The sequence below is a fragment of the Spodoptera frugiperda genome, chromosome 21 (assembly GCF_023101765.2).
Source record: "Spodoptera frugiperda isolate SF20-4 chromosome 21, AGI-APGP_CSIRO_Sfru_2.0, whole genome shotgun sequence".
NCBI classification, from domain to species: Eukaryota; Metazoa; Arthropoda; class Insecta; order Lepidoptera; family Noctuidae; genus Spodoptera; species Spodoptera frugiperda.
In genome coordinates, this window is record NC_064232.1 from 4,132,592 (window position 1) to 4,258,474 (window position 125,883).

The 125,883-nt window shown below is 37.6% G+C and overlaps 4 protein-coding genes and 1 long non-coding RNA gene across 11 annotated transcripts; 2 read left to right on the forward strand and 3 right to left on the reverse strand.

The window, feature by feature from the left end:
- Positions 1-888: 888 nt before the first annotated feature.
- Positions 889-8,379, forward strand: LOC118280509 (tRNA pseudouridine(38/39) synthase). The gene is made up of 9 exons (XM_035600588.2): positions 889-1,053; positions 1,135-1,265; positions 1,908-2,109; positions 2,477-2,646; positions 3,231-3,439; positions 4,560-4,707; positions 5,478-5,630; positions 7,641-7,822; positions 8,266-8,379. The coding sequence occupies exons 1-9, from the start codon at positions 988-990 to the stop codon at positions 8,355-8,357; spliced, it is 1,353 nt and encodes a 450-aa protein (XP_035456481.1). The 5' UTR covers positions 889-987; the 3' UTR covers positions 8,358-8,379.
- A 3,106-nt stretch (positions 8,380-11,485) lies between these two features.
- On the reverse strand, positions 11,486-18,234 carry LOC118268572 (transposable element P transposase). Of its 7 annotated transcripts, XM_050702039.1 has the most exons (7): positions 17,646-18,234; positions 17,044-17,256; positions 16,664-16,750; positions 16,202-16,288; positions 15,338-15,391; positions 13,011-14,123; positions 11,486-12,910 (listed from the first exon to the last, which is right to left on the reverse strand). In XM_050702039.1, the coding sequence occupies exons 1-7, from the start codon at positions 17,698-17,700 to the stop codon at positions 11,784-11,786; spliced, it is 2,736 nt and encodes a 911-aa protein (XP_050557996.1). In that variant the 5' UTR covers positions 17,701-18,234; the 3' UTR covers positions 11,486-11,783. The 7 variants fall into 7 exon arrangements, with proteins under 7 accessions (XP_050557996.1, XP_050557998.1, XP_050557997.1 ...); XM_050702041.1 differs by lacking the exon at positions 16,664-16,750; XM_050702040.1 differs by lacking the exon at positions 16,202-16,288.
- Positions 18,235-18,238: 4 nt separating this feature from the next.
- On the forward strand, positions 18,239-83,525 carry LOC118280394 (Krueppel-like factor 8). The gene is made up of 9 exons (XM_035600392.2): positions 18,239-18,700; positions 22,139-22,385; positions 23,998-24,056; positions 31,847-31,903; positions 43,919-44,003; positions 77,152-77,218; positions 78,140-78,217; positions 81,731-82,068; positions 83,268-83,525. Exons 3-9 carry the CDS (start codon positions 24,045-24,047, stop codon positions 83,438-83,440), a joined length of 810 nt encoding a protein of 269 aa, XP_035456285.2. The 5' UTR covers positions 18,239-18,700; positions 22,139-22,385; positions 23,998-24,044; the 3' UTR covers positions 83,441-83,525.
- Positions 83,526-92,249: 8,724 nt separating this feature from the next.
- Positions 92,250-95,557, reverse strand: LOC126912023 (uncharacterized). The gene is made up of 2 exons (XR_007706636.1): positions 93,918-95,557; positions 92,250-93,499 (listed from the first exon to the last, which is right to left on the reverse strand). It is a non-coding gene; the product is annotated as an uncharacterized LOC126912023 (long non-coding RNA).
- Positions 95,558-95,586: 29 nt separating this feature from the next.
- Positions 95,587-114,999, reverse strand: LOC118280200 (uncharacterized). Its single transcript, XM_050702232.1, has 3 exons — positions 114,987-114,999; positions 107,910-109,460; positions 95,587-107,388 (listed from the first exon to the last, which is right to left on the reverse strand). Exons 1-3 carry the CDS (start codon positions 114,997-114,999, stop codon positions 95,717-95,719), a joined length of 13,236 nt encoding a protein of 4,411 aa, XP_050558189.1. The 3' UTR covers positions 95,587-95,716.
- Positions 115,000-125,883: the final 10,884 nt, after the last annotated feature.

Below are 125,883 nucleotides of genomic sequence, written 5' to 3' on the forward strand. Positions count from 1 at the left end.
TGAGTAAAAGTAAAGAAGCATGTGAAGATGATCTGATCAATAATAATTGTTTAGGTAATAGGTAGCACTCCGTAGATTCTTGCTTAGTTGCCACAAAGGCATGAGCTTCTTTAATATATCATTGTTGTGATGTTAAGTCTGTGTTTCATGATGGATGCATGGCATCTTGAAAGCACGAGTGAATAGGTTGCTTATGGGTAGACGTGCTCCATCGCATCGTAGGCCGCATCATCACTTACTATCAGGCGAGATAGCGGCCAAACATCGACCCATCAAATGTAAAAAAGAATACAATTACCTATGAAATTGAAGCCTAGTCGTTATGTACCTGTTAAAAAAGCTTGATTAAACAAAGCCTCTCTACAATAAATTAAAGAATCAAATATAAAAAAACGATATTTTGGATAAAAGACTAGGTTACAAACTAGGACAATTTTTAAAAAAACAAATCTGTCAACCTTTCACTGACTTTAGGCATGGGCGTTTTAGGATTTTTTTTGCAATGATACTTATCCGATTTCAGATTTTGAAAACGATTTCACAAACCGATTTTAAAAATCGATTTCAATAGCAGATGTCATGTCACAAACGCAAACCAAATAATTCGAATTTGCTTGCTTGACAATTCACTTCATCTAGTGAACGAATGAATATAAAACTATCCAAAACGTAAGTTAGATTTAGTTAGCTTGGTTGCTTTGGTTTGATCGGCTTCAGATTAGATTGTTTGCGCTTCGTTTTCGTGTATCTATGCTTTTCAGTTTTCTAAAATCAGTTTTCTCATATTGCAATATCGATACGATACGATTTCCGATAGCAATCAGATTCGTTTTGATACATCGGTTTTATGTTCTTATGCCTATCACTCACACATAAGTGTATAATCTATGACTCACACTGACAGTGACAGCTGTTAATGTCAAAGTTGTTGCAGGCATTTTGTAAACATTACATTGTTTTTCTATTAGAATCACTTTATAACTAATAATGCCGCCTAAAAAGAGAAGCCCAGACACAAATTCGAAGGAAGAACTAGATAAATGGAGTAAAGAGGTAAGTACAGTGCAATAAAACACAATTTTCTTAACATAACCTCTTCGTAATTTACTTTCCACATAAATTTATGATTTACAGGAACTTATAGCGAGAGTATTGCAATTAGAAGCTCACAATGTACAGTTAAAGAATATTATAAGTAAGAACTTCTCTCAATCTTCATCAGAAAGTGATGCGAAAGAGAACAATCGTAAGGTGGATTTTAGCAAGTAAGTTTAGTTTTAAGTGTTGAACAATACATTACAATAGTAGATTACTCAATAGGGTGTTTGGCCTTTGCCCTTATATAGGTACCTGTATATAAGGCCTCAGACTGTAAACAGCTTGCGGAAGACTCCTAGTTGTTGAGTTTCAGTTGTTGTATATGTTAAATCTCAAATACATTATAATATTACAGTGTCCAATATACTAATATTAAAGTTAGAATATCTTTAATCTTTTTAAGATAAAAATCAGAATGTTATTATTTTCATGTTCAAACAATCAAACAAACAGCGGCCCGCTCCGGCTTCAGGTTTATATAATAAGATTGATTCTTTCTTAATAGAATTCATTGGTTAAACGATTAATTTAAATAAATAATAATATGCTGTCTAGATATAAATACTTAATAATTAGGTAAAATCTTTATAGTCATTTTTCTGAATAATACCAAAGTCAAAGTTAAAGTACATTATTAAATTTATTTTAAATAGTTAGACCCAGGAAGGCACTTCTATTGAATGTCAAAGCACATATAGGATATAATAATATTAAAAATGTCTGTCTGTCAGTCAGTTTTCTAGTGAAGCTATTTGCTTGTTTCAAAGTGTAGATTCCTATGTAAATAAAGAACCACAATATATTTCCAGATACCACTACCGCCGCATCCTACTCCGTATACTCTACTTCGGTTGGGACTACAACGGTCTTGCAGTGCAGGAGGACTCCAAGCAGACCATAGAACATCACCTCTTCCATGCTCTTACCAAGTCCTGCTTGATACAGAGTCGAGAGACTTCTAATTACCATCGGTGTGGACGGACTGACAAAGGAGTCAGCTCTTTTGGACAGGTAAATATTTTGTTTTTATTATTTTTATGAAATCGATTTTTACTGCCTCATAGGTCGAGTGGTCGCAAATGCAACTGCCGGACAAGGGGTGTGGGGTTCGATTCCCGGGTTGGGCAAAGTATTATTGGGCGTTATTCGGTTTTGCAAAAATTTCTCAGTAGTAACACGGAGTCTGGAATTGTGCCCAGTATATGGCAATAGGCGCATCCCCTATTATATTGAACTTGTAACACATGTGAAGAAAAATTGGGTGTACATTGTATAGCGACATTACATGCCATAATGTGCATGTGCACCTCATTCAAGTAATCATTAAATGTCTCTTACGATAGTAATTCAAAGAATTAACTAGTTATTTATGTTACAGGTAATATCAATATCCCTACGCAGTAAGTTCCCCCCCACCGAGCAACATACACAAGAAGCGCTAAGTAAAGAGATGGATTACTGCAAGATCCTGAACAGACTATTACCCAAGGATATTAAAGCAGTTGCCTGGATGCCCATACCTGAGAGTTTACCTGAATTCAGCGCTCGGTAAGGACTTCTTACTTATATTATAAATGTGAAAGTTTGTGTGTTTGTTACACAAAAAATATTATTAGATATGCCATACAGTATTGTTACTGTTATTATTGTTAAATTATTATTGTTGTGTTTAAGTTAGTAGTGTATAAGTTATTAGTTTATGTAAAAGTAAATATTTAAGAAAAAGGCTTTGCTAACGCTATAACAGTTGGAAATAAATAAATATCGGCTTACGCAGACGCTCATATTCATGAGCAGCATTCCCCGACACACGACGTGGCGGTGGTCTCGCTGTTACTGCCTCTAGCATAGCTTGAAACTAGTCGAGTTCCTCGTCAAACAGTTACGTGAGTAAGCTGATAACATAATAAAATTAATTTACTCAACCACGTCAAAACGGCTGAACGGATCGGTATAAAATTTGGAACAGGGGAAGATTATTGTCTGGTATAATACATGGGTTACTTTTTATAGCCGTGTTACCGCGCCTGCGCTCAGTCTGTGATTAGAAACTAGAAGAACTTTTCTCCATTAATGTAGGTAGGTACGTGAGTAAACCGTGATTTTTTAAGTTGATAATGATTTTGTTTCAGGTTTGATTGCAAGAAACGTTTATACAAATACTACTTCCCTCGATCTTTGCTGAACATCCAGGCAATGAAGGAAGCCTGCAGTTATCTCACAGGGTCCAACGACTATCGCAATCTCTGCAAGATGGATGTCGGCAACGGCGTGGTTGAGTTTATCAGGGAAATTATATCCGCTGATATTGTACCCGTAAACCCTGGTGATGTGGACGCGGGTAAGTTGATTTTAATTTGTTTATTCCTATTTTTTATTTAGACGTTACCTACTGACAAACGGTGAAGGAAAACATTGTTAGGAAACCAGGGGGCCTTATCTGCTATTACAATTGTGTCAGAATGGTCGATCACTGAGCAGTGCGAGAGGGACGGAGCTATACAACCTACATAGCTCCGTCCCTCTCGCACTGCTCAGTGATCGACCATTCTGACACAATTGTAATAGCAGACTAAGGCCCCAGGGCTTATAATTTCTAATTACCTATATGTTTGAAATTGCTAGCCCGCATTTAGCAAGTGTGGTGGTTAATGTTGAAACCTTCCTCGTGTGAGAGGCCGTTGGTCAGTGGTCAGTGGGATGATCATGGCTGAAAATAAATCTATACTTCTATACTTAATATTATAAAGCTGAAGAGTTTGTTTGTTTGTTTGAACGCGCTAATCTTTGAAACTACTGGTCCAAATTGAATAATTATTTTTGTGTTGGATAGTACACTTATCGAGGAAGGCTATAGGCTATAAAACATCACGCTATGACCAATAGGAGCCGAGCAGAGCGGGTGAAACCGCGCGGAAGTAGCTAGTAAATAAATAATATCACGTTTGTTGTGTCACAACCGGAACTATCGAGCTAGGTTTGATTCTCAGGTAATAGGCTGTTTTAAATAAATTCAAAAGCCTCTGTATCCGGAGTGGATAAAAAAAATTGAGGCCCCAATGAGGTGTTTGCCAAGGCGCTCTCCCTAAGTTTAATCCACCTCTGTTTTCGGAGGATAAAAAATATGATATTTCAGTCGATCATTTATTTATTTATTTTATTTCTTCATGCACATGAGTGTGTACACTAGGTGGGCTTAATGCCGTAGGCATTCTCTACCAGCCAAACCTACAGGTGATGCAATGAAGAACCAGTGGTAGGTGCATGGACCAAGCAAATTAAGAAAAGCTCAAGGGGAGAAAAAAATACAATATACTTACTAACACAAACATATACCAAAATATATTTAAATAAAATAGAAACATAATAAACCTACATAATAACAATACATATACTATCTACATATTATAATATATACATACTACAGTGAAGATTTTTTTAACCCTATAAATTTCTTCCAGCTACATCGATGTTCTACCTCCAGATCGAAGGTAATGCCTTCCTATGGCACCAGATCCGGTGCATCATGGGGGTGCTCCTGCTCGTCGGCCAGGGTAAGGAGACGCCGGGAGTCATCAGGGAATTATTGGATGTTGAGAAAAATCCTAGGTATGTAACTATGTACATATTATATTTTTGCTTCTTTTTTATATTGTGGTAAACTAGAATTTTCTCTTGTGTCGTGGATCCGTTTACAAACATAATTTTGACTACATGACACCAAGGCCAGACACAAAAATTTTAGGTTTTTTTATGATTATGTGTTTATTTTAGTGTCATAAAGTGCACGGAAGGGTCGGCTCGACCAGAGTACCTATGCCTCACAGAAAACCGACGTGAAACAATGCTTGCGCGCTTACTCCTCTTCCCAATCCCCGATTCCTCAACTACCCTTAAATTAAGGGTGGGAGAGCCATGCTTCGGCACGAATGGGCCGGCTCAACCGGAATAATACCACGGCCTCACAGAAAACCGACGTGAAACAACGCTTGCGTTGTGTTTCGTTGTGTGAGTGAGGTTACCGGAGGCCCAATTCCCCCTTCCCAAGCTTCCCCATCCCCATTCCCGAACAACAACCCTTAAATTCCTAACTCCCAAAAAGCCGGTAACGCACTTGTAAAGCCTCTGGTGTTTCAAGTGTCCATGGGCGGCGGCGATTGCTTACCATCAGGTGATCCGTCTGCTCGATTACCGGCATGTCTCATAAAAAAAAAAATCCTAACTCTCAAAAGGCCGGCAACGCACTTGTAACGCCTCTGGTGTTTCGGATGTACATGAGCGGCGGCGATTGCTTACCATTAGGTGATCCGTCCACTCGTTTACCGGCTTATATTTATCATAATAAAAATATATACTTACTACCTATATTCTTTTTCTAGAAAACCGCAATACAACATGGCGTTGGATTTACCTCTGAATTTATTTCACTGTTCGTATGATATAACTGAGCCTCAGAGCTGGCGGTGTAGTAGACAGGCGTTGGCTGAGGTGCTGAGCAATCTGCAGAGCGACTGGACGATGTATAGTATCAAGTAAGTACATAATAGGCTACTTTCCTATTAGTCAAATTCAATACTTTTTTCGAAACGTCAAAAACGATATTTTCTATGAACTTTGTATGAAATAGTGCGTTATGACGTCATAAGATTTTTACGTCAAATAGAATACTTATTTCTAGAAGTTTAGCTAGAAAAAATCGAAAATTAAATAGTTCATCAAATTTATGAATGAGAGTGTGATTATTTTTTAATATTTTATTGTATTGAAAAGTTGTAATAATTTATTTTTGACCGAGGATAGTACCCAATTAGATAATTAGAGGGGGTTTTTGAGGGGGTAAAATCTTCCAATGCTTTCTTTGTTCTTAGTGAGGGAGTGTCAGACTCTTTCTGACTATAAACCACTCCGTTCCTACTCCTGATTCTAGCCGAATGCCGAAGCCCCCTAACAACTTAAGTTGTCCGTAGCTCTGGGATCAGTCATCTACCCTATTGTCCAAAAAATGTAGAACACAATTGTCTTCTTCTGATCTTCTTTTGGGTGTCGTAAGAGTTGTCTAACGTCCGAATACTGAAACGCTACTCAATTTTAAGTTGTACTTAAATATCGTGCTATCTCTGTCATTTTATAAAGAATTGATAGGGACAGAACTAGTTTTGAGAGCGTCTTAAAATTGAGTAGCGTTTGAGTATTCGGACATAAGAGACTGAATCTTTAACATTTTTTTTTTATATAAAACATTGCCCCACATTAGGATTTTCTCCTGGGTGGGTGCGTTTACAAACATACAAGTTCACATGCACATGACACCCAGACCCGAAACAACAATTTGTGGATCACACAAAGAGTTGCACCGTGCGGGAATCGAACCCGCTACCCGTTGCGCGGCAGCCAGTTGCCCAGCCACCGCACCAACCGTGCAGTCTTCAATCAGTACATTGAAATGTCTAACACTACACCCTTAGTACGAGTTTGCTTTACGAGATCGAAACGAGAGTTCTTTCGGCGCTCTGATTGGCCAGCTCCAATGAACCAATGAATCAGAGCGCTGAACGCGGACTCTATCAACATAAAATATTTTATTATTTAGTAGTATTTCTAGTATTTTTGGAAATTATGGAAAACCCCAATTATTGCGTAAATTGCTTTAAAAAAACAGCTCTGGGATTTACACAATGATTGGGGTTTTCCGTAGGGATAGCCCTAAAACAAACGAGGCAAGTCCCTGGGCGCCAGGTCACGCCAGGTTAAAGAGGGGTACCGCGAGACGCGCGTGTTCAACTGTCCATAGAGTGGCGGCGGGGACAAACAAAATTAGGTTAAAACTGCTGTGGTTCTTTCCTCAAAAGACCACTACAGAATCAACTTGCACGGTACTCTGACACCTTTAATTGATTTTGTCTGGACTTTAAAAGAGACTATGACCTCTGAGTTTGTTTCGGAATTTCTTCTCAGAGTAGTCCGATAGGAAATGCCGGCCTCATCTAGTTATTTTAGAGATTGACGTGTAAAAGAGTTACATTGTAACCTATTTGCAAAATAAATATCATTTATCATTTAGTGCCTAGGGCACTCTTTAGGTTTAATCCTAGGTCTCTAGTTGTAGGCACAGGTGCACCTGCACATTACGGCACGTAACCCTGCTGTACAATGTACACCCACTTTTCACCATTTGTGTTACAAGTCCCATGTTATAGGGAATATACAGGGCACAATTCAATTTTCGAAAAATCGAAATAAGTAAGCCCAGTAATATTTTGCCCTACCCGGGAATCGAACCCGAGACCCCCTTTTTTTTTTGAGGGGGAAAATCGTCCAGTTACTTCTCTCGTCTTAGGCGAGGCGAGAGGGAGTGTCAGACTCTTACTGACTAAAAACCACCCCGTTCCTACTCCTGCTTTTCGAACCAGAGCCCCGGTAAACCCGCTAGGTAGTCCGCAGCTCTGGATCAGGCATCAGCCCTACTGGGCCCCATCTAACCCGAGACCCCTAGACCACCGAGGCAGTCTTCTTATTATTAATATCTATCCTTTATATTTCAGAACAACTATGATAAAAGAAGTCATCAATGAAATTGAAACGTTATACAGCAAGTGTGAGAGCGAGACGGCAGATACAGAAAGCAAGGAGAGAGAAAAGGACAGAGTTATAGCCTACGCTGACTGTCTCCTACAGGGTGTCAGAGCTAAAGTATATAAGCCTTTGTTAAAGAGAGATACGTGTTGTAAGTATATTGGTTTTTCTACCTTATGCAGATGGAAATAATCTGAGATCTGTTGGATTTTAGACCTTATTTCTGTTTATATTGAGACTATTTTTGGTTAGATACTTTATAAAGAAAGTACTTACTTCAAGAAAAGTACATAGATACTCACTAAGGCTAGCAACGCACCTGTGACTCCTCTGATGTTGCGGGTGTTAATGGGCGACGCTGATCACTTACCATCAGGTGATCAGTTTGCATGTTTGCAAACTACACCTTAAAAAAACCTTGACAGATTTTAATGCAGTTTTTACCAGTGAATAGTCACTATCAATGTGATAATAAGTAAATGAATTAAGTTTTAGTGTGTATTATTTAAAAATGTAGTAACTATGCAATCGAAAATCTATGGGGATTCTCATAAAAAATATGTTTTTTAATTTATTTTATTATTTTTGTTACAGCAAGCCTAGAAGAAAGAATAGAACATTACAAGAAGAGAAGAAAATTAGTTGATCCCAATGAGGAAATAGAAGGAAAGAGAACGTGTAGATAATAAATAAATAAATTTACATTTATATGCAGAACAGTTTTTTTATAATCTCTCTCACTCTATTTCTCTCTCTCTCTCTCTCTCTCTCTCTCTCTCTCTCTCTCTCTCTCTTGATCTCAATTGAAATTACCTATTTAATATAATTACAAAGGTCAATGGGCAAATTGTATGGGAAAAAAACCCACGGCGGACAGAAATGAAATTATCAGGATATATTAATAAAATGGGTCTAGTTTATCATGGTAAGGGTCGCTTTCTTGTGGGATGTGGGAGAGTGGAGAAAAATAAACTTTTACATAATTATTTATTCGGCGTGATCAATATCCTTAACATAATTCACATAGAGCTGAAAATTGGCATAGACGTTAAGTACATCATTATAAACAAAATGTCAAAAATCCCCATCTATCACACTTTAGGTAAAAAAAATATTCAAGGTCAAAAGGTCAAAATTATGTTTTTTCTATTTTTCTCGAAAACGGTAAGTTTTATCGTACAAATATGTTCGACGGAGTTGTAGATCGTACAATTTTCTACAAAAATGGTTCATCACTTTTACTTTTACGACTTTTCATTCGTGAGATATCACGGTTTTAATCATATAAATCACAGTTTACTACAATACTCGCTACTCCTGCACGATTTTACCTGCTGCGCGGCTCCTATTGATTATAGTCAATAATAAACTATTTAACACAAAAATAATAATTCGATTCAGGTCAAAAGTTCTTGAGATTAGCGTGTTCAAACAAACTCTTCAACTTTAAATATTAGTACTAATCCCGCACAGTTTCAGCTGCTACTCGACTCATATTGACTGTAGCGAGATGTTTTATTGCGTATAGCCTTTCTCGATAAATAGACAATTCAACACAAAAATAATAATTTGATACGAACGGAGTAGTTCTAGAGATTAGTGCGTCCAAACAAACTATTCAGCTTAAAATAATAGTGATACTCCCGCGCGGTTTCATCCGCTGCTCGGCCACTGTTGATCGACGCGTAACATTTTATAGCCTAAAAACCTTCCTCGATAAGTGATCTATCTAAAAAATAAAAAATCAATTTGCAGTAGTAGTTGTCTGGAGATTAGCGCGTTAGGAGATTCAAACTAACTCTTTATTATTTTTGTAACTTTCGTGAGACATACTAAATTAATTATTATGTTATCGGCTTACTCACGTTAATTGTTTGACGAGGAACTCGACTAGTTTCAAGCAGCGCTACAGTACATACAGCGCTATCAGTAGCAGCGCGACAATCACCGCGTCGTGTATCGAGGAATGCTGCTCATGAATATGAGCCTCCAGCATGGCTTGAAACTAGTAGAGTTCCTCGTCAAACAATTACGTGAGTGAGCCGATAACATAATAATTAACTCTTTAGTCTTAAATATCAGTACCACTCCCGCGCGGTTTTACCCGTTGCTCGGCTCCTAGTTATCATAGCGTGATGTTTTATAGCCAACACAATATAATAATGGTCTATAAGAACTGAGCAGAGCAATTGAAACAGCGCCGGAATACTTATTAAGCTAAGGTATAAGCTAAAGAGTTTGTTTCTTTGAACGCACAAATCTCCAAAACTACACGAGCAAATCGAATTACTCCTTTTGTGTTTGATAGTCCATTTATTGAGGAAGATTATAATTTATGAAACATTACGTTAATGGAAACTGCGCAGAAGTAGTACAAATACGTTAAGCTGAAGAATTTGTTAGAACACGCTAATCTCCAGAACTAGTAGTCCGAATCGACATTTTTTTTTTTATCAATTAGTTTATTTATCGACTTATGCTTATCCTATAAAACATAATGCTACGTACAATTAATAGGAGCCGAGCAGAAGGTAAAACCGCGCGAGTATTATTTAAAATGTGATTTATTTCATTAAAACCGCGATATCTCACGAATGGAAAGTCGTAAAAGTAAAAGAGATTTACTATTTTTGTAGAAAATTGTATGATCTACCATTCTGTTGAACATCTTTGTACGATAAAACTTACCGTTTTCGAGAAAAATTGAAAAAACCGTAACTTTGACCTTTTGACCTTGAATATTTCTTTTAGTAAAAGTCAAATCGATGGGGATTTTTGACATTTTGTTTATAATCAAGTATTTAACATCTATGCCAATTTTCAGCTCTATTAAGCGATTTGGGAATTATGTCAAGGTTGCGACTTAATTTCGTCTTTTTTTGGCTCTAACTTTTTTCCCCATGGATTTAAAAAAAAATAACTATACCTAATGTTAAGTACATTTATACTCTTTCATTTGATATCATTTTCATTCGTGTCCGCGACCGGGTCGGATTCCGCCCAATGACCTTTATCTCGACTAATTTCCAGCCAATCTGGGACTCATATACTCAAATTCATTTGTTTTCGAACTGTTCACGTGAAACTGCAATTAAGTACTCATAATTTATTTTACTTGGCTTACACCATAAAAATTAAAAATATTTATAGCTGAAGCTTATTTGTTTGAAAACGCTAATCTCCGGAACTACTGGATTTGAATTAATATTTTTGACTGGGATAATGTATGAATCGAGCAAGAATATAGTATAAAAAACATCACGCTATGAACTAAGAGAGAATTTTCGAAAACCGAAAGACCCCAAGAATGCTTTGTTCGGCCCTGGAATCGAACTAATGACCTCATACGTTATAGTCATGCTTGTAGCTACTCTACCAACAAGCCAGTCTATATTTAAATTCGTTATTATATAAAAAAATATTCCAATGTGCATTCAAGTTTTAAAAATTAAAAGTAGGCATTAAAACTCATTAGCGTTCATCTCATTACAAAAAAAGGTCATTGCTATAGCCAGTCGATTAAAAAAAATAAAAAAAGCGCGCGACTGACCTCAACTCAAACGGTAGCGGTTATTTTGTTCAGTAATTGTCAACATAGGTAATTATTGTAATATTACCTACCTACTAGTTTAAACTTTTAAGTACTTACTTATTGAGGCTCACATTGAGTTAAACATAACCAGTTTATCATGGCCTCGCTTCGTATCATCTTTTCACACGTTGAACAGTCAGTTTATGCTGGGAATTTTAGTTCGATGTGTAGTTATCTTGCAGTGCTCAGTGCGTGGAGCGGCCGCGGCTAGCGAACGGCGAGTACCATAGACTATACAATATATACTGAGATAGATGCGCATCTCTGCTCGCAGTATAATTTAAGACTAAAACGTCCTGAAGATGGCGCTGTTCACAAATGTTTAGTACCCCCTGTATGCACTAGATGGCGTACCCTGTAGTACCGTTTTCATACTTAATTATTAATCATTTTCATTAAAAACAAAACAAATTGACCTTGCTCAAAATTTGTTTGCATTAGGAGCACAGTTAGATCAATTTGTTTTGTTTACTATTGTTATAGGGTTACTACTTCAAAATAAAACAACTTATATTAAATATCATTTTTTATTCTTTTTATGTTTTTCAAAATAATTGAAAGCTTTTAATTTTATATGGTCATCTTTATCAAAATTTGTAATTTTACCATTTAAAATTCTATTTACATTAGTGCACCAACTATGGATAATTAATTTAATCGAAAGATCATTAATGAACTCAATCAACTGCGATTTGTGTAAATCACAAGTAATCATATTATAGTCACATGCACAATTTAACAAGAATTTCATTTTGTCTTTTAAACGAAGTGATTCGGGTGATATACGTAAGCATGCAACGATCAAATAATATATTTCATTCATTAGTTCATTGAATTTTTTATTCGGATAAAATAAAGATTTCTTTGTATAATCAATTTCATAATTAAATGATTGTTTATTAATCGTAGAGCTACAAAAATCACGCATGCATATTTCACAATTTCTAAAAACTTTGATTTTACATTTTTTTATGATATATCCAGTTACATATTTTTTTGATTCATCATGCACTACATTGTTAACATTACTTTTTATGTTACCCATCACCGTTATCAAAGAGTCAACTTCACATGCAAAATCATCATTCGAAGAAGTACATGCAGGTGTATTTATTAAATGATTTAGTGATTGAAATAAATAATTATTATCTTTTTCACAATTAGCATTAAGAGAATGTGGTGAATTAAAATTGTTAATAATCAACGTCTTATAGGCATTTATGAATTGATTACATGATGGATTGGTATTTCTAATTCCATTACTTCTAATACTACTGAAAAAATTTTCTAATGGATCCTGATTAAAATTTCTTGTTAATAAACTATTTACATTGTGATTAGTATTCAAATCAACCCACATTTCTTTAAAAGTTTTAATATTATTAATCCAATTCTTGATTGAGGGAATCGATTCAAATTTAACTACATTACCTTGATTATTATGAGTAATTGATTGAAATTTGATTGATTCTAATACAGGCAGTAAATTATTCCATAGTTGGATGTGCGGTGAATTAGTTTTAAAACACGATTTATATTTTTTTGACGAAATTTGATAAGAATGACCATTAAATGAATCAAATAATTGATCAAAAATCAATAAAAAATCAGCTGTTTGTTGGCATTCCGAAGGAAGTATCTCATGTTCTGAAACAAAAGAATTTACAATGAATAAATTGCACAATTGGCAATCCAGCAACAGCTGAATTAATTGTTATAATTGAGGAACTAGTTGATGTTTACTTACTAGCTAAAAATCGGAGTGCTGCAGACACTCTCTGGCTAAAAACTTGTGCAGCATGTTTTACTTTCATCTTCGGAATTTTACTTTCAATTACATGGCTTTCTGTAATTTTGTTTACCAATCTTATCTCATCATCCCCTGTATCTACATTTAAAAGCATACGCAAATGTTCCCATTTTGCCCACTTGACCTCACCATTTTGAAAGAATTTGGCATCTTTTTTTAATAAATTATTCCTTATGCCTTTTAATAGGTGAGGCGTGTCAAATAAAGGATAAACCTTTATGTTCTCTACTTCAAAAGCGCCAGAATTGTACTCCTCCCCGGCTCTTAAATATTTTTCGCGGGTCTCTGCTTGCAGCATCTTTATTACTCTTGTGTTGGTAGTAGCTTGGTCACATATTGTTGCTACTACCGTTAAGCCAATTTCTGTGAGCTGCAATATACATTGTTTTATTATTTTTTTTAAGTCTGGCGCTTTTGTTGAGCCTGTACAAAATGTGTAGCAAATGGGTTGTTTGTATTTGCTTTTTATGCTTTTAATCATGAGTACAAGGGCATGGTCAGCCAGAGATTGCCTGCATGTGGGCCCCAGGTCTTCGAAACCAATAATTTTACCTAATTTAATGTTGTATTCCAGACCTGGAGCCAAAGAAACCTCATCAAAGAGCAAATTAACTAATTTGCTCTCATTATTTAAATTTTTGACAGCATTTTTTAAATTAGAAATTATAATATTATTTATGCCTGGCACAATTGTCACTGCACTAAGCATTATTTGTATTGCTCTTTTTGAGGGCAAAACAAACATGTTTTGTAAAAGCCTATAAGCTTTTGGGCTTTGCTTGTATATAGTTAAGCCCATTATTTTTTCTTTTTCAGAGAATCTTCTGCCTTTTGGTTTTTTTAAACCTTTTATTTGCAGCAATGTAAATAAACGCGAGGTTTCAGGCAACTTTTCAGCAAATTTCAAAAACGACTCCTTCATTGCGATTTGTTTTGCACATTGCATAAGTGTTTTTTGATGTTTATATTTTTTTCTCAGTTTTTCAATACTATTTTTAAGTCGTATTATTGTCCTTTTTGTTGTTATGTCCATTATTTTATTTTTGGTATCTGAAAATAAAAAATATGTATAATAAATAACAGTAATAAAAAAAACACAAACATAATTGTTAGTAAGGATTGGGGAGCTATAAATTGTAAGTATCCGACAAAATCTCCAAAAAGACATAACACAGACATAAAAGTTAAGTTAATAAGAATAAATAACTACCTAATATATATGTGTAATTTAAACTTATTTATACATTTATAGGAAGGATTTGTGGTTTATATAAATTACAAGTTTTGTAGTTAAACTGGATGAAAATGAGTAACTTAAAAATATAATTAAGGTAATTTAGTATAAAAAGAACTTAGAGTTTGTTTATACATAGACTGCCTCGTTGGTCGAGTGGTCGAAAGTGGGACTGCCGGACAAAGGGTCTCGGGTACGAATCTGGGGTCGGACAAAGTATTACTGGGTTTTAGTCGGTTTTTCGAAAATTTCTTAGTAATAGCACGATGTCTGGAATTGTGCCTAGTATATAGCAATAGGTTCACCCCCTATTACATGGGACTTATAACAAAAATGGTGAAAAGTGGGTGAACAATGGCATTACATGCCATAATGTGCACTTCTGCCTAACCCTTCGAGGATAAAAGGCGTGACGTTATAAAAAAAGATTATTTATCATATCTTAATGCTTATGATGCATGTAACTCTACGATTTTCTCGCACTACACTTGAATTTATGTGTATTTATTTACAAATACAAGTATTAAGGAGGATGCCAGAGCTTCTTTGATATCTGGTCCCACTTCCAATAGCTATGTGTGTTATATCATTGGATAGGTAATTTTGAGCTGAATAAAAGTTCAGAGTTATTCTTTATTAAACATTGTAATTTTATCAGTAGCCAAGTAATGCTATTTTTGCGTCATAATTGCATTTGTTATTTATACTATTTATACACGTAGTGTCTCTGAAAGGACTAAGATTTGGAACTTGGTGCCATAGTAACTTTTATTCAGCTTAAAATTACCTATCCAATGATGTAACACACATTAGAAGGTGGGACTAGGATTTGCATCTTCCTTTACAACATACAAACTCAGGTACACACCATCACAGAGATCAAGAACAATAATTTTGGGATCACACAAAGAGTTGTTCAGAGCGGGAATTGAACCCACGAAACAATACTCAGCAATCGGTTGTTCAACAACTGCGTCAACTGTTAAGTCAATTTTAACGAACTCATAACTAAAAAAGCTTTAGTACTTACTCATATATGACATTGATCTCCTTTTTTCTGGTGTACAGTAGATTGGTGCTGGTTCTGCAATGAATAAAACAAAATATTAATAAACAAAATATTAAATCAACGTAAAAAATATACAAAGGACTACCACACACTCAGCTATCTTTTGTTAATTTAATGACACACTATACAATGTGAATAGTAGTTTTGTCGCATTTTGATTTTGAGAGACAGTGTCACAAATGCTGTAATCTATTTTACGCTTATTTTTTTTTTTAATAAAATATAAATTTAATTTCTCGTAATGTAAAAAAAATATAAAGAATATTTCAATTAAAATTTCAAAATATAAGTTCGCGCTACATTTTACCGTACAAAGAACTATCATTAAAATTGTAAAATATTGACAGAGGTTGATGCATAATTTGGAGTTAAACCTTGATTAGAGGCTGACATAAAAAAATCATAAAAATGGGTTTATAATTGACGACATATTTTCAATCAGTCGCAAAATTTTAGATATATTAAACTACGACTTTATAGGTAAATATATTAGACATTCATTGTTAAAATAAAAAAATAAAAAATTAAAGCAATTATGTTTAAACATGTTTTATTTTATTTTAATTATTGTAATGTATATAATAGAATATCAATGTATGTATATAATAGAATATCTATGTATGTATATAATAGAATATCTATACTAATTTACTTCTTGTATGTAGATTTTATCGGTTACATAATTCAAACGATATTTTTGCACGATTGAAATCATCACTATATCTCTAGTGAAACTACAATTCAAACGCCAGACGTCTTCACGACGCACCGAAACGACTATAGTAATAAAACAAATATAATAAACACTAATTTAATAATACTTACCAACATAATCAGATACAACATCTGTCAAATTCGATGGGCCAGGTGTGGGGTCCGAATATATGTCAACTTCTGCGTTCATGGAATGGCCTGAAATTAGAAAAAAAATATCCTGAAATCTTATGACTATTATTGACATATGAGAATGACTGATGCGACATGAGCTCAAGTATCAATTATGTTTAAACATGTTTTATTTTATTTTAATTATAATGTATATAATAGAATATCTATGTATGTATATAATAGAATATCTATGTATGTATATAATAGAATATCTATACTAATTTACTTCTTGTATGTAGATTTTATCGGTTACATAATTCAAACGATATTTTTGCACGATTGAAATCATCACTATATCTCTAGTGAAACTACAATTTAAACGCCAGACGTCTTCACGACGCACCGAAACGACTATAGTAATAAAACAAATATAATAAACACTAATTTAATAATACTTACCAACATAATCAGATACAACATCTGTCAAATTCGATGGGCCAGGTGTGGGGTCCGAATATATGTCAACTTCTGCGTTCATGGAATGGCCTGAAATTAGAAAAAAAATATCCTGAAATCTTATGACTATTATTGACATATGAGAATGACTGATGCGACATGAGCTCAAGTATCAAAACGAGCAATGTATAATTAGGTATTTTGATTTTTTAAATTCTCAATAATAGCATGGGATCTGCTGACGAGATGAAAGTCACAGCAAAGTAGGCGAAAGCTGCTTGTTCAAAGATAGGTTATGTGTGCATCACAGTATGACGAATAGAAACTTAAAAAGCGAGAAGCAGAGTTTTAAATGTTTAGAAATTAAAACGTTTTACCATTACCTAAAAATAATGTTGGCACTGCATTTTGAGTCAAATAATGAGAAGGCAATCGGTAGCTTTTGTTAAAATGTCTACCACAAATTCTGATTTTTTTACAAATGTAATCATCCCCTTTTTCTTGATCAGCTGGTTTAAGCACCGATTTCCATTGTTTGAATCGATCAATCTGTTCCAATTTCAATGAATTTGGATTTGGGAATTTGTGTAAAGGATCTGAAATATAATAACATTAAAAATTATCAAATGTGATTATCACTCAAAAAAAGTGTAAATTTTCCTTAATTTTACATTGCATATCAATAGGTACATTGCAAAAGAGTTTCGTAAGGTATTAATAATGTTATAATAAAATTAAATAATCATAACTGTATATATGTGTATTTTAGTATCATTGTAAATTAGTTTTTAAATGTGTAGATATAATAAATAATATAGCTTTCATATCGAGACCAATCAAAACTTTCATATCAAATTATTAAGGAAATACAAGTATAGCCTACATAGTCTGAGTCCTACAATCTACAGATATATACTCATGTTAACAAAATGAAATAAAGTTATGTAAACAAATATAAAATTTGGAATCGGAAAACATGTCTTACCGTTATCATTACAGGAACAACCAAAATAGCACTTGTTAAAAGTTTTTTGCGACATTTTGTTTTGAAACCCAAATCGAGAAAGAAAAATCAGAAGTCCGTTGTCGTAGCCAGGTCAAACGTAAATGCAGCAAACAAAGTCCAAATACACAGAATCAAGTCACAAAATTATTACGGATCTCAGAAAGTCCAGATTTACAAAGCCAAGTCGTAGAAAATTAATACGGGAACACGGTAGTAACAGGAACTCAAACAGCGCAAAACAATAATGGCGGCAGAAACTCAGAAAAGTTTCAAAAGGTAATTCCTAGTATTGCCATGTAAATCGAGTAAGGTTTTTATATTTCAAGTTTATAAATATGATTATTTACATTTACATAAAATACTTATATTTTTTGTTTCTATTAAATATTTTAAAATCCGTAAAAAAATAATATTTTTCTGATTTAATACATAGACATAAATTTACACTGCCATCTTGTGACATCTTAACATAACTTGCCTAAAAGTTTTTCATTGCCGTCCAGAAGATGGCGCAGCTTTCTTCGTAATTTTTTGAAATGATTTTTGTAGGGGAGATGCATGGCCCTGGCGAGTACTATCCCGCCATACTTCTTGAACAGTATTAGAAGGCCACTCTAACCGGACAGCGGTGTTTACGCGTCGCAATTTCGACACAGAAAAACTTGGATATCCTCCTTAAATATTCGTTTAAATTAAAACGAAAACAAAACGCGAGTCCGTAGTTTTTTAACATAACACATACTTTTTTCAAATCATAACCCGGCTAAGTAATGATGGCGCGTTTATGTAAACCAAGTGTTCCGTATCCGCGTTCCGTTTTTTTCGGTCGGGTTATATAGAATTTTGACAGTTCGATGAAAATATTTACGTGACGTGCCTGTTTATGGAAAAACTTTTTTGCGAACGAAAAAAAGTTTACTTTAAAGAAAGTTTTGCGATTTGTGCCTTTATAATTGTATCAAAATGTATCTATTTCGTGTTGTGCGTGTGTGATTATGTGTCGTCGACGTAAACTTATGGATTACTTTTTTAAGGTGTGTATTTTAATTCTAAATATTCGTCCCTAAGTTCTTTTGATTGACTGAAACTTAATTTATTGTCTGAATTTCAATAAAATCTACTCCAAACTAGAAAACCAATACGTTAACTTACAATAATTTGGTATTTTTTATATTGTTCTCATTGATTAGATAACTTTAAACAGAACTTACATTTTTGTTAAAAAATATTAGATCAATAGGTATCAGACACAGAATCATACAATGATATTCTATTAAATTTTAAAAAATTACCAATACTACATCATTAAAAAAATGAAGGCTAAGGCTCAACAATATATAGCCTAATGAAGATGTCTTTGGTATAAATATTTAATTTGCTTGCCAAAAATGGAAGTCTAATTTGCAGTAATTTATAATAATAATGTGATTTATACATGCATTTTTTATGCTAACTATTAAAACTTACATATTTGGGAAACTTAATTTGATCGAATGAAAAGTATTGTATTAGGCAGAATGGCTTAATGTCGGGGTCATTAAGTTTATTTGTTTTGCTGTAAATATTGCCGCTGTTTTAGTTTGTTAGTAGCATATTAAATTTTCATAATACCTATTAATTCTTTCTTATGTGGTATGATTAGGAAATGGATTAATCCCACATTAGACCAATTGGCATTAAATGGAAACTTTACTATGGACATACATATTATATTTTTCATTTTTATATTTGTTACTTACTACAGCTAGAGCCTTTTAGGATATGTTATTTTTGAATTAAAGTAATTAAAAGGGAAGTGAGGTAGCTAGGTAGCTATTTAGTTAAATGCTTGTAAATATCTATCATATCAATCGAGTAGACTGCTTTTGCCAAGGAAGAAGAAAAAAAGTAGTCCCCAGAACATGTTGGTTCTACAAACTGTTTATTGTATCATTAGAAGTTATTATTATGAATGTTTAGTTTGTCCTGTATATAAACCTAGTGTAATAAAAACTACCTATGTATGCAAAACTGGTAACTATACAAGTATAGTATAGTTACTAGTTTTGAAATTGGACATCAAGATCGTAAGCTATCACCATAGTAAACTTACTAGTAAACTTACTATGGTGATAGCTTACGATCTTGATGTCCTGAACTCTAGTGAACTCACTAGAGTTCATGGGAAATGCAATTGCAATGACATTGTGGTCCAGATCAGAGCAGCAGTTAAACAGGGTATTTTTTTTTTAGTCTATAAGACACACCCTCTCGCCTCACGCTTGGCTCCTATTCAATGATTTAACCCCGGTCAAAAGAAAAAAAGTTATACCTAACTAGTTATTAAGTTCTCTAAACTTTACAGATTTTCTTCTGAATCTATACTAATATTATAAAGCTGAAGAATTTGTTTGTTTGTTTGTTTGAACGCGCTAATCTCCGGAACTACTGGTCCGATTTGAATAATTCTTTTTGTATTGAATAGTGCATTTATCGAGGAAGGCTATAGGCTATAAAACATCACGCTATGACCAATAGGAGCCAAGCAGAGCGGGTGAAACCGCGCTCAAGTAGCTAGTTAGTTATAAAATTCAGCCTCTGGCGAATACAAAACCTTTTTTTAAGGGTCAGTTTTTAAACAAGTCAGGGAGACCTCTTGAAACACTGTGCTAGATGACAAAATCTTCACCTGATTAATCACTGATGTAAAGTTTGAGACAAGTTTCAATTAGTCTTTTTTCGTTTTTTAAAAAACGTTGCCCCACATTAGGATTTTCTCCTGTGTCGTGGGTGCGTTTACAAACATACAAGTTCACATACACATCACACCCAGACCCGAAGCAACAATTTGTGGATCACACAAAGAGTTGCTCCGTGCGGGAATCGAACCCGCTACACGTTGCATGGCAGCCAGTTGCCCAGCCACCGCGCCAACCGTGCAGGCAAAAGTGTAATTTTTAATTTAACATATTAACCAGGTGATATAATAACCATCTTCCTGTAAGTAGTTATATTTGTCAGTTAAGCTAAAAACTATACCCACAACTAGATTAAGTATCTTTATATCCCAGGTCTTTGTGATAATTTTATTATTTTAACCTACATTGTGTAACATACCTAATATCACGCCTTTTATTCATCAAAGGGGTAGGCAGAGTAACTCATACACAACATCCACTTTTCCTCAGTTGTTATGAGTCTCTTTTGATAGAGGTTGAACCTATTACCATAATTATAACTAACTACCATGAATAATTTCAGATAACTACTTAGGAATATTTTGAAAAACCTAAGATACCTACCTAGACCCTGGAATTGAACGCCAGACCCAGACCTAAACTCGGTACAATGTAAACTAATTGTGTTAGTCATATTATTATATGTAGTTAGTTAGTCGTAGTTAGTTATTATCGCTAATGCGTTGTCCGCACTACGCTAGTAGCGTAGATTCTCTCGAAACCGAGAGAGAGCTACTCGACTAAAACGCTAGCCTAATGCGAACAAGGCATAAGGTAAAATAGGCAAGTACCTAGAGCGCCAGGTTACAGAGGGGCGCTGCGAGATGCACGTGCCTAACTACCAATAGAGTGACCGCGGCGCCAGAAAAATTAGAAGCGCCTTGGCTAGGGCGTTCTGTGAGTTTAATCCGCCTGTGTTTAGTAATTACGATTACAATTAAGACCAACACATCACAAACAACAGGAACTGAAAAATATAGAACGTAAAAACCCACGCGAACTCATGAATTTTAATTTTTAATTCATTTTAAACAATCGAACTGTATTAGGTGTGGTTCGCGTGTTTTTAAATATGAATTTGGGCCACTGCAATGCTCTGCCAGCTTCACCACACCTTGGTTGCATTTATAAATAAATAATGATAAGCCTTGCTGTGAAAACTGGTAATGACGGGCGTTTTTGCGGTGCGTAGATGGCGCTAGTGGTGTGTTTGGGTGTGTTAGTCATATTTGTTTCAGGAATTTTGGTTGGTAATTACCTAATCGTATTGAATGTAATTGTTTTCTAGGAAGTTTAGGAATTAATGGTTATTGTTGTAAATATTTTTTGACATTAGTTCTGATCGTGTTTCCGTTAATTTAGATCGATCCAGATGTATGGGTTTTACATCGCTTAACTATTTTCGCCAGTTGCTCGAGTGGTCGTAAATGTGACTGTCGTAACTAACTACAAAGGGTCTCGAGTACGATTCCCGGGTCGGGCAAAGCATTACTGGGCTTTTTTTAGTTTTTCGTTTTTTTTTCAGTAGTAGCACGGAGTCTGTAACTGTGCCCAGTAATTATAATATGGCAATAGGCTCATCCGCTACTATACGGGACTTCTACCACAAATGGTGAAATGTGGATGTACATTGTATAGCGGCATTACGTGCCGTCATGTGCACCTCTGCCTACCCCTTCGGGGATAAAAAGTGTGACGTTGCTAAAAATACTATGTATCATAATTAGAATTAATACTCTTTTTCTTTTGTTTCAGATTCAACTCAATCGAGGATGAGCGACCGAAAACGTTACGTAAAATAAAAATAAACAAAAAAAACTAAAATGACATAAAAACAATTACAAATGACAGTTGTAGGCCAGTATTTTCGAATTTTTAAATATAATTTTGTTTTTAATAATATGTGATCTATAAAACCTTTTTACTTAGCGAGTAAAGGCCAGTATATTTATAATTATGTTAAGTTATGATTCTCCTGTGGTGTACGAAACAACTGTTTTTTGTGAGTATATGCATTTTGTCTTACTTATTTGTAACTTTTAACAGCCTCCGGAGTAACTTAAGTTTTAAGTAACTGCGCATTTGCATGGTTTTGGTGTGTCAGACTTTGCTTTTATTATAACATATAGGGTGACTGGTAATTAGTGGAGGATATTTAAATACGTGATTATACTCATGATTGCATGATGCGTGATGATGTACAGTACTCTCAACGGATCTTGACAGGTCTGAACTACGTGCAGAAGGCTGCGCAATAAGTGTAAAGGGTCAATTGTATTTAGAAATGGTCAATCTCTAGCCTAGATCGCCGCCCCCGCACCTCGCCTCATGCCACCATTTGGTTCTAAAAATACTTATTGCGCAGCCTTCTGCACGTAGTTCAGACCTGCCAAGATCCGTTGAGAGTACTGTACTTGATGACACAGTACCCAATGAATGAAACTTTTTTGTGTACTCACTAACTAGTTTTATTTTTATCACAATAACAAAACAACATAATTTTCGCGCTCGGAGGGAGGAGAAGTTTCGCTTGAGAGGTGCCCGCCCCGCGTTATCTGAAGATTAGTAGGTATTTTGGAATTTTACGTGCGCTTGCTAATTAAATTTTGTTGATTTGTTGTTGTGTTGTGATAAAAATAAAACTACCTACAAAAAAGTTTCTTTGGGAAAGTTGAAACAATCTCATAATAAGGGTGCTGAGCTATACATAGTTAGTAGTTATTATGTATCATCATCGAGTTAATTTGCTATTGTTAATTTGTAATGAAGATCCATTGCCATCGAGGTCAATTATGTCGTATTTCATTCGGTCATAGTCTGCTATCTGCATTATGTACTAAAACTGCTAGCTACCTTTACAGCTGCATTTACTTATAAAAGTCGGCCAACGATCGAAGTTAATAGGGTAGATTGGTAATAATTTTTAATTTAATACCCGTTTTGTACATTATTTTAAAAAAACATTAGACACGTATTTTTTATTTTCTTACGGAAACAAATACTTTCCAAGATATAGGTATTGATTTGTAATATCGCGTGACGTCACTTCTAGGTACTTTTTGTACATAGAAATTACGTATTTGCTTCCTACCTTCTCCTAAACTGTGATTAGTTTTATCTAAGTATTGTTATCATATATGACAAAATAAAAAAATACGTTGTCTAATATTTTTTCATTACCTATGTAACTGACGGATTAAATATTTTTTTAATTTTCATACCCCTTCATCATTCCTATTACCTAAAATATAAAATCTTTAGATTGATCTCGATTTTAGGCAGAAATTCGTATTGACATGATTAATGTAAAAATATCGATTTTAATCCAAAGATAAAAAAAATCGAGGCTCCGTACAACATGTTGCAACGTGTAGATTCGATTCCCGCACGGAGCAACTCTTTCTGTGATCCAGAAATTGTTGTTTCGGATCTGAGTGTCATGCGCATGTGAAATTGTATGATTGTAAATGCACCTATGACAGAGGATGTGGGGCAAAGTTTAAAAAGAAATTGAGATCGGTTTTAATTTCGGCCGTGGCCGTAGTTAGTTAAGTCTGTGAGAAAATATTACGTATTAGGAGTGATGTAATAAATGGGTTTACTTTGTCCTACAGATCGTGACACCAGCATGTGAGTTGGAGATAAGCATTAAGGGTGCTTAATGGTTTATATGGTAAGTGCTTAACTACTAGGTATAGTAGGCATTTGTATATAGTCTTAAAAACCCTAATTTCCAAGCCGGTTCTTAATTGCATCAGCCCTACAGTCTCAACTGTGGTGGTCGGATAGTTCAATAAGCTTAAGCTCGGGAATAGGGTATTATCCTACTAGTCAAATTCAGTACTTTTATCGAAATGTCAAAAACGCTACTTTTCTATGAATTTTGTATGGCATTGCAAATTATGACGTCATAATTTTTTTGCGTTAAATAGCATACTTATTACGCAAAAAATAGTATATAAAATATAAAATATCGATATAAATATATCGTGAAATGAATGAATGAAAATACGATTATTATGGGATATTTTATTATATTGAAATATCAAAATAATTTATTTTTGACCTAGGAAACTACCCTATTCTGGGTACTCTATCAATTTTAATGGAGCCATCCTCTTTGGGGAAGTGTCACAAAAATGATAGCACTATAAAATAGATTCAAGTATTGTAGTTAATATGGTCAGCAAGGCCATTATGATGCATCTCGCTAGTGTTGCAGATTTAGATAGATACTTAGGGTGTTTTTCCACCAGAAATTTGCTACGCTACGTTGCTATGTGTGCGTTTGGTTTCCACCAATCGTATTCATTGGTACACATATCTTAGCTCTGGTGGACACAGACTCAGCTTTTTACCCGACTGCCAAGGAAGGGTTATGTTTTTCGCGCGTATCTTGTATGTATGAGCCTAATATTCTTTATTACCTCATTTCTTCGAAACGGCTGGATGGATTTCGACAATCAGGGTATCGTTGGATTCGTCTTAATTACCCACGTGTTCTTAGATATGTGACGTAAAACAAAAACCAACATGGCGGCCGTAAGGCGCCCTAGAGAGAAGTAAAAAAAATAAAATAAAATATTTGCTACAATATGGGTATCAAATTAAAGAGCACATCATGAGGATTCCAAAATGGTATATCACTGACATATAGAAAAAAATACTATGTGCAATTAGGTTCTAAATACTCGTATAGGTACTACGCGACGCGATTGACTAGCGGTTTCTGAACTGTCGTTTCGTGTCGCGGGTGAAATCTTGAGAAACACATAGCCGTATTATAACTAACTAAAAAGTGTTAAATAAAAATAAATAAATTAAAAAAATTAAAAAACCCGACTGCATAAAAAACACTTTAAATAAAAATGAGTGTAACAGTCGGGACCCATTAAATAAACTAGACTAAAATCATTAAATAATATACTTTTCAGTTTTTATTTAAAGTGTTTTTTATGCAGTCGGGTTTTTTAATTTTTTTAATTAATTTATTTTTATTTATATGGAAAGATAAGTGCTACGTGTGCATACTCGAGCTGCGCATCTACATAGTATCAACGGTGAAAATAGTTTCACAGCTCAGTTATTCATCTTCGTAGCATAGTTGCATAGCACATCTCTGGTGGAAAGCACCTTTAAACTACGGTGTCAGTTTACCATCAGTCTAACCGATAAATTCTTACAATCCTCATCCACAAACAAAAAAACAGCTGAAGGAATCGGAACGAAATTTGGAACAGGGGTAGATTATTCTTCATTTATTCTTCTTCGATTGCACGGTTCAGGCGCAGCCGCTGGCATAAATCGTATATTTTGTTCAAAAACAGGCTACAAAAAAACTAGTTTACCTATCTATGATGGTAATGACATGAGCATCAACTGTACAAGTACTTTAGGTGTGGCAACTTGTGTCAAAATAGAGCGGCGATGACTCGACCTTGCTATCCGAACATCACTAGTACTAGTCTTCGAGTTAAGGGGAAGTGCTTTCAAAAGTTAACGATGATCATGTTGAATTTGCTTCGTAAGCTGTTCAGTAGGCCTGATCCGTAGCTGCGGAATACCTTATACCTGAAATTAAAAAGGTAAATTGACATTGTGGTTATCGGACGTGACAACATAGCAATTTGGTTACCGGGGCTCCGGCTCGAAAAGCAGGAGTAGGAATGGTGTGGTTATTAGTCAGTAAGAGTCTGACACTCCCTCTCGCCTTACCCAAGGTGGCAGAATTCATTGAATGATTTTCCTACCTCAAAACAAGGTGTCTTGAAAGAGTTATACAATTTTCAGTTTCTACTGGTTATGTAAAACCTGATGAAGGTTTCATAGTAGTAGTTCCGGAGATTAGCGCGTTCAAACAAACAAACTCTTCTGCTTTATATAATAGTACTAGCAAACGCGGCAAACTTCGTTTCGCCGCCAATGATTTTCCCTGTTTTTCTGCTTTTCTCTTAAATTTTTTCCTGAATTTTCTTTGCTATAAACCTCACATGGTTTTGTTTCAAAACCGTGGAAATCGGTTCGTGAGTTCTGGACTTCTGGAGTTATAGCGTCAGGAAGGAAAACCCGACTTATTTTTATATAATAGATACGATATAACATTTAGGATGGCGTTGTGTAAATTTAATCCCTACTGAAATTAACAGATATGCTAAATGACTGCACGGCTGGTGCGGTGGCTGGGTGACCGGCGTTCGCGCAACGATTCCCGCACGGAGCAACTCTTTGTGTGATCCACAAATTATTGCCTCGGGTCTGGGTGTCATGTGTATGTAAACTTGTATGTTTGTAAACGCACCCATGATACAGGAGAAAATCCTACTGTGGGGCAACGTATTTTTTTTTTAGAGAAATCTATATGTTTGCCTTGTCGCAGTATACCCCTTAACAGACGCAGGCGCATCAAGTGAGATCGTGTCGCAATACTCTAGTTGATGTACATTTGGCCACGAACCTACCTTTTTAACAACCTTACTTTAGTTATTTCAAATGTTACCATTTAATTTTGATCTCTATTCGGTTCTGTCTTCTCATTCAAATATGGTGGTTGAAGATTTATTTTATTATGGTAGTTTATATTGATTAGATTTTGATTTTCAGGGCGGTAAAATGTTATTGGGTTGTATATTAGTAATTGCAACGTCACGCCTTTCATCCCCTTAGGAACCTCCTAGGCAGAGGTGCAAATTGTGGCACGTAATATCATTACACAATGTACTGCCACTTTTCACCATTTGTGTTATAAGTCCCATGTAATAGGGGGTGGACCTCTTGCCAGTCGTCTAGGACAGATTAGACTCATATCTTCGAAAGTGTTTGTTTCTGTAAAAAAGAAAATAAAGTGTAATATTTTAAAATATTTTACAAGACGGACATTAAAATAATAAAATTGGTCATCTACCATAATTATTAAGTGCTAAGTAAACATCTGTAGATAAGGGTAATTTTTCTAATGTGCCTTCGATCTGCATTTGGGTGGGCGCTTTACACAGGCTTTACACATACGTTGCAGCTACTGAGGCACAATTTTTTTCGTACCTTGCCCACAATACATCACATAAAGTACAGTACTCTCAACGGATCTTGGCAGGTCTGAACTACGTGCAGAAGGCTGTGCAATAAGTGTAAAGGGTCAATTGTATTTAGAAATGGTCGATCTCTAGCCTAGATCGCCGCCCCCGCACCTCGCCTCATGCCACCATTTGGTTCTAAAAATACTTATTGCGCAGCCTTCTGCACGTAGTTCAGACCTGCTAAGATCCGTTGACATAAGTAACAAGATAAAATAATGTAGTGACAGTGCAAAAGTCATAATTATACCTGTGCTGACAGTACATCATGCCGTACTTTATGATAGTATGAAAAATCGGTCGTCGAGTGACGCACTGCTTTTATGCAAGTAAAAACTGATACGTCGACAGGCGTACTGTTGTATCACTTTTAGCTATCGAGACGCCTGTGGTCGTTACTGTCCACGAACGTATTAACCAAACAAGTTATTGTCACATGTAGTGAGATAATCACACCAGTGTGAACCCGGGGCTGGTTGCTAGTTTAGCCTGGTTGCTAGTTGGCATAAATAGCACTTTTTAAATCATAAAAAGAAGAGGTCTATTGACCTTGAGGGCTGTGAGTGCCCACGAACGTGTAGAAGGTCAAAAAAGAGGTCAAATCGTGTCCGGTTGTACATCATAGTTGTATTGCAATATTGATACGTGATCTTGTCTCTTTAGTGGGTTCAATTCTCAAGAGCTTCGGACTGCCTAGCGGGTTACCGGGGCTCCGGCTCGAAAAGCAGGAGTAGGAACGGGGTGGTTTTTAGTCAGTAAGATTCTGATAGTCCCTCTCGCCTCGCCCAAGGCGAGAGAAGTTATTGGATAATTTTCCCCCCTCAAAAAAATAAATTGAAGCCATTGGTGGAAGCCGATGTGAGGTAGTGGACGTCTCATAGCTGACCAACTTCTGCCAGCAGCTAAGCCCGCATACCCATGGGATAAAAAGTAGCCTATGTTTTATTACAGCCTATAATCTTTGGTAGATCGGTCTCTTTCACCCCGATTCCTTCAGCCATTTTGACGTCTGAGAGTAACGAATGTACGGTTGGCGCGGTGGCTGGGTTACCTGTCGCGCAACGAGTAGCGGATTCGATTCCCGCACGGAGCAACTCTTTGTGTGATCCAGAAATTGTTGTTTCGAGTCTGGGTGTCATGTGGATATGAAATTGCATGTTTGTAAACGCACCCACAACACAGGAGAAAATCTTAATCTTAGGGCTACGTTTTATAAAAAAAAAGCAATCAGTCAGTGGTAATAAAATAAAAAGTGGAGACAAATCAGCACAATTATGGCATATCTCTATCAATTTATCTAAATATTTACCATGCCTCTCTATATCTCCTTTCATGTATTTTAATTTGAGTTCAATAACTATATGAGAGATCTGCTTGTAATGCTAAATCAATATTAATAACTGGGCCAACGAGTAGAGGTAAACATGTATAGGATGAGTTGTTACCACTAGGTGAAGGCCGCAAGATGGCGGTGTTACTATGCGCTTGCGCACCTCCCATGTTTTTTTTTTATAACTAATGTCTTTTGAAACTAGTTTTGATTTTGAAAAGTGTATTTTAGTTGTATAATCATGTGATGATGGACTCACACACAAGGATGTTTATTACGCCTGTTTTTAAAAACTTCATTCTTTTATGGTATAAGCCAGTCAGTGCCGGCGTTATGGGGGGCGACATGGGCCGATGGCACAGGGCGACAAATTCTGGGAGGCGCCAAAAAACTACTACTAACACATGATATTGCTTCTCTCAAATGTGCGCCACAATATTTTCGCCCGGGTAAGCAGAGATGCACATTACGTGTCGTAATATGCATCTCTGCTTACCCCTTCGGGTATAAAAGGCGTGACGTAGCGTAAGCCGGTAAACGAGCAGACGGATTACCTGATGGTAAGCAATCGCAGCCGGCCATAGACACCCGAAAATCCAGAGGTTCGTTATAAGTCCACAGCCGGCCTTGTGGGGTTATACGTATAACATCAGCCGCTGTTATATTTATTCATTTTCAAATTAGAATTTTTGAATTAAAATAATGCACTTTTTGGCTAAGCTACTGCGCCTATTTCGCTCGCATATTGTCAACCAAGATGATAACAAATATATGGTTTAAATTAAGTCATAAGAGGTTTCTCCATACGGTATACAATATATAATACACAATTCCGAAAACCGCATTTATTTGCTCGTTGAACAAGCAATGGTTACCGAATAAACTCGTCGATCTCTGCCTGTTTTCAGACGTACAGCCAAGATGTTATCGCGTCTAAAAGCCTACAGCAAGGTAGCAACAAATTCAGTTACATCAAGTCGTTCGTACTAGTGAAAGCACAAATGTTACGTTCCCACGATACAGTTAGCTGGCGGTGAGAGGACGCGCCGACGCGACGGTCAGCCTAGCCGTGTCGGACGATTTGTTCGTAGGACATTCAATAAATAGGGATGGTGACGGTGTATGATAAAATCTATTTGGTCCGTCAGTTAGGTAGTGAAAAAATATTAGACACGTATTTTTTTAATTTGTAGATTTGTAGTAAGATGACACTACTTAGATAATAGGAATCTTAATGGCAAAATAAAGAAATACGTGTGTAATATTTTTTCATTATCTGGCGGACTATTTTGATTTTTAATTTTCATACCCCGTCATCATCCGTATTGTACACAGAACTGGGGCCTTAGTCTGCTATTACAATTGTGTCAGAATGGTCGATCATTGAGCAGTGCAAGAGGGACGGAGCTATGTAGGTTGTATAGCTCCCGTATAAGGCCCCTGGTATTATCTCTAAGGTAACTCTGCAAGTGCTTTAGATGCCAGGTGACCACGAGACGCGCGTGGCTAAAAGAGTAGCAGTGGCGCCACAAATACTAGGGGCAGCGCGATCTTTTTTTTAATGGGGAAAAATCATCTAATAACTTCTCCCGTCTTGGTCAAGGCGAGAGGGAGTGTCAGACTTTTACTGACTGAAAACCACCCAGTTCCTTCTCCTGCTTTGAGCCGGAGTCCCGGTAACCTGTTACGTTGTCCGCAGCTAACGGATTAGGAACAAGATGTTTTTTAGTCAGTAAGCGTCTGACGCAAGTCAAGTCAAGTCAAAATTATAGACCAGGAAGGCACTTTTGAACGTCAAAGCATATATAATAATATTAATAACGTCTGTCTGTCGGTCAGTCCTCTAGTGAAGCTATTTGCTCGTTCCAAAGTCTAGATTCCTATGGAGAAGAACGAGCAAGAAACTCCATAGGTTACTCTTTTTCAATCAGATTCACAATACAATTCTTGGTCAGATTGTTTCGATTGCTTTAGCTATATGAGAACAATGTAAAACTAATATTCAGTCAAAGTGAATGAAAAAGAAAATAACCTTGAGGACAACAAAATCAATGCAGTCTGGAGCTGACCAGTCCCAGTTGACAGCGCCCGTTCGCATTTCCCACTCAAGGCGGGAGGAGACATTGGATGATATTTCTCCCTAAAAAATATGCCACAAATTCCGAAGTTGTCCAATTTATTTCTCCGTGTGTATCTTGCTCCCATACAGGGTTAACTGTCATTTTATATGTAGTACTATGCTCTAGGTATGTAGTTGCATACTTATGTACTTGTATGTGCGAGTAAATGCACATACAGTGACCTAGGTCGAGGTATCCGGTCATCGTTTTATGTAGTAAGTCCTATGGTGAGCTCTCTGGAAGTGACATGTAATATCATGGTAACAAGCATACATATGTATGTAAACATATGTGTCTACTACAGTTTTGTGGGGCTTAGTTTATAAGATTCTTACCTGTGTGAAAGTGGAATAAACAATAGGTAATAATAATAAAGCCATCACATGTTATGTTGGTCCATTTATTCTACCAAGGAGCTCTGCTTTAAGGGGGGGGGGAAATCATTCAATTACTTCTCCGAAAATCATCCAATGACTTCTCCCACCTAGGGTAAAGCGAGAGGGTCAGACTTACTGACTAAAAACAATCTCGTTCGTACTCTTGCTCTTCGAGCTAACGTTTGCATGATTCGATGTGTATATGACGGTATCAGAGGGCCTCAGAATTCTTACTAATATAAATTCGTTGCTCCGATTGGCCGGCTGTAATGAATCAACCAATCACAGCGCCAAACGTCCTCTCGTTTCCATTTCGTTAAACGTAAAACAAACTCGTACTAAGGTATCACGGTTTACTCTCGTTCATTAATTGAGAACAGCTCTACTAGTTTCGAGTCACAGTGGGACTTTTTCATTATGAACAGCGTGCGCAGATGCGGCGACGGCGTCCGGCCTACAGTAGGCTGAGCAATCTGCTCATGCTGAAGAGCTTCTCTCCATTAATGTACGTGAGTAAACCATGTTTTTTTAGTTTATTTACTCATCATTTGTTTTATTTGTTGCAGGATGAAAGAGAGGGCGCGGGGCGTCGAGGAGGCGTCGTGCTGCCCTCTACAATGCAGGTAAATAATGAGATTTCTTTTTGGATTATTTTTTACGAGTACATATTTGACGTTTAAAATGGTGACTAATATTATATTTAGTTTTTTTTAACGTTGATAAGTCTGCGTTTGGCCACCAACCCGCTTACTGTTAGGACGGTGAAGCGAAGATGTGACCGAGGATGGAGCACACAGACTTAGAAAGTACCTATTTACTCAGACCTTGAAAAGACCCGGGTTGTATTTCTCAGGAAAAATATGTTTGTACTAGCTACTTCCGCGCGGTTTCACCCGCTCTGCTCGGCTCCTATTGGTCATAGCGTAATGTTTTATAGCCTTCCTCGATAAATGCACTATCCAACACAAAAAGAATTATAGAATTCGGACCAGTAGTTCCGGAGATTAGCGCGTTCAAACAAACAAACAAACTCTTCAGCTTTATAATATTTATATTATGTTTGTATGTAAATGTGTACGTATAGCGTAAATAAACTGTTTTTATTTTCTTTTATTACATCAAAACTATCAGCACAGCTATCAGCTAGAGTTAGTTATCTCATGCGTACATATGACCTATCTAACAGGTTTTCTCCGACTGGGCTTAGGTTTTTTAGGCTCCTTATCCACCAGAGAAGTGGATGTTGGCTTCCACCAATCATATTCATTGGTACACATAGCTTAGCGCTTGTGGAAACGGACTCAGCTAAGCTGTGTTTTTTGATGAGCTATGCTACGTTGCAGGGTAGGCGTTTGGCTTCCACCAATCATATTCATTGGTACACATAGCTTGGCACTGGTGGAAACGGACTCAGCTAAGCATTGTTTTTTATATGGAAAGATGTGTGCTATGGATGACTTCCCTACTATCGATACATCGCATACTCGATTTTCCTCACAAAGCTACTTTACGGCAGCGCATCTTCATAGCATATCTTACTCGCACAGCTACACAGCTTAGTATCAGTGGAACCGTTTCCACTGATATTACATAGTTTAACAGCTTAGCTATTACATCCTCGCAGCATACCTACATAGCACATCTCTGCTGGAAAAGCCTCCTTAACCCTGTCCTAAGCAATCATCACCATGATTTACCAACGCGCAACCACTGACCTTTGTCAGTAAGATTGACATGTGGCAATTACTGGAGGGAGGACATATCTTCATGTCTTGTAGTTATTTTGTGGGGAGAGGGGAGATAGAAAGAGGTGTACGTTTTAGTTTGTTAAGTTTATTTTTAACTATTTTAAGATTGGCAACGCATCTGTAAATCCTCAGATGATGTGGTGTCATCACCACAGTGATGGGTGGTGTTGATCGATTACATTTTTATTTTTCGGTAAATTGTTTTAGTTAGCTCTATTCCACCAATCAAGCCCTTTCGTTTGATATCCGTAATGGAGGTAGTTGAGATGAAAAATAGATTATAAATAGTCATCATACTTAGAGTTATGGGCCTATGTGCCCTAGATAGGCAGGGGGCGTCGACAGAGGTCTTCAATTTCGATCGGTTTTGAGCTTCTCGCTTCACCTCACTCCACGTCATGCCGGCCATCAGTGCAAGAGGAACGGAGCTATGTAAGCTGTATAGCTCCGTCCCTCTCGCACTGCTCAGTGATCGACCATTCTGACACAATTGTAATAGCAGACTAAGGCCCCAGGTTTGCTGAGGACGGCCACGCTTCCTTTTCCCCTGGGTATTCCATTGTGAGGAATCTCAATATAAAGATTAAGAGTGTGTACGAAATATCAGATCGATCTATCATCAGGAAGGGGGTGAAATTCTAATTACTATATTTAACCCAATCAAACAAACGGGGCAAGCTAAATAAAACCGTTTAAAAAAGCTGTAATGAATAAATAAATTAGCAAGTGTTTTAACAACAAGATGATTTCATATTTATATGCGTTTACCTATCATCGGCGCGTACGCATTGAATCCGCAATAATAGTCTATTAGGACACGCCTATTGGCCATCTACTGCTCGTTATGACACAAGTTGACCCTAAGTGCAACCTTCACTTAGTTGCATCTGTCTACTGCATTGTTTTTTGAAGGGGTAGGCAGAGAAGGCTAATTTTTTGTTGAAAAATCAAGGAAGTTTGCTATTTTTACCTTACTAAAATCCTACTAGACTGCCTTGTTGGCCGAGTGGTTGCTAGTGCGACTGCCGGGCAAGGGGTCTCGGGCTCGATTTTCGGTTCGGGCGAAATATTACTGGGGTTATTTTCGGTTTTTCGAAATTTTCTCAGTTACATGTACTGGGCCTATTACCATATATTTATGGCAATAGGCTCACCCCCTATTACATGGGTCTTATAACACAAATGGTGAAAAGTGGGTGTACATTGTATGGCGGCATTACGTGTCGTAATGTACATCTGTGCCTACCCCTTCGGGGATAAAAGGCGTGACGTTGTTGCATTGTGGTCGTTTTCCCCCCCCCTAAAATCTACTCGAAGATTCGAAGCACGCCTTATCCAAAAACAGAGGTAACTAAACTATAAACCAATTTCATATCGAAATTTAAATCGACAGCAAAATGCAACCGTTGCAAAACTAATTCCAAATAAATTCTAAATTTAAACGGACCAATGCGCTACAACGATTTGAATATGGAACATTCGAACTGACCAATCGTAATTGATCTATTGATTTGTCAGTTATCTGATTCTAGTGCGGGATTGGTTCGTTGCGACATCGGTTATGTTGAGATTCATTAAAATTTACATAATATTGTTTTATTTCCTGAAGAGTAGGTAGAATGGAGCACCCAATATTCAATTCATTTCAAATTCATTTTTATTTTATACTAGCGACCCGCCCCGGATTCGTATGGGTGCAATGGTGATATATTATGTATGTATTATACATATAAACCTTCCCCTTGAATCACTCTATTAAAAAACCGCATCAAAATCTGTTGCGTAGTTTTAAAGATTTAAGCATAAAAAGGGACAAATTAAGCGACTTTGTTTTATACTATGTAGTGAAATCCCATGTAAAAATAAGCAAAAGATTGAACACGGTACATTCAAAACGGAGTGTTGCTACTGAACATTTTAAAATTATAAGGAATCATGGTTAAATAAAAATCACAATTTACTCACGTACATTTATGGAGAAAACTCTACCAGTTTCCGAGTCATAGCTCTCTTCATCTCAGTCACGGACTCTTCATCATGAGCAGCGAGCGCAAACGCGGTGACGTCGCGCAGTCCAACAAACTCGTACTAAGGGTATTATTTTTATACATTATTCAAGTGTGGGAGAGCCATGCTTCGGCACGAATGGGCCGGGTCGATCGGAGTGATACCACGGCCTCCCAGAAAACCGACGTGAAACAACGCTTGCGTTGTTTCGTTGTGTGAGTGAGGTTACCGGAGGCCCAAATCCCCCCTTCCCAATCTTCCCCATCCCCATTCCCGAACAACAACCCTTAAATTCCTAACTCCCAAAAAGCCGGTAACGCACTTGTAAAGCCTCTGGTGTTTCAAGTGTCCATGGGCGGCGGCGATTGCTTACCATCAGGTAATACGTCTGCTCGATTACCGGCATGTCCCATAAAAAAATAAAAAATAAAACATAGCACAGCAACTAGGCACCGAACCACTGCGCCAACTATACGGTACCTATCAGTATTGATTACAGATTTGTGTACAGTCTCGCGAGTGGGAGTTTGGTTTAATGTCGATATTAATTTAATTAGAGCTCTACAAACCATGAAATATGACGTAATGTAATCTATGTCTCGTTACAAAATACCTTTTAATCCATTTCCGTATTTAAGTTGTGTTGTTTTGCCATAGTTCGGCACGAATGGGCTGGTTAAACCGGTGTGATACCACGGCCTTACTGGAAACTGGCGTGAAACAACGTTTGTATTGCGTTTGACAGTGTAAGCGTGCCTTTCCACCAGAGATGTGCTATGCTACGTTGCTGTGAATGTGTTTGGCTTTCATTATATTCATTGACACACATAGTTTAACACTGGTTGAAACATACTCAGCTAAGTTATGTTTTTATATGGAAAGATGCGTGCTATGGATAGATTCCCTACTATCGATACATCGCATAGTCGAGCTGCGCATTTTACTCGCACAGCTACTTAACAGCGACGCATCTTTATAGCACATCTTACCCGTACAGCTACATACCTTAGTATCAGTGGAAACGGTATCACTAAACTGTGTGATTTCATGGCGCTTGCAACAGTGCCAAAATATCGGAAACTCATAGACATAAATAAATATGTTAAAAATCTCGTTTTAGGTACTAATGATAGTGTTAGTAAGCATGTCAGTTTATTTTTCTGATAGAGTTATAATAACAGGTGTTGTGTTATATTGCTATACAACAGTACACTGCGTAATTCTGTCAATTAATCTGTCTAACTGACGCCAATTACATGAAACTCCATCCTCAAACAATTATTAACACGAAATTTTGTTATGACGGAAGGATACCCTATTGTTTAGTTGCACTCTTACGCAAAAACCTATACATTATATTTATGGTCAAATTATGTTCCTTGAGGGCTTTTTTTTGAGGGCGGAAAATCATCCAATGACTTATTCCCGCCTTGCAGCTCCAACTTATCTATACTAGCGTCTGTAAGCGGTTTCGTCCGCGTTACTAATTACTATGACAACAAGTAATTCTATCTATGTAATACAAAGAAGTTTTACATAATTTTTTTTATGTTGTTTTAATGAGATCTATACCAACAGTACCCTTTCGTGATATTCTGTACATAATTGAGGTAGTCTGTCTAAAACTGACGCCAATTATATTGAAACTCCAGTCCTCAAGATTATGAGTGTGTGTGATTATACAGTGGGATTTTATTATGACGGCTAAAGGACTGACCCTAGGCATAATTAGAATGCGACTCTTCACGCAAAACCCGTATACATTATATTTATGGTCAAATTATGAATTCATTGAGGGCTTTAACTAATTCTTATGACTTGGTGAACGGAAAATTAACAAAAATAAGTTTTCCAATGATTTTTTCCTGCCTTGTGGTTTGACAGGCAACACGGGAGTAAGTCTGCAAGCTATTATTAGGACATTAGTTTCCCCGAAAATCAATTCGAAATAACTAAACGAACATGCAATTTTTTCGTAATATAATGACCCCGGTAAACCCGCTAATTGTAAATGTTTTGATCGACACAAAATGTATATTTTGTATAAGATTGCACAATCTTACTATATATTTTGTGTCTGTCCTTGGTTACTTTGTGTTCATTACTAGTATAACAAGTAATTCTACCTATGTAATAAAAAGGTTTTACATAAAAATAATTTTATGTTAAACAGTTTTAATGAGATCTATTCTACCAATCGAGCCCTTTCGTTTGATATACATAATTGAGGTAGTTGTTAAAAATTAGATTATATTGTATAGTCATTGAGATTATGAGTGTGTGTGATTATAAGTGGGATTAAATTTCAATTACTAAAGACGTAAACAATCCAACGGGGCAAACTAGCTAAGTTTGTTAGAACTTTAGTTTGGATATTATACAACTACTAGCGGACCCGACAGACGTTGTCCTGTCTACAGGTTAAGCACAACATTTTTAACTTTTTTTAATAAGCTGAAACATTCTGGACCATTTTGATGAAAATTATTATTCAAAACACAAAAAAAAACATCAAAATCGGTCCACTCATTTAAGAGAAGTTCAGTGACATACACACTTACAGAAGAATTATATATATAAAAGATATGAACTATTGTTTTCCAAGTCTTTCGAAAACACTACTTCCCAGCCTCTATCTAATGTATCCCTTAGTCAATAACGACATCCACAGGAAGAGTACCGTACTGTATATCTGGTGACAAATAATACCTTTTCTATTCTACCGCCACCATATAGCCAAGTCCACACTATGTCGTAATATATTTCCACGATATATTTTAGAATGGCGTGGCGCTCGCAAGGCGCGGTCGGTTTCGCAAAGTCGGTTAACGGTAACATCCTCACTTACGCAATCTGATGCCGATGTAGGTGAAACAGTCGTTTTCAATATCACAAGAACCACTAGGGAGTGGAGTCTGTGTGTCCTGATGGGTATAACCTGGGTGTCTTCTAAGCCCGAGTGAATAGGTTGCTTATGGGCAGACGTGTTCCACCGTAGGCAGCATCATCACTTACCATCAGGCGAGATAGCGGCCAAACGTCGACACATCAAATGTAACAAAAAATAAGTTTTTGTCTATAAAAGGCTGAAAATCAAGTCAACAGTCAAAATTATTTATTTCAAATAGACCAGGAAGGCAGTTTTGAACGTCAAAGCAAATATTACAATATTAAAAAAAATGTCTGTCTGCCTGTCAGTCCTCTAGTGAAGCTATTATTTTGTTCGTTCCTAGTGTAGATTCCTATGGAGAAGAATCGGATAGCATCAACGGATGACGTCATAAAAAACCTACATCGCACATGTGAATTTTACATGCGAATAAACATGGATAGATAATCCTAACGAACAAGAATTGGGCAGTTTACTCTCTGTCCCTAAACCTGTATAGTACATTAATGTGGTGGTAGATACATGCAATACTACTAGATACAAGCATAATAATATGCAAACGAAGTAAATAGTGAAATATCCGCAGCCGCGCCTAGCCACGCCTCCGAAACGAAGGAAACGGTGATTTTCTACAGGTGCATACTATAATCAGACAGAGGAAAATCATAATTTAACATTTTCTTGCATAAACATCGTGTTTGTTAGTCCCGTAAACCTACGCGTGAAGTTGTATATAAATAGGCTTGTTTCAAATTCAAATTCAATACTTTATTCCAAACGACAAAAACGATATTTTCTATGAACTTTGTATGGAATACTCTATTATGACGTGATAAGTTTTTGACGTCAAATAACAGACTTCTTTCTAGAAATTTTGCTAGAAAAAAAAAAGAAAATTAAGTAGTTCATCAAATTTATGAATGATTTTTGACCCAGTCATCGTCCCTATTATGTCCCAAATTAATAAAAAATGATGATTTACTCACCTAAATATACTATGAGACTATAATAATCTACCTAAGTTTTAAAACACATCACACCAAATGGAGTTGCAAGGGCTACGGTCAACGTAAAAGGTTACCGGGGCTGCGGCTTAAAGCAGGAGTAGGAACGGGGTAGTTTTTAGTCAGTAAGGATCTGACACTCCCTCTGGTCTCGCCCAAGGCGAGAGAAGTCATTGGAAAATTTATCTCCTCTAAAAAAAAAAAAAACATAACCTACCTGTGGTTAAAATTTTATCCCGATAACTTCAGCCGTTTTGACGTGATTGAGTAACAAACATACGCACAAACTCACAAACTTTCGCATTTATAATATATTTAGTAAGATTCATTACCTATTTTTTACAAATTTTATCGAGATACCTTCAGCCGTTTTGACGTGATTGAGTAACAAACATATACACAAACTCACAAACTTTTGCATTTATAATATATGTAAGATTCATTACCTAGGTATATTTTTCTTTTAACATAATCAACACAATATAATTAGCGACTGTATTGATTGATGAAATTGTGAAGTTTTGCGTTACACAATTACGAAGGGGCGTGGTTGTGATGCGTGCGCGCCGCTATGTTGGCACTTGTGGTTGCATTGACAGCGATTTGTGGCGAATGATAGGAAAATCATGTACAAATTGCAACGATAACTAGTATACACCAACACATCGACAGAACTATCGCTACACAATATCCCTGTGTGGGTATTCCGTAGTAATGTGCATAAAAACGTTTGTTCATTACGCACACATTGGTATATACTATAAATTATTGTGTCGGTATATGTAAGAATTTCGTAAAAGATTTTATGAATAAAAACAAGGGTAGAGATAAAAATAATACTTAACAAACATTTAATAAATCGAACAACGAACGATCGAGCTACACAAATTATACCCATACAAATATATCTAAAGGAATCTTCTCGTCGTATATAATTATGTTATTGAATCCATTACAATATTTCGCAACACTTATCAATTGCACGTTTGGCGTATTGGTTAACGCTTTGAGTATTCAGGCAAAGTGTCGCAGGATCGAACCCAGCAACAACGAGTTCTTTTTGTAGTGTTTATCAAATATTTTTAAACCACATCTAATTCTAAATTTCTAATCATTCGATACTTGAGTATAAAATTTGTAATGTTTGTGGCGACCACGGAACTCTCGCGTCATTTTAGCCCGTTTATAAAGTAACTACCGTCAATTCTTTAAATATTTTCCAAATCACCCAACTTACAAAATAAAATTATATTCTTAGTTGTCAATTTATGAGCATTTCATTTTCATAGTTTATTGCTACATAATTCGTGTGTAAAGCTCAACATGTCTCAACACTTCACAAATTTGAAAAAGGCAGAAGTAATTATTTTGCACGAACAAAAGATAGATCTTTTGTTTTAGATAGATCTTTTCTTTAGTGAAATAGAAAGGCGCTTAACGATATCGGTGAGTAAATAAGATAATTATTATGTTGATATTCTGGGTAATTGATTGAATTAATTATTTTCACTTATTTATTTAAAGTAAAATAATATTATTTTATGTTTTATAAATATAAAAAAATAATAACATAAAAAAATTAATGAATATTAATATTTGAATAATGAATACTTTTTTATTATTATTGATGAATTTATTATTAAGAATAAATAATTATTTAATTATTGTTTAATGAATTTAAAACTTAATCTATTTTAATTTATATTAATAGGATACTAATAATAATATTTTCTTAAATATCCTTATAATGGATAATTTTTTATTAATCCTGTTATAACTTAAAGGATTTTAGTAGCATTTTCTACTGTGTAAACCTATATATATGTTGATTATAAAATATTGTATAATTATTGTGTTTACAAATAAAGCTACTTGTAGTTATATTTTATTCCTATTGATAAATAACTTTATAGTTTCGTGGTATTTTAAATAATATATTTTTGTTTAATAGTGTAAGTCCGTGCAGTTATGGGTGCGCAGATATGCGGAGACTGGTGATATTGAAAATTGCCAAGCTGGGCCGAAGCCGAAGGCAAATTCGTCAGCCCGGCACTACGACATCATAGCCAGGCATAAGGTTGATCCCTTTTTCAACGCGCACCACAGCAACGGCACTCGATGTCTTCACGCAAACAATAAGGAGGCACCTGCATTCCGGTTTAAGGTGCAGGAAGCCACCCATAAAGATATGCCCACAATGCACCAGGAACAGCGATAAAATTTTGCCAGAAGTTTTATAAATTTTGATAGGGCTAATAATGTGGTTATATTTACCGATGTAAAGAATTAATTTCATGCTAGCAGCATAAAGTTGAAATTTATTTGTATTGATTTTTTTTTGGGTTATCGCTGACTTATATCGATTTCTGAATCAGTTACTGAGCCATCAGCCAAAATATATATAGTCCAAATTAACTACAATGTTTATATTTTTAAAATAATATTATAATGCAGTCTAGAAAATACGGTGAAGTGATGTTATTGTTATGCGGTTAGAAATTGTCACAATTTCTTTCTATTCAACATGTTGATTCACTTCACTTCTCATTTTAATAACTTATGTAACTGCTGTTCAAGTAATTTGAAACATTATATTTACGCTCATCCTTAACCAACTTAGAATATGATTCGAAATTTTATAATGTTAAAAACTTATTTGATCGTCACATTTTTTGCTAACATATTGCCCACTCAATATTGAATCTTATTGCAACCGCCTTAAAACACAAAAAGGAGAATTCTAATAAAAAAAATTTGTTAATTTCAAGAAATAACAATATTTACTGTGAAGCGGAAATTTGGAAAAAAATGTTTTAATTAAATTTTTATAATAATTATATTTTTTAATACTTTTTTAATTATAAATTTTAATATTAAAAAAAAATATATATAATGTTTCTTATTGTTTAATAATAAGTAATATACAATATTAAAATTTAATTTATTATTATTTAATTAATAATAAAAATTATTATTTATTAATATTTTTTTGTAATAATCATTAATTAATAAAAAATTGTTTATAATCATTAATTAAAAAAAATATAATGATAAAAAATAACATTTTTTATTTGATTTATATCCAATATTTATACTTTATTTCTATAAAAATAAATTATATGTAATAAAATAGATATCGTTTTATTTACCGACTTAAATGCTTCTTTTATAGTCTGATTTTATTATACAGAAAACAAAAAAGAAACTTAACAAAGACAAACAACGAAATAAAATACATCTAAAAAATATGTTTTGCTGGTTTCGAACCCACATCGGCGTAGAGGGAGACGATTAGAGCAAGCTCGTTAAACCACTCGTCTACGAGCACTACGTCTAGTTCAGTGAAAATGTTGAACCAAATCATCAATTGTAAATATTTTTAACCTTACCCATCTATTAAATTATAAAAATACATATACCGACACAAAATTTATAATATATACCAATGTGTGCGTAATGGTCAAACGTTTTTATGCACATTACTACGGAATACCCACACAGGGATATTGTGTAGCGATAGTTGTGCCGATGTGTTGGTGTATACTAGTTATCGTTGCAATTTGTACATAACAAATACGAGTATCTAAAGGTCGTAGTAGGTACTTTTATGTAGTTTTTGTATCCTTAGTTTGCTTTACGTTGAATGAAAATGAAAAGAGAGTCCGTTCGGCGCTCTGATGGATTAGTACGAGTTTGTTTAGCGTTTAACGAGATCGAAACGCGTTGAGCGCTCTGATTGGTTGGTTTATTCATCAGAGCGTCGAACGCACTCTTATTTTGTTTTCATTCAACGTAATGCTAACTCGTACTAGGGTTACTACTTTAATGTTCGAAAAAAATGTTGGTTTATGTCGTCGTTTACAAAGAGTTACTCATCATCAGCATCTTCATATTTGCCAGAGGTTGTTCACTGCTGAACGTAGGTCCCAATTAATGGAACAGTCAATAGGAAATGAAATGATAGTTAAAAAAAAATTAGAAATAAAACGTAACACTGCCTTGCTAATACTGATGAATTGCGTACCTCAGAGAATTCCAATAAAACTCTCAAATAGTGAATTGATCGAAACATTAATTGACAATTAACGAAATATTATTATGTTCAACACGTCCCGCCAATATTGAAACCACGCCCACTTTGCAACATAGCAAGCGCAAGCGACGCGACGGTGGCGACCGCACACGAAGATGCACGATCGATGCCGAACTGTTATTTTATGTAGTGTTACTTTGTAGAACTTTAATGTTTTAGTGTAAAGGAATTGTATTTACTTTGTATGTATTTTGAACTTGATTTCCTCGTTGGTCGAGACGTCGCCATTGCGACTGCCGATGCCTGCCTGCGAGGTTTGATTCCGGCAACAAAAGTATGTCAGCAGTAGCACGGAGTCTAGAATTGTGTCTGGAATATGGCAATAGGGTCATCCGCTATTACATGCGACTTATAACACAATTGGGTGAAAAGTGGAAGTATATTGTACAATGGCATTACATGCCGTAACGTATTGACCTTAAAGTTATTATTAACGTATACGTTACACTGCGGCGCTGATCGCTTACCATCAGGTGACTCGTTTGCCACCTTTTTCATTAAAAAAAACGTGCACCTCTGCCTACCCCTTCGAGGATATTAGGCGTGACGTTGTATAACGTCTTCTGTATAGAAGAGGTAGCCAGTACCCTTAGTACGAGTTTGTTTTACGTTTAAAGTGATCGGAACGAGAGCGCGTTCGGCGCTTTGATTGGTTGGTTCATTCGCGCCGGTCAATCAAAGCGCTGAACGCTACGTTTCGTTTTCGTTCAACGCAAAACAAACTCATACTAAAGGTACTGAAGGTTGTTTTTTGAGGTGGTGAAATCATCCAATGCCCAAGATTCCAAGACAAGGCCGTCAAACTCTTACTAACCACCACCAAACATTCCGTTACTACTCCTACTTCGAGTCAGAGCCCTGCTAACAGATCTAAACACTGTACCCCTTTGTTCCAGGCTTGTGGGCCTCCGATCCAGTTGGAGCCAGTAGACCTAAGTCTAAAGAGACCACCGACCCCCAGAAGACGGGCTCGAGCTATCGGTGAGTACCTGTTTTCGTAAAAAGAAAGAAAGAAAAATCATTTATTCAGCACCGGGCACGATGCACTATAAACAAAACACAAAATAAGAAAAAAAAAGGAAAATTTAAAACAATAACAGTATATTTTTCTCATCAGGTTGGGTAATGCTGAAAAAAAAAACTGTTTTTCTGGAGTCTAGAGGATTATTATTTTATGTTATACCTTTGTTTATAGTATACTATGGTAAGACATTTTACATGTTAAACAGTTCGACGAGATTAGCTAAAAGATAGTTGTTATAAAGCTATCTGTTATTATAAAAATACGTTCTTCAAACTTTTACTAGTAAGATATAAAACGAACTTTTTAATGGTATAAGTCGGTAAACGAGCAGACGAATCACCTGATGGCAAGCAATCGCTGCCGTCCATGGACACTTAAAAAACCAGAGGCGTTACAAGGGAAGATTGGGTAATTGGGCCTCCAGTAACTTCACTCACACAACGCAAGCGTTATTTCACGTCGTTTTCCTATGAGGTCGTGGTATCACTCCGGTCGAGCCAAGCGAAGCATGGCTCTCCCCGACTCAGTAAGATACAGTTAATTGCTGTTACATTTAATGGGTCTGCCATTTAAAGCTGGTATATTTAGTATTTTATATTTAATTGTTCTGTACCCTTCCCTTTTAGTTGTGAGCTGGTTAATGAGTCGTTAAAGTTTGCGAGGTCAGCAGGACGATACGGATATGTACCGGATCTTATTTTAATACTATTTTGTTTAGTTGTTATTTATATATTTGTATATGTATACGCATTTTAAGGTATCGTAATGGCCCAAAGGTTTAAGACGCCCGTTTCTCATGCATGAGGGTGCTCTCTTGTATTGGTGTCTCGGGTTCGATTCCCGGGTCGGGCAAAGTATAACTGGGCCTGATTAGCTTTTTTCGAAACCCACTAGTAGCACGGAATTTGAAATTGTGCCCGGTGTATGGCAATAGACTCACCCCCTAGTACACGCGGCAACTGTAACTAGTATACACCAACACATCGACACAACTATCGCTACACAATATCCCTGTGTGGGTATTCCGTAGTAATGTGCATAAAAACGTTTGACCATTACGCACACATTGGTATATATTATAAATTTTGTGTCGGTATATGTATTTTTATAATTTAATAGATGGGTAAGGTTAAAAATATTTACAATTGATGATATGGTTCAACATTTTCACTGAACTAGACGTAGTGCTCGTAGACGAGTGGTTTAACGAGCTTGCTCTAATCGTCTCCCTCTACGCCGATGTGGGTTCGAAACCAGCAAAACATATTTTTTACATGTATTTTATTTCGTTGTTTGTCTTTTTAAGTTTATTTTTGTTTTCTGTATAATAAAATCAGACTATAAAAGAAGCATTTAAGTCGGTAAATAAAACGATATCTATTTTATTACATATAATTTATTTTTATAGAAATAAAGTATAAATATTGGATATAAATCAAATAAAAAATGTTATTAATTGTTTTCATAGACAATTTTTTATTTATTAATGATTATTACAAAAAAATATATATTATTAAATAATAATTTTTATTATTAATTAAATAATAATAAATTAAATTTTAATATTGTTTATTACTTATTATTAAACAATAAGAAACATTATATATATATATATATATATTTTTTTTTAATATTAAAATTTAAAATTAAAAAAAGTATTAAAAAATAAAATTATTATAAAAATTTAATTAAAACATTTTTTTCCAAATTTCCGCTTCACAGTAAATATTGTTATTTCTTGAAATTAGCAAATTTTTGTTATTAGAATTCTCCATTTTGTGTTTTAATGCGGTTGCTATAAGATTCAATATTGAGTGGGCAATATGTTAGCAAAAATGTGACGATTAATACAAATAAGTTTTTAACATTATAACATTTCGAATCATACTCTAAGTTGGTTAAGGATGAGCGTAAATATAATGTTTCAAATTAGTTGAACAGCAGTTACATAAGTTATTAAAAATGAGAAGTGAAGTGAATCAACATGTTGAATAGAAAGAAATTATGTCAATTTCTAACCGCATAACAATAACATCACTTCACCGTATTTTCTAGACTGCATTTTAATATTATTTTAAAAATATAAACATTGTAGTTAATTTGGACAATATATAATTTGGCTGATGGCTCAGTAACTGATTCAGAAATCGATATAACTCAGCGTTAACGCAAAAAAAATTCAATACAAATAAATTTAAACTTTATGCTGCTAGCATGAAATTAATTATTTACATCATTAAATATAACCACATTATTAGCCCTATCAAAATTTATAAAACTTCTGTCAAAATTTTATCGCTGTTCCTGGTGCATATCGGGCAGTAATATCTTTTTGGGTGGCTTCCTGCACCTTAAACCAGAATGCAGGTGCCTCCTTATTGTTTGCGTGAAGACATCGAGTGCCGTTGCTGTAGTGCGCGTTGAAAAAGGAATCAGCCTTATGCCTGGCTATGATGTCGTAGTGCCGGGCTAACGAATTTGCCTTCGGCTTCGGCCCAGCTTGGCAATTTTCAATATCACCAGTCTCCGCATATCTGCGCACCCATAACTGCACGGACTTACACTATTAAACAAAAATATATTATTTAGAATACCACGAAAATCTATAAAGTTACTTATCAATAGGAATAAAATATAACTACAAGTAGCTTTAGTTGTAAACACAATAATTATACAATATTTTATAATCAACATATATATATATAGGTTTACACAGTAATAAAATGCTACTAAAATCCTTTAAGCTACAACAGGATTAATAATAAATTATTTATAAGGATATTTAAGAAAATATTATTATTAGTATCCTATTAATATAAATTAAAATAGATTAAGTTTTAAATTTATTAAACAATAATTATTTATTCTTAATAATAAATTCATCAATAATAATAAAAAAGTATTCATTATTCAAATATTAATATTCATTAATTTTTTAATGTTATTATTTTTTGTATTTTATAAAACAAAAAATAATAACATTATTTTATTATATTTAAAAATATAATTTTAGAGAACTTTAAATAAAATTATTAATTCAATCAATTACCCAGAATATCAACATAATAATTATCTTATTTACTCACCGATATCGTTAAGCGCCTTTCTATTTCACTAAAGAAAAGATCTATCTAAAACAAAAGATCTAACTTTTGTTCGTGCAAAATAATTACTTCTGCCTTTTTCAAATTTGTGAAGTGTTGAGACATGTTGAGCTTTACACACGAATTATGTAGCAATAAACTATGAAAATGAAATGCTCATAAATTGACAACTAAGAATATAATTTTATTTTGTAAGTTGGGTGATCTGGAAAACATTTAAAGAATTGACGGTAGTTACTTTATAAACGGGCTAAATAAAATGACCCGAGAGTTGCGTGGTCGCCACAAACATTACAAATTTAATACTCAAGTATCGAATCATTAGAAATTTAGAATTAGATGTTGTTTAAAAATATTTGATAAACACTACAAAAAGAACTAGTTATTGCTGGGTTCGATCCTGCGACACCTTGCCTGATAACTCAAAGCGTTAACCATTACGCCAAACGTGCAATTAATAAATGTTACGAAATATTGTAATGGATTCAATAACATAAATATACGACGAGAAGATTCCTTTAGATATATTTGTATGGGTATAATTTGTGTAGCTCGATCTTTCGTTGTTCGATTTATTAAATGTTTGTTAAGTATTATTTTTATCTCTACCCTTGTTTTTATTCATAAAATATTTACGAAATTCTTACATATACCGACACAATAATTTATAGTATATACCAATGTGTGCGTAATGAACAAACGTTTTTATGCACATTACTACGGAATACCCACACAGGGATATTGTGTAGCGATAGTTGTGTCGATGTGTTGGTGTATACTAGTTATCGTTGCAATTTGTACATGGGAGTTACAACACAAATGGTGAAAAATGGTTGAACATTGTACAGTGGTATTACGTGCTGTAATGTGCATGTGCATCTCTGCTTACCACGGAGATAAAAGGTATGACGTTGCATAGTTTCAATTTGTGTGTTGTCTGCCAGGTACCTACTAAGTCATGTACAATGGTGATCACATGCGCCTGACCACCACTAAGTTAATGTTTGCTTGCAAACTCTCTAGCCCCGCCTCATAATTTTAAATTGACGAAAGAAGCGGGCCAGGCCGCCAAACGTAGCCGAATAACATCAAATGCACCACCAAGGGACTACGCATGTTGCGTCACTAAGCTGCGACGATATTGTTTTTCTATTAAATGAGACATTTATGTGGCATAGCTTAATGTTTTTCCTGGGCTCAAGCAATACAATTTTAAAATGATCAGGCGGATCTGCCCTCTACTGTACCTCTATTTATATGTCTATTGCAAGCTAGTTTAGTATTTAACCTCTCGATTCCTCACGTACTTGAACTCGATAAATATAATAGTTGTAGGTCGTGCTACTGAATAATTCATAAAAGCGGAAATGTCGCCTCAACGCTTGTAAATAGGGCTCAAATTCGTATGCTCTTGTTTAGATTGGACACGGATGCGTTCCCGGATCTCTGTGTTGTTGTGGGTGTCAATGCTACTGCTGTTTTTGATGTTTTTGGTTTGGCTAAGACACTTTTTAAAACGTTGCCCTACACTATGATTTTTTCCTGTATCGTGGGTGCTTTTACAAGCATACAAGTTCACAGACCTAAAGCAATAATTTGTAGATCACACAAAGAGCTGATCTGTACTTGAATCGAACCTGATACATGTTGCACGGTAGTTAGTTGCCTAACCACCGCGCCAACGGTGTAGTCTATTAATCGAGGAAGTTTATCTTACTAATATTAGATATACGACTGCTTGTGTGTATGTTTGTTACTCAATCACGTTAAAACTGCTGTAGGCATCGATCGGAACGAAATTTAGAACAGGAGTAGATTATGGTCTGGAATCTATACATATAATAAATCTGCAGAAGGGTCAATTCTGTACATTGAAAATATTGAAAAAATAAACAGCAGGGGTGTTACTGGATCGATACCAAACCCAAATTTGTGATAAAAAAAAAATTTTTGTCTGTCTGTCTGTATGTCTGTATGTTCAGGCATCACGTGAATACTAACGGTTCGATTTCGATGAAACTTGGTATAATTTATACCTTACTATCCTGGGCATAAAATAGGATACTTTTTATCCTTGAAAAATACGTAGAAAAATATCTTTATTTTTCAGTTTTATTCTACAGAACGCGAGCTCAACAGCAGTAGCTCAAAAGAGGGATCTCCTTAATTATTATGGGCCTCGCCGTATTTGGGTCCAATAGATATTTATAAGATGTCATTGTCAGAGTTACTCAAAATGGAGAAATTTCCACGCGAGACCGACATCCGCGCGGACGGAGTCGCGGGCGGAAGCTAGTAAGACATAAGTTACTTTTTATCCCACGGGGTTACGAGCGAAGCCGCTGGCAGAAGCTAGTAGGTTGTAAAACATCACAATAGAAACCAAAACACAGCTAGCTAGTATAAGACTGTGGCGACACTCTGACAAGTGACAGATGACAGAAGTCGCACATAGACTATCGACGAGCAAATCAACGGATGACGTCATAAATATCCTGCATCGCACATATGAAGTTTACATGCGAAATAACACTGATAGAAAATCCCAACAAACAACAGTTGGGCAGAAAGCCCGCCAGGCTGATCACCTCGCCTGGTCGGAGGATCCTCCTTTTCTTAGGGAACTTTACTCTCTGTTCCCTAAAAGACAATTGAGTGCACATCAGTGTTGGACAACATGTAGTGTATTCGATTCCCGCACGGAACAACTCTTTGTGTGATCCACAAACTGTTGCTTGGGGTCCGAGTGTAATGTGCATGTGGACTTGTATGTTTGTAAATGCACCCACGATACAGGAGAAAATCCTAGTATGAGGCAAAGATTTTGTAAGAAAAAAAAATTAACGAATATTAGCGCGAACGTAACACGAAATTACTTGATTAATACTATAATACCAGTACCAAACTATAAAGTTTCCTATAGATAATAATGAATTATAATATTATACCAGTACCAAACTAACTATATATTATTCTACAATAATGATCCGTCTGCCAAATCACTTTCAAATGTATGTTTAATTACAAATTACAAATTTTATGTTGATTACATTCGTTACAAATGCAAATAGACTCGTCTATCAGAACGAATCTGTGTGAATGTAAGCCCTCTTACTTACAAAATACTTGAATTTAATGTTATGTTTGTTATTTTCCTTTCACGGGATTACAGGGTCCTTCGGAAGGCGTACGAGGAACCAAAGCCACCTCAGAGGCCCATTGAACAATTTTAATCTACATGTATTATATTTTTGAAAAGCGTTGCTTCACACTAGGATATTTTCCTGTGTCGTGGGTGCGTTTACAAACATACAAGTTCACATGCATATGATCCAGACCCGAAACAACAATTGTAGATCATACAAAGAGTTACTCCGTGCGGGATGCGTACTATGGATACGTGCTATAGATGTGTGCTATCCACAAGTGCTATCGATACACCTTATACTCGAGCTGCACATCTTCCTCGCATAACATAGCTTAATATCAGTGGAAACAGCCACATAATTTCACAACTTAGCTCTTACATCTTCGTACCATAGCTACATAGCACATATCTGGTGGCGAAGCATCTTAAAAGCGTATACTAATATCCGATTGATCTGTCATTCAATGACTGTAGCCCAAGTAAATCAAATAAAGCACGCTAAATAAAACCGTTTAAAATACCTCAACCAACGCGTTAATAGAATATAGAGTTAGATTACAAAATAGCACATAAGATCAAGCCCTAAAAACATAAGATTGTCAGCTACAGCCCGCAAGGGAACAGGTTCGGTTCCCTTTCACTATCTCCTCTTAATTACGACTACCTTGTTCACTTAGGGAAAGGATTACACAACCGACCAACATGAGGTTTATGCTAATACTTTGGTTTACTTTCAAATTGTTAAATACTACAGTAAATTTAATGGAATTTTACTCCCTTACCGGTCGATCTGATATTTGGTACACACTTGTAAACTTTGGTCGAGTGGTCGCAAGTGCGACTGCCGAACAAAGGGTCTCGGGCTCGATTCCCGGGTGGGGTAAAGTATTACTGGGTTTTTTTCGGGTTTTCGAAGGAGTTTTTCTGGAGTTTGGTCTAGTATATGGCAATAGGCTCACCCCCTGTTACATGGGACTTATACTTTACACAAGTGGTGAAATGTGTGTGTACATTGTATAGCGGCATTAACCGTTATGTGCACCTCTGCCTACCTCTTCGGGAATAAAAAGCGTGACGTTGCGAGACTTTTAATTTTGATGACCATATAATATCATCATCAGCCTATAAGTGGCCACTGACCAAAGGCGTCTTCTCACATGGAGAAGGTTTGAGCATTAATCACCACGTTTGCTCAATGCGGGTTGGAGATTTCAAACTTATAATTAAAATTATATACCCAGGTTTCCTCACGATGTTTCCCGTCGCCGTTTATCAGTGGTGTATAAATAATCTTACAAAGTACGTAAAACTCGGAAAAAGTCTATACAATATGCTCTTGCTAAATAACCTTATAAAATACATATGACTCGGTAAAAGTTACATTGGTACTTGCTATAAGTAGGTTTTGAACCGGCATCACCCGACATTATCATTTATGTGAAGAGGGTGTCTTAAAACTCCGGACTACAACGAAAGTTGCCATTTTTCAGTTATCCATCGAAAATAACATCTATCCTATGTTCTGTACCCTATATGAGTTAACTATACGTCAAACGAAAACGAAACAAGAGTGCGTTCGGCGCTTTGATTGGTCCGCGCGAGTCACCCAATCAGAACGCCGAACGCGCTCTCGTTTCGATCTCCTTAAACGTAAAACTAACTCATACTAAACCTTCTATTTTGACATGAATTAAATTAAACAAATAAACAGACAACTGAACACACATTTTCAAATAATAAATATTAGTATTGAAGTATTGAAAGCACAAAAAATATATCTACTAGTTACCGCAAAGTCATCACTTAGTATTCGTTTCAACGACGTTGGGAATTTACGTATTTTTTGTTCACAAATACACATCAAATCAACAGCTCATGATATCCATTTACTTGTATCCACGAGGATATCCATTACTTGGACTGAGAGATCAGCGTTCTATGCGGTGGTCTGACCAAATATCCAAAGAGCTGGAGATAGGCGAGAAGGAGTGTCAAAATCTTTTAGCCAAAGAGCTGGAGAAAACTCATCTAATGCCTTCTCTTGCCTTGGGCGAGGCGAGAAGGAGTGTCAAAATCTTACTGAAATATCCAAAGAGCTGGAGATACCTTTTTTACGGGGAAAACTCATCTAATGCCTTCTCTTGCCTTGGGCGAGGCGAGAAGGAGTGTCAAAATCTTACTGAAATAGCCAATGAGCTGGAGATACCTTTTTCATCGGGGGAAACTCATCTAATGCCTTCTCTTGCCTTGGGCGAGGCGAGAAGGAGTGTCAGACTCTTACTGACTAAAAACCATTCTATTCCTACTCCTGCCTTTTGAGCCGGGGTCCCGGTAAACGCTAGGTAGTCTGCAGCTCCGGAGCTGGAGATACCCTATGTTTGTTGCAAGTTGCAATGCATCAAGCAATAGAACGTGATAAGTCGCGATATCTAGTGAACAAAATCAGAGGGAGTCACGATCTTCAGCAGTGAGGGAAACGTATAAGAATAGTGTATGCTTGAGATTCTACTCTTCATGAAGGGTTTACAATAATCATCAGGCTAGACAGTCAGGCTGGAGCTAGCAACTTAAGAGGTTTAGGTTTGTCAAAGTGCAGTGCTGCCCGATCGTGAACTAGTCGTACTAAAGTGTAGTCCATTATTCGGGTCTTACGACTATTATACTCGTGAATGCGAATATTTATGAATTTGTCTGTATGTATGTTTTATTTTTTTATGAAATAAGCCGGTAACCGAGCAGACGTATTACCTGATGGTAAGCAGTCGCCGCCGCCCATGGACACTGAAACACCAGAAGCGTTACAAGTGCGTTGCCGGCGTTTTGGGAGTTAGAATTTAAGGGTTGTTGTTCGGGAATCGGGGATTGGGAAGATTGGGATGGAATTGGGCCTCCGGTAACCTCACTCACACAACGAAACACAACGCAAGCGTTGTTTCACGTCGGTTTTCTGTGAGGCCGTGGTATCACTCCGGTCGAGCCGGCCCATTCGTGCCGAAGCATGGCTCTCCCACACTTAATCACACATGTTACTTAATCACGTCATAACAACTGAAGGTATCGGTATGAAATTTGAAACAGCGGTATATTATGGTATAGAATAACTCATGGGCTACTTTTTATCCCACGGAAACACGGCCGTAACAGGCGGCAGAAGCTAGTTCCATATAAATAGTTTTAACCATTTACTTTTATATAAAAAATGTTAAATTTAATATTATGGTAGTTACGACCGCCCTTGTGCACGTAGGTAGGTACGGTGTACACATAATAATTATCTTAATACTTATTTAATTATACAAAAGGTCAGTTCGTTCATAAAATTAATTGTTCGTCTGAAAGGTACTCTGTTTCATAACAGAACATCATCATCATCATATTTTTTTAAACTATAAACAACCTAGGTATACCTTTTTTGGGGGTGAAAATCATCTAATGACTTCTACAGTCCTGGGGCCTTAGTCTGCTATTACAATTGTGTCAGAATGGTCGATCACTGAGCAGTGCGAGAGGGACGCGAGAGTGTGTTAGACTCTTACTGACTAAACACCGCGCCTTCCTACTCCTGTTTCGAACCGGAGCCCCGGCAACTCGTTAAATCCTCCGCAGCTCCGGATTGGGGATCAGTAAAATTCAACGGTATGCCTAAAAGTTCATACTATTATGATTGTTGCTTGCTGTTCCAAAATACCTGTTAGGTATGTATTTAATACTGAAGAAACACAACAGTACCTTATAGTAGTCTGTGCTTATAGTTTCATACCAGAGGCAACTAGTTTTTATTGTTTTTTATCTTCACTCACACAACGCAAGCGTTGTTTCACGACGGTTTTCTGTGAGGCCGTGGTATCACTCCGGTTGAGCCGGCCCATTGGTGCCTAAGTATGGCTCTCTCACACTTCAATCCGTCCGGTGAACCGTTCGCTTTACCTTGATTCCATAAAAAAACGACTTTGAGAAATAAAATTGTTATATTTGACAGAAAAGAAAATATCTATCTATATTAAGCCTCATCCTTTTACTTCAAAGCTCACTCCTAATCTTAAAGTGTATCTCACATAGAGACTGCACACGTAAGATGTGCATGCGCATAAATAAATGTGTTTGTATAATGTTTAATGGCGCACCGAAGTCGCACACGCAGTCCATCTGCCGCGCCCATCATGTTACCGATCTTTGAATTGCGAATAGTGATGGGGCAGTGATTTTCACGTTATCGATAGTTTTTTTTATCGATATTTTGATTTGTTTTTAGAGAGGTGTGGATGTGAGATGTGTTGTTTGTTTCGTGGATAGGGTATTAAAGAATTTTTCGATAAAAAAGAACGTTTTTTTTTTTTTATTTGTATAACATCAGCTGAAACTTTTTTTATTACATTATGTTGTTATAGTCACCTAACAAAATCGATTAGCGTGGGTAGCGCTTTTAAAAGTGCACAAAATCTAAGTTAGGTACTTACTATATTAATTGTTGAATTACTATTTTTTTACTTTTATACAAATTATGTTTAGAGTTTGATTCTCATTGAGGGCTATTTTTGCTCACATTATGATGCTAGCATGGACTTTTGGTACTATAGTGAAATAGCTAGTGTTGGACGTTCAATATTTGACAGCTGCAGTGGTTAGACAAACAGACCAATAGCTAGATTTGCGCCATCTGAAAAAACTACAGCCCCCATTAAAATGAAAACACCTAATAACTAGATTGCTCCTCTGCTTAATTATTCTAGGAACAATAAAAATTACATTTAATTTCCTAGCAATAGCGTGTTTAATCAAAAACAGAAACAATCAGCTTCTACAAACTCATTCAGAATCTGTCAGTTTTGTAATGATCTGGATTTTCTGCCGCCAAAAGAAAGCCATATTTGAATGGAGTTTTCTCAAAACAGATTAGTAATAGAAAAAAAATCATTCGTGTTTCAGGTTGAGCAGTGTAAGATTATTTTATAAATCAGTAATTTAGTATTTCAACGTACAAGTAATTAAGGTCGAGTATTCCATGAAACAAACACAAATAAAAGTCAGAGTGACCTAATCAGTAATCCATTACTGACTTCGCGTGTTTATCAATGGGAGTTGTTAAAAGAAAAATGGTGTATTGGCAATTATAATTTGCCATTTGCAATGTTTCTCCTGAATGGTATTTAGGAGAAACAATGCAAATGGCAAGGTTTACGGCTATATTGGGTATATTGATTAGGATTAATTTGTAAAAAGTTTAATGGTTTTAAATATATCGGGTGACTGGTTACTCCGATATTGTGATAAAAATAAAACTAATGAGTATACAAAAAACGTTTCTTTGGGAAAGTTGTTTGTAATCATGTGTACAATCACTTGTTTAAATATCGTTTACTAATTACCAGTCACCCTATACTACGGGGGTGACTACTCGGGTACTACCTATATATAGGTACCTACTTGTACCTTGTGAATTGTAAGTTTATCTTCTAAATGTTTAGATCATGCTAGAAGAAATTTCAAGAAGTAATAAATGCAAAGTATTTTTTAATTTATAATATAACTTTCGTGGTCTACCTTTATTAGTAGAATTATTTTGGACATAATTTTATTTTGCATAACAACGCATGGCAGAAACTTTATTTCGCAGAAAATCATTTGGTATACCATCATTTGTAATGATTTTATTGTAACGTGAGACATAAATTAATCATTTTTAATACATTAAAAACGGATAATTTTGTAGGTCAGAATCATATTTAGGCATAAATTGATACGAAAGGTAGAACCATCATATTGCAGAATGTTCACTGTCTGAATCATCTTTTGGCATAAATGTCATAACCATAATAATTAATTATATTAAATGATTTTTATGCCATATGTATATTCGTTTAAAGGAGATTCAGCCACGTGTGTTATGCCAAACAAATTTCGGAGCATTAAAATTCTGCCAGATAGAGGGAACCGCTTTCGTGAGACATACTAAAATTAATGGTTATATCTTTCTGCTTTTTTACGTAATTATTTGACGAGGAACTTGACTAGTTTCAAGACATGTAAGGGGTTCATATTCATGAGCAGCATTCCGCGACACACGAGTTAAGAGTGTTAAATCTTATTTATATTAATTGATTATATCCATCTTTTTTATATAATCATTATTTTATATATCAATAAATTAAAAATATCGATATATTCCCGTGAATATTGAGAAAAGCTCTACTAGTTTCAAAGTCACAGTGGGACTCTTTCTCATGAGGAGCGTTTACCATTATCAATATTTAATTAATTTAATACGTTTCACGATACTTATTACACTGATATATCTAAGAAAATAAACTAAATAATTAAAACCTTAAACAAAAACAACGGCGATGTCAAACCGTCATCCATTATGAATCGATTTATTATACTTTACTATTAGTAATGTACCTCAAATTATGCTATTGATTTATCGATTACAATCTAATAATTATATCGACTCACGCTACATCTGTCTGTTTCAGAAATTACTATTTATGGCCGGTTTTGATAGACAGGAGTTGTGGTTAATTTATTTGTTTATACACTTTAATTGTCGTATAATTTCATTATGACGTCATTTGAAAAGTATTTGAAATGGAAACATCATTTCTGAAATTGTTATTTATGGTTTTTAATTATCACTGGTATGGCTTTTTTTTGTGATATTGTTGTGTTGGTAATTATGCATTCTTGATGTTAGTGATTTTGTTGGCTATGTAATGTTGGTTGTTGTAACTTTGTAAGGTAAGCGTCCACAGTACCTACACATCGCACGCATCGTACGTATTCCGTATGACGTCATCAGCACGCATCGCATGTAGGCATTGCTGATGATGCGGTGCGTACGATGCGGATCCGTGGACGCAGTTGTATGAGTTTCTGTACAAGACAAACTAAAATCCGTTGCATGCGATGAGTGCGATGCGTACGATGCGGGCCTGTGGACGCGTACCTTTAGTCTGCGTTCGTGTCCTATATGTTGCAATAAAATGTGTAGTATTACTTATGGGGCTTAGCCAATGCAAAAGTGAGTTTATTGCTTGAATGTATGCTTGTACATAGCTTTTTCGTGGGTGCGTTTACAAATATTCATTTTCACATGCACATGACACCGAGACCCGACAACAATTTTTTTATCACACAAAAAGTTGCTCCGTGCGGGAATCGAATCCGCTATTATATACGTTGCTCGGTAGCCAGTTGCCGTGCAGGTATATGAGAGTACATCGTGGTTCAAAATATTTTTTTAGATAAATATCATTTGTAAAGTCTTTGATTATAAATAGGATTAAATTACATAGGTACTTTATGGTTTAATAATTATTCTTGTCCTAGCCTTGGTTTATACTATTATACACCTTTTCAACAATTCCATAAAATTATCCAGCTTAAAAACTCACATAAATTGACTTTAACGCGATTAAAATCTAAATTATCCAAAAAATATAGCTCCCAAATATCGATACTAGATCCTATCTCTAACACAGCACGGCATCGTCGACCCAAATCCAACCAATATGACCAAAGCCATTTAAATGTCACTTATTTATACATTCGTTTTTATCGATATATTCAATCGTGGTGATGTCGACATTTGCACATCACTAGCTTTCGAGATGGGTGCAGCTTCTTGTCCTAGATGCAAGAGCTATTACCTAAACATGTTGCTTCTTACTTAGCTTAAAGCATCGCGCCTTATATAGATTGGGTTAGGCAGAAATGTATGTTATTAATACGATATTACGACTCTACAATAGGCGCTGTGGCTTGGTGACCTGCCACAGTTACGTATTCATACCAGTTTGATTCTGGCTCGGAAATATTCTTAACTAGCTTCTGCCAGCGGCTTCGCACGCGTCCCCGTGGGATGAAAGTAGTAGCCTATGTGTTATTCCAAACCGTAATCTACTCCTGCTCCAAATTTCATCCCGATCCCGAGTAAGAAACACGAACACACAAACTTTCGCCTTTATAATATTATAATAGTGAAAACTAAAACACACTGTCTCTTTTGTTGAGTAACCAGGGATCGATCCTGAGTAATCGATCGAGTTTAAATGTAGGAGGAGAGCTGGAGAGGAAGAGTGATATGGTATTAACCGGTAAACAAGCAGATGGATCACCTGATGGTAAGCAATCACTGCCGCACATGGACACCCGAAATGCCAGAGTCGTTACAAGTGCGTTACCGGTTTCTTGGGGGTTAGGAATTTTAGAGGCTATTTTAGAGGAGAGCTAATTGGGCCTCCGGTAACCTTACTCACACAACTAAACATAACGCAAGCGTCGTTTCACGTCGGTTTTCTGTGAAGCCAACCTCGTGCAGAAGCATGGCTCTCCCACTCTTAAAATTATCTCAGTTATGTTATACAATAGAAAAATATTTTATAAGTACATGAAGTTATACTTAATCCTAACTTAAATAAATAAGTTCCAGTAACAATTTCCTAACTGTACGCGCTAAGTGACATCACTCGTGCTTATTTCAGTTAAATATAAGTTACGGCACTGTTACTGCCAACTTGATACTTATTTATAACTTAATCTTGGGTTTAAGGTAGCGCCCTGAGATGTGGTGAGCGATTTTGTAACATATTTTTAATACTAGCTTTAAACTGACAAGTCACAGCATTTATTTATCCAATTAAACCATTAATATGTACTTTTAAAATGTTAACAAATAAAGAAATAAATAATAGTGTCAGTCTGTCCGTCATTGAAACTAGGTGTTCGTTACAAAATATAGCTTCAAATAGAGAAAACGAACAAGAAACTCCAATCCAATTCGTTATTGTTTTCAGAGTAGGTAGGTGAATAACTCAATCTAAAAAACCGCATCCAATTTCGTGGCGTAGTTTAACAGATATAAGTATACCTACATAGGGACTAGTTTTATACTATGTAATGATAAGTTCGGGTTTTTATTCACCAAAAGGAGGTGTACAAAATATGTAAAATTCACTTTTCCCATATAGTTATTATCTTTTGTAACTTGGGAAGTACTCCAAAATCCTTATTTTAATCATTATTGTAAGTATCACATCTTTACATCAACAGCCTATAACAGGCCACTGCTGACCAAAGCCTCTTCCCGCACGGAGAAGGTTTTGAGCATTAATTACCACACTTGCTCAATGCGAGTTGGCGATTTTAAACTTACTAGTGGTCGCCTAGTGGTCGAAATTCGACCATATACCTACGATTTAATTTACAATACCACTTAACATACGTTCAAGGATAATTTTTATTTAACGAATTGCTATTAGTTTTGTAAAATTCAAATTAATATATTCCGGCGCATCATGAATAACCAAACCTCCTTCAATGAGAAAACTCTATTCATATGAGACGTGAGAATATCATCGCAATCTCTGTCGATTTTGACGTTTTGTCAAATACGAACAGATACTATGCATGGTAGTGTGTGTAATGTTTTATTTATTGATTTAATGTACTTTATAAGCATAATTTTTGAAAAATATTAGCGTTCTGCACTTCTCCTACACATAAACTATAAGTGTACCAAATTTTATGCTCCTACGTCCGCGCAATTTTCGTAAATAATAATCTTAGAAAGTACATATAACTCGGAAGAAGTCACATTGGTACTTGCCGTTGGTACGTTTCGAACGTTGTCGTTCGTTTTCCCGCGCTCTCATGCACTTAACTTTTAGGCCACCGACCGGGTAGATTATAAGCATCATAAATTAGATTATCATAGTAAACAATACATCGTTCGCCAGTAGAAAAACCATAGGATAGCGGGTAAATTTATATATATATGCTATAATGAATATAGAAAATCTACCCGCAATCCGCTACATCTTATGCCCATAACCTTACCATTACACCTTTTAGCTCACAACCATATTAGGGGCAAATAAATTATAATTTATAATAATTAACTGTTCCGATGACAGAATTATGTCCCGGACGATAACTTGGGACATTATTCAAGGAGGACACAGCTTACATATAGCCATATGAAACCAATTTAGCATAGTCTCGCTTTGTATCATATTTCTGTGCAGACAACAGTCAGTTTACACTGGTTTCCCATAACTTGACTTTGCAGGAGTTGATGTATTTTAGACTTGTGGAGTTTCTCTTTACATTCTCTTTCTGATCATCTGGTTATCTCCGGACTATTTGGCGGGTTTACCGGGGCTCCGGCTCGAAAAGCAGGAGTAGGAACGGGGTGGTTTTTAGTCAGTAAGAGTTTGACACTTCCTCTCGCCTCGAGGCGACATTGGATGATTGGATTTTCTTCTCTTATAAAAATCATGTGGTTATAAGAAAATGTGTGTTAAGGTTTTTTTTTATTATCATTATATCCAACCGAATATGTCCATTGTTTGGACTATAGACCTTCTCTACATAAGAGGGTTTGCCATTATCTCTAAAATTGGTTGGTGAGTCAAATATGTAGTCCCTTAGATGCAAATGTTGGTCTGGAATTATTTCTGGAAGTCGAGTGCAGGTTTAAAGGATGAGACATTTTTTTTGAGATGGTACGAAGTTTGCCGGTTCAGCTGGTAAAAAATAAATAAATGAGTTCTACAAATCTTCATCTATCGCACCACTAAAATTTATGAACATCAATCCATTTATTTAGCAAAGGAAACGTAACATACACACAAATTACGCAAAGAAACATCTCTTTTTACCCTTTTACCCTAAAAGGTACCAAACGTAACTACGTAGTTACGACTTACTGTTCTAGTTAGAACATAACCACGCCTTTTCAGTGTCTAACCGTAACTGAATAAAAACTCGTACAAGTTAATAGTGCAAGAAAACACAGTCAGTTATGTGAGTTTCAGCTGATATTGTGACGTGAACGTTCGATTTTAACTGTTTTGTTAGGAATTATTTCAGTTTGTAAGTGTCGATTATGATTATATTCGCTTCACTGCTGGTGAGTCCCTGTTTTCTTAGACGTAGCCCCATGTAAATCCAGAGCCGCGGTTCCGGTTCGAAAAGCAAGAGTAGGAACGGGGCGGTTTTTAGTCAATAAGAGTCTGACACTCCCTCTCGCCTCGCCTAAGGCGAGAGAAGTCATTGGATGATTTTCCGCCAATGAAAAAAAATCCTCATATAAATGGTGAAAAGTTGGTGTAAATTGTACAGTGGCATTACGTGTCGTAATGTGCACCTCTACCTACTCTGATAAAGATACGTTACGTGTTATAAGTCCCGTGTAATAGGTGGTGAGCCTATTACCATATACTGAGCACAATTGCAGACTCCGCGCTACAACAGAAAAACCAAAAACCGAGAAAAGCCCTACCCGAGAATCGAATCCGAGACCCTTTGTCTGGCAATCGCATTTGCGACCACTCGACTAACGAGACAGTTTTAATGGAATGGTTTAAGTAATCATTAAATGACTCAAAGTACGACAGTCAAAGTATTTTCACACACCATAGAACTACCGATGGCATCGATACGGAAAGCTATAAGCTATAATTTATAGCGATACATATCTTAGAGCTGAGATGCTATCTAAACGTGGGCCAGAACCGTACGTGTTAAGTAATGGGTTCGATTCGTATCTGTGTATCTGTATGTTGGTGTTATAAGAGTTTATGGAATAGTGGCCTATTCCACTAAAAAAAGTTAAAGGAAATAAAGAATACATAATTAGACTACCTTATACCTCTATTTTTAAGTTTAGGTTAATGCTCAACAACTTAAATCAAAGAAGACGACCGAGAGAAGCAATTGATTTTAATAATTCCATTTTAAGAGTGAATGAGACAATTTAAGTGTAGCACCACATGAAAAAAAGTGATGAAAATAGTGGTCCCTAACTTAAGAATGATGCGGATCGCGCGAAGAACTCCGACCACCGTAAGTGCAGGAGCCTTAGTCTTCTATATATAATATAATATAATAGTCAAAAATAAATTATTACAACTTTTCAATACAATAAAATATAAAAAAAAAATCACAGAATAAGGCCCCAGGTCTGCGGACGGCAAGCAAAGGTGCTCGCCGTCCGACCAGAGCTAGAACCAGAGCCAAAAACAGCCTCAAAGAGCCATCTGCCCACCACAGTTGGGGCCCGGTAGGGCTGCTGCCTGATCCGGAGCTGCGGACTACCTAGCGGGTTTACCGAGGCTCTGGCTCGAAAAGCAGGAGTAGGGACAGGGTGTTTCGTAATCAGTAAGAATCTGAGACTCCTGCTCGCCTCGTCCAAGGCGTGAGAAGTCATTTACTTATTTTCCCTCTTAAAGTGGTTCTTGACCAGGAAAACATTGCGAACCTCAGCTCTAGATCTAACTCCATAACTAGCCTGTCTGCTTACCCTTAAACAGTGCGTCGCTAAGTATTTGGGCATACGTTTCGTAAGTCTATGTTTCTGTAACAATGTCCAGTAAACGTATAAGTTTGCGCGTTCGTACACACTTTGGAAGCGTTTGGGGGAAGTTATAGGCGGTAGCGGATTTAAAACATACTTTTGCCAACTAATATTATAAATGCAAAAGGTTTTGTAGGCCTTTGAAACTCCAGAGTCATTTAATGGTTTCTTAACCCAGTCCTTAGTGATTATTATCGGAAGAAAATCGTTACTAAAGAGTAGTTTTAACACCCGTATTCTTAAACAATACTTTCCTCGGTGAAGTAGCAACGCTATGCTAAGCAAAGTAAGTAAGCTAAGCATTTTGATACATAATGAATAAACTGATCAGATTTTGACTGCACGGTTAGTGCGGTGACTGGGCTGGCTGTCGCGCTACAGGTAGCGGGTTCGATTCCCGCACGGAGCAACTCTTTATGTGATCCATAAATTGTTGTTTCGGGTCTGGGTGTCATGTGTATGTGAACTTGTATGTTTGTGTACGTATCCAAGACACAGGAGAAAATCTTATTGTGGAGCAACTTCTTTTTTTTTAAAAAAAGCATTGGTTATGGCCGACATGGGTACCGCTCTTCGAAAGCATGGATTTGATTTCCAATAACTAACAATAAATCGTTCAGCTCACAGCTTGCACCTTATTGAAAGTCCAGCCGAGCTGATCAAGTCAACAGTCGCCCTCTATCGGCTAAACGCCGTAACTGGCGTGGACACTATTTACACGGGGAGCCACTAAACGCGCGAAGATTTATTTTATTTATTTGTAACAGTGCCACCATAAGACAAATTATTGTTCTTCTTGAGAAAGAATGACTATTGATCACCTCACGTACAATGCGTAGGCATTTTCTATTATTTTAGTATGTATATTGTAAAACGCAGTATCCCGTTTATATTTATTTAACTTTACTAGCGACCCGCCCCAGCTTCGCATGGGTGCAATGGTGATATATTATACCTGTATTATACATAAAAATCTTCCTCATGAGTTACTCTATCTATTAAAAAAAACCGCATCAAAATCCGTTGCGTAGTTTTAAAGATTTAAGCGTTCATAGGGACAACATGACACATGACAGAAAAAGCGACTTTGTTTTATACTATGTAGTGATTGTACAAGGGTGGGCTTAATGCCATAGGCATTCTTGCTAGCCAACCTTTAGGTGATGCAGTGAGAATGTGGTCGGTGCAATAAAGTGTTAGACAAAAATAATCGTGAAAAACAAAAAAATTATAATCAAACTTGCGTTCTTTATAAAGTGTATATATTTTTTTTTATTTATCTGTTGGTAACACCCGTACAACTTAAAACGCTACTTTGCAGCGGCGCATTTTCATAGCACAACTTACTCGCATAGTTACATAGTTTAGTACTCGTATCGGTGGAAACGGTCACATAGTTTCACAGCTTCTCTGAAAATCTCTGGTGCACCCTTATTTTTTGGAGTTCGTCTACCATGAGACAAGCGGCAATATAGACCCAGTCCCTTTTACATGAGACTCATAACTTGTGAAAGGTGAATCATATCAACAGCCTTGAGCCATAAGTGGCCACTGCTAACCAAATGCCTCTTCTCACATGGAGAAGGTTTGAGCCCAGGTTTCCTCAAGATATTTTCCTGCACCGTTTGTCAGTGGTGTCTAAATATTCTTAGATAGTACATGTCACTTGAAGAAAGTCACATTGGTACTTGCTGTTGGTAGGTTTCAAGTCCAAACGCAGAGACGCGGGCGTCTTAAAACTCTGAGATAAATTAATGCCAGATTGTATGTTATGTTGCTATACCTTCGTTTACCGTTTGGAGATTAGACGCCATTATTAAAAGTGTGGGAGAGCCATGCTTCGGCACGAATAGGCCGGCTCGACCGGAGTGATACCACTGCCACACAGTACACCGACGTGAAACAGCGCTTGCGTTGTGTTTCCTAGTGTGAGTGAGGTCACCGGAGGCCCAATTCTCCCCTTTCCAATCTTCCCAATCCCCTATTCCCGAACAACAACCCTTAAATTATGAACATCAAATATGCAACGCACTTGTAACGGCTCTGGTGTTTCAAGTGTTCATGGGCGGCGGCGATTGTTTACCATCAGGTGATACTTCTGTTCGTTTGCCCTCTATTCCATAAAAAAAACAAATATATTTTCGTGTATGTTTCATAAAAAAAAACAGTTTGAACAAAATTTCATGGCCTAACTCTAAACCATAAACGTTAACTGAAGACAGTTACTAACCAGTGAAAGTGCGCTAACGGTTGCAGTGTAAATTAGAATAGATGACGTTCCCGGTTCGATTCCGGACGCGGCGCCAACTTTATTGCTAGGGTAACATTTAGATTTTATCATTAAGTTTAGCTGTTATTTTCGAATCTGGGTCTTTGGTTAAGTGTTCGAGAGCCATGCTTCGGCACGAATGCGCTCGACAGGAGTGCTACCACGGCCTCACAGAAAACCGACGTAAAACAACGCTTGCGTTGTGTTTCGTTGTGTGAATGAGGTTACTGGAGGCGCAATTACCTCCCTTCCCAATCTTCCCAATCCCCGGTTCCCCAACAACCTTTAAATTCCTAACCCCCAAAAGGCTGCCAACGCAAGTGCATTGAAGGCCGTTACAAGTGTAACGCCTCTGGGCCTCTGGGTATGAGCTGATTTGGACACATTTTATCCCACGGGAACGCGGGCGAAGTCGCCATAATTGACAGTAATTAATGATTAGTTACAGTAGCACATTTTTTGGCTTATCAGAAATTAATTATTAGATATCATTACTAGAACAGAATGCATGCAAAGATTTGATTATACCTCCTCATTTTACAGAAAAACAAAAAAAAAACGTATTTTTTTATACTAATCATGTCATAGTAACCTCACTGTAATTGATTTACCCATTACGCCTGCGTGTACGCAGCCTGCGCTACAAAACGGTGTGCACCACAAACACATTATTATGTTCAGTATGTCAACATAAATGACATAGATTTTAAGATACTGGAAATGATATAACACAAATATATTTTATGTTCACTGTTAGATTAGGGGCCTATTTTAAGGGGGGGAAATCATCCAATGACTTCTCTCGTCCCACTTTGAGATGCAATGTCAGACTTCCTGACTAAAAATCACCTAGTTCCTACTCCTGCTCTTAGAGTCGGAGTCTCGGTAATCCCGCTAGGTAGTCCGCAGCTCCGGGTCGGCATGAGCCCTACTGGGCCCCATTTGTGATGGTCGATGGCCATTGAGGCGCGTGCGGAACGGGTCGGGTGAAGTCCTTAATTTATAGAAAAACCCGCGGGAAGAGTCGGGCTGGAGAATATCAGACTAATCTACTCTGCTGTCAACGTTAGTATGCGAATTGTTTCTCTGTACCTTTAGTATGAGTATCCTTTGCTTTAAACGAAAACGCGTTCGGCGCTCAGTACCCTTAGTTTGAGTAACCAACCAATGAAAGCGCTGAACGCGCTCTCGTTTCGATTACTTTAAACGTAAAGGAAACTCATACTAAAGGTACTGATTGGTTGGTTTATTCGAGCCGGCCAAACAGCGCCGAACGCGCTCTCGTTTCTTTTACTATAAACGTTAAGCAAACTCGTACTAAGGGTACTAAGCTTGAACCAAAAGCAAATGTCCAGTAATATAATTCCCATGCCATATCCAGTACTGATGGTATCTGCGTACGCAATACAGTCGTTAGAAAGGCGACTGGACATTCGTACCCTTCACTATCTGATGAGCGAGTCTGTTTCTAGTCGCGGATTATCATCATATCCTTTAAATCCTCATCGCTCCAAGGGACGTGAATTCCACTCCATCATTTAGATGGTTGGTAGTGCACAACTGTCCGTTTTTTTGCTATGGTTTCTGCTGCACATGGTACACTTGTGGAATAAACTGTCGCTGAACCACACGTCCGTTCACGTGAACTGGAGCCTTCAATCATCATACTCTTGAACGGGTAGCTTCTGCTGGGGCAGGTCGGCTCAATGACAGTGATTCGAAACTAGTAGGGCTTTTCTCAATATATTTATGTGCGTAAACCGTTATTTTTAGTTAATTTAGTCAACAACAACGTCACGCCTTTTATCCCCAAAGGGGTAGGCAAAGGTGCACATTATGTAATGCCGCTATACACTGTACACCCACTTTTCACCATTTGTGTTATAAGTTCCATTTAAAAGGCGGTGAGTCTATTGCCATATTATACACAATTAGGTGAATAGGTTGCTTATGGGCAGACGCGCTCCACCGTAGGTCGCATCATCACTTACCATCAGGCGAGATAGCGGCCAAACGTCGGCCCATTTAACATTAATAAAAAAAACCATGACTCTGTGCTACTACTGAGAAATTTTCGGAAAACCGAACCGATTTGGGAATCGAACCCGAGACCCCTAGTCCGGCATTCACACTTGCCACCACTAGACCAACGAGGCAGTTAATTTAGTATGTCTTATGAAGTTAGTTATTATATACATTTCCTTCGGGTATTCCAAAAAAAACTTGATCCCAATCAGGCAGCTCGAAAAACAACCTTCATTCCCCGATCCAGGAACCAAACACAACCTCACACACTGTAACAGTAGCCCTTAAACCACTAAAACGGTAACTAGTAAACCAATATTATGTAAATTTCGTTCCATTCGAGTCTTCCATGTTGGAAGTGTAGCGTGGGAATAAGGTCGAAACGAAGCCACTGAAATATGGACACCGCTTGCGACATCAACACGTACTTACACTACAGATATCGGAGAGAAAATTGCTACAAGACCTTTATTTAGTTTGGTAGATTTGGAGCACGGTTTTGTTCATCGACGTATTGGCGCAGAGGTTTAAAGATAGCGTCCATAGACCCGCATCGTACGTATTCCGTATGACGTCATCAGTACGCATCGCATGTAGGCATTGCTGATGATACGGTGCGTACGATGCGGATCAGTGGACGCAGTTGTATGAGTTTCTATACAAGACAAACTAAAATCCGTTGCGTGCGATGTTTTTTTTTATTTCATTCCAAAATCAACAACTACTAATAAATTAAATATTAATTAAGAAAACATTGTCCAGCGAACAAAATTGTGAATCTAAACCATTCTCAGATCCCCTTGAACACACACAAAAAATTTCATCAAAATCGGTCCAGTCGTTTAAGAGAAGTTCAGTGACATACACACTTACAGAAGAATTATATATATAAAGATAAAGATGTGCTTTCTAAGACTATTAGACACCACTGTCAAACGATGAAGAAAAAAAAATTCGTGAGGAAACCTAAAATCAAATAGACCTAAATACTTTTAAGTGTGGGTGCTCGACCGGAGTGATACCACGGCGTCACAGAAAACCGACGTGAAACAACGCTTGCGTTGTGTTTCGTTGTGTGAGTGAGGTTACCAGAGGCCCAATTACTCCCCTTCTCAATCTTTTCGATCCCCGATTCCCAACAAGCTTTAAAAAATGGGGTTAGCCCAAAAGGCCGCCAATGCACTTGTAGCGCCTCTGGTGTTTCAGGTGTCCACGGGCGGCGGCCACTGTTTACCAGCAGGTGAGCCGTCTGCTCATCTACCGACTTATAGCATAAAAACGGTAAAAAAAACATCGTAAGAAAACCTAATATTAAATTAGACCTAAGTACTTCTAGACTTGTTAAACCATACAGTGAATATGATTTTTATTACGTCTTTTGGGGAGGGGGGGTCAATAGACAATCACATAATGACTTCTCCCGCCTTGGGCGAGGTGTGAGGGAGTGTCAGACTCTTACTGACTAAAAGCCACCCCGTTCCTTCTACTTTGAGCCGGAGTCCCGGTAACCCGTTACGTTGGTACGCTCCGGAACCTAGTACTTACCTAATGACTTCTATTGTCGTGTCCAACCATTTGTAAAGGTTTCATTCAATCATACATATTCATACTCATACCACACGATCCGAAACCGCTTTTTTTTTCTTTAATACAACCGTTTAGCACATATTAATCGTGTATATACTTAACCAAATTATTCTGTGTCGTCAACCATTAAACGTATGTGCATGTTTATGATTTAGGAGTCGGTTTAATTTAAAAACGACTAAAATTAATAACCTGTAAACGAGCAGAAGGATCCCCTGATGGTAAGTAATCACCGCTGCCCATCGACACTTGAAACACCAGAGGCGTTACAAGTGAGTTGCCGGCCTTATAGGTTAGGAATTTAAGGGTTTTTGGAGAATCGGGGATTGGGAAGATTGGGAAGGGAGGTTAATGGGCCTCTGGTAACCTCACTTACACAACGCAAGCGAAACACAATCCCCGATTCCCCAACAACCATTAAATTCCTAACCCCTAAAAGAGTGGCAACGCACTTGTAACGCCTGTTGTGGTTCGGGCATCCATGGGCGGCGGTGATTGTTTACCATCAGGCTATCCGTCACCTCACAATCTTCCCCATCCCCATTCCCGAACAACAACCCTTAAATTCCTAACTCCCAAAAAGCCGGTAACGCACTTGTAAAGCCTCTGGTGTTGCAAGTGTCCATGGGCGGCGGCGATTGCTTACCATCAGGTAATACGTCTGCTCGATTACCGGCATGTCCCATAAAAAAAAAAACCTATATCATAAGAAAATCTTGTTTTATATAGATGTAGTTAATAGTCCAGCAGAAGACTGCCGCGAACTATTTATATTGAATAAGCTACAGAACCAAAACCATAAGAGTCTTTTCCAACTTAAACTTAACAATAATTCATATCATCCGTTTGACACGATTAAAAAAATAATTAGTCTTATTATTACTACATTGTTTAATCGCAGCCTGCATTAAGTAAGCACATGATATAGCAATCAATCATTTTCAAAATTAGCATGCACATGTAACCGACTTATAATGTACTAAACATGTATGTAAGGAGTGTGTAGGTTTTTGTTAAGGGGGAATATATATTGATTTGATATTTCTAGATACGACGTATTTGTTCTCACTGCTAAACTTTGATTCGTTTTATCTAAGTATTGTTATCTTATACGACGTGATTTTTAATTTTCGTTGTACCTATCTTATCTGAGAAAAAAAACATACGTAGGTATCTAATATTATTTTTTTCATTACCTGACTGACGGGTGAAATAGATTTTTAATTTTCATAACCCGTCATCATTTCTATTACTTCATTCAATTACAAAATTCCTGTAACTAGCTTATCTATCTCACACCAAATAGAACACGAATACAGAGCCAATAGTTTACTGCTTACCCCAAAACGACAGTGAACACGTATGGTAAGGGAAAGTTTAGAATTAATGGTATCGACCACAAGGCACTTAATGTAACAGAATCGAAATAACGTTAAATAAATGTAAAGAGGTCTTACTAATATTATAAATGCGAAAGTTTGTGTGTATGTTTGTATATTTGTTATTCCATCACGTCAAAACGGCTGAAGGAATCCAGATGTTATTTGGAGCAGGGATAGATTATGGTCTGGAATAACACATAAGTTTGTATGATGTTTGATACTCCCATTACGTCAAAACTGCTGAAAGGATCGCGATGGAATTTGGAGCAGGGATAGAGTATGGCCTTTTTTTTGAGGGGGAATATCATCCAATGACTTCTACCGCCTTCGGTCAAGCAAGAGGGAGTGTCAGACTCTTACTGACTAAAAACCACCCCGTTCCTACTCCTGCTTTTCGAGCCGGAGCCCCGGTAACCCGCTAGGCAGTCCGCAGCTCCGGTAGATTATAATCTGAAATAACACATAGGCTACTAGTATAGGAACTTGAAACGGGATATTTACCATGTTTTTATATTTCTACTAGCTGACCCAGCGAACTTCGTACCGCTTTCGCGTAGCAATGATGCTCTACTTTATTTTGTATAGCTGAGCTATGTATGAGTCCCTATTCAATTTGAACTGGAATCTATAAATATCCTCCATATAAAAATGAATCCATAATTTCCTGATCTCACTATACCTGAAAAGGACTTTACTAATTAAAAAAAAAACAAAATATATTTTCATAATAGTGTTTATTTCATAGGATTCAATGATTTCACTGTCCTGCAGGCGCCTTATCGGCTATGATGACAATTTTGTGATTATCTAATGCATTTGTGAATGTCTAATGCATCGGTCTAATGCAACTAATTCATTGTGTTGATGGAAACATGTTTGAAGTTGTTCATCACAATGGATCTTTTTACTGAGTTGTTGTGTGCGCAACGCTGATCGACTTCTCTTGCTGAATTGTCCATAAAATATATTTGCAAAAATGTATAGTCTTCAACTTGTAAGGGGGAGGCCTTTGTTCAGCAGTGGACGTCTCTCGGCTCATGATGAAAAATGATGATAGTTTTCAACAGGCACTGGCAATAAGGAACCTGTTTGATGATATATTTGAATCCCTGAATCTGCAAGAATATAAATATGTATACAGGTAATTGTATAGCAAATTGTACCACCATATGGCTCGCAAAATACTGCCACAATACTTTACATCATTTCAAATTAAAACTACTTTTAACCTCGACATTAAACAGCCTTCCACGGCAGCTTTAGGCAGTAGGCTTTACCAAGAACATCTTGCTCATGCCACTATAAAATACAACATGTTATAAAATGTTGCTGATTAAGTCTACGGATTATAGACTATTATTATGTATTTGACTTATTGTTTACAAAATAAACACATCACTGACTCGACATATTTTGCACCAGCTACATGGTTTTAAAACTAAAAAAAAACGTTTGCCATTATACTTACTTACTAAAAGTAGGCATAAATCTCGTATAACTTTTGTTGCCCCAAATGATGTTGAAAGCAATTATTGTACTGCTGGATATGAGTCAAAAAATTAACCAATGAATGTAGTGTTCCTGGTGGCGGTACCAATGGCGTCAATTTGACTTGGCCGCTGGCGCAACACAATCCAGAGGCAACATTTTTGAATATCAATCCCAATGTGGACACACAATGTTCATTAGTCCAATAGCAACAATTTGCTCTGAACTGTAATCAATTGCCACATTATAACTGAATGCAGCTTTGTGGGGATTAAACACAACATTTCTATCTTGATATCTATTCAGTTCAAGTTCATTTCGCGCTTCGCGTTGCTCATCAGTTTGATTTGCTCTTATATTTCTTTGACTTGCCGTATTTCGAGTTCTGCGGCCTAAGCTTGTACGTCTGGTTGGTAGCATTGTTAAAAACGAAATTCCAACTGAAAATAAAAAGCTCTTATACATTTTCTGCATAACCATGTACACCAAATTGTAGTATTGTGTAGTCACCAAAAGTTACTAAAAATCAATATGAAGATGTGAACTTACCTTGATTAACAAACACTTATTAGCAAATAAAAATCTTCTTAGTCTTTAAAACTCGAAAAAATATTAAGATAATCTCTCAGAAATATTGAAAAATATACATTTAATTTTGCATATTTTAAAAAACGCGCAATACAAATGTCAATGTCATTCACACCAATAGACTATATTGAAAGAGCATCGTTTGTTCGAAAACGTGAATAGAAACTTTAATTTACACAAAATAAATTTCTGAACACACGCGTACCTAACTGTTGATAATTTGTCATTATTTCTGAACGCACGCATAAATATTTGAGGAATTTCTATTAATGCTTAATGAACTTTTCAACATTTTCAATAGATTAAAAAAAATACAGACAATTGTTTATTCACCCTTTTCATAGTTTATGCATAAATGTCAATCATTATTTACAGAATTTAAATTTAGAAACAACAAATATTTGACATGTACATATGAAAATTTATTGAATTTAGCTTTTGCCCGCGACTTTGTCCGCGTAGTGGTGTTAGTGGTCAAAATGCTGCCGTTTGTCATCTAAAATGTGAATTACTTGAGAATATGTTACTGTTAGCATTTTTAAAGATATGTATTCCATAGAAACCACGACCGCCGATTCATCATTTTATAATCATGATGAAAAGTAGCCAAGGTTATCTATATTATTATCCTTTAATTTCCTATATATTGCCTATCAATAAAAAAATACATTGTTTCGTTGTTATAAATTATTCCATAAAAAACATTCGTGTAAGCGTAACCTCAACACAAACAGGGTTACTTTCGCATTCATAACATTAGTATGGTAGTAGGGATATTGGTGATTCAAAAAAGTATATGTGTATTTAAATAAGAATCGAACGCGAGTGAAGCCACAGGCAACGTATTAACGAAAATGATGAATTTTCAAGAAAACATTAATCTCCTCTATCAAACATTCTACGCCTTCTACCCTTTTTATTAAAAAGTAGCCTATGTTCTTTCGCTCCTCATTAAGTGTCTAAATACAAAGTTTCACTGTTACAGCTTTTAAAATGACGAATTAACATATATCCCCTCTTTTTACCCATTCTCCCCTATTTTTTTTGCAATAAAAAGTAGCCCATGTTTTTTCGTTCCTCATTAAGTATCTAAATACAAAGTTTTACTGTTACAGCTTTTAAAATGACGAATTTCCATATGACCATTTATGTATCCCCTATTTTTACCCATTCTCCGCTATTTTTTTGCAATAAAAAGTATCAAGTAAGGTCTATTCTATCTCAGTACCAAATTTCATCAAAATCGGTTCACTGGTTTAGGCGTGAAAGCGTAATTACAGACAGACAGAGTTACTTTCGCATTAGTAGGGATTCTGTGCTCCAAGTCTCCAACGCAAACTTATCCAATAGCATTTGTTTTTTAGTATCCAATAGCAATATGAACTTTATCCAATAGCAATAAAGCTCAAATTGACTCTACGTATTAGTTAGAAAACGTTTGTATGGGATAAAGAAAAGGGCTGTTTTTAGGGCTTTTCAGTCAATTATTTGATATTTTCTCGCCGTAAAAACCATCCTTGAACTTCGACGAATATTACAAAAAAGAATTGGCCAAATTGGTCCACGCGTTCTCGAGTTATGCGCTTACCAACACTTTTAGCGATTCATTTTTATATATAAGATGAGTTTCCGATATTTCGGCAATGTTGCAAGCGCCATTATCACGGATGAACAGTTCATCCGTTCACTAGTGTTTAGGAACTTGAAACGGGATATTTACCATGTTTTCTGTGTGAGTGACCAAGTCAGTTTAAAAATATAGGCTACTCTTCATCCCACAAGAACGCGGACGAAGCCCCTGGCAAAAGCTAGTAGTAAATAAGAATTCATCTAAGTGAACCATTTTAAGTATAAAAAATACAAAATCAATCACATCCAATGCGGATTAACCCATACCAGAGACAACGATTGGCTGGAGATTTCCCGCCTTTTTGCCATTTTTTTGCTGATCTGTGCTTATTGGTTAGGGTTGTCAGTTTGCTAATTTATTTATTTATCGAATACGAGTATTATCTTACCACCTCGTTGCAAGTTGAACTAGTAAACAAGGGATCTCGGGTTTGATTTCTAAACCGATTATTTATTGCATGGAATTAGGAATTGTGACTGGCAATTTTTTTGTTATTGAATAAGCTGCTAAACGAGTTGGTAAGCAATCGTCGCCGCCCATGGACACTTGAGACAACAGAGGCGTTACAAGTGCGTTGCCGGCCTTGGCCAAATGGATTAGGAATTTAAGGGTTGTTGAGAAATCGGCTTGGAAGATTAGTAAGGTGGGTGATTGGACCTCCAGTAACCTCACTCACACAACACAACACAACGCAAGCGTTGTTTCACGTCGGTTTTATTGTGAAGCCGTGGTATCACTCCGGTCGAGCCGGTCCATTATTGCCGAAGCATGGCTCTCTCACACTTTAAAATCATCTCCCATTTCACAAAATTCATAACAAAACTAATTAAAATATGGATGTCAAAGAGAATATTATGTACACCTCTACTTGCCACTACACGAAATATTTTAAGCTATGCTTAAAAGATCTAATAATCTATTTTCTTCATCATTCAATCAGAAATCGAACTTCAAAGCCCTAACTAACCAGCAAACCACTTTAAACGGTATGTGCGGATAAAAACGCAGTTCCCTTTGTCGTGGTGCGCCGGCGCTGCTAAATTACACCTTTGTAAAAACTAACCACTTGACAGAAAGGATCAGAATGTCCACTGTAGATACAGTGTAGATGGCCGCGGGAACGCGCCACCTCCGGGTGGGTCCCAAATAACGGCAGGAGGGGTTACCATCGGCGTCGAGACGACGATGAAGTACCTAGGACTCGTCCTCGACAGCCGATGGAACTTCGTGGAGCACTTCCGACCTTTGGCTCCTAAGTTGGAACGGACGGGAGCTCCACTTAAGCGGCTCCTGCAAAACCACCCCTGAAAAAAAAAGATACAGTGTAGAGACTGTAGACATTTATCAGATAAAGTCACTAAACAGTAAATAAATAGGTTATCTAAATAGCCCTAGATTCAAGAGGAAATAAAAATATACCTTGGCTATGTGATGACTTCAAAGTAAATGCCTTTTATGCTCGAAAGGGTAGACAGAGGTGCAGATTACGGCACCTAATGCCACTGTTCAATGTAAACTTTCATTATTTGTGTTTAAGTCCCATGTAATAGGGGGTGAGTCTATTGTCGTATACTGGACACAATTCTAGACTCCGTGCTATTACTGAGAAATTTTCGAAAAACCGAGCGCGGAACGGCCAACATGGGAATCGAACCCGAGACCCCGTCATCCCTTGCCGCAGGTGCGACTCGACCAACGAGGCAGTCAAAGAGATTTATGATGTCCTAGCAAGCTAATTAAAATCGTTTTATAAAGGACCATTAAGTCTTTGACTGCCAATAGAAAACTGTTGAAAGCAAATCCTCCGCTAACGTCGGTCACCGGTGACCACCACGGCGCTCAATGTGTTAATACTTCTGCATCTACCTACACAACGCACATGCGTTTACGCATCAATCGTTGCCGATGTAAAAACTAAAGCATTTCGATTATTGACGTGTTCGTTGAAAAAAATGTTTGGTAATTTATGTTTAACGTTTTGTATGTTGCGCCAGTGTGCAAGCCGAGCCCATTTTGCACAATTAGCTAGTTACCCGCCTGCGACTTCGCCTGTATTTTAAAGTTTTTATATCAGACTTGACTCTGGCAAAGCGTAGAGATGTAACTTCGTTATACATTTTCTATCGCCTATACCACGGGGAGTGCTCTGACGAATGTTTTTGTTTCTTTTTTTTTTTTAAACGTTGCCCCACAATAAGATTTTCTCCTGTGTCGTGGGTGCGTTTACAAACATACAAGTTCACATACACATGACACCCAGACCCGAAACAACAATTTGTGAATCACACAAAGAGTTAATCCGTGCGGGAATCGAACCCGCTACACGTGTTTGGTTCCAATACCTGCTGTGTCCTTTCGCCATCGACCCATACGACTGCACTCAACCATCCCCGTCATCTAGACGGCCACAACTGTGAGCTTTTAACGTGATTTAAACGCTACTGCGTTTAGCGTTCTGATTGGTTGGTTTATTGGAGCCGGCCAATCAAAGCGTTAAATAATAACGGGATAGAAAGTAGCCTACCTAAGTTTTTTCGCAGTAGATTCGCATATTCAATGCAAACAAATATACAAACAATCAAATTTTGTCTGTATAATCTTTATATATATAATTCTTCTGTAAGTGTGTATGTCACTGAACTTCTCTTAAACGACTGGACCGATTTTCATTATGTGTGTGTTCAAGGGGATCTGAGAATGGTTTAGATTCACTATTTTGTCCGCTGGACAATGTTTTTTTAATTAATTTTTAATTTATTAGTAGTTGTTGATTTTGGAATGTTTTACATTGGATCCGACAAATTTTCAAATTAAAGACGTGTAGACAGGACAACGTCTGTCGGGTCCGCTAGTAATTCTATATTATAACCTAACAAAAAAAAATGCTGTTTTTTTTTTATAAAACCTTGCCCTGTACATAATAAACACACCAAATAAAATTCATCTGATTTAGTACAGCCATTCTGGAATATACTTACACACATCTTACAATAATATTATAAATGCGAAATTTTGTGTTTTTGTATTTTTTTCTTACTCAATCACGTCAAAACTGTCGAGGTTTGAGACAGGGGTAGGATGAAATAACACATAAACTTTTCTTCTACGAGAACGCAGGCAAAACCACTAGCAGGAGCTAGTTTCAACGAATATTTTTTACTTGCTACTTCCGCGCGGTTTCCGCTGCACCCGCTCTGCTCGGCTCCTATTGGTAATAGCGTGATGTTTTATATAGCCTATAGCCTTTCTCGATAAATGGACTATCCAACACAAAAAGAATTATTCAAATCGGACCAGTAGTTCCGGAGATTAGCGCGTTCAAACAAACAAACAAACAAACAAACAAACAAACAATCAAACAAACAAACTCTTCAGCTTTATAATATTAGTATAGATAGTATAGTGCTATCGGAGATGCCTTTGTTTAAAGACCTGATGATGATGATGATTGCATCTATTTTAGAAAAATAGTATATTAAATGCCAATTCCTCGAACACCTAATTAAAATTCTTTTAATCTCCCTTCCAGTTGGTGCCCCTACTTCATCCATGATCACCAGGGAAGATGACAGCTCAGCCACAGATCTGATATTCAAGTAAGTAACCTTGATGGATAAATTACAGTATCCTTAGTATGAGTTTGTTTTACGTTTAAAGTAATCGAAACTGACGCGTTTGCCGCTCTGATTACCTATTTTAAACGTAAAGCAACTCATACTAAAGGTACTACTATACTAAAGGCGCGTCTATCAGACACGCTCACAAGTACGACAGTAATGCAAAAAAAAAATTGAAGAAAGTCTTACCTAAGTTATTAGGATTTTAAAAAAAGACAATAACATTTTGCCTGATCCTTAATCCGGCAACCAAGGCCTATAAACTTTTTTTGAAGGGGGAAAATCATCCAATTTGTTTTACTACCTTGGCTGAAGCGAGGTAGGCCCTTTACTTAACAATCATATTAGCATTCAGACTTTTTATGGTATAAGCTGGTAAAAGAGCAGACAGGTCACCTGATGGTAAATAATCGCCGCCGCCCATGGATGCCCAAAACATCAGAGGCGTTACAAGTGTGTTGCCGGCCTTTTTGGGGGTTGGGAATTTAAGGGTTGTTGGGGAATTGGTTTTTTTTATGGGACATGCCGGTAATCGAGCAGACGTATTACCTGATGGTAAGCAATCGCCGCCGCCCATGGACAATTGAAACACCAGAGGCTTTACAAGTGCGTTACCGGCTTTTTGGGAGTTAGGAATTTAAGGGTTGTTGTTCGGGAATGGGGATGGGGAAGATTGGATTAGGAAGATCGGGAATGGAAGTAATAAGGCCTCTAGTAACCTAACTCACACACTCCGGTCAGTATCATTTTGGTCGAACCGGTCCATTCGTGTCGAAGCATGGCTCTCCCATACTTGGCAAGTTGGCACATACCATCCCTTTGAAGAAATCTCTGTCAGTTATATATAGCAAAACATTATCTTTAGTAGTTATTTACTTATTGTTTTAATCTGTATTTCAGCTCAAGTCACCAATTACCTAAAATCAAAATGGGTCCAGATCTTAGAAGCGCGCGGAGACCGAAGCAACTCTTGAACAAGTAAGACCTATGTTTATTCTTATTGTTATATTCTTACTTGTTTTGCTAACATCAACTCCTTTTTTGAGGGAGGTAAAATCATCCAATGACTTGTCCTGAATTGGGCGAGGCGAGAGGGAATGTCAAACACTGAATAAAAACCACTCCGTGCCTACTCCTGCTTTTCGAGCCGGAGCCCTGATAAACAGTCCCGCCTGCTCCGCACCATGGCCTGAACATGCCGGACGCGAGGGGTCGTCGTCGCCGACCACATCCTTGAAGTCAGGGCGGTGTTCAGCCCATTTACGTGGGGGGGCTCGGGCGTCCCCGCAGTCTCCAGGCTGGCCTCCCATTGATGTGGCTAACTGCAGTGCGCGTCTGGGGTCGCCTGTGTGGAGGAACATTTCACTGCCATCCTCTCAGCAACTTATTTACGACTATGAAAACGAGAGCTAAGAAAAGGGTTCAACAGCGGCTGCACTCCTCTCCCTCAAAGTGCACCTCTCCAACATCCGAGGCTTGCACTCAAAACTCAATGCGGTCCAACACCATCTGGAGACCGAGAACCCAACGCTCTTGTTTCTCTCGGAGACCCAGATCAGATGTCCGTCGGACGTATCATACCTGAACTACCCAGGCTTTTCTCTGGAGCACAATTTCGTTCCCCGTGCAGGCGTATGCCTATACGTCCAAGACGGCGTCTGTTACCGGCGTCTCCGAAACTTTGAGGACCCCAGTTTTTCAACCTTGTGGATACTGGTGGACACAGGCATAGAGAAAATCCTCTATGCCTGTGTCTACCGGTCGCACAGCGGAGATTTGGAGACGACCAGATTAGCGCAGCACCTTGTGGAGACGGCGGATGCGGCTCGGCAGAGGTACCCTTCGGCCCAGTTGGTGTTACTGGGGGACTTTAACGCCCATCACCAGGAGTGGCTGTTCCCATACCAGTGCACTGACCATGCTGGGAGGGAAATGCGTAAGCTTGCGCTAACGCTTGGCCTGACCCAGCTGGTCCAGGAGGCCACAAGGGTGCCCGATGTCGACTCGCACACTGCCAACTGCCTAGACCTTCTGCTGACAACTGATCCAGACAGCTACTCGGTGTCAGTCTCGGTCTCGGCGGATGTGGCGGTACAAGTCAGCAGATTGGGATGGGATGCGATCCTTTTTTGCATCCTATCCTTGGCGGCCTGTCTGCTTCTCTACTGAAGACCCGTCAGCTTGTGCGGATGCCATAACAGGGGTGTTGCGTCAGGGCATGGAATACTACATTCCATTCTCGGACGCGACATCTTTCGGTGGGACTCGTCCATGGTTCGATGCCGACTGCAGACGTGCTGAAGCGCGAAAGCATGCGGCATACTTGGCATGGGCGGATGCCAGGCGTCGTAAGGCTGACGACACTCTTCAGAGGAAGAGAGCCTATAACAAGGCTGCCAAGTCATACAAAAAGGCATTACGGATGGCCCGGTTCAACCACATTGGCCGAATAGGGAACAAACTGGCTTCTTACCCAGCGGGTAGTAAAGCATTCTGGTCCCTGGCCAAGGCGGTTGAATCGAACTTCTGCCGCCCTTCACTCCCACCTCTCCTGGGGCCTAACGGGACGCTGGCACACACCGCGGTAGAGAAGGCAAACCTGTTTGCTTCTCTATTTGCGGAATCTTCACGTCTTGATACTGGTGGCGCTATACCTCCTTCTCTAAATAACGTATGCGAGACGAAAATGTCGAAAATTCGCATCCGACAGAAGGAGGTGTATAAGACGTTGCGTAATCTCGACGTGAACAAGGCCAGTGGCCCCGACGGAATCCCGGCCGTGGTTTTAAAAACCTGTGCGCCTGAGTTGTCTCCAATCCTGACACGCCTGTTTCGACTTTCCTTGGAGACTGGTCAAGTGCCGGTTGCATGGAAGCTGGCCAACGTGCAGCCTGTACCCAAAAAGGTAGTCGTGCCGACCCTAACAATTACCGACCAATCTCAGTCACGTCCATACTCTGTAAGAGTATGGAACGTGTACTTAACAACAGGCTCCTGGCATACCTTGAAGGTAACGACCTCCTCAGCGATCAGCAGTATGGGTTTCGCCGCAACCGATCCACTGGGGACCTTCTTGCGTATGCCACCCACATTTGGAGCGAGGCCATCGAGAAGCACGGGGAGGCAATAGCGGTCTCTCTCGATATATCGAAGGCCTTTGACAGGGTTTGGCACGACAGCCTTATCGGCAAGCTTCCTGCATATGGACTTCCCGCTGATCTGTGCAGATGGATTGCAGACTTCCTGAGGGATCGGTCAATTCGAGTAGTCATCGATGGCTGCTCGTCTGACCAATTTGGTATCAACGCCGGAGTCCCTCAGGGGTCAGTACTTTCAGCAACGCTCTTTTTGCTGCACATCAACGACCTGCTTAAGCCCGGTATCTTTGGGTATGCAGATGACAGCACAGTTGTTGAAAGGTATGTGTCCGATGCGCGGACTAGCGGAACACAGATCCAGTCTCTAAGAGAATCCATGGTCGAACGGTTGAACTCGTCCTTGAAGGCGGTCTCCGATTGGGGTAACGCCAACTTGGTCAAGTTCAACGCTACCAAAACCCAGGCGTGTCTATTCTCTGCCAAACGGAGTCAATTTCCGCTGGCTCCTACTTTCCGAGATGTATCCGTTCCAATATCGGATCATCTAGAGCTTCTTGGCGTAACTCTATCGCCAACGCTAAACTTCGGCTCTTATATAGAGTCGAAGGCGCATCTGGCTGGTAGGAAGTTGGGTATCCTCTCGAAGGTGAGACGGTACTTCACACCGAAACAACTGCTGAGCCTGTACCAAGCGCAGGTTCGGTCATGTATGGAGTACTGTTCTCACCTTTGGGACGGCTCGGCTAAATGCCAGCTAGATGCGCTCGAACACATTGAAAGGCGTGCCAAGAAGCTCATCAACGATGATGCGCTTGTGGAGGCCCGGCTTCAAAGCCTTGAACACAGGCGCAAGGTCGCAAGCCTTTCCGTTTTTTACCGGATACATTTCGGAGAGTGTGCGGGGGAATTGCACAACTTGATTCCCCCTAGTCCTTTTCATCATCGAACCACAAGACAATCGGCGAGGCGTCACCGCTTCATGGTAGATATCCCACCCACTCGCACGAAGCGCTTCGCTTCAAGCTTCCTTGTGCGAACTGCTAGGGAGTGGAACTCCTTGCCGGAGTCTGTGTTTCCTGATGGGTATAACCTGGGTGTCTTCAAGGCCCGAGTGAATGGGTTGCTTATGGGCAGACGTGCTCCACCGTAGGCCGCATCATCACTTACCATCAGGTGAGATAGCGGTCAAACGTCGACCCATTAAACGTAAAAAAAAAAAAAAAAAAAAAATGCAGGGCACACCACTACCATATGCTCCACTGAGACCACCGGGCGGTCCTTTCAGTGATCACCGAATCAAAGACAGGAACCTACCGAAGCTATTATAAGTCATATAGTAATAATCATAACTCAAAGTTAAGCTTTAATAAATAAACTATATCTTCTTTTCCAGATTAAAACCTTCAACCCACACGCAGACCACCCCCCATCTAGCCTTAGAACTGACGAAACCGTACCTCCCAATGATCCCAATCCTACCACCACATAAACCGACCACAGACGCGGAACTTAAATCCTTTATACTAAACACGGCATTACAGAATGCGTTATCAGATTCCCTTCATCATATCCAGCAGAGAAGCTCCAAGATGGATATGAAGAAGAATGAGGAGTTTGTGAATAGTAAAGAGGATGGTAACAGGAGAAGGTTGCACAAGTGTGATGTTGCTGGGTGTCATAAAGTGTATACGAAGAGCTCACATCTGAAGGCCCATAAGAGGACTCATACGGGTGAGATGATTTTGTATTTATTAGTCACTAGCTACTTCCGCGCGGTTTCACCCGCTCTGCTCGGCTCCTATTGGTCATAGCGTGATGTTTTATAGCTTATAGCCTTCCTCGATAAATGCACTATCCAACACAAAAAGAATTATTCAATTCGGACCAGTAGTTCCGGAGATTAGCACGTTCAAACAAACAAACAAACAAACAAACTCTTCAGCTTTATAATATTATATTATATAGTATTATATAGTATATATAGTATTTAGTATTATAGTATAGATTACCGAAGAAGAAATCGCCTCGCAACGTCACGCCTTTTTTATCCCCGAAGGAGTAGGCAGAGGTGCACATTACGGCACTTAATGCCGATATACAATTTACACCCACTTTTTCACCAGTGTTATAAGTCCCATGTAATAGGGGGTGAAGAAATCACCATTATCCGATCCAATCCAGCAGGATAACCTACTCGGAGCTGCAGCTGCGTGATGCCTACCCTCAACACCAGAGAAGCTACTAGTGCATTGCTGATGTTTTTTTTAATGGAATAGGTGGCAAACGAACTGACGAGTAACCTGATGGTAAGCGATCAGCGCCGCCCAGGGACATTGATGGCGGAATATCTTCCAATGTCTTTTCCCGGCTTGGGCGAGAGGGAGTGTCAGACTCATACTGACAAAAAACCACCCCGTTCCTATTCCTGCTTTTCGGCGCTGCGGACTAGAGACAAGCTCCTAGAGCAGGAGTAGAGACGGGGTGGTTTTAAATCAGTAAGAGTCTTACACTCCCTCTCGCCTCGTCCAAGGTGGGAGAAGTCATTGGATGATTTTCCCCCCTCACAAAAAAAGCTCCGGGAAACGTAAAGCCTTGATTGGTAGAACAGAGCTCATTAAAACAGTTTTACATAATTACTAGCGGACCCGACAGACGTTGTCCTGTCTACACGTCTTTAATTTGAAAATTTGTCGGATCCAATGTCAAACATTCCAAAATCAACAACTACTAATAAATTAAAAATTTATAAAAAATAAAACATTGTCCAACGGACAAAATTGTGAATCTAAACCATTTTTAGATCCCCTTGAATACACAAAAAAAATTCATCAAAATCGGTCCAGTCGTTTAAGAGAAGTTCAGTGACATACACACTTACAGAAGAATTATATATATAAAGATATTTTATGTATTACTTGTTTCTATTCCAGGGGAAAAGCCATACTCCTGTGCCTGGGCGGGGTGTGAGTGGCGTTTCGCCAGGTCGGACGAGTTGACCAGACACACTCGGAAACACACAGGACATCGACCCTTCACCTGTCCGCTGTGCAGGCGGTCGTTCGCCAGATCTGACCACTTGGGACTACACATGAGGAGACATTGATCTTTAATGTAAGGGTCATAAAGTTCATTTTGACTTGGCAAATGTATCTATTCATATTGACGTGTAAAAGTGTTATTTTATAATCAATGTATATTCTATTCATATTTTTATCAGATTTTAACTCTGTTGTAATAGAATTCATTTTCAAAGTCAAAGTCGAAATTATTTATTACAAATAGATCGAGAATGCACTTTTGAACGTCAAAGAATAGTTATTTTAAAAAAACAGTCCTCTAGTGAAGCTATTTGATCGTTCCAAAGTGTTTCGTTTGTCACAAATATTGATTTTGATTCTTATTTGTTGAATTTTGTCATTTGAAAATGAACGCTATGTTTGTAATGATAAAGTTAAGTTTTGTTTGGCAACGATCCTTAAATAAGGGTGGTTTAACTATTTATCGCTATTATTGAATTATGTACCTGGAACCTATGTTAGAAATAATGAAAAAGCAAGAAAGGTTTGTTATTAGCAATAGAATTCAGTTTTGTTTGGCAATTAACTTAAATCTCTTTAGACATTGTTATTCGAAAGTGAACTTCAAAGCATTAAGAATAAAGATCAATTTTAATTGGCACTGAAGTTGAATTCAAGTGCTATTTGTTATTGAAAAATGTATCTAGTGAACGTTAATATAATATTTTGGTTTAGTCAAGTGATACACGTTGATTATTTATTATAAGAGATTTTATTTAATCAACTTTTTAAAAACAATAATATTCTCGTTCAATGGAAAAATATAATAGAAAAAGAACACTAAACGCATAACTTTACAAAAATGAACTTTATTACTCACAAAATAAACGTCATTTTACACTAAAACTTAGACAAAAGATTTCAAATACACAAAGTATTCTGAAATCGACCTTAAGTACTACTGAATAGAGTAGACATTCGAATAAAGGCTACAATTGTTATTTAAAATAACAATTATAATGTAAGGGCATTATTATTTGTGTGATTTTCTGCTCAAATCGATATGACAATAATATATTTTTTATATATTTTATAAGTGCACATACTTTAAGCTAATTTAGAACTTAAAACTTGGGTGCTAAGGTCGTTCTTTGTATGTCAAACTATAAAGAAATGCCTAGAAAGAACATGCAAATATATCCTCTATTTTAACGACCATAAGTGTCATTATACTTAAACAATTAAGGCCAGTAATATAAAAACATTTATTATTTTATAAGTATTTTTTTATTATACACAGTTTTTACTTATTATTCTCATTATATTTAGCGGTAGGATTTCGCTTATTTTTATATGTATAGGGTGACTGGTAATTAGTGAACGATATTTAAACACGTGATTGTACTCATGATTACAAACAACTTTCCCAAAGATACTTCTTTTGTATATGTAATAGTTTTATTTTTATCACAATAACAAAACAACAAAATATCATTAGCACGCGCGCGTAAAGTATTCCGATAATGCGGGCGCGAGCGCCTTGATGCAAACAACTGATCAAACAAAGCACGCGCTCACGAAATGTTGTTATTGCGATAAAAATAAAACGAATGAGTATACACAAACCGTTTCTTTGGGAAAGTTGTTTGTAATTATGAGTACAATGTGTCGTGTTTATATATCGTTCACTAATTACCAGTCACCCTATACGCATGTCGCCTGGACAGTCAACCTCGCTACATCCTTGTTGACTGGACATCTACACTACATGAGCTGCTGTTTACATGTGAACATTAGCTCATGACGATACCTAAGTACGTGTGTCGCCTGGACATCTACACTACATGAGCTGCTGTTTACATGTGAACATTAGCTCGTGACGATACCTAAGTACGTGTGTCGCCTGGACAGTCAACCTCGCTACATCCTTGTTGACTGGACATCTACACTACATGAGCTGCTGTTTAAATGTGAACATTAGCTCATGACGATACCTAAGTACGTGTGTCGCCTGGACAGTCAACCTCGCTACATCCTTGTTGACTGGACATCTACACTACATGAGCTGCTGTTTACATGTGAACATTAGCTCATGACGGTACATTAAAATATTGTTTGTACCTTCTCGTCTCAATGTGATTTAAATATATTAAATATGTGTAATTTTTAATGGTTTATGGTATTTTTTTAAATAATTATTATATAGTGTTTAAAAAAGTTAATTAGGTAAAGATCAATAATTAAACATATGTTTAATTGAATTAAAGCTTACAGGGCAGTAGTGGCAATACTAGAGAATAATAATATTAAAAAAAGTATTTCCTATTATTATTTCTAAAAATAAAATAATTATTATATTAAAACACATTTTTTTATAAATAATTTGTTTTGTTTCAAATGTTTATGTACTTAATTAGATATTAGGATATTATTTTATGATATTTTAGTTTTTATAAGTAATTTAAATAAGCAATCATATTTGGGGCCAGTATTTCAGAAATTATTTAGCATTAAATGATAAAAATAAGTTTATTGATTAAAAAAAATACGTTTTTGGAAAATGTAAAAAAATTTAGAATTAATGTTTCATTATATTTATAATAACTATCGTGAGGCATATTAAATTAACTAAAAAACACGGTTTACTCACGTACATTAATAGAGAAAAGCTCTACTAGTTTCGAGTCACACAGGGACTCTTAATCATGAGCAGCGTGAGCAGTCCGTGGTTGAGTAAATGGTGATTTTTAGTTCATTTAATGATTCATATTAAAATATCCTGTGATGTTTTTCGTAAACAAAAATTGTATAAAATTATCTCATTTTTTATTTATTTAAATACGTTTTGTATATTCTCGGATTAATTTAAAAAATATATATGATCTCAATTGGTATTCCTGTCTATTCGTTATGTGAATTTGATCTCAAAAACAGTGAACTAACAAATCTTTGATATTTATTTACAAATTACTCGTTTCCTATAAATCACACTAATATTATAAATGTGAAAGATTGTTTGTATGTTTGTCCGTCAATCACGCTGAAACTACTGAACGGATTTTGATGAAATTTGGTATACAGACAGGGTATGGGCTGACTTGGGTGATAGGATGCTTTCTATCCGACGGGAACGCGAGCGAGGCCGCTGACAAAAGTTAATGTTAATTAGGGTTTAAGAAATAATCTTTACTTACTAATATTATAAATCTGAAGAGTTTGTTTGTTTGTTTGTTTATTTGAACGCGCTAATCTCCGGAACTACTGGTCTGATTTGAAAAAATATTTTTGTTTTGGGTAGTACATTAATCGAAGAAAGTTACAGGCTATATAACATCACGCTATCACCAATACAAGCCAAGCAGAGCGGGTGAAACCGCGCGGAAGTAGCTAGTTTTTAATATATACAAAAATAAACAGTTTCTTACTTAATTCCTTATTAAATTTTATATTTTATAAATCATAAATTAATTTGAATTTACAAAAGCAAACTTGAACAAAATTTATTCAACATTAGACACGTATTTTTATTTTCCTACGGAGACAAATACTTTCGAAGATATGTTCAACATGTTCAAAAAATTAAATTGCGTCCTCTAAAAAATGCATTATTCGGCCCTCAAGTTGTAACATTTCAATGGACTAATATATCGATTTGAAATATCGTGTGATGACACTGCCAAGTAAATTTTATACGTAGAAATGACATATTTGCTCCCACTCCTTAACGTTTGATTCGTTTTATCTAAGTATTGTTTATCTTATATGACAAAATAAAAAAATTCGTGTCTAATATTTTTTCATTACTTAACTGACGGACTAAATAGATTTTTTATTTTCATACCCCGTCATCATCCCTATTACTTCTAACTATTTTTTTAATAACACTACCAGTAGGTACTTAATATTAAATTATATTAAAACACGCATTTTTACGGCCAGTATGCGTAAATGCAAAACTTTATTTTAATATTAGAATTTATATTTTTTATTTTACGTTTTTAGTGTTTAGATCTCTTATTTTATTTTGTAATAACTATCTTGAGACATACTGTATTACATTAATTGAGAAAAGCTCTACTAGTTTCGAGTCACAGAGGGACTCTTCTCCATTTGGAACACGAACTTCATGAATTTTGACCCCCTCCCCCGTCCTTGTCACAATTGGTCACATTTGTCGGACCTCACCCTCCCTAGTGTGACGCCACATTTTATAATTTTACATAGAGATTTTTTTGAGTGTTTCGATAATAGTTTCGTTTTAACAGTTAGATTATAATGATTAAAATGTGACGTCACGAAATCTAAGACCCCTCCCTCCCCCTTGTCACATAAAGTCACACTTCGGCGACCCCTCCCTCCCCCTTAACTTGTGACGTAATTAATGGATGGCCCCTTTGAGCTTTTCTCCATTAATGTACGTGAGTAAACCATGATTTTTACAAATGAATACTACCTATTAATGATGACTGGTAATTAGTGAACGATATTTAAACACGTGATTGTACTCATGATTACTAACAACGTTCCCGAAGATATTTTTTTTGTACTGATACTCATTAGTTTTATTTTCATCACAATAACAAAATTTCGCTTGCTTTCGCACGATCAGCTGTTTGCAGCTAAAGTTTCATAATACCTACCTGATTACTAGTCCGATAACGCGGCCGCGTTTTTGTTTTGTCATTATGATAAAAATAAATAAATGAGTATAAAAAAGCAGTTTCTTCGGGAAAGTTGTTTGTAATCATGAGTACAATCACGTGTTTAAATATCGTTCACTAATTACCATTCACCCTATATGTACCTATTATAAAAAATATGTATGTAGATAAGTTAAAACAGAAATCACTATTCGATTGTAAACCTTATGGTGCTGGAAAACGGTTCTATTTTGTATAAAATATATGTATGTATTACAATTATTGTATATCTCAATAAAATTGTGAAAAATATTAGTGGTTTTTTTCTGTAGTAAAAATAACCCTATGTAAAAATTCTACAAATGTAATATGTAGTTAAAGGGGAAACTATTAGATTTTCATTCAAGCTCTGCCTTAGCAAATCGAATGTCCTCGACCGGGGAAGTAAACATGGCATCAAGTTATACTCCACCAGTATAAACTGACCGTCGAATGTGTGGAAAGATTATACAAAGCGAGACCATGGTAAACTGGTTTTGTATAGCTCCGTGCATCGAGCTATGTATAACCAGTATAAACTGACCGTCGAATGTGTGGAAAGATCATACAAAGCGAGACCATGGTAAACTGGTTTTGTATAGCTCCGTGCATCGAGCTATGTATAACCAGTATAAACTGACCGTCGAATGTGCGGAAAGATCATACAAAGCGAGACCATGGTAAACTGGTTTTGTATAGCTCCATGCATCGAGCTATGTCTATGTATAACCAGTATAAACTGACCGTCGAATGTGTGGAAAGATCAATATCAATACAAAGCGAGCTGCTGACCAACTGGTTTCGATACAGCTCGAAGCTCAATGAGTAGCCATTTTTCAAGATTTTTTAACGTCTTTGCCATAATATGTACGGCATCTATACATATAATAAATCTGTAGAAGGCTCAATTCTGTACATTGAAAATATTGAAAAAATAAAACTCTTCCGTTACTGAGTGACTGACTGACTGACAGACAACGCACAGTCGAAACTACTGGTCGTAGACAGCTGAAATTTGGAATGTAGGTTCCTTGGGATATGTAGGGGAGCACTAAGAAAGGATTTTTGGAAATTCAACCCCCAAGGGGGGAAAAGGGGTAATAACGTTTCTATGAAAAATCGTATTCCTTGGGTTTATAAACTTGAAACTTGGCATGAACACGTACATAGGCAAGTAAATATGTTTGACATTATAAGTTTTTTCAAACTACCCTCCAATCGTGATTTAGGGGTGCGATTGGGTGACTGATTTATTAACGCACAGCCGAAACCGCTCGGTATAGGAGTCTGAGATTTTGAACAGAGGTTCCTTTAGTAACATAAGTGAGCACTAAGAAGGGATTTTTGAAATGTCAACCCCCAAGGGGGGAAACGGGAGAGAACTTTCCCGCAGCCCCGGCTCAGTTAGCCGGGGCTGCGGGAAAGTTCTAACGAGATACCGTGGCCCCGGAACGCAAAGGGCAACTGAAGGAACGAGGTGGGTTTTAGTCAGTAAAAGTTTGACACTCCCTTCCGTTCCACCCAGAGCGGGAGAGGTCATTTGATGATTTCCCATCCTTAAAAAAAAAGACTTTGTATGACAACTTTCAGTCGTCTCTTTAACATACATAATAACATACATAATTATGTACATACATGCATAACATTAATAACATCACGCCTTTAAATCCCTATTTTGTGTTAACACTACCCATACAAACAGCTAAAAGGAAACAAGTGAAGAGACGAAATTTGTCCGCATCCATTTTCACCTAAATTCTTAACGTTAATGAGATTTACTTTTTATTATCAGGTCAACCTAATAGCCTCACATGTACGTATAACTTCGTAAGAATTTTCTTTCAACTCCTAACCGTTGAGGAGTTGTACCTTCCATCATCAGCTCATTCACATGGGATGATGACTATCAGACTGTGGAAGAAAAAGCCCTGTCGAGATCATTAAAAAACGCTATATATAACCGAATTACACGTGGGCGAAGCCGCGGGCGGAAAGCTAGTTATTTAATAAAAAAATACAAAATTCTCCGTAGAGCACTGAAAAATGAGGAAATTGTTGAAAAAAAATTATAAAATTTATAGGTACCTAATGGCGTGAGTAACCTATATACTAACCCACTTTTGTATATCATATCAACAGGCTGGGGGTGTTTTTCCACCAGAGATGTGCTATGTGGTTGGGTGATTCTTCAAAAAAATCACAAAATGTTAACGACCTCATTTTCCTCAACCAAAAGTTAACAATCCTGCCTGCCGAACACAAAATTTGGTTTCAATAAATTAAGCTATGACACTGCTCTCAACCAATCCAATATAATATGCACTAAAAAGTAAAAGAAATAATTGCGTATTTTTCAACAACTTAATAGATCAACTAACTTTACTAACTCATCACACACATTATAATGTAAGTAGGTACAATTATTGTTATTTCTGGAGTCGGTGTCAGCCAACTAAGATAGGTTTGTTATTTACCTATTATCACAACAAAACATTACAGTTTTACACCAGTTGTAAGTAGGTACTTAACCACCACTCCGCCCGCGTTGGCGTTTCCTAGGCTGACACCGACTCCAAAAATAACAATAATTGTACCTACTTACATTATAATGTGTGTGATGAGTTAGTAAAGTTAGTTGATCTATTAAGTTGTTGAAAAATACGCAATTATTTCTTTTACTTTTTAGTGCATATTAATTTGTTTTGGAATATTTATTTTTTGAAGTCGGTTTCTTTTTTTGTTAAAATTGTTTTTTATTTCTTGATTTTTAGTGAATAACTTATTTGAGTATGGGTCGACCTATTAAACGCGCTGCTCATATGAGACAGTGCCGTGTAAATGAATAATATTAATATCTATCCATATTGACGCATAATTACATTATTTTCAAATGTATATTAACCTGATACCCTTATTTATGATCTGCCGAGCCGACAGCTAACAGTAACCTGTTCATAAGCTACATACATAGTAAGTTGTCAAACACACAAACAGATTAGATACCCACATAGGTATACAGTCATGTAACTCAGACAGCACATCAAGCTACCCATCATTCTATACCAGATATGTCCTGAATTTTATGGCTACTGAGAAAGATAAGCTAATATGCATCACTTCAACGTAAACGCGGAGCTCATTCTGCTCATTTTTAAGGAGTTCCCTGGATTATCTTCCACATTTATGGTCAGACTTTAAAAACAATTATATGGAACCACACTGCCATCGTACTCTTTCAAATACAAAAAGAATTTCTCAAATCGGACTATAACTGTCAGAGATATGCATTTGTCCAACACAAACAGATTTGGTACCTACATACACATGTAAATCAGACAGCACATCAAGCTACCCATCATTCTATACCAGATATGCTACTATCTGTCCTGAATTGTATGGTTACTCAGAAAGATAAGCTAATATACATCACTTAAACTCAAACGCAGAGCATATTCTGTTCATTTTTGAGGAGTTCCCTGGATTATCTTCCACATTTATGGTCAGACTTTAAAAAAATTTTTATGGGACCACACGGACATCGTACTCTTTCAAACACAAAAAGAATTTCTCAAATCGGTCTATAACTGACGGAGATATCGATTAACATACATAAAAAAAAAAAAAAAAAAATACGGTCGAATTGAGAACCTCCTCCTTTTTTTGAAGTCGGTTAAAAAATAAGGATGATAATAAGTGTTATTTCAAGACGTAAGACGATTAAATGAAATTCGTAACCTTTCAGGAATTACAATTTATTGTTACAAAACAGTTATCAACAACAATCCGTCTCATCGACCAATATTCGAATTAATTATTTCCCGCCATTTTTAAATATATCACAGAATAGATAAAGAGAGTAGAAATGAAATAGTTCCTGATTTGTATCAGAACGCGTGTCGCCGTTTCTCCCACCCTTTAATTTCACTACAAGCAAGAGACCAATGTCTGAGCGGATTACCCCCACAAATAAATAACACACATTTAAATCTCGAATTTGCTATTGGTTGTCACACAAACGCAATGACTGCATTTGACGTACACTCTAACACGCATAAAAACTCATGTATGCTAGGGCGAGAGAAAGGTCGATTGTTGATATCGATAAAATTTAGGTAATCTTGTTTTTGTTTTACAAGTATTGTAGAATATTGTGAAATTGTATTCATGCGAAATAGAAACCAAGTAATAAAAGTAAAATAAATAAAAAATACACAACTGAATTTTAAAACCAATTTTATTACTCAATAAGTTAAAAATAAGTAAAAAATTAAATCAAAGGTACTTTTGAACGTCAAAACTAATATAATAATGTTAATAACGTCTGTCTGTCGGTCAGTCCTCTAGTGAAGCTATTTGCTCGTTCCAAAGTGTAGATTCCTATGGAGAAGAACGAGCAAGAAAATCCATAGGTTAATCTTTTTCAATCAGATTCACAATACAATTCTTGGTTACATTGCTTTTCTTTGCATCGATTGCTTCAGCTATGTGAGAACAATGTAAAACTAATATACAGTCAAAGCGATAGAAAAAAAAACCTTAACAACAACAAAATTAATACAGTCTGGAGCTGACCCAGTCCCAGTTGACAGCGCCCGTTCACCAACATGGCACGTACACCAGCACCGCCCAACTCAACCATGTTGCAGGGAATCGAACGATCCAACGCCCGTGCCACCGCCAATGAGACCTTTGAGTGAGCATGACAACTCTAAGCTGACACAAATGCATTCTACTAGTCTAATTCAATTTTAGCTAATTACAGGGCTCTCACATTTACAATAATTTGTATAAAGTACAGAACACATTGAAATAACATGGTTATATTATTTAATTTTTTCGTTTTTTAAATTTACGAAAGATGATATTTTAAATATCGCCATTTTTAGACAAAAAAACTGATTTAAAGAGACCAATATAAAATTTTCTAAAATAAAATCAGTTTACTTACTGAATTACACATTGCGATATATTTGTGCGGATAAACGCCTAATTTTAAGTTTGTAAACAGTTAGTTACGAGATTTTGTGGGCGAATTGAATGAAACCAAGTCTTTAACTATAAATGTCTATTCATATTCACATCAGAAATCAGAACGTTACACTAACATAGTAAATAGGTACGTTAGAACACAGATTATGAGAGATAGCGATTCGTGTATCACGCGATGGCGAGTGGAGGCGGACTGTGGCGTCGTCCGCGTCCGCGTCCCTCGGCGATCGGGTGGCGCGCGCGTCGCGCGCGGCGCATGCGCGGTAAGACCGCGGGCGAGCGGTGGCTTTCCCGCTCACCGTGTACGATGCTTACGAAAAGGCGGCGTGTTACAAGTTTATTTTCCCTGACTTTGTTATTATGTAATTATCAACATCGAAATGTTGCGAACGAATTATGCTACATTTAGTAGGAATCCAATTAATTCTACCAGTTGTGTCAATCCACAATTTTCTTACACCTGGATCTGTTGGAAACCTAAAACATAATATTAAAATAAATCATATGTCACATTCTATAAAAAAAAAAAACATAAAACTCACTCAAAATCTATATTACTAATTAGTCGTAATAAATAATATTATTTTAATTATAAAGTGTGCTATTGATTATAATAGACTGTATCATAGTAACAATCGACATTGATTACAAATTTGCCCAACACTATCGATGTCATAGATTTTGTGGAAATGAACTTTTGTTTCGGTACTCGGGACTCTCGCAATGGACGTAATACATTGCGCGATTGCTCACGTAGTGCAATATTGTACTCATCTATCGCAAGCAATGTATTACTATTAGTCTGCTTGCGATTATATCGTTTTTGTCTATAAAATTCATAATGCTAATGTTATAATTACAAATATCACAAGTATTTTAATGTTTTTGGACTTACCGGTGAAAAGAAATTCCTTCTCGTGCTATGCTACACACCTGGCTTCTTTTCCGACACGTTATAATAGCGCAAGACGGCATAATATAATATTTTTGCGGAGATACGTACGCTGTCAAAACATGACAGCGATTGCTAGCCGGTAAGTATGAACATTTGAGCGTTTGACAGCGCGCAGTACGCCGGCTCGCACCCTCGGCGCGCGTGGCCCGCCCACAAGGCCAATCCAGTCTCTTTCTTTTATCCATGAAATATATCATTTGACGTTCCATTTCAGCACTTATGCAAAAAGGAAACAATCCACACCATTGTCAAAATCAAGATAAGGACACAGAAAGTTTCAAAAATAACTCTTCTATCGACCTTGTAAATATCAAAATGATCTGACAACTTTGACAGAACAAAACAATTTTATGACAAAGATACCAACCAACAATTTGGTAATTAACCGCAATTATTCAATAAACTAACAAGATCCATATCCCATAGTCACCCAACAATCCTGAAAAATTGTTGAAACTGTTTTTTTTTTCAATAAGACCCATACCATTTGGTCCCTTTGATTTTTAGTTTTTTAATCAAATAAATAGTACCATGCGGATTGGTTCTTGTTTGCATATTGAAATAGGATGGACGTACCTACTTACGCAACACAGAACCAACCCACACGATGACAGTTTTGAGAAAAAGCAATTTTTGTGTAAATTTTGTATACATTAAAATTGTATGTAATTTTGGATAAAGTTTATTTACAATATTGTACCAAATACTTTGTTCTGTGTATACAAAGCTAATATTGATGAAAATAATTAGTATTTTAAATAACACCTAATCGAATTTAAATAACACCGAAAACTTAGATGGTTCCTTATTGAAAAACTATCTGTGTGTGGGTTGGTTCTTTATTAATTTATTATCATGCTATAAATTTATAATAAAAAATGAAAAACCCCATTTTTTTCAATGTATTAATTTGTTATTTTAACATAAAACCATTTTTAAATCTTTACAGTTACCTATATGAAGTTGGAAAATTACATATGATGGTTCGGTTGGGACTTAATAAAAGAGAATGGACTGTATAAATAAGTTTAATACCGTAATTACAAATATTTAGTATTAGAACAATGAAAATTGAAATGCCCGAAGTCTAACGCGTCTGAGAGCTTAGTGGCCGCGCCGTGGCGCGAGCGCTGCCGCGTTCAGTACCCCGAGTCCCCGACCGCGCGCTTCCCCGGTGTCGTCCGCCCGTGTCGTCTACGGAGACTACAGGCGTATGTGATGCGCCAGCAAAAGTAATATTTAAAAATATATTTTGGATGATATTCACAAAATATAATAAAATTACAATATACTGAAATTAACTAAGATTTAAGTAAAATTACATAAATGATTATAATTAATTATTTTAACTTAATTATAAACTAAATTATAGAAATTTTCTTTTAATCTTATTGAAAAGATGAATTGAGAAACGGTTCTTTTTTTTAAGTCGGTTAAGAACAACTTAGAATTCCTTATTCCTATTTCAAAGAATTTCTAGATTTAATAAATTATCTAAAAATCACGGTTTACTCACGTACATTAATGGAAAGCTCTACTAGTTTCGAGTCACAGGGGACTCTTCATCATGAGCATTAATGTACGTGACAAAACCGTGAATGTTTTTTTTAGTTAATTTCGTATGTCTCACGATAGTTTTTATATTTTTTTCACATTATCATATAACGACCAGATCGGCGATATATTAAAGAAGGGCCAAATTAAAAGTACCTTTAACCTTATGTATCTAATTTTTAAGATTAATCTTCACAAACCTCTTTATTCTTATAGTACAAATCATATTCACTTTCCTGCTTATCCCTTCTTTCTACTTCTGTGTTCTCATTCTCACTTTTTACAGAGTCTTTCTCGTATTTTTCTGCTTTGGACTCTCCATGTTCCTGTCTTTCATCTACCGTTTCCTTTTTAACTGATCCTTTGGCATCTCTTTCTGTTTTAGAGTCGTGGTAGGACTTTCCTTCTTGTTTCTGCTCTTCTGTATTCTGTCGGACTTGGCTGTAGTGTGTTCCCCCTACATCTTTGTCGACTGTGCTTACTTCTGATTTCTTGGCTGCAGCGGTATGAGTCTCCGTTTCCTGACTTTCAACAACTTCGTTGCCGTGTGAGCGTCTTATGATACGTTTTTTGGATCTGTGCGTTTTGTTTGAAGTATGTATTGATCTTTTGCGTCTAGTGATCGTGTGTGAGACTATCTTTTTCTTATGTTCGCCTTTAGTATTAGTGTCTTTAGTTTCATCGTTAGTTTTCTTGCAACCACACTGGTTATTGCCTTGGTTTTTATCATCTTTCTCTTTATTTATATCTTTTTCCTTCTCATTCTCGTTTTCATTCGAATCGCCTGACTTATCTTTAGGCCCTTTCGTATCAGTTGATCTTTTATGTATCTTTGTTTTATCAATTCTACCATTTCTTCCATGCCGCTTTTTCAGATGATTCTTACCATTTGCACTTTCAGAAGACGTAGTTTTTACGTCAGAAGAGTCGCTGTTTTCAGTGTCCTTAGTATTATCTTCTTTACGATGTTTCCTATGACATTTCTTCCCATTACCAGGTTGTTTATGTTCACTTGTGTCTCCTGATGGCTCGTTTTCAGTATTGCTGTTATTATCTACATCAATGATCGTGTGCCCTTTTTTGCCACATACTGCACAAGTGCTAATACATCTTCTTTTAACAGTATCATCATGTTCATCAGAGTAATCTTCATCAGTTGATTGGCTATCAGAGCTTTCATCACTGTCGCTTGATGAAGAGCTACCACTGTCGCTTGATGAAGAGCTACCACTGTCGCTTGATGAAGAGCTACCACTGTCGCTTGATGAAGAGCTACCACTGTCGCTAGACGATTCGCTATTGCTGGAAGAATTGCTATCGCTATCGCTATTGCTATCCGAATCGCTGTCGCTAGTTTCAAAGCTTGAACTGGACTCGTCGCTTTCGCTGATATCATTGCTTTCGCTCGAATCGTAGCTTTGGCTTGATTCGAAACTTTCGCTTCCACTATCGCTACTGCTAGTTCCTATACTGTCGATTGAATCGTAATTTTGACTAGACTCATCGCTTTCAGTGTTGTCAGGTTCGATTGTGTCATCCTCATCATCAGCATCACCATCAGCATCACCATCAGCATCACCATCAGCGTCACCATCAGCATCACCATCAGCATCACCATCAGCGTCACCATCAGCATCACCATCAGCATCACCATCAGCATCACCATCAGCGTCACCATCAGCATCACCATCAGCATCTCCAGGTTTACTTGTGTCATCATCACCATCGTTATCACCATCAGCATCACCATCAGCATCACCATCAGCATCACCATCAGCATCACCATCAGCATCACCATCAGTATCACCATCAGCATCACCAGGTTTACTTGTGTCATCATCACCATCGATATCACCATCAGCATCACCATCAGCATCACCATCAGCATCACCATCAGCATCACCATCAGCATCGCCATCAGGATCACCATCAGCATCACCATCACCATCACCATCAGCATCGCCAGGTTCACTTGTGTCATCATCATCATCAGCATCACCATCAGCATCACCATCAGCATCACCATCAGCATCAGCGTCAGCATCAGCGTCACCATCAGCATCAGCATCACCATCAGCATCACCATCGCCATCAGCATCAGCATCACCATCAGCATCGCCATCAGCATCAGCATCACCATCAGCATCACCATCACCATCAGCATCGCCAGGTTTAGTTGTGTCATCATCGCCATCAGCATCACCATCAGCGTCACTATCAGCATCACCATCAGCATCACCATCAGCATCACCATCAGCATCAGCATCACCATCAGCATCGCCATCAGCATCACCATCAGCATCACCATCAGCATCGCCATCAGGATCACCATCAGCATCACCATCACCATCACCATCAGCATCGCCAGGTTCACTTGTGTCATCATCACCATCAGCATCACCATCAGCATCACCATCAGCGTCACTATCAGCATCACCATCAGCATCACCATCAGCATCACCATCAGCATCAGCATCACCATCAGCATCACCATCAGCATCACCATCAGCGTCACCATCTGCATCACCATCAGCATCACCATCAGCGTCACCATCAGCATCACCATCAGCATCACCATCAGCATCACCATCAGCGTCACCATCAGCATCGCCATCAGCATCACCATCAGCATCACCATCAGCATCGCCATCAGCATCACCATCACCATCACCATCACCATCAGCATCACCATCAGCATCGCCATCAGCATCACCATCAGCATCACCATCAGCGTCACCATCAGCATCACCATCAGCATCACCATCAGCGTCACCATCAGCATCGCCATCAGCATCACCATCAGCATCACCATCAGCATCACCATCAGCATCACCATCAGCGTCACCATCAGCATCGCCATCAGCATCACCATCAGCATCACCATCAGCATCGCCATCAGCATCACCATCACCATCACCATCACCATCACCATCAGCATCGCCAGGTTCACTTGTGTCATCATCACCATCGTTATCACCATCAGCATCACCATCAGCATCACCATCAGCATCACCATCAGCATCACCATCAGCATCACCATCAGTATCACCATCAGCATCACCAGGTTTACTTGTGTCATCATCACCATCGATATCACCATCAGCATCACCATCAGCATCACCATCAGCATCACCATCAGCATCACCATCAGCATCGCCATCAGGATCACCATCAGCATCACCATCACCATCACCATCAGCATCGCCAGGTTCACTTGTGTCATCATCATCATCAGCATCACCATCAGCATCACCATCAGCATCACCATCAGCATCAGCGTCAGCATCAGCGTCACCATCAGCATCAGCATCACCATCAGCATCACCATCGCCATCAGCATCAGCATCACCATCAGCATCGCCATCAGCATCAGCATCACCATCAGCATCACCATCACCATCAGCATCGCCAGGTTTAGTTGTGTCATCATCGCCATCAGCATCACCATCAGCGTCACTATCAGCATCACCATCAGCATCACCATCAGCATCACCATCAGCATCAGCATCACCATCAGCATCGCCATCAGCATCACCATCAGCATCACCATCAGCATCGCCATCAGGATCACCATCAGCATCACCATCACCATCACCATCAGCATCGCCAGGTTCACTTGTGTCATCATCACCATCAGCATCACCATCAGCATCACCATCAGCGTCACTATCAGCATCACCATCAGCATCACCATCAGCATCACCATCAGCATCAGCATCACCATCAGCATCACCATCACCATCACCATCACCATCAGCATCACCATCAGCATCGCCATCAGCATCACCATCAGCATCACCATCAGCGTCACCATCAGCATCACCATCAGCATCACCATCAGCGTCACCATCAGCATCGCCATCAGCATCACCATCAGCATCACCATCAGCATCACCATCAGCATCACCATCAGCGTCACCATCAGCATCGCCATCAGCATCACCATCAGCATCACCATCAGCATCACCATCAGCATCACCATCAGCGTCACCATCAGCATCGCCATCAGCATCACCATCAGCATCACCATCAGCGTCACCATCAGCATCACCATCAGCATCACCATCAGCGTCACCATCAGCATCACCATCAGCATCACCATCAGCATCACCATCAGCATCACCATCAGCATCACCATCAGCATCACCATCAGCATCACCATCAGCATCGCCAGATTTACTTGTGTCATCATCACCATCATTATCACCATCAGCATCATCAGTATCGTGAGGTTTAGTTGTGTTATCGTCATCAGGTTTTATATGATGCTTATGATGATGGCTTTTCGTGCATTCCTTTCTTGTACTGACATATTCACTTGTTTCGTCACTTTGATCAGAGCTGTCTGATAGAGAGCTGTCACTGCTATCACTGCTAGAGTTAGAAGAATCATCTTCAGAATATGATGGATGATGGTGTCTCTTCTTGCATTTCTTTTCTGCACTGCGTTTGTGGACATGCTTATGTGGTAGTGATCTATTTTCATCAGACTCTATATCTGGACTTGAAGTATCTTTAATTGGATTCTCACCACCATTCTTCTGTTCCGGAGATACATTTACTTCTTCGCTGGTCTTCTTACCACTACCTTCTGCACTGTCTTCAGGCTTCTTGTTTGGTGCACTAGAATAATCATCAGGGTGTGTGCTGTTACCTTCGGTACCATTTACATCCTTATATTTTTCACAGTTGACTCCGTCACATTTTCTATGGCATCTAGGGTGACGTACCTTCTTATGTTCACTGCTGTGCGATCCTGTGTCTTGCTGTTCGCTGACATTTTCGTCGAATAACGGTTCACCATGACCATGACATCTATGTCTCTTATGCGGATGTCTACGTTTTGGAATAACTTCAATGTGAGTTACTCTGTGTTTGTGAGGATGATGTTTACATACATGATTAGTTACTGGATGTGTGTCTGTATCGTCATCGGAGATATCTTTAGTTTCATTACTATTCTTTTTATGGTCATTGGAGTCATCGTCCTTTTCAGGATTGTCTCCCTTAGGTTTCTTCGAGCCATCATTCCTTTCAGAACTGTGATTCTTGTCACCACTTGGATGTTCACTATCCGTTATGTGGTGTTTGCATCCTTTGTGGTGCTTCGGTTTGTGCTTATTTGTATCATCTTTGTCCCCAGGACTGTTGCCCTTTGGTTCATTGTCTTTGTCCCCAGGACTGTTGCCCTTTGGTTCATTGTTTTTGTCCCCAGGACTGTTACCCTTTGGTTCATTATTGGATTTATTATCTTTGACCCCAGGACTGTTGCCCTTTGGTTCATTATTGGAATCATTATCTTTGACCCCAGGACTGTTGCCCTTTGGTTCATTATTGGATTCATTATCTTTGACCCCAGGACTGTTGCCCTTTGGTTCATTATTGGATTCATTATCTTTGACCCCAGGACTGTTGCCCTTTGGTTCATTATCTTTGACCCCAGGACTGTTGCCCTTTGGTTCATTATCTTTGACCCCAGGACTGTTGCCCTTTGGTTCATTATCTTTGACCCCAGGACTGTTGCCCTTTGGTTCATTATTGGAATCATTATCTTTGACCCCAGGACTGTTGCCCTTTGGTTCATTATTGGATTCATTATCTTTGACCCCAGGACTGTTGCCCTTTGGTTCATTATCTTTGACCCCAGGACTGTTGCCCTTTGGTTCATTGTTTTTGTCCCCAGGACTGTTGCCCTTTGGTTCATTGTTTTTGTCCCCAGGACTGTTGCCCTTTGGTTCATTATCTTTGTCCCCAGGACTGTTGCCCTTTGGTTCATTATTGGATTTATTATCTTTGACCCCAGGACTGTTGCCCTTCGGTTCATTATCTTTGTCCCCAGGACTGTTGCCCTTTGGTTCATTATTGGATTCATTATCTATGTCCCCAGGACTGTTGCCCTTTGGTTCATTATCTTTGACCCCAGGACTGTTGCCCTTTGGTTCATTGTCTTTGTCCCCAGGACTGTTGCCCTTTGGTTCATTATTGGATTCATTATCTTTGACCCCAGGACTGTTGCTCTTTGGTTCATTATTGGATTCATTATCTTTGTCCCCAGGACTGTTGCCCTTTGGTTCATTATTGGATTTATTATCTTTGTCCCCAGGACTGTTGCCCTTTGGTTCATTATTGGATTTATTATCTTTGACCCCAGGACTGTTGCCCTTTGATTCATTATTGGATTTATTATCTTTGACCCCAGGACTGTTGCCCTTTGGTTCATTATTGGATTTATTATCTTTGACCCCAGGACTGTTGCCCTTTGGTTCATTATCTTTGTCCCCAGGACTGTTGCCCTTTGGTTCATTATTGGATTCATTATCTTTGACCCCAGGACTGTTGCCCTTTGGTTCATTATTGGATTCATTATCTTTGTCCCCAGGACTATTGCCCTTTGGTTCATTGTCTTTGTCCCCAGGACTGTTGCCCTTTGGTTCATTATTGGATTTATTATCTTTGTCCCCAGGACTGTTGCCCTTTGGTTCATTATTGGATTTATTATCTTTGACCCCAGGACTGTTGCCCTTTGGTTCATTATTGGATTTATTATCTTTGACCCCAGGACTGTTGCCCTTTGGTTCATTATCTTTGTCCCCAGGACTGTTGCCCTTTGGTTCATTATTGGATTCATTATCTTTGTCCCCAGGACTGTTGCCCTTTGGTTCATTATCTTTGACCCCAGGACTGTTGCCCTTTGGTTCATTATTGGATTCATTATCTTTGTCCCCAGGACTGTTGCCCTTTGGTTCATTATCTTTGTCCCCAGGACTGTTGCCCTTTGGTTCATTATTGGATTTATTATCTTTGACCCCAGGACTGTTGCCCTTTGGTTCATTATCTTTGTCCCCAGGACTGTGGCCCTTTGGTTCATTATTGGATTCATTATCTTTGACCCCAGGACTGTTGCCCTTTGGTTCATTATCTTTGTCCCCAGGACTGTTGCCCTTTGGTTCATTATTGGATTTATTATCTTTGACCCCAGGACTGTTGCTCTTTGGTTCTTTATCTTTGTCCCCAGGACTGTTGCCCTTTGGTTTATTATTGGATTTATTATCTTTGACCCCAGGACTGTTGCTCTTTGGTTCTTTATCTTTGTCCCCAGGACTGTTGCCCTTTGGTTCATTATCTTTGACCCCAGGACTGTTGCCCTTTGGTTCATTGTCTTTGTCCCCAGGACTGTTGCCCTTTGGTTTATTATTTTTGTCCCCAGGACTGTTGCCCTTTGGTTCATTATTGGATTTATTATCTTTGTCCCCAGGACTGTTGCCCTTTGGTTCATTATTGGATTTATTATCTTTGACCCCAGGACTGTTGCCCTTTGGTTCATTATTGGATTTATTATCTTTGACCCCAGGACTGTTGCTCTTTGGTTCTTTATCTATGTCCCCAGGACTGTTGCCCTTTGGTTCATTATCTTTGACCCCAGGACTGTTGCCCTTTGGTTCATTATCTTTGTCCCCAGGACTGTTGCCCTTTGGTTCATTATTGGATTTATTATCTTTGACCCCAGGACTGTTGCTCTTTGGTTCTTTATCTATGTCCCCAGGACTGTTGCCCGTTGGTTCATTATTGGATTCATTATCTTTGACCCCAGGACTGTTGCCCTTTGGTTCATTATTGGATTCATTATCTTTGACCCCAGGACTGTTGCCCTTTGGTTCATTATCTTTGACCCCAGGACTGTTGCCCTTTGGTTCATTATCTTTGACCCCAGGACTGTTGCCCTTTGGTTCATTATCTTTGACCCCAGGACTGTTGCCCTTTGGTTCATTATTGGAATCATTATCTTTGACCCCAGGACTGTTGCCCTTTGGTTCATTATTGGATTCATTATCTTTGACCCCAGGACTGTTGCCCTTTGGTTCATTATCTTTGACCCCAGGACTGTTGCCCTTTGGTTCATTGTTTTTGTCCCCAGGACTGTTGCCCTTTGGTTCATTGTTTTTGTCCCCAGGACTGTTGCCCTTTGGTTCATTATCTTTGTCCCCAGGACTGTTGCCCTTTGGTTCATTATTGGATTCATTATCTTTGGCCCCAGGACTGTTGCCCTTTGGTTCATTATCTTTGTCCCCAGGACTGTTGCCCTTTGGTTCATTATTGGATTCATTATCTTTGACCCCAGGACTGTTGCCCTTTGGTTCATTATCTTTGACCCCAGGACTGTTGCCCTTTGGTTCATTGTCTTTGTCCCCAGGACTGTTGCCCTTTGGTTCATTATCTTTGTCCCCAGGGCTGTTGCCCTTTGGTTCATTATTGGATTCATTATCTTTGTCCCCAGGACTGTTGCCCTTTGGTTCATTATTGGATTCATTATCTTTGACCCCAGGACTGTTGCCCTTTGGTTCATTATTGGATTCATTATCTATGTCCCCAGGACTGTTGCCCTTTGGTTCATTGTTTTTGTCCCCAGGACTGTTGCCCTTTGGTTCATTATCTTTGTCCCCAGGACTGTTGCCCTTTGGTTCATTATTGGATTTATTATCTTTGACCCCAGGACTGTTGCCCTTCGGTTCATTATCTTTGTCCCCAGGACTGTTGCCCTTTGGTTCATTATTGGATTCATTATCTATGTCCCCAGGACTGTTGCACTTTGGTTCATTATCTTTGACCCCAGGACTGTTGCCCTTTGGTTCATTGTCTTTGTCCCCAGGACTGTTGCCCTTTGGTTCATTATTGGATTCATTATCTTTGACCCCAGGACTGTTGCTCTTTGGTTCATTATTGGATTCATTATCTTTGACCCCAGGACTGTTGCCCTTTGGTTCATTATTGGATTTATTATCTTTGACCCCAGGACTGTTGCCCTTTGGTTCATTATCTTTGTCCCCAGGACTGTTGCCCTTTGGTTCATTATTGGATTCATTATCTTTGACCCCAGGACTGTTGCCCTTTGGTTCATTATTGGATTCATTATCTTTGTCCCCAGGACTATTGCCCTTTGGTTCATTGTCTTTGTCCCCAGGACTGTTGCCCTTTGGTTCATTATTGGATTTATTATCTTTGTCCCCAGGACTGTTGCCCTTTGGTTCATTATTGGATTTATTATCTTTGACCCCAGGACTGTTGCCCTTTGGTTCATTATTGGATTTATTATCTTTGACCCCAGGACTGTTGCCCTTTGGTTCATTATCTTTGTCCCCAGGACTGTTGCCCTTTGGTTCATTATTGGATTCATTATCTTTGACCCCAGGACTGTTGCCCTTTGGTTCATTATCTTTGACCCCAGGACTGTTGCCCTTTGGTTCATTGTCTTTGTCCCCAGGACTGTTGCCCTTTGGTTCATTATCTTTGTCCCCAGGGCTGTTGCCCTTTGGTTCATTATTGGATTCATTATCTTTGTCCCCAGGACTGTTGCCCTTTGGTTCATTATTGGATTCATTATCTTTGACCCCAGGACTGTTGCCCTTTGGTTCATTATTGGATTCATTATCTATGTCCCCAGGACTGTTGCCCTTTGGTTCATTGTTTTTGTCCCCAGGACTGTTGCCCTTTGGTTCATTATCTTTGTCCCCAGGACTGTTGCCCTTTGGTTCATTATTGGATTTATTATCTTTGACCCCAGGACTGTTGCCCTTCGGTTCATTATCTTTGTCCCCAGGACTGTTGCCCTTTGGTTCATTATTGGATTCATTATCTATGTCCCCAGGACTGTTGCCCTTTGGTTCATTATCTTTGACCCCAGGACTGTTGCCCTTTGGTTCATTGTCTTTGTCCCCAGGACTGTTGCCCTTTGGTTCATTATTGGATTCATTATCTTTGACCCCAGGACTGTTGCTCTTTGGTTCATTATTGGATTCATTATCTTTGACCCCAGGACTGTTGCCCTTTGGTTCATTATTGGATTTATTATCTTTGACCCCAGGACTGTTGCCCTTTGGTTCATTATCTTTGTCCCCAGGACTGTTGCCCTTTGGTTCATTATTGGATTCATTATCTTTGACCCCAGGACTGTTGCCCTTTGGTTCATTATTGGATTCATTATCTTTGTCCCCAGGACTATTGCCCTTTGGTTCATTGTCTTTGTCCCCAGGACAGTTGCCCTTTGGTTCATTATTGGATTTATTATCTTTGTCCCCAGGACTGTTGCCCTTTGGTTCATTATTGGATTTATTATCTTTGACCCCAGGACTGTTGCCCTTTGGTTCATTATTGGATTTATTATCTTTGACCCCAGGACTGTTGCCCTTTGGTTCATTATCTTTGTCCCCAGGACTGTTGCCCTTTGGTTCATTATTGGATTCATTATCTTTGTCCCCAGGACTGTTGCCCTTTGGTTCATTATCTTTGACCCCAGGACTGTTGCCCTTTGGTTCATTATTGGATTCATTATCTTTGTCCCCAGGACTGTTGCCCTTTGGTTCATTATCTTTGTCCCCAGGACTGTTGCCCTTTGGTTCATTATTGGATTCATTATCTTTGTCCCCAGGACTGTTGCCCTTTGGTTCATTATTGGATTTATTATCTTTGACCCCAGGACTGTTGCCCTTTGGTTCATTATCTTTGTCCCCAGGACTGTTGCCCTTTGGTTCATTATTGGATTTATTATCTTTGACCCCAGGACTGTTGCTCTTTGGTTCTTTATCTTTGTCCCCAGGACTGTTGCCCTTTGGTTTATTATTGGATTTATTATCTTTGACCCCAGGACTGTTGCTCTTTGGTTCTTTATCTTTGTCCCCAGGACTGTTGCCCTTTGGTTCATTATCTTTGACCCCAGGACTGTTGCCCTTTGGTTCATTGTCTTTGTCCCCAGGACTGTTGCCCTTTGGTTCATTATCTTTGACCCCAGGACTGTTGCCCTTTGGTTCATTATTGGATTCATTATCTTTGACCCCAGGACTGTTGCCCTTTGGTTCATTATCTTTGTCCCCAGGACTGTTGCCCTTTGGTTCATTATTGGATTCATTATCTTTGTCCCCAGGACTGTTGCCCTTTGGTTCATTATTGGATTTATTATCTTTGACCCCAGGACTGTTGCCCTTTGGTTCATTATCTTTGTCCCCAGGACTGTTGCCCTTTGGTTCATTATTGGATTTATTATCTTTGACCCCAGGACTGTTGCTCTTTGGTTCTTTATCTTTGTCCCCAGGACTGTTGCCCTTTGGTTTATTATTGGATTTATTATCTTTGACCCCAGGACTGTTGCTCTTTGGTTCTTTATCTTTGTCCCCAGGACTGTTGCCCTTTGGTTCATTATCTTTGACCCCAGGACTGTTGCCCTTTGGTTCATTGTCTTTGTCCCCAGGACTGTTGCCCTTTGGTTTATTATTTTTGTCCCCAGGACTGTTGCCCTTTGGTTCATTATTGGATTTATTATCTTTGTCCCCAGGACTGTTGCCCTTTGGTTCATTATTGGATTTATTATCTTTGACCCCAGGACTGTTGCCCTTTGGTTCATTATTGGATTTATTATCTTTGACCCCAGGACTGTTGCTCTTTGGTTCTTTATCTATGTCCCCAGGACTGTTGCCCTTTGGTTCATTATCTTTGACCCCAGGACTGTTGCCCTTTGGTTCATTATCTTTGTCCCCAGGACTGTTGCCCTTTGGTTCATTATTGGATTTATTATCTTTGACCCCAGGACTGTTGCTCTTTGGTTCTTTATCTATGTCCCCAGGACTGTTGCCCGTTGGTTCATTATTGGATTTATTATCTTTGTCCCCAGGACTGTTGCCCTTTGGTTCATTATTGGATTTATTATCTTTGACCTCAGGACTGTTGATCTTTGGTTCTTTATCTATGTCCCCAGGACTGTTGCCCTTTGGTTCATTATCTTTGACCCCAGGACTGTTGCCCTTTGGTTCATTATCTTTGTCCCCAGGACTGTTGCCCTTTGGTTCATTATTGGATTCATTATCTTTGCCCCAGGACTGTTGCCCTTTGGTTCATTATTGGATTCATTATCTTTGACCCCAGGACTGTTGCCCTTTGGTTCATTATTGGATTCATTATCTTTGACCCCAGGACTGTTGCCCTTTGGTTCATTATTGGATTCATTATCTTTGACCCCAGGACTGTTGCCCTTTGGTTCATTATTGGATTTATTATCTTTGACCCCAGGACTGTTGCCCTTTGGTTCATTATTGGATTCATTATCTTTGACCCCAGGACTGTTGCCCTTTGGTTCATTGTCTTTGTCCCCAGGACTGTTGCCCTTTGGTTCATTATCTTTGTCCCCAGGACTGTTGCCCTTTGGTTCATTATTGGATTCATTATCTTTGTCCCCAGGACTGTTGCTCTTTGGTTCTTTATCTATGTCCCCAGGACTGTTGCCCTTTGGTTCATTATCTTTGTCCCCAGGGCTGTTGCCCTTTGGTTCATTATTGGATTCATTATCTTTGCCCTTTGGTTTATTATTGGATTCACCACCCTTTCCAGGACTACCTCCCTCAGGTTCCTTAGAGCCATCATTCCTTTCAGAACTGTGATTCTTGTCACCACTTGGATGTTCACTATCCGTTATGTGGTGTTTGCATCCTTTGTGGTGCTTCGGTTTGTGCTTATTTGTATCATCTTTGTCCCCAGGACTGTTGCCCTTTGGTTTTTTATTGGATTCATCACCCTTTCCAGGACTTCCTTCCTCAGGTTCCTTGGAGCCATCATTTTTTTCAGAACTGTGATTCTTGTCACCACTTGGATGTTCACTATCCGTTATGTGGTGTCTGCATCCTTTGTGGTGCTTCGGTTTGTGCTTATTTGTATTATGTTCGGTATCACCATTTAGTGTTTTGTGATGACGACATCCTCGTTTGTGCTTTTTGTCAGTGTTTTCAGAAGAATAGCTTACTTTTGCATGATCCTCATTTTCATTATTTTCTTGATCAATATCTGTATTGAAGTAAGATTCTTGACGTTCATTACCATTGTTATTTTCATAGTGGTCGGTTCCTGTAACGTCTATATTCGTTTCGTCTTCGTATTGTCTGTTATTTTGTTCTATGTCGGTTTTGGAAGAAGAATGTCTATGTTCATGGCCTTTTCTTTTCTCATAATGCTTAAAACCCGAATCATTCACTGTCGTTTCATCCTGTCTTTCACTGTTCTTTTGTTGAATATTTGTGTGGTAATTCGAATCTGTATGTTCACAATCTTTGTCCTTTTCGTATTGAACGTTAGAAGATTGGTTTATATTTGTCTCATCTTTCTTCTCTTTGTTCTTTTCCTCTACATTGGTATTGTAAGATTCATCCCTGTGTTCGTAGTCTTTACTCTTTTCATTATGAGTTTTTGAAGAGTCCCGTACTTTAGTTTCATTTTCATTTTCAGTGTTCTCTTGCTCAATATTGGTATTGGAACAAGCATCGACGTTTACTTTATCTCCGTCCTTTTCGTAATGACTGTTATAAGAATCTTTTATTTTAGTTTCACTGTTCTTCTCTTCGTTCTTCTGTTCAACGTTAGTATCACAAGAAGTATCGCTATGCTCATAACCCTTCTTTTTCTCGTAAGTCTGATTTGCAGACGAATCTATTTTAGTCTGATCATTGTGTTCACTATTCTTCTGTTCAATATTGCCATTAGAAGAGTAATCTGAATGCTCATAATCATTCTTCTTTTCATAATTGCTGTTAGATGAAAAGTTTCCTTTAGTTTCCTGATTGTAAGTACCACTAGTCTTCTCTACATGAGCGGCATTAGAAGAAGTCTTCTTTGTATGGTCTTTGCCGTGATTTTCAGTTTCAGTTTTAGTAGCATTTGCCTTTATATGTTCATTATAACCACTGTTCTGATTTTCAAAACGAGTATTAGATTCTGAATCAGATTTTATGTGATCTGGATCTGTCTTCTCATAATGGCTGCGAGAAGTGGATTGTATTTTGCTATGGGATTTAGAGCCACTGCTGGTTTTTTCTACGTGAACCGTTTGTTTCTTGGTCGTCTCATGGTTTCCATTGCAGGGTTTTTTTTCAACACCCTTGTCACCACTGGCATCGGCTGTTGGATTTAAAAAATGTTATTAAAAAATACTGCATTGTCACGCTTGAAGGGGTAGGCAAATGTGCACATTAAGGCACGTAATGCCGCTATACAATGTACAGCCATTTTTCACCATTTGTGTTGTAAGTCGCATGTGATAGGGGTTGAGCCTATTGCCATATACGGGGTATAATTCGAAACTCTATACTAATACTGAGAATTTTTCTCCGTATGGGAATCGAACCCGTTACAAGTTGCCCAGCTGCTGCACCAACTATGCAGTCAATTTCATGTCAATAAGTAAATATAGTATTTAAACATAAATAGTATACTTACGGTTTGGTAACGCCTGAACAGTTGCCAGGGCCTGAAAAAAAGTTAGAAAACATAAATTAACCCGGCTATAATAATTCATTGTTTATTTTTTAAAATTATTTAGTTATCTACAAAAAAGTGCAATTAAATGTTAAGACTGAATATAGAATAATAATAAAATAACATTTAAGTAGAAGAGAAAATGTTTGTTGATAATTTAAGTTCTTTTTTTTAATTTTATTATATATAATTAAAACATAATAAGTATTTGTGTTTTATTTAATCACAAAAATACCCAAAAATATAAACACGCATAAAAAAATCAATTAAAAATTAAAAAAAAACCCCGACACAAAAACTTTATTTCCCTTTAAAATTCTAAAAAAAATACGTCTCGTTGGGGGACCGCTCCTAATTATTTCTTACTTATCTACGATTTGTTCATAAGTATCACATGCTTGGTGTTAACATTAAAGTAAATTGATGTTTAAGTACTTAACTATAACGCAGAAAATAGAAATACAGCGGCGCGGGCGGCGGTGTGCAGTCCGTATTCATGCGGTCCCCCAACGAGACGGTTTTTTTTTAAGTAAGTTAATACCTATGTCTGCTGGCCCGGAGGCTTAAAACTCCTTCTCATGTTTGAGGGTTCGAAACCTACCAACAGCAAGTACCAATGTGACTTTTTTCAAGTTATATGTACTTTTTATTATTGTTAAAACACCACTGAAGGAAGACATCGTGAGCAAACCTGGGCTTATAATTTCTAATTATAATTTTGAAAACGCCAACCCTCAGAGCAAACGTGGTTCTGGTGATTAATGCTCAAACCTTCGCCGTGTGAGAAGAAGCTTATACCATACAAAACATAAATAACTATAGCAATCAGGAATAATGTAACTTTCTAACAGTGAAGAATTTTTTAAGATTGGGTCATTATGAGTAGTCATTGATGGCTGCTCGTCTGACCAATTTGGCTTCAACGCCGGAGTTCCTCAGGGGTCAGTACTTTCAGCAACGCTCTTTTTGCTGCACATCAACGACCTGCTTAAGCCCGGTATCTTTGGGTATGCAGATGACAGCACAGTTGTTGAAAGGTATGTGTCCGATGCGCGGACTAGCGGAACACAGATCCGATCTCTAAGAGAATCCATGGTCGAACGGTTGAGCTCGTCCTTGAAGGCGGTCTCCGATTGGGGTGACGCCAACTTGGCCAAGTTCAACGCTACCAAAACCCAGGCAGAACCCAGCTTCTCTGCCAAACGGAGTCAATTTCCGCTGGCTCCTACTTTCCGAAATGTATCCGTTCCAATATCGGATCATCTTGAGCTTCTGGGCGTAACTCTATCGCCAACGCTAAACTTCGGCTCTTATATAGAGTCGAAGGCACATCTGGCTGGTAGGAAGTTGGGCATCCTCTGGAGGGTGAGACGGTACTTCACACCGAAACAACTGCTGAGCCTGTACCAAGCGCAGGTTCGGTCATGTATGGAGTACTGTTCTCACCTTTGGGACGGCTCGGCTAAACACCAGCTGGATGCGCTCGAGCGCATTGAAAGGCGTGCCAAGAAGCTCATCAATGATGATGCGCTTGTGGAGGCCCGGCTTCAAAGCCTTGAACACAGGCGCAAGGTCGCAAGCCTTTCCGTTTTTTACCGGATACATGTCGGAGAGTGTGCGGGGGAACTGCACAACTTGATTCCTCCTAGTCCTTGCCATCATCGAACCATAAGACAATCGGCGAGGCGTCACCGCTTCATGGTAGATATCCCACCCACTCGCACAAAATGCTTCGCTTCAAGCTTCCTTGTGCGAACTGCTAGGGAGTGGAACTCTTTGCCGGAGTCTGTGTTTCCTGATGGGTACAACCTGGGTGTCTTCAAAGCCTGAGTGAATCGTGGGCCGCATCATCACTTACCATCAGGCGAGATAGCGGCCAAACGTCGGCCCATTTAATATAAAAAAAAATAATTGTTCCAAAGCTTACCCATTACATACAAACTTATAAACTAAAGAGGTAACTCTTTATAATATATTATTTCAAGATGATAACCTTACAAAGGAGAAGAGATTTATTGGATTCAACTTTTTTATTGAAAATTTTACGCTCTCAAATTGATTGTCCCCAATTGTTGACCAAGTTAAAAATCCGTGTACCCACAAAATGTGTCCTCCTTTTCGCAGAACTGTACTTGGTGCTAATTCTCCTATCTCCCGCCTGTGTACATTGTTAAACAGCTGCAGTGATCTTGTAGATGTGCACTCTGACTCACTAGGCTCAGAAGAAGTATTATGTGCAAAAACATGTGATACATTTTTGATCTAGTCAAAATTAATGTTTATTGTTACTGATTTTATTTATCTATTTAATGATTTTTGCTTAGTTTTGTTATGAACTTCATGTTCAATATTTAATTATTGTTCTGTTCTAATCTAATCTAATTTAATTTTTACTTTGATTGTGACTTTAGTTTTGTAATATTATAATATTATGTTAGGTTATGATTTTCACATTTTTTTATTATAATGTAATGTTAATTCTGATACCTATATATGTTATATTATTGTTTAATGTAATTTTGTTCGAGTCAATTTCAGTCTTAATTTTTGATAGCGATTTCATTGCATTGTGTCCTGATTATTGTTATTTTTTGATATTTACATTGTCTTAAGTTTTGTCTTCTTGGTATTTAAGTCAATTAACAGACATATATTGCATGCTGTGCTTACCTGTAAGGGATTGAGGCACTATAGGAGGATGTCAGATGCCATAGTAACTTTGGCTCAATATTAATTTGTCACGGACAGTGAATATTCTTACGTTTTCTAGTGTTGTTTAATGTCAAAAGCATTATTTAAAAAACATTTTTTTTTACTTATTATTATCCAAATAATAAAGGACCCGGGTTCGTCCTAAAACTACGACCAGCCACCGAGGAATGGGCAGCAGTATTCTCAAAATTTATCGGTGACCTAACTGCGATCCCCAAGCCACCTGCCAAGCGTGGGGATATTATGGCACCCCCCCCTTTCACTATGAGCGACAACATAATTATACGCCCCCCAGTCCCCGGCAGCTCCGCTATTCCTGATCTAGGTAGCGGATCAGGTAACGGCGGAGCAGGGGGTGCTAAGAATCCCCGGCAGAGAAAGCGCTACCACCTCCGACGAACTTTGGCCCTGGCAACGCACAACATCCGCACACTGCGGACTGATGAGAAGATTGTCGAGCTGGAGGAAGAATCGAGCAAAATGCGGTGGGACATCTTGGGACTATCTGAAATCCGGAGAGAGGGTCAGGATACGATAATCCTAGATTCCGGCAACTTGCTCTTCTTCCGGGAAGGAGACCGTAAATCCCAGGGTGGTGTCGGATTTCTCGTCCGCAAGTCTCTCGTCAACAACGTGTGTGAGGTCGACAGTGTGTCGAACAGGGTAGCGTACATTATACTCAGAATATCTAACCGGTATTCGCTGAAGGTCATACAGGTATATGCGCCGACCTCGACACATTGTGACGACGAAGTAGAGGCTCTGTATGAGGAAATTTCAAAAGCCATACACTCCTCCGAAACACACTTCACCGTTGTGATGGGGGATTTCAACGCAAAGGTGGGCACACGGAATAGCGATGAGTTGAGAATAGGGCCATTTGGATATGGGCAGCGAAACCATCGGGGCCAGCGGCTGGTCGACTTTATGGAGAGGGAGAGACTCTATTTGATGAACTCCTTCTTCCAGAAACGACCGGCCAAGAAGTGGACATGGATAAGCCCTGATGGTTTTACCAAAAATGAGATCGACTTCATCATGGCGACCGAAAGACGTATATTCAGTGATGTCTCTGTGATAGCGAAGGTGAAAACCGGTAGCGATCACCGTATTGTCAGAGGCACACTGAACATCAATGTAAAACTAGAGCGGTCACGCCTGGTGAAGTCCACGCTCCGCCCTGCACGTGTCCAGATCCAAAACCTCGAGCAATTCCAACTCCAACTGCAAAATGGCTTCCAGTGTCTAGCTGATTGTGGAAACGTGGACGAGATAAATAATGGGTTGGTGGAAACTGTCCAAGCAGTGGGGTCAGAGTTCTTCAAGACCCCCGCCGAAACAGGCCCCAAAAGCTCTCCGACGGAACCTTAAAACTTCTTAAGGATCGTAGCGAGATGAGGCTGCAGTCTTCAGTCGATATGTCTGAATACGGCAAGCTCAATAGACGAATCTCGAAATACATGCGACGTGACCTGCGGGCCTATAACGCCGCAAGAGTCAGAGACTTAATTGACCGAAACAAGGGCTCAAAAGTCTTCGCAAAGAATGTAGGGCAAAGCCAAATGACGAGGCTGAAGACCGAGGATGGCAGCGTCATCTCGTCGAAGTCCGAGATCCTCGGAGAGCTCGAGAGGTTTTACGGACAGTTATACACCTCAACACGGCAACCCATCGTCGGTACAGCTCGGGACCCAAGAGCTGAGCCGAACAAGCCGGATTCCGAAAAGGCTTCAGTACCATAGACCACATTCATACAGGCAGGTTATACAGAAGAAGGTTATACAGGAGTATAACTTACCACTATGCTTAGCGTTTGTGGGCTATGAGAAAGCCTTCGATTCAATCGAAACCTCTCCAGCGGTGCCACATCGACTATAGATACATCGAGGTTTTGAAGTGTTTGTATAACAACGCCACCATGCGCATCCGACTCCAGGAAGAGACTACGAGGCCAATCCAGTTGCGGAAGGGCGTGAGACAGGGAGACATATTATCTCCGAAACTGTTCACGAGCGCACTGGAGGACGTTTTTAAGCTCTTGGACTGAAGCGGACGCGGCATCAACATTAATGGCGAATACATCACTCATCTCCGTTTCGCCGATGACATAGTCGTAATAGAGTCGCTGGAAGACCTGAACACCATGCTCAACGACCTCAATACCGTTTCCCAACAGGTGGGCCTTAAAATGAACATGGACAAGACGAAAATCATGTCAAATGTCCATGTTGCACCTGCACCGGTTATCGTTGGGAACGATATACTCGAAGTTGTAGACCACTACACATACCTGGGTCAGATCATCCAGCTAGGTCCAACTTCGAGAAAGAGGTCGCCCAAAGAATCCAACTTGGATGGGCAGCGTTTGGGAAGTTACATGAAGTCTTCTCGTCAAAAATCCCGCAGTGTCTGAAGACCAGGATGTACAACCAGTGTGTGTTGCCGGTGATGACTTACGGTACCGAGACATGGTCCCTAACTGCTGGCCTTTTAGAAAGGCTCAGAGTCGCCCAGCGCGCGATGGAGAGAGCTATGCTCGGAGTATCTTTGTGCGACAAAATCCGAAATTTGGAAATTCGCCAAAACACAAGAGTTGCAGACATGCCTCTCAAAATATGTAGGCTGAAGTGGCAATGGACAGGCCAGCTCGAAGAACTGATGGCCGCTGGGCTAGGAAGGTGACTGAGTGGCGACCGCGGACCGGAAGACGCAGCGTGGGCAGACCTCCCACTAGGTGGACCGACGACATCGTCAGAGTGGCGGGGAGCCAGTGGATGCAGGTGGCGGCTTGTCGTTCTACGTGGAGGACCAAGGGGGAGGCCTTTGTTCAGCAGTGGACGTCTCTCGGCTGATGATAATGATGATGATGATCCAAATAATAAAATATATTCTTAGTATAGAATTATCGATTACAGTGCTGCCACTGATTTTAATTATTTACAATTATCAATTACAGTAGCAAGACTGGCAACTTTTTTTTAAATTTGGGATTGAAGAACTTAATATTAAAATAAATACTTATTAAAGTGATTTTTTTTTTCGAGAAGTTCTCGTAAAGCACTAAATATTTTTTTATAAGTTTGTATTTTATATTTAAATTATTGGAGGTAGAAACTTTGTGTCCGCGTGAGTTTAGTTTTAAAAGTTGTGTAAGCCGAAATTCGTCATTCTCATTTGTATTCCTTATACTGTTAGCAAAATTTGTATCGGTGTACTCAATTGTTGGTGAGCCAAACAAATAAAATAAAAAATAAAATTAATATTAGTATAGATAACAAATACCGACTTACCACTAATACAAGTAGCACCGTAGAAACCTTCATGGTGATTCTATGTCCCACCATCGGTACCAAAGGCTTATATACCAAGTCATAGTAAATAACTGCATTCATAATCTATAGCTACCTATGACAAACAAAAACACATTTGCGCATATGTTTTATATAACAATAAGCAGCCCCTTGATTTATTTGTGTGGCAATTAATAATTAATTAGAAAAACAATGTTTCTTGACGTCAATTAGGTGTTAAAGTCATGAATTTCTCCGTAATAGGTGACAAAGGACGTGTCCTTTAATCCCCGAAGGGGTAGGCAGAGGTGCACATTATGGCACATAATGCAAATGTACACCCACATTTCACAATTTATGTTGTAAGTCCCATGTAATAGGTGGTGATCCTATTGCCATATACCGGGCACATTTCCAGATTCTGTGCTACCACTGAGAAATTTTCGAAACATCGAAAAAAGCCCAGTAATACTTCGCCCGACCCGGGAATCGAACCCGAGACCCCTTGCCCGGCAGTCGCACTCGCAACCACTCGGCCAACGAGGCAGTGCTCATTATTTTCTTGTTTCATTAGGATTTTCTCCTGTGTCGTGGGTGCGTTTACAAACATACAAGTTCATATAAACATGACACACAGACCCGAAACAACAATTTGTGGCTCACACAAAGAGTTGCTTCGTGCGGGAATCGAATCCGCTACACGTTACGCGGCAGCTAGTTGCCCAGCTCTAATCGTGCAGTTATGTACACCGAGCAACATTAATCGGTATACAGCCAACATAACTATAGCTATGCAATACCTTTACATGTGTGGATAATTTTATAGTAATGTGCATAAAAACAAACGTAATAGCCAAACGCCTATTACGCACACTTTCATCACGCATACACTTATACTAAATATCATTTTCGTGAGGGTATACGTATTAATTCATTAAAGAAATATAAATAAAAACAAGGGTAAACATAAAAACAATACGTAACAAACATTGAATAAATCAAATAATGAACGATCGAGTTACAAAATTATACCCATATAAATATAATATCTTCTCATCGTTTTTTATGTTATTGAATGAGATACGATATTTAGGTTGTCCCTTCAATTGCACGTATGGCGCAATGGTTATCGCTTGCGGATATACTGATGAGATGCGGGTTCGATCCCAGCATCGCGTTCTTTTTGTAATATTTTTTAAACATTATTGAATGCAAATTTTCTAATGTTTCAATAACTAATTAAAAATTTACAATGTTTGAAGCAACCACGGAACTCTCAGGTTATTTTATTTGGCCCGTTTATGAAGTAACTACCGACAATCCGCAATATTTTTCTCACACAACCCACATGATAAAAAGTTTGTATTCTTAGTTGTCAGTCTACGAGTATTTATTAATAATTATCCACAACTCATAGTCGTGTTTAACTTAATTTATATCTATCCATACAAAGTTAAAGTTAAACATATAAACATAACATTGTCGATGTTTTGCGGAAGAAGAACATATAAATTATTTGATATTGTAAGGCGATTAAGAATATTGGTGAGTATTCTTTACCTATACAAATTACTATTTTAATTTTATTCTTTGTTCTTTTTATGCTTATCTATTATTAGAGTTTTATGGTTATAAATAAATTAATTTCACTCAAGTTATTTATAAGTGTATTTATAACAACCTAAGTATCTAAATATACAAAGTTATTTTTATCATATAGACCAAATGATTATTATATAATTGACTCATTTATTTTGTATCCACAGAGGAGAAATAAGAAATGCAGTTATGGGTCGGCTGATATGGATATTCTGGAAACATGGGATATAGAATCACGCTAACGACGCGAAATAAGTAAATTCAGAGATAAATTATTCTTCGTTTAGCCACCACGGCATTGTGCCCGAACGCAAGGTTAATTCGGATTACTTCCAATGCTTTCTTCTCCACACGCGTAACAACGCGCGCCTATGCTGCAATCTGTGATGCAGCAAGTCAGCGCTGAACATAACAATTACAAATCTATAATAGCTCATCGATAAAACAAAACCAATTACAATCTACTAGTTTGATCTTATTTTGAAAATAATGTTGTAATTTTACTAAATATACATTTGATTATTTGGATAAAGGTAAAATTAAATGGTGTAAAAATGTGTGCGGCCTAATAGGTGTGATTATAGTGAACGAATTACTTTAACTAGTGGAATCATAAGTGTATCAGTTGAATTTATTTTACTTAGTAATTGTAAACCTTATTTATACAGACATAACATTCATAATTGTTTAGCAATGTGAACAAAAACAAATTTTAATAATAACTGCATACACACGTTATCGCAATTTGATTTTTTGTCCATTACTAGGAATATCGAAAGTCTAAAGGAGACGGTGAAGTGATGTTATTGTTAAGCTGTTGGAATTTGTCATAATTTCTTTCCATTTAACATGTTGATTCATTTCACCACTCGTATTAGCCTAATTAAATTTAAATTGCTATAGATTGTGAATGTTAAACGTGTCTGTATTAAATAATTGCACCACGATATTTTTTCATCCAATTTTTTCATGTTTTTTTTATTTATTGGACATAATAACACATAAATAATAAATTATTTACAATAAAAAATAATGTTGTTTTATTCAGAATCTATTTCATTCATACTTTGATTTTATTATACAGAAAACAAAAACAAAACATAACAAAACAAAGAAAAACAACATAGTAAATAAAGAAAATAAATACTTTTGGCTAGATTCGAACCCACATTGTCGTAAACGATGTTTGAAACCGGTTCATTAACCACTCGTCCACGAGCACTACGTCTGTTCAAGTGAAAATGTTTATTGATATCATCGATTGTAAATATTATTAACCTTACCCATGTATTAAATTATAAAAATACGTATACCGACACAAAAATTATAGTATTTACCAATGTGTGCGTAATAGGCGTTTGGCTATTACGTTTGTTTTTATGCACATTATTATAAAATTACCCACACATGTAAAGGTATTGCATAGTTATAGTTATGTTGGGTGTATACTTATTACCGTTGCTTTGTGTACATTAATTGAGAAAAGCTCTACCAGTTTCGAGTCACAGAGGGACTCTTAATTTTAGATTTTGGATCACTCGTCGTCTATATCATTAATCTAATATAAAATATACAAAACTTGGCCGATTTATACTCTTAAGGTGCTCCCACACAGCAGTTATATAACGTTATACAACAATGTGTAACAATATAACATTTGCAATAGCGTGTAACATACTCTACAATTACTGTTATAATTTGTTTAAACACAAATGTTAAATCAGTCTCTAACGTTATATAACTGCTGTGTGGGAGCACTTTAACAAGCTTAAAATTAAGAGGTATGGGTTGTCGTTGATAGTCGATCGGTGGCGCTAAACACTATTTTACATAATATTAAGTTTACATTGCATAGAACTATTTATACATACATACATACATATCGTCACGCCTTTAATCCCCGAAGGGGTTGGCAGAGGTGCACATTATGGCACGTAATGCCACTGTGTACACCCACTTTTCACAATTTATGCTTAAAGTCCCATGTAGTAGGAGGTGAGCCTATTGCCATTTACCGGGCACATTTTCAGGCTCCATGCTACTAGTGAGAAAATTTCGAAAAACTAAAAAAGGGCCAGTCCGCCCGCGATATCGGAAGACTAGTAACTAGGTAGGTATTTTGGAACTTTACTTGATTAATGTTTAGTTGATTTGTTATTGTGATAAAAATTAAACTGATCAGTATACAAAAAAGTTTCTTCGGGAAAGTTGTTTGTAATCATGAGTACCTACAATCACGTGTTTAAATATAGTTCACTAATTACCGGTCACCGTATATACCGGTATTCAAGAGCATATTAATGTCCGTTTTGTTTATTATTTTAAAGCCAATAAAACACTAGCGCCACCTACTTATATAAACTTACACTAAAACTGTGAAAACATTTAAAAATATTTATTCAAAGACCCATATTATTCAAGAACCTATTTTCATTCACTCTCAATTCTTGTACGTTTGAAAATGAATGAATGGTTTAATTGTGAACGATGAATCAGTTTCATTTAATCTTTGATCTTCTCTCTATCGAATTAATATTTATTTTTATGGTATAAGCCGGTAAACGAGCAGACGTATCACCTGATGGTAAGCAATCGCCGCCGCCCATGGACACTGGAAACACCAGAGGCATTACAAGTGCGTTGCCGACCTTTGGGGGTTAGGAATTTAAGGGTTGTTGGGGAATCGGGGATTGGGAAGATTTGGAAGGGGGTAATTGGGTCTCCGGTAACCTCACTCACACAACGAAACATAGAGCAAGCATTGTTTCACGTTGGTTTTCTGCGAGGCCGTGATATCACTCCGGTTGAAACGACCCAGCAGTGCCGGAGCATGGCTCTCCCACACTTATTTGAAAAGAGAGACGAATATATTGAAGGGTTATCCACATATGAGTGTTCAGATAAAATAACTTGAAAATACATTATGTCCATATGTCCATAATATAATGAATATTATGTTTAGTAGATAGTTGTAAATAATTGCAGAAGATTTTTTTTATTTCCAATAAACATGGTGTTATAGGAATTTGGGTATTTTTGGTGGACCTAAAAATCCACCAAATTTTTGTGTCTAGTAATGCTACCGTAAAATGAATAATTTTAAATTGACAAAACTAGATAGCTGTCGTTTGTTGGAGTCGTAATAATTACAGCTACGGATTATTTTCTAACTTACGAAATTTTAAAATAAAATTAAGTTTTTTTGTCCAAGATCAGTGCGTCTTTTCTCTCCAGGTTGTATTTTGGTAAGTTATTATTTAATATTTTAGTAAATATTTTGTCGATATGCCTTCTGAGGAGTAGTTTGAACATGGCTTTTGTTTCTCCTCTAACTTTAAAAACAAAATGTCTGCTTTGAATTTAGTTTGAAATATCACTTTGGTGGTCATCTTTCCTGTAACTTTAATGGTCCACAGGAAAGAGGTACGTCCACAAAAAATAACATTTTCACTGATTTTCGTGCTAACAAAGCCACAATATTGTTCAAACAAACGGATAAGTGGTGTAGCATGATTTAAATACTGCATTATTGGTATCGACGCCCAAAACGAGTGCTTGATTTATGTTTTTCTAAATGTAGGGCGCTCAGCATGGTGTGGTTTGTTTTAGGTATAATGGCTCGATTAAATCGAATTAGGTCCTTAACTGAAGGATAAAAAGGAGTTTATGAAATCTTTAGACACGATCCCATTTTTATTTACTTACAACTGACGTCTATAATTGAAAAAAAGAATGATCTCGCCACACTTAAAGGAATTACATATTTTAAGTGCCTACAACACAATTCCGGAACAAAACTATGTTTCATATAGTATAAGTTATATAAGCAAAATTTCCAATGCTGAAAGGATCGTCTGGTCACGGTAGGGTAACATAAGACAATTTTTTTCTATGGAAAAGAGATCTAAAATATGAAAAGTTATGTTAGTTGTTTGAAGGATAATTATGTAAAGTATTAAGTATATTAGCATTAGTATATTATTGCTGTTGATGTTACCCATATTTCTGAAATACAATAAATAGCAAAAGTAGCAAAATAAATAATAAAATATAAACCTAAATTTAGAAGATAAAAACAACCCTAGATTTTGTATATACCTTTTTTAGGTAATTTATATTATTAATTTTTATATTTGTTGAATTATATTTTATTTAGTTGGACGTTGTCTTCATTAAGATTATGATAAAGGACAAAAATTTAAAATAATCCCAATATTTCGAATAATTTTAGTTTGATTACGACGGCATCAGAGGGAGTATCGCGACCCGCACTTTCGCCCGAGCAGCTGTAAGCATTACATGTACGCGTCGCGCGCATCAAAATTATTCTTTTGTTTTTTTCTCATATTTGTCTCATACCGTTTTGTAATCCGTTGTACATAAATAAACCAGTGCCTATTATATTTTTTTATATTATTATACAGCCCAAGTATTCTCTCCCTAACAAAGGTCTTAAGTTGCGTGGGTGAGGCAGACAACCAACCCAAGACTATGGTGGAATCACACCAGAAATAGACGTCGTCAATATGTTTGTAGTGTAAGTGACTGACGTACCTTTATGTATATGTTACGGTAAGAGTGAATAATTGAAAATTATTAATAATTATCTACTATTATTAATAATTACCGAAACTCGAGGTAAAAGTGATAAATTAATCACATTTGTCGCTTATTATTAATAATTTTACCCTAGTAGTGATAAATGTAATAAGTGGCCAAGATGTTATTTTTATTTCAATTTAAACGGACCTTGCACAACAAATATATGTTAAATTTTATGATAATACTTTTAAAATTATAATTTGTTGCGTTTATAGGTGCTACAGAAAATTTACAGGCAAACCAAATATGATTGTTGATGATTGCTTTTAGGATTTAAAAAAATAATTATTGTTTAATTTTATTTTTGTTACAATTTTATGTACCACGAAAGACTTTCTTGCATAAGTTTTGATGGTAGATGTGATTTTTAAAAGAATTTTATTGTTAATTTTGTGATAAATGTGCCTTTTTTGGCGAGGCGAGAGGGAGTGTCAGACTTTTACTGACTAAAAACCTCCCCGTTCCTACTCCTGCTTTTCGAGCCGGAGCCCCGGTAAACCCGCTAGGTAGTCCGCAGCTCCGTATCAGGCATAAGCCCTACTGGGCCCCATCTGTGGTGATCTGATGGGGCGCGCGCAGAACTCGACGCGCCGCACGCACGGGTCTGGTTATGGTCGGGCGGCGAGCTACCCCTACTCGCCGTCCGCAGACCCGCACTTACGCTTAGAATATGTGAATTTGTTGTCCTTTCGGTTTAAAGCAAGTACAAGTAACCTTTTTTTTTGATCTCTAATTTATATAATCGTAAGATGGTGTTTAATATTATAAATAAATACATGCTGGTCAAAAAACATTGGGTTTATATAAATTTTATTACTTTCACCAATATGTGTCGTGAATTATTAATAATCACTACTAAAAGTAATAAATTTCGATCGATTATTCACATTTACCAAAACGTGTGGTTATTATTAATAATTTTGTAAAATTATTAATAATTTTCAATTAATCAGATTTACCGTAACATATACAATATATAAGACAAATCACTGCATTCCTCAGCCAGTCGTACTAAACACCTACTTGCTAGAACAGGTGCCGATGCGGTGCCATACGTCACCGTATTTAAGGTATATATGTTTTTAATTGATGAGAAGGATCAATATCGATTTCATATTCACTTGATCGTATTGATCGACTTAAATGAAATTGAACAACTATGTGTACAATAAGAGGATTGATCATTAATGTCTCTTACCTTAGACTCGACTGTATAGGTGGAAATATTAAGCTTACGTCCTTTGATATGAGGTTAGCCGTGCTCCCGTTATCCAGCAAGACTCGTGCAGTATGAGTGAAGGTTGCCTTCAGCATCCAATTGCGTAAGCTTTGCTTTAATTGAAGTACGTTTCTTAATAAGGCTTTTTATGTCGGAAATTTTCAAAGAAAAGCAATTTAAGAGATAAGAAGAAAAATAAAAAGCAAAATGTTAACACCTGTTGTAAATAAATAGCAATAAGTTGCACAGTTGTAAGTTACAACAGCACGAGCAAGGTTGTAGCAGAATGCGTATTGCTATTAAAATTATTATAGTACTAGCTTCCGCCCGCGACTCCGTCCGCGCGGATGTCGGTCTTCGCGTGGAAGTTTTATTTCTCCATTTTGAGTAACACTGACAATGACATCTTATAAATATCTATTGGACCCAAATACGGCGAGGCCCATAATAATTAAGGAGATCCCTCTATTGAGCTACTGCTGTTGAGCAGAATAAAACTGAAAAATAAAGATTTTTTTCTACGTATTTTTCAAGGATAAAAAGTAACCTATTTTATGCCCAGGATAATAAGATAGGATAATAAGACTTGGTATAATTATTATACCAAGTTTCATCGAAATCGAACCGTTAGTTTTCACGTGATGCCTGAACATATATAGACAGACAGACAAAAAAAATAATCACATATTTGGGTTTGGTATCGATCCAGTAACACCCCCTGCTATTTATTTTTTCAATATTTTCAATGTACAGAATTGACCCTTCTACAGATTTATTATATGTATAGATTTATTTAAAATTGCAAGGCGTTTGTGGCACTACTGTAAATAGTAAATAGATTTAATTATATAGTTAAATGAATGGATGAAGAGATGAAACAGCTGAAAGTTTGTTGTAAAATGGAATGAAATATGATGATGTAAGTATGAAGATGACTTGCAAAATGTAACACCGTATCGACCGTATTTTGAATTATTAGGAAATAAAACTGAATGCGATGTAGGATATGGATGATAATGAATATGATTGTGATGATGGAGGATGATGAGATGATTAAATAAGGAATTGGAACGAGCTCACTGTTTTCCGGTGCAAACCACTGATGATGACTGTACCGAGGAGTATTCTTGCAAGATGTCTCAATGCACGACGACAATCTGAAGGCGAATATTTGCTGTCCGTGATGATGGCAATGATGAGTAGTCCCAAATCCGTTTCTTATTGTGTCAGTTGGGTGACGTCAGCTAAGACGGTCGAAGAGTTCCAAGCCGTGCCGATATATCACGTAACAATGTTCACAGTGAAGAAACTCGAGAATCACAGGATATAACTCGGTGACGTGGATAATGTTCTCCAAAGTCCTTTGTCTTCCTTTGTCCAGTTCAACTTTTCACGGGAGAAGGACCATATGATGCGACGATAGCTCAGCAGGTGGAGTAAATAATAAGAGTGGACTGTATAATATGCAATATAATGAACTTAGGAAACACTGATTACAATTAAATCGAAGATATAAAAAAAGCAAGATACGATGTGCGCGCGGTCGGAGCGTAGGAGCAAGTTTTGACCTCTGGACTCGGCACATACGGTCGAGCCGTAGCGCTACTACGTCACTGTTGCCCCCACTTCTCGTGGACGCGGTTGAGCGAGGACGATGCTTCAACAAAGAACGAGCGAGAAACTCCATAGGTTACTCTTTTTCAATCAGATTCTTATTAAGTGTGGGAGAGCCATGCTTCGGCACGAATGGGCCTGCTCGACCGGAGTGATTTTATTTTATTTTTCATTTTAAGGAACAGCAAACAGTTACATTATAAAATCTTACAACTAATATAACAATGACTTGTTGGGTCAGAATGATACCACGGCCTCACCGAAAACCGACGTAAAACAACGCTTGCGTTGTGTTTCGTTGTGTGAGTGAGGTTACCGGAGACCCAATTACCCCCCTTCCCAATCCCCGATTCCCCAACAACCCTTAAATTCCTAACCCCCAAAGGTCAGCAACGCACTTGTAACGCCTCTGGTGTTTCAAGTGTCCATGGGCGGCGGCGATTGCTTACCATCAGGTGATACGTCTGCTCGTTTACCGGCTTATACCATAAAATAAATATTTACTCGATAGAGAGAAGATCAAAGATTAAATGAAACTGATTCATCGTTCATAATTAAACCATTCATTCATTTTCAAACGTACAAGAATTGAGAGTGAATGAAAATGGGTTTAATCTGAATGGTAAGGGCTAGTTTCATTCGGTCTTTGAATGAACATTTTTGAATGTTTTCATAGTTTTAGAATAAGTTTTTATAAGTAGGTGGCGCTAGTGTTTTATTGGCTTTAAAATAATAAACGAGACGGACATTAATATGCTCTTGGAATACCGGTATATAGGGTGACTGGTAATTAGTGAACGATATTTAAACACGTGATTGTACTCATGATTACAAACAACTTTCCCGAAGAAACTTTTTTTATACTCATTAGTTTAATTTTTATCACAATAACAAATCAACTAAATTTCATTAATCAAGTAAAGTTCCAAAATACCTACCTAGTTACTAGTCTTCCGATATCACGGGCGCGGGCGTCGCGCGATATAATCATCGAACACAACACTACCTCCCATTAAAGCCGTGACAGGAA

What these genes read in the sequence shown, in the direction of transcription:
- LOC118280394 (XM_035600392.2), top strand. An exon ending in AAGACGGGCTCGAGCTATCG is followed by an intron (nt 44,004 to 77,151) that starts GTGAGTACCTGT and finishes TCTCCCTTCCAG; the next exon opens with TTGGTGCCCCTACTTCATCC. An exon ending in CCGAAGCAACTCTTGAACAA is followed by an intron (nt 78,218 to 81,730) that starts GTAAGACCTATG and finishes CTTCTTTTCCAG; the next exon opens with ATTAAAACCTTCAACCCACA.
- LOC118268572 (XM_050702039.1), bottom strand. Translation starts at nt 17,700, where the DNA reads ATGTCGCAAAAAACTTTTAACAAGTGCTATTTTGGTTGTTCCTGTAAT. An exon ending in GAGATCAATGTCATATATGA is followed by an intron (nt 14,124 to 15,337) that starts GTAAGTACTAAA and finishes TTTTATTTTCAG; the next exon opens with ATACCAAAAATAAAATAATG. An exon ending in AGCACTCCGATTTTTAGCTA is followed by an intron (nt 12,911 to 13,010) that starts GTAAGTAAACAT and finishes CTTTTGTTTCAG; the next exon opens with AACATGAGATACTTCCTTCG.
- LOC118280509 (XM_035600588.2), top strand. Translation starts at nt 988, where the DNA reads ATGCCGCCTAAAAAGAGAAGCCCAGACACAAATTCGAAGGAAGAACTA. An exon ending in CCCTGGTGATGTGGACGCGG is followed by an intron (nt 3,440 to 4,559) that starts GTAAGTTGATTT and finishes AATTTCTTCCAG; the next exon opens with CTACATCGATGTTCTACCTC. An exon ending in TGGACGATGTATAGTATCAA is followed by an intron (nt 5,631 to 7,640) that starts GTAAGTACATAA and finishes TTTATATTTCAG; the next exon opens with AACAACTATGATAAAAGAAG.
- LOC118280200 (XM_050702232.1), bottom strand. An exon ending in CTCTAAGGAACCTGAGGGAG is followed by an intron (nt 107,389 to 107,909) that starts GTAGTCCTGGAA and finishes AACAGTCCTGGG; the next exon opens with GCAAAGATAATGAATCCAAT.